The following is a 133,586-nucleotide window of genomic DNA, read 5'->3' on the forward strand; positions in this document are numbered from 1 at the left end:
AAGAATGAAACTAATTAATGGAATGAATGTAAAAACTAGATCTAGATCTAAAAACTAATCTAGATCTATCTTTTTCTAACCCTAAACTCCATTAACATTAGCTTCCTAACCTAACTGCCATTAACAAAGAGTCAAGCTTTTGTTTTTATACTTCCAGATCCAAAAATCGTGCATGGGCTTGGAGCCATTGGTTTGGGCCAGAGAATCAGGCCCAAAACCCAATCTTCAAATCCAAAAGGCCTCTTCAGCTGGATTCGGCTTCAACAGACTTTTCGTCCACTTCTGCTCCTCTGATTGGCTCAAGGCTTAGACCATTGCAAATCTCTTTCCGAGGCGGTCGTTTTGACATAAGGTAGGCCCAATTCCGAGGTTTGAGTCCAAAGATATGGCATTCGGAAGTTCTGCTGACTTTTGCTCCTTTATCTCGCTAAAGTGGCACATTTCTGCACATAATGGACTTTGAAGCCTGAAATGCATAAAAACACGTAATCAGTATTAACTCTTACTTATTATTCACATAATTGGTCTAAAAGTATGATTGTTAAGGGTTAAAACTACAGTTTTGGGCTCTTATCAAACCACCCCAAACAAAGATTTTGTTTGTCCTCAAGCAAAGATGAGAAATTAGAATAAGTGACCAAAAATGGAGTTCTAACTACTCGTTTATTTGAGTGCGATTGCATTGACCATATGCAACAAGGCCTTAAACCACTAGGAATTCCCTAGTGGACGAGTTATAGCCTCGTGAGAGTTTTCTAGTGAAGGTACTCACAAACTTCATCTATACTTCAACGACTAAGAAAATAAAACTATTGTTTCCTTTATTCATGCTCAACTATCTATACATCTCTCTAGCAATTACATAAGAATAACCCAAATCAGAACCCTAAGCTAATATATGCATAATAATCAATCATCTAAAATAAACATATAACAAGGAGTAATACTATGAAATGTAATAGCGGTCCGTTTAAACTTCGGAATAAGCGTCCTTAAGTAGGTCCTCACATAAATGTCAAGACAAAACCACTCACGATTTTTCCACTCAAGTTTCATACTCCAAAGGTGTGCAGTGGGCACACTTTACCTTTTACAATCTCAATGACAACAAGGAAGCCGGGTCGATCAAACACATCCGCCACTTACTATCACACTAACCTATTCCTAATTGAAGCTAGAGGTCTTTATTAGGTGTTTCAAGGGGATTAGGAGATGGTTTAAAGAAGGAAGGAAATGGATATTCAAAAGGACAAGTCCGAGATAATAGAGTCTTCATATTATGTAACTTAGAAAACCTTGTTATTTTCTTTTGCTTCTATACTTTGTTTCCATCCTTAGCCATATTTTTTTTTCTTTTCTTTGGCTTTTGACTCCCTTTTATTCTATTTTGGAGTTTTTTATTTATTTCTATTTTTTTTTTTTTTTTTTTCTTGGATGGAAACTTTTCTTTTTCTCAAGCAACTACTAATTTTTGTTTACACAGGTTTTCTCTTCTTCTTTCTTCACTCATTCTATTCTCTAACTTATTCTAAATTGGGTAGGTTGATTTATTCTTTTTTTTTTTTTTTGTTTTTGTTTTTAACAGGGTAAAAGGAATTATGGTGTATGGAAGGCTAAAGAAAAGGCTCGAGTGGCGACTAGCGGAAAATAATTCATAGGTTTGAATTTACGGCTATATCGATCCAAAGAGCGGCCTAAATTCTCACTTAGGATATGGTTTAGTGATCAAGCAAGTGGGCGTGTGATTTCTCTATCCGGATTTTACTTCTCCCTTGTGTCATTTCTCAAATGTTTTCGCTCATATAAGGCTTTTAGGCTATATTCTCCACAGATTTGTAGAATAAGTACTCTAGCCTAGATTTCAGAAACTTACTGCTAACAATCATAGATACTCATGTAATAAATTTATAGATAGATGCAAAGATTATTACCTACATATTAACCTAAGTTTCTAACAATTATTCTGATGCAACAGCTACGTGAGACTTCTAGATTGTTAAGAGCATGGAGAAAGAAACAATACCAATATTCCTAAGTGTATAGCATAACTTATTTATTTATATTTTTGAATTTTTGAAATTTTAACTAGAAAACAAGTGCATATTATACATATCTATATCCTAACAGATGTCTTAATTACACGTGTTTCTATGCCCCCCAAACAAAAAGCATGCTTTGTCCTCAAAGCATTTAAATAAAGAGGGTAGGAAAAATACCATTGAAACGCGTGAAATTCAGGAATATCTGCAAAACAAGGTTAAAACATACAAATATAGTAATAATAACTGACGCAACTCTATAAGAGTTCCACCCATTATGAGGTTAACGAATGAAATTGCTTGGGACATAAGCGGATTACCTAACTTAACTAAAACTTACACTTTTGGCATTTACTCGCCATCCTCCTCTTCTATATGAGGTTCTTTCGCATCCAGAAGATGCCGCCATCCTAATTGCACGATCCGCTCGCGGAACGATGCTCCATAGGTATAGGTTCCCATCAAGTCTTCAAATGACTGTTCAGGAATCACTATAGGTGGTGTCATCTCAAAACTACTCTGTAGAACAGCTGCGAAAACCTGGAAGAAACCTCAGAAAATCGAAATTTCACATTAATTATTTGGAGAGCGCTGGCGCTTCCAGATAGAGCGCGAAGTCGCTCTTTAGTTTTTGGAATTACAGAGTTTGAGCGCGGGTCGCTCTCTGATTGGGCGTATTTCGGTGAATTTTTCCGGTGTTTGGCGCTGGTCGGCTACTGCTGCTTGGCGCTCTAGTGATTTTTCGATTCTGATGTAATAGGGCGAAGCTCTGCTTGAAGCGCTTCGTAAGTGCGTGAAAGTCGGGTTTCTAAGAAAAACAAGAAAAAAAGGTTGGAGTGAAAAGTGAAAGATGATTGTGGGGTGTAGTGTGGGTTGTGAGTGTAGTATGATGGAAGTTTAAATAGGTTCTGGGTTTCCAAACGAATCGGCAAGTTGCCAAATTGTTTTAAGGCAATTTCGAATAGAAAACGCCAAACCCGAAAACGGAAACTAACCATAGTTTTGATTTCCTAACAACCCCGGTATCTTTCATATTGGATTTAGATTAGTAACTTCTAAACTCTCTTAGATTTCATCCTACCACCACATCTAATCATAGGTATGCCAATTCACGATAATATTCTCAACCTTCACTCCAAAACAAACTCTAAAATCACGAGGATCTTCTACAAATCATGATATAATAAATAATACCACCCCAAACAATTCGAAGGTGGGATTAACAATAAAATCTATGCACAATTTGAAAAGAACCACATTATATTAAAATTGAAATTCAAACAACATTTAACTACCAAATTCAAAGTTAACTACGTGAATTTAACAACGTAACATCCTATCTACTAAAAATAATAAAAACAACATCAAAACGACAAACAAGAAGAAATCTAACTACTCTTCAAGGGAGAGAGGTGGGGGTAAGAATAGGAATTTGAGTGATCAAGAATGGAAAAACCAAACACCCTTTGAACAAATTTTTGAAAACAAGGTTTGTAAAAATTTGTTTTAAAAACGTAGTCTTTTAAAGTCGATTCCCTAGACTTAAAGTGATATATATGTATTTACATGTAGTTTCCCATATATCAATAATCTAAAAGTTGTGGGTCTTTCCACAAATAATTAACATGGAATGCACCATCAAAACGATTAAGCACCAAGATTTCCAATGACGTAGCTTAGTGGAATGAGAGTAAAGCCTTATAGATCTAAAACCTAATCGAGCATATCTGATTTCTTCTTTCCTCCTCTGAAGGAATGCCAAGTAAATGAACATGAAAAATTGATGATTGTGGAAGATAATGTGAGATGTGGATAATTTTGAGAAGGGAAAAATGGAAAAAATGAAAAAGTGTCCAGGTGGCTTGTCCTTGGGTGTTACTTCTTCACTAGTTGGTTTTAGATAGTTATGAAGCATAGGAGAAACACCAAGGTCAAGTGCAAAACTCAATGGTTCTTTGAAAAGGTAGAGGCGAGGAACATTCGTGGATAGAAGGTGAATGAGTGACATGAGGATGTGAGGTGGGTGAATGGTGTTCAACTAGTGTTCTTAGGTCTATATCATCGAGGCTTTGAGATATGCAAGACATTCCTCAATAGGTGGGTAAGAAGAATCACCGGATAAAGGGCTTAAAAATTCTTCTTCCGGTCATGGCGTCCAAGAGATGAATGGATGTCAATAGGAGAGAACTCAAGGAGTCGAAGGAAATCTTCCTCGATGTTATCTACGCCTAGGGAGTAGAAATTGTGATCCTTGTCTTCTTCCATAAGAGGGGTATCTACTAGTGTGGGGACTAAAGTGTCGGCCCACTAATGTGAGGTACAAAACTCTCAATGGACTTCACTTCTCCTTCTATAGGCAAACCTAGTTGTCCTTGTTTTGTCTAAACATGTTAACTTCTACGAAAGATTTCCAAAAGAAAGAGTCATTGAGCCATCCCGAACAATTGATTTGGGCATTGGCGGTTGCCAAGAAAGGGCGCCCCTAAGATGATGGGAATGGAATCATGAGCAACTTCGTGTCAAGAATAACAAAGTCTGGGCGGATAGTAAAAATCCTGAACTTTAACGAGAATATTTTCAACTACACCCTTGGGATACTTAATAGAACGATCGGCTAACCGCAAAGTCATTTTGGTTGGTTGAAGTTTTGTTAGACCTAATTGTTTATATAAATAAAAAGGGAGTAAGTTAACACTAGCCCCCGGTCCTAATAAAGCGGTTGTTATGAAGGTATCACCTAAGGTGCATTGTCTGATGGGGCGACCGGGGTCCTTGTACTTAACAATTCCGTTATGTTCAGATAAAGAGGGATATTGTTCCGGTTAAGAATGCTTAAAGTGGGGTATGTTGGTTTTCCTCTTCTTGGTGCACAACTCTTTTAGAAACTTAAGCGTGTCCGGTAGACTTTTATAGCTTCTAGAAAAGGTAGGTTTATAGTCAAATTTTTAAACACTTCCCTAATCTCATCAAAATTCTCGTCATTTTTAAACACAACTAGTCTTTGGGGATATGGTGCTTTATCGCTATTTTTAAATGTAAGGGATAAAAGTATTATTAGGCTTTGCTTTATCTCTATCCGTTTTCCATCTAGGTATCCATATTGGAACCTCTACAGTGTAGGGTCTTCACTTTCTATTATTGGATCTTGTAATGTTTTCCCTTTTTTGGTTGTGGTTTAACCGGGTACTTTCTACAGGTTGTAGGTCTTCATTTCTATTATAGTATGTGGTATGGTATCATTTTTAGTTTGTGGGTAATCTTTAGGCATAGTCACTTGGTTATCAACTACTCTCCCCCCACGAACGGGGTAGTGATCACCAGTAGTCCCCTTGGTTTATATTACCATTACACAATACTTTTATTTCGAATCGGGTTTTGTTGACTTAGGATTAGGCACCGCTTGACTTGGAAACACGCCGGTTTGGTTATTATTTTGGTTAGAAGACATGTCAATAACCTTTTGGCACAAAAGACTGCATCATTTGCATTGTTTGTTTCATCATATTAGAGTTTTGATCATCTTTGATCTTTCATCAAGTTGGAGTTTTGTTGCATAATTTGATTTTGTTTCTCCAACAAGGTTACTACTACTTTGTCCGTAGATGGTCTGTATTGGAATTAAAGCTTGTTGGCGTTCATGTCTTGATGTTGATAGTTAAGGTCATGGGTACTAAACCTCTATTCCGGTCACCTAAGTTCTCTTGTCCTTGATGTTGAGTTAATCGGTTAAAGTGTGATGGTTGTGGTGGTGTTTGTGCATAGACAAGAGGACAATAGAAGTCGGAATGCTCAAGACTACAAATGACATTACAACGAGTAGAGTTAATGTTCATGACCGGAGGGGGTTGTTGTTGAACGAGATGGCATTTACCTTTTAGTGAGGGCATCGATAAGAGTTTTAAGCTTCGGGATCATGTTTAACCTCAGAAAAAGGAGAGGAGCGGGAGGAATTGTTACCTCCCCAATTGTTGTTCCTCTTGATTGATCTTCTAAGAATGTATAAGCCTCCAAGGCTCCTTTACTAAGAAAACTACCCCTATCATGATATCTAGAACCTCCTTATGATAATGTGAAAGCCCTTTGAAAGAAAGCACGAACAAAGCGTGTCTTTTGCAAGATTATGATCGGGCATTCAATGAGAAGATCGCTGAAACGATTCCGTGCCTCTGAAAAGGATTCATGAGGATTATGGTGGAAGAAATGAATCTTGTGAAGCATTTCATCCTGCCTTTCATGGTGGGTAAAACTGTTCCATGAACAATTGAACAAGTTGAGCCCATGAGTCCACAGAGTTTGGCGTTTGGACGGTTAACCAAGACGCCTTTGTCGGCTAGGGTGAAAGGAAACACCCTAAGTTTAACTTGATCCGACTTACGCTAGGATGATGGAATGTAGTGAGAACTTGGTCTATCCTACGATCTTTGGGTAAGGCTTCTCGTGGTCTAAACCATGAAAACCGGTAACAAGTTAAATATATTAGGGGGATTCGAAAATCCCCCACTAGGGTCTCGGCAAGAACGATGCACCTACTTAGGGCCATCGTTTAGGGCTTTATAAAAATCGAGAGGAGTCTCTTGTTCTTTAGCCATTGATGCAAGTGTGTGTAGTGTGAAATTCTAGATAGATAGGTTGTATTTATTTCTATGAAAAACAAGCCTGATTATACTAGAATTAAAACTCCTCCGACAAAAGAGGCGAGGGAGTGGAAGAAGGAGCACCGAATGCCTCCTTGCTACGCAGCGTTTGAATAAATGTCTTGTATCACCGATTTTAAGTGTATTTAACAAGTTAGAAACACTTAATAACTTTAAGGAATAAAAATATGCATTTACCTATGAAAATTGGGCTGTTCGGATGAATTTTCCTTGTTAAGGGGTTGGTATGGCGCGCGCCGCAAGGTAAGTTGAAATTACAGTGAATAAGGGCGGGTCGCGCTTCAACATGGGCGCGGCGCGCTCCAGGGTTTTCAAGTTTTAGGCCTTTTATCGTACTCCAAAAAATCTGAAATTTTTACAGTAATTTTCTAAGACGTCTATCAAGTATCCTGTAAAATTTCAGATCGATCGGAGCAGTGAAAGTCCCTCTACAGCTCTCCAAAGTTTGCGAAACCGTTTTCGGACACAATACAAACAACCGAATGGTTAACCCATCAAAACAAATCCAAAAATTTCCAAATTTTTACTGGAGACTCCTGACAGATTCTAGTTGTTCCTGTAAAAAATTTAGAGCAATTGGATGTCTACAACCTCTCCTTATTGGATGGTGTTCCAGATATTAAGTGTTTGCAACACTGCAGAAACACACTGGAAACACTCTACTATTTAGGAGGTCAAAACAAATCAAAAACTCATCAAATTTTACTACAAACTCCTGGATTAGGATAGATACTCCTGTAAAATTATAGAATTTTTAGAACTCCCTAAGTAACCTTATTCGTCTGTTTTTCAAGAACATACGGTGTGAAAACTGAAATGCAGCACTGTAAAGATCGTATTTTTTCACAAGGTAACCCAACTTTGAAAAATCTGAAAATATTCTAGTAAATCAACAACACATTAAATATTATGTATGAATATTTTCAGAATTTTTGAAAATTTAGAAATACCTTCACCGCAGTGTTTTTTTCTCCGTGAATCCGCAGCCCCAAAAAGCTGAAACGATTGAACGAGTTCGAAAATTCAAGAAATAAGAATGAAAAATAAAAGGGTGGGTGGGTAGAGAATGGGGATTGCCCTTGGATTCAAGAATTGAATTCTTGTCTTGAACGAGATTAAGATGGCAAATGGCCATTTGATAACGTAAAATGATGTAAAATCCTAAATATTAATGAATGATAACCCGGCAGCGGCGCCATTTGATGATGTAAAATCCTAAATATTAATGATGTAAATCCCGTAATTTTGATAACCCGTAAAACAATAGAATCCTAAATATTAATGCTAAAAACACTAATAACGTAATCCTACCGTTCTTACGTTTAGATCAATTCTTCTTACTCTCAAAACATAATCATGCAATACAACGAGTAAGGATTAGCTCCACTTCTCAATCTATCAAGACTAAATAGAACTCAACTACTCAAATCCAAAGGGAACAATGGTGAGAGTAATGATTTGATGTGAATTTTCTATTCTACCATTCCCAACAATTGAATCTAAACAAGACATAATATAAAGATTTGAACTTTATTTGTTTAAACTCAATTTGAAACTACTCATCAATAATTGAATTAAACTAATAATGACAAATAAAGTAAATCTAAGGATTTAAGCTAATAAATAAATGAAAATGAAACTAGATTATGGAGAACTAATTAACTTTATTTATCTAATAGAACAATAAGAACAAGAAATGATTGAATGAATAACAACTATTTTATTTATTTAATGAATGATATTCAATGATTTAAATAACTAATCTAAAACAAAGAATGAAACTAATTAATGGAATGAATGTAAAAACTAGATCTAGATCTAAAACTAATCTAGATCTATCTTTTTCTAACCCTAAACTCCATTAACATTAGCTTCCTAACCTAACCGCCATTAACAAAGAGTCAAGCTTTTGTTTTATACTTCCGGATCCAAAATCGTGCATGGGCTTGGAGCCATGGTTTGGGCCAGAGAATCGGGGCCAAAACCCAATTCTTTTCATCAAAAGGCCTCTTCACCGGATTCGGCTTCAACAGACTTTTCGTCCACTTCTGCTCCTCCGATTGGCTCAAGGCTTAGACCATTGCAAAGCTCTTTCCGAGGCGGTCGTTTTGACATAAGGTAGGCCCAATTCAGAGGTCCGAGTCCAAAGATATGGCATTCGAAGTTCTCACGACTTTTGCTCCTTTATCTCGCTAAAAGGCACATTTACGCATATAATGGACTTTGAAGCCTGAAATGCATAAAACACGTAATCGGTATTAACTCTTACTTATTATTCACATAATTGGTCTAAAAGTATGATTGTTAAGGGGTTAAAACTACAGTTTTGGGCTCTTATCATATACCTATCACTATAAACCAGAGCGTTCTGATCAGGCTCATGGATCTCCAGATCGCTTATGGTTATCCCATACTTCTTTCTCAGATATGGGAACGCCCTCAAAGCATGTCTATCCACAGCCCTAGGCGGGCGGCTTTGAAGATGACGACCCTCACCAGCGACCGAAGTCTGCTGCTTTCCGATGGCTACGACGCAGATCGAGCCACATCTTCCTCACTGCTAGCCCCCTCAGCCGCCTCGCCTTCATCATCACTCTCACCCATCTCACACACAGACTCATCTTTCTCATCACCTTCGTCATCCCAGCCAAGAGAAACTTCGCGAACCTCATTAGATCGAGTGTCATCGGAGTCCGATATTTTCTCTTCTAACCCTAACAAGTCTAGCTACTAGTATCTAACAGGGTATCCTAACAACTCTAGAACAAAGGCTTAGCACCAAACAAGAAGAAGAGGTTCAAAAATGGCAAAGAACTAACCTGAAGGATGATGCGGTAATGAAGTTCTGTCTACTAGACGAAGCAGCCAAATGAAGTCTCAACAGAGCAAATGAAACTTTTGAGCAACCGCCCCTCCAGTTTCCAAGGCATCATGATTACACCCTAGCCCTAGTTGCCCACGACTTCCAACCAACTGTCCTGTCTTTTCACATCCCGAAAAAACGGGGCGCCACGTTTTCTTCTCTGCAACTCGCCGGATCCTCGTCACCGCACATTGCAGCGTCAAACGTTCGCACCCACTAGCTCACATGGTTAACACGAGCCATTCCTCACAGGTCGTTGGAAATTTCCACCTCCAACATACTCCACGCGCGCTACCGATCTCTCTCAGCAGGTCGTTCTCACAACCCCACCGAGGGGGGCTGTGGTAGGGGAGTGATATTCTCTATCCAAAGACGCCTTAACATGGTGGGAATGACACATCGACCTATGGATCCGTGTCGTCAATCCATGAGCTAGTAGAACGCTTTCGAGCGGATCGCGGTATCATCATGCGAACTACACGAGGAAGTGACACGGATTCCCTATCCGTAAGCAATCATGACTAAAGGTGTACTTGCACATATCTTGATCGTCGGCCATCGGTCACGGCCCAGTTACTTGTGCAGACCGCCACTCCACATCATTCTGGCAGACTGGGAGGCGGTTCTCACATGTGATCCTAATCTCCACCCTCATTTGGGACATCCTTTACACGTGGTGAGCAAGGATACACTCTCAATCTCTATAAATACCTCTCTATGAACTCACGCCGGACTTGATTCTACTCTCCCCATACAACCCATAGTAAGATCGTGAGGCGCTTCACTCTCAAGTCGAACTTCGGTCTCATCCATAACCTATTCCAGTCCCCGTGGATCGCTTGTTGTAAGAGAAAACCAAATCACACCTTTTACAAAGGCAGATAAGTTTCTTTCTTTATTCATTTTTTTGTGTTTCCATTGCTATTCTCAAAGTGTTTTCCTTCAACTCAATTTGGTCATTTAAATGATCTCTTGTTGCATATCTTTGTTGATTTAGTCCGGTCTTTGTATATGGTTCTCGCCGATGTTACTTTGTAGTCTTGTATTGTAGAATCACTAATATTGTTTAATATTTGCATGTGTGTATATAGAATCGGATTAGAGCTTTCTATGAGAATTTTCTCAAGTGGGGAAAACTAATGTATGAGATATATATAGGCTTGGCAAAGAAGTTTTTCGAGAATTCATTATCGGGGATTAAATCATTTTCTCCATTATCGGGCTAAGAATGATACTTTCGGGGAAGAAATAACAAAATGGGCTGTAAATAGTTCCGGTGGTAGAGGTGAAATGAGACTTGTTCGTTTTCATAGCCTTAGTGCTTAACATGTGGATGCCTTGTTTAGTCTCAAGCAACCCAGCGAGGTTATTCAAAGATTAAGGCTATCTTGTATGCATTGGTTCTTTTTAATTTGAGATTGTAATGAATTTTGACATTATCTTTGTGTTAGGATGCATTCTTTATGTATAGCACTTTTAAGGATATGCTTGTATTCTACATTTCTACCCCTTTAGATAAGTTCAACCATATGCTTCGGTTCAAGAGGCGGATATGATGTTGTATGCACTGAGGAAAAAAGATGAAAGGAAGAGGTTTGAGGAAGTCGCCGAGGTGCAGGTTGGATTACCATTAGCAATGAAACCCATTCTTTCCGTGTTGCGCATAAAACACACCCTTGTTCTCCCCGTGATTTATCGATGTTAGATGACCTCATAGTAATGATGAAGGGTTCTACCAATGTTCCTTATTTTGACGGTTTCTTTGTGAATCTGTTTGGTTGGCTCCGAAAAGACTGATTATGAAGAGCCGAGATGGAATGCTATCTCGAGCTATGGGTAAATTTAGATGGTTAGTTACTCTCCTCGAACTGTAAACTATTTTTATGTGATTCGCCCAATGGTTTCTTTTTTTATCACATCTTTTTAATTATCGAACATTCGATACGCAATAGAAGCCGGTTCTGTTAACAAACTATCAAGCGGGATCTTATGCCCGAGTTGCGTGTCCTTCAATAAATGATGGCTAATATCGAAGTGCTAACGGATTCATTGACAACCAAAAAGATTCATGTTGATTGAGTTTTGGCTAAAAGCTTTTACGCAATTCTCAGCTACTTGATGAGGCTTTGAATAGTGCCGATGCATGTGGAGCAAGAGATGTCATAATGTAGAGGTCCTCCACTTCTCAACGGTAGCCAAAAGTTGGATATCCTTATCTGTTCTAGGTTTGTGAGGGAAGTTATATACATGATATTTGGCATGCCATACTAGTTGGGATCTCATCCGTCAGTGCATGCTGTGATTGTAAATTGGGATATTCTTTTCTTTCTTCTTCTTCGGCAATTTTTTTGTAGTTTGTAAAACTTTCTTGTATAAATGATTAAGTTCAAAGAAAAAAGGAGAGATGCATTTGCTGCATTATGAACTAGAGCCTAGTTCAATGACTAATAAGTAAGTCGATTTCACTAGCTCAACAAGGATTAAGCAAAGATTTCGACACCACATCCCATCCCATGCAAGCTTACTCAGAATGTGTTCCATACTTTTTGGGCTCAAAGGAATCCCTTTGACAAAAATAGATGTTAGTTAGGCATTGCTCTCTGTACGGTTAGAAGATGCATGGGTGATGTTACCTGTTTTCCCAACTAGCATTCAAATCTAAGTAATACAAATAATACACCCAATTCCAATCTACTACACTATCGGTTTCTTTTAAAGCCTATTCAAATAGCAACTTATTTAGAAATCTTATATAGCTCCAAAGTGGCAAACCAACGTAAACACTCCGCACCTTCTTATAAGTAATTCAAACTACATACTAAGATACACCCAAAGCAAGATGAGCATCTCGTGTTGTAGCAGACACCACAGCCAAATGTAGCCTCACAAATCCATCGAACAACAATGAATCAAGCTATGAGAGAGGTCCGTTTCTTCAATTTTCCTAATTTCCGGAAGAAGAACTAACAAGCGTGTAAGGAATAATGTAGCATATGCACCACGATGGAAGTACTCTAATCAAGGAACAAAGCAGTGAGGTTGAAGTGAAGTCTAAGAAAAACACACCACCAGATAATAGACAAGGTCATCCAGTGGCTCGCAGTACATAATAGTATAATACACAGAGCAAGATCAAAGCTTTCGATGGAGGGTGATCAATAACAAAAGTAATGAATTAACTTTGTAATACTTTCATCAAAATTATTCTCTAGTTTACAATTCTTCCTAAGAGTATATTTGGAACCAATCCTCTAATAATGGAAATTCCCACGACTATATGCTAATCTAACATAAACTTTTCTGATAAATAGGTGTAGTAACCTTCGTTATTTCTTTTATCCGACAAACTAATATCTTCAAACTGAATGCTAATAAGCACAAATCCGACATTCTATCAAAATCGAAGCATGACGACACAAGAAGCTTGATGGTTAATAAGTGAATCCAAGGCCCCCTCTATGCTCTCTAGGTAGACCTCGACGTCAATCAAGTTTACAAGCTACACCAATAACCAACAAGAACCATTTCAACTCGAAAAGCTGCGAAACAAAACAATGGAATTAATAGATGAATAATATTATAGAGAAATATTTTACCAAGCTATATCGGAAACCAAGGGGATGTATCGAGGCTCTTTCTAATAACCCTTAGGATCATATGTAAGATCCCTCACAATTCGTGAGAATGGATGAAGTGTAAAAACTTGGAGATCATTTCACGTTAAAGAGTTACTTGCACTAATGTATCATCATCATCATCACATAGCTTACGCAAAAGATGCATCAAAATTTTGAGTACTTGTTTTATATAAAAGCGAACATATTACGAAGTTATAGATGTTCAAGGCGGTATGTTAGCATATCGATTGCATCATCAATATTTCGACTACCTGTTTTTATATGAAAACGAGTATATACAAGGCAGTAAGTGTTAGCATATCGAGAGAAAACAAAGATGTTGTCGATAATGAACACTAAATTGAAGAGTCAGATCTTAATGAAAATAATATATTTACTAAAAATGCTAATTAAATGGCCATAATAGCTTCTAACCTACTCTGTATATGACAAACTATTATGTAGATTTTCATTAGTGCACCTATCTTGAATTGCCTCTAATTACTACCAATAAGATCTCATCTATGCATATTGCTAAAATTTTAATTCGCAAGACATTTTCAGTATTCCATTTTTTTCAATCGGTAATTTCCAGTTTCCTATTCTAGTTTTCATGTTCAACACCGATTACATGGTAATATCGTAAAGTAAAGACTAACTAGGGGTGAAATATGTAACAAAATTGGAGTCAGTGGATGAGGGAGGGCTGACTGGCAGATCGTCGATATTGGGTACAAGAAGGCCATGCGACTCTTCGCCTTCTTCCTCTTACTCGATGAGGTGACTGCTTTTTAGTATTTTTGTGTCCGTCGCTCATTGGATTATCTAGGACACTGTGAAAGAAGAGAAGAGAAGAGAACACAAGCGAGAGTGCTTTCTCAGATTTAAAGTCATTCTTAAACACTCATTTTCAATTGTATCAGTTTTGAGGTGAAGGAGGAGGCGACGAAGGTTGAGAATGAAGAGTAATTTTTTTTTTTTCTTCTTTGGATTTTGGAAGCACGTAGAAATTTGGTAACTTGGTGTAGCCAGTTAGACAACTGATCTATAGGTTTTACCGTTTATATATTTTCTCATCTTTATCTTTATAGGGTAAGATGACAGATCGCATTGAGACTCATTTCGCATTGTAGATTTGGTAATATATAAAATATAAATATAATTACCTCTAAAAGAACCCGAGGAATTGTTTAAAAAAGTGGTAGAAACACAAGCTTCATTTTTTTCTCTTTGCCTTCAACTAAAAGATTGATTCACATTTGGATTCCAAAAATGCTTTCTCCATATTTGATTCGATCTTGAAGATGCAGTTAGTTTGTTTGTTTTTTTTTTTTCTAAAAAATATTAGTGGAGAAATTAGAGAAAAAGAGAGAGAGAGAAATCTATGCGTTTGGATTGATTGCTTCACATTTGGAATCATTCCAAAAAAAATTCCTCAACTTGATTTTGAAGACGCATTTTTTCCACTATCCACTTCCAATTTATCGATTTTACCATCTTGAACACGCCTGTTTTCCTCTAACTAACGCCAACACCTAGTTTTCCAACTCTACGTTTCTCTTATGCATCGACTCTTTCTCACTAACCCACCCCATTACAAATTTCTACAACCTCGTCCAACTTCTTGATGAACTCGCCCCCTACCCCTTTTAGCCTCACAAAATCCACACAATCTAGTTTCAAACGACTAACTTCTTATTACTTCTTAACCAACACATTATTATCAGCTCGAATCGCCATCAAAGTGCTTTTGAGATTAAGATGCATTTTGTTTTTTTTGTTTTTTTTCTAAAAGAAACTAGAGATAAATTGGGAGAGAGACAATGGAAATTATGGGAACGCGCGAAAAAAGATAAAATTGGAGTTTTGAAACTGAAAGTTTTAACCAAATTGGGCCTTTTTGAAATATATAACCGAATTGGGTCATTAAGGTAAGGGACGACATGAGCAGTTGAGCACTCATTTTGGCATAATGCAAAATTTTATGTACTAAAACCTCACACCCAATCTGTTGGAACTAGAGAGACACGAGACACATCTATTTATGTGTCTCGATTAATTGTTTCACATTTTTGGAAGCATTCCAAAAATCTCTCATAGATATTCATTTCCTAGACAAAAGCCTTTTTTTTTTTTCTCCAGAAATAGTGAGAGAATTAGGAAAGAAAGGGAGAGAAACACAACTATTACATAATCTATGATTACTTCTAAAAACACAACTTGAAAACAAATTTATTTTCTGAATTTTTTTTGGTAAAATAGTCAGAATTGAATTAATGTCAGGCTAGCCATTTCCCAAAGCCTTGATTACTTATGCTTCTCCTATTGAAATGTTGAATTCACTTTATCCTTTCTTGTATATCCTGCTAGACATCTTCCTTTATCATCTCTAGCATCAACAAAAAGTACACGTGAGTTCATATTTTTGTAATACAAAAGTCAGGGAGAGAAACTACTCAAACTAGTATGGTGTTTTCACAATAACCAAATTAAGCTTCTTAAAAAAAAAATACTCTATATTACCGAATTGGGCTTATGTCCAACTAAAATTTATTATTAATTAATATGAAATAACTGTGAAAGGTCGATATGTCCGAGTGGTTAAGGAGACAGACTCGAAATCTGTTGGGCTTTGCCTGCGCAGGTTCGAATCCTGCTGTCGACGCTTTTCTTCTTTATTTTTTATATATTTATTCTCTTGAAAAGAAGCAGACCCAATCTGAAAATCCCCCAGCCATGGCAACACCAAACTTAGAATGTCGAATGTACGAATCAAAATACCCGGAAGTAGACATGGCAGTAATGATACAAGTGAAAACAATAGCAGACATGGGTGCATACGTGTCACTACTAGAATACAACAACATAGAAGGAATGATACTGTTTTCTGAACTATCACGTCGTAGAATCCGAAGTGTGAGTAGTTTGATTAAAGTTGGTAGACAAGAACCCGTTATGGTTTTAAGAGTTGATAAAGAGAAAGGTTACATTGATTTAAGTAAAAGAAGAGTTTCTGAAGAAGATATTGCTGCTTGTGAAGAACGTTATAATAAAAGTAAACTTGTTCATTCTATTATGCGTCATGTTGCTGAGACTCTCCACCTCGATTTAGAGGTATCGTCTCTTTTTTTGCTTAATTCAACTGCCCATTTATCATCACACAACTTACATCGTTATGATTAATGGATACTTTCATAAGTTATAATGTGTTATTGGGTGAGGTTTGATGGCATACTTGGGATCAATCTCACCTTAAGCAGGGAAAGGGGGATTTATGTTGTATTGATTAAAATATGTGTTATTGCCTTATTGGGACTGAACGAGTCGACTCGACTTGCCGAGTTATAACCCCCTCAGTTGTATAATGTGTCACCTGCAGATAAGTTGTTTTTCTTTCGCCTTGTTGCTTAAATTTACAACTCAGTTAGTGTCTTGTTCTATAATGTCGTTTGCATTGAAGGGAGCTGGTGGGAAGTTATATTCTATCTTAAGAAATGCTAAGCTATGATTTTTTTTTTTTCTCGTGTTGTTTTCTCCCTGTCTTTCGTAGTTCAATCACGCATTCAGTTTCTTATCCTTGGCAGGACCTCTATTTACATGTTGGCTGGCCCCTTTACCGAAAATATGGGCATGCTTTTGAGGTAGATTCTTTGGACCTCTCTTTTCCTTTTCTCTTATTGTTTTTGGGTTTTTATTTTTTTATTAGTATCTCCAATTATAGTTGGAGTGGTCTCTGCTCTTCTTAGGGAATTGGCCAGTTTTCTTTGTTTAAGTGATTTGTTCTTTCCTCTTTCCTTCTGTATATGTACCAGGCGCTCAAGTTAGTTGTGAATGATCCTGATTCGATATTAAATACTCTCACTCGTGAAGTGAAAGAAGTTGGTCCTGATGGCCAAGAGGTAATATTGTGCAACAGACATGCTTGCTGGTTGCTAGTTACTAGTTGCTCTTACCTTTGTGTACTACTTAAGGGCATTCAACTAGTTAGCATTTATTTTGATCTTACAGGTCGCTAAAGTGGTACCTGCTCTCTCAGAAGATGTCAAAGATGCTTTAATAAAAACATTAGAAGGCTTAATGACCCCACAACCATTGAAGATTCGTGCAGATATTGAAATGAAATGTTTTCAGTTTGATGGGGTTCTTCACATCAAGGTACTGATTGAAAATTCAGTTCACCCAGCATCAAATTTTGAACTCCGTGCTTATGTTTAGAAATGCCGTATGTGGAAGTCACAGTTTTTTGGTATGTTATTGTAGGAAGCTATGAGGAAAGCTGAAGCAGCTGGAAATAGTGATTGCCCTGTGAAAATCAAACTGGTGGCTCCCCACTCTATGTTCTTACTGACTCAGACACTTGACAAGGTAAGTATGGAACTTTTTGGTAGTGTAGAGTTCTTCACTTGCTGTGATTTATACCTTTTATTTAGTTTACACTTGAGTATTGGAGCCTTTTATATCTTTATTAGTAAGCTGAACTTTTCCAATATCATTTGGACATTGAGCCACGATCACAGCACCTATAAAGGAAAATTGTTTTCGTATACTAACAATTCATTCTCTACACTATAGTTACTTCTGCTGTCTGTCAACAACTAGGTATATGGATCCTTTTAGTTTGTTCGAGATTTTTCAGAACTTTGTTGTGTGGCTAATTATTCTAATATTCCAGAAACAGTTTCTTTTAATCTAACACTAATGCATACCAACCAAAACAAACTCTAGTTTAGTTTGAAACATCCTAAAATTTTGCGAGGTGGAGCAGTCTGCTATAGGTTGCAGACTTACAGTTATTAAATGTGCTTTAACTAGATTTGGTTTGACCGACTTCCTGAATTCAATAGTTAGCAAGAGAACACTTAGAAACTGTATAATAGTTTTGATTCCTATCCTTTTTCCGGTTCCAAACGACAAGGACATAAATTAAAGAAGAACTAGCACTCTGTGCACGGTCAATGACCGTGATAATTCACACTTGTATGCTACGCACGTTTCTCCAAAAAAAATGGAATTCACGTGAGAAAAAAAAAAACAATTTTTTATATGGTCCACATAATTAAGAAAGAAAAAAAAAATGGGGTCGAGCAAACACGAAGAAACAGCTTCCCGGCTAGCTCCCTTGCACCTCATTATATAGTAGACAATATGACCGTGATATATACAAATGCATGTATGAATTTATATATTTAAACTAAATAATATAATTTTATTTAGATGGGTTCATTACGTAGTACACAAAAAAAGAAGAAAAATATTTTAATTTTAAATTATGTTTTTACCTTTGTATTTATTTTAAATTTTCAATCCTAATATGTACTTGGTAGGCGTAATATCAAGAATTGGGAGGGGGTAAAATCGGAAAACGAAAAATTGTCTATGCTATAGTAATTTATGCACTTGAGTAAGGATATTTTAGGAACCAAAATTTATAATTACGGTTTGACCCTTAAATTTAATTCACTTTATCAAGTATATTGTGTATTGTAATACAATGAAAAAAATGGGACAAAAGTGGAAAATGGAAAAAAAAAAAAAAAAAAAAAAAAAAAATTTTTCTTTTTATTGTTTCTTGGTTTGTCGACACATGGCGTGCAAAAGTTAACAAAGTGGCCTAATGATGACAAATTTTGAGCCCCACGTGTACAAAGAAAAGCATATTATACTTGAATGACATACATACCCTTATATAAAATTATATTTACTCATTTTATAGTGTTTTTGTATTGTAATATCAATAGTTGGGTGGGGGTAAAAGGGAAATGAAATGTTAGTGGAGTCGAAAAGTTCTGTTGGTGGGACGTTTTACCCTCCACTTATTCAAGATATTACAAAATGTTCCTAAAATAACAACCATAATGCAAAATGGGAAAATGGTATTGTAGAGTGGCCTTCTCTCTTTATAGTAGTTAGATATGTTTCCTATCACAAATAGTGGTGATTTAAGTTTAATTGCATCAGGTTTCATTCAAATTGATTTGTTCAGGACTCGTTGGCTGTGGCTTGTCTGTACTTATGAAACATGTCATTACAAAACCATTATTTGCAATGGCTGAATGTTTGATATTTAGATGTAATTAATTAGGTCAGCTTCGAGAGCGATTTATACAATTATACCAATGAAATTGTTTACCAAGTGCATTACAATTAAATCAGGGAAAGGTAATTATAAACAATTTAAAAACCTTTGGAAGTTCAGAATTTAACCAAGGAGGTTGTACATAACAATTGTGAATACTAGTCAGCATGTTGTTAGGCTGACGATTATCTATAGTATTAATTGAAAAGAAAGACCAATAGCATTTAGTTTGTATTGAACTCTTGGTGTTTCCGAAGATGTTCTGAACTCTCCCAATACTGAGGCCTGAGATGTCTTCTTAGTTTGTTACCTAAAGGTTTGTATATCTTGTTATTCATATCATGTTAATTTAGGTCACCGTCCTCATGATATGTGATTTGGTTATTTCAATTAAGGAAAAAAATAAATAAAAAAATAAAAAAACTTAAATTTCCGATTTGCAATATTTCGCTGTATGTAGGTGGGTTTGACAAGGTATACAGTGTTTTTCTTTCTGATATGCAGGAGCAGGGAATGTTGGTTCTCACCAGCGCAATTAAAGCTTGCACTGAAGCAATCGACAAACACAAGGGGAAACTTGTTGTGAAGGAGGCGCCAAGAGCCGTAAGTGGCATCTCCTTCCTGCTTTTTCTTGTGACTGTACTTCCTTGGAACTAGTTTCACACATTCCGCAAGAAATAATCTTATTTCTCGGACATGGGAGCATTCTTGAGTCCAACCCGAGTACATTTCCTCCTTTGTTCTTTTTAACACGGTGACTTTCTAAACAATGTAGGTGAGTGAACGAGATGACAAGCTGCTGCAAGAACATATGGCAAATCTTCGTCATGCCAATGAGGAGATTAGTGGCGACGAAGGTAGCGATGAAGAGGAAGATACAGGGATGGGAGAAATTGATCTGGAGAACTCTCCTGCTGGACTACAAGATTAGGCATGGAAGTAAACCTGCTGTTTTTGAGCCCCTTTTACTTTAATCCTTCTGAATTGCATAGAACCAGTTCAGAGGATTCTGTTATGAACGTCATTTCAGAGCCCAGCATTTTATTCAACATGAGGCTGATTCCGCTGGCTTATGTGGAAGATCTTGTTGAATACCTTACAAGTATGTCGCTTAACAAATTTGAAACCAAGTTCAAACATCATGTGTTGAAATTACTTGTACTCATTGACAAAAAGTCGGTTGATTTTTGTTGTTGTAGTGTTCTGAGCGTGATTGCCCTTGTTAGAGAACCAGTCAAGATCTAGGTTATCTCCCATAATATGTTGAGAAAGAACTTGTTATTAAATAGCTTCAACTGTATCACAGTGGGGAAGAGATAACAGAGCTCCTTCCGTTCCTTGTGAGTCAAATTAAGTGAACTTCTCTTTAAGTTTTTGTATGGTGGGAAGGTTATCTCCTAACCGAAGCCTAAATTTTAGTTTTCAATCGTATTTGCTATTTTTCTGTATCCGGTGTTGTGCTCATTGGTAACTTAGTTGGATGAGCTTCTGATTTCTGAGCGTAGAAGTGTATAAGCTGATTATATAGTACCGGACTACCTGGCCTGATGGATGATGACTCCAAACCATAGAACTTCTTCCACTGGGTTATTGGTATCAAGACTTTTGAATGGTGTAGGCAGAATTGGCCAGTAAATGTTGAATGTGTCAAATTTGGGTGTTTGTCGTCATAAAGAACAGATGATACAGCATTTGGTTGCAGGATGGCTTGTGGGTTACAAATTTCTCGATAAAATGGTTTGGAATGAAGCCATGGATACAGCCAGAAATGCTTACCGTCTTACCGTCAATCCAAGAGGAATTCCTAAAACTTCTTGATGAAACAAGTAGAGGAATCCCTTCACTCATACCCCGCCTGATTTTTCCCCAGAGTAGACTTCTATTTTGCCTCCAGGAACTTGAGAGGGTTGAGAATTTTTTTGGGCCATCAGAATTCTGCTAGAGATGGGACGGCCCACTGGCCCAGACCAGCTCCTATCCTGATCAAAGTCATCAAACACAGCATAATCGTAGATTCGTAGACGTTATTGGGTGGCAACGCAAGTTGTGTGTACGTTAAGCACAAAGGGACGAAAAAGAACCACATTATTTCATATAATTGCGTTCCTACTGTTCTATGTACTCGTAATAGCATTTTACCTCCGCATCTATGCTTCATTTTTCCTCCACAAATTATGATTATCCACCTGAACTATCAAAGTTCTCTCCTGAAACAATGACACAGATTATGTTGCTTATTGATAGAACTAGAATATATTGAGAAACAGTTTGCCCGCATTTCATCTCTCCCTTTCTTCCCTTTCTTTCGTTTTCTACCCTTTTCATATTCGACAAACAAATAAAGAGCAGGAAATCTTATCCTCAATTTTTTCATTACCTAGCTAGTCGTTATCCCAACTTTACATCTTAGTCATGTTACTTTTGTCGGTTCACATGAACAATCAGAAGCAGCTTCAAGAATATATAAAAGTGATTGGAAAATGGAAAAAAGCTATATTAGTTAAATTATTATTACCCTGGATGCAACAATAGTACATTACTAAAGAGGTTGAAGATATGGCGTGTGTTCGATTTGCATGGGGAAATCTTTCCACCGGGACATCACTTTTTAGTTAAATTGACTATGAATTTCAAAATTGGTAAACCCGTGTTGCCGTGTTTGCAATTGCAGGATCTAAAATGAGAGAATTATGCTGGTGCATGGTACCAGACCAACACAAAGGAATTTGCTACGTGCAGATGCAAGTAAAGAAGTACTTGTTTCAGTTCTCTTTAATTGTCTAATGTCTGTAGTTATATACATGGATGCCGTATATGGTTAGCCAATTGAAGCCACCTAGCCTGGCAGTTTGATTTTCCTGTTAATATTTTTGATGAACATACTGTTAGAAATTTGGTACACTTTATTGTCGTTAATTATTTCACAAGCTTAGAACTAAATTTCAGGTCAGATAGGTTTTAAAGCAGATTATGATCTCATAAGGATTCCAACCAAACATATTATTATACTTTAACAGATGCACTTAAATTCTATTTTCATTTTAAATGGACAAGGTCACAAGGGTCAAGGAAGGAATGATCAACTTTTTACCTGATGCACTCTTGGAAGAATGGTCTACAATAAATGATCTATGTTGAGTTGCTTATTCTTTAGGCTATAGGGCTGTTCCACAGGTGATCTGAATTAGAAGTTTGTGAATTTCATGTCTAGAAGTTTACTATATTTACCTATTTCAATAGGAGTTTTTTTTACTTAACCCCAAAACTAAGTAGCATTTTGATTTAATCCTTCATTTTTAAAATCCTTTGACTTAGCTCCCCAATCCGGATTGATATTTTACTTCTTGATAATATTGTCCTTCTTCTTCATCAACCATGGAAATAAATTCTACTACCAAACAAAAAACAAATGTGATAAATTTCAAAAGAGGTTGTGTACTATCCATACTAACCCCAAATCAACTCAAAAATTGAATCCCCATCTTGTAATTGGTGCACAAAACTTTTTTTTTTTTTTTCTTAAAGAGAACATACTATTTTTTATTTTATTTTTTTTTGTTATATTTTTTGTGAAAAACATAAAACATGGAGTTATAAAGTTTGTTTATATTTATTGTGTATATGAATTGGCTTTTACCTTTAATTGTGTCTTGTTTTAGAGGTTGGATCGTGTATAAACCCAATTCATACTCTTTAATCTTACATGTCTCAACTCCTCGGTTTGATGCGGGATGAAAAATAATCGTGATTTGAATTGATCGCCTAAACCCATTTGGGTTGTCTACATACCTCTTTACTAAGGAATCAAGCCAAGACCAGTAGTTCTCCTTTTTTCTCTCATTTCTCTCCCTCACTTTCTTGTGGACTAGCCTTCTCTTTTTCTCCTCCTCAAACCCTATTCCTTATGGGCTTTATATACTCTTCCTTAAGTTTTCTCCTAGCCCTTAATCTTTATTTCCTATCTCATGGTCCAAAATTACCCACTTGTCTCTCTCTACCCAGTTTGAGTTAAGTTCCTGTACTCCTATCTCATGCAAGTGTTATCTTTTGGGCCTCTTATACATGTGATGTTACTGGTCACAAATATGGCTACTACAGATCGCCATTTTGTAGGAATTAATTTTCATAGTTGATGACTTGATGAAGAAGAATGGCAATATTGGCACAATGTAAAATATTAACCTGGGGGGAGGGGGGGTGATAAAATAAAAACAATCGATTTCTCTAACTTATTCTTATGCTATAAATTATTATTTCCTACTCTCACATATATATTCATGTAATATATAGAGTACGGAGTTGTTCCACTCTTAATTATCTAGACCTAAACAAATTTAACTAATGGCAAACGAGAAAACAGTGGTGAGAACAATATTTATAGATGTGAATTTATACTACAAAATTTAACTTATGAATTTAACTTATACTAATTTATCTAAGCAATAAAATATAACTTGAATAAAATATAGAGAAGAATAAAAAGAGTTTGAATCTACTTTGATGAATTCCTAACATGCTATCATAGAGTTGTTTAGAAAATCCTAGTCTTTATATTTTCACATAAGGTGCAAACATAAAGACTAGACCTTTAATGATCCCTAATCAATTATAGTATCTCTAGTCATAACTAATTAGCATGAGAGAAAGTTTGTTCACATTTTCATGGCAAACTCACTATTATCTAGTCCAGATTAATTTTCTTTATTTCTAAGTAGAGAAAAACCTAGACTTGAAGCTCTTAAACAAATACCATATTCTAACAAATCAAGTCATTATCAAAGCTTCATTTAAAACCCTTATAATGAAGGTTTAGTGTTGATTCATGGGACTATTAGGAATAAAAGAATAAAAAGAAAACATAGTAATAATAAGAAATTATTTTAAACTAAAAACTTAAAATGTTTTAATGGAGTTTGAGGCTAGAAACATAAACCCTAAATTATTCTAAACTATGGGGGAAGGGGTGAAATCGAGAGGAGAGTTTTTGTTTATGCCCTAAACTTCTTTATAAAGCAAATGTTTAGTTTACAATTTCGTGCATGGGCTTGGGAGCTGTGTTTTGGGCCACTAAATCAAGCCCAAAACCTAATTACTTAAGTTCAAAAGGGTCCTAACTACTGAAATTTACTACAATACTTTTTTCGTCAATTTTTAATTCTCTGATTGGGTTGAAGCCTAGACCATTAGAAAGCTCTTTCCGAGTCAGTCGAATATTATTAAGGAGTTTAAACTATAGTTTTGGGCTTTTATCAGTGGGCTAAGTAAAATAATTTTAAAAATGGGGGTTAAGTAAAAACGTTACATAGTTTTTTGGGGTTTAAGTAAAAAAAAACTCCATTTAAATATGAATCCTAATGAGGAGAGAATCTCTCATCACAAAAAACGCTCAAGATTGTAAGTTGTTATATTAGAAGCGAATCTCATCCCAAAAAGAAAACAAAACCATTTTGTTTGTATCTGATGTAACTAGCAATGAAAATAATTGAAGAAGGAAAAAATACAACCAAAATGACACTTTAACCCTTGTCTTCCTCGCTCATCTCTTCTTAAGTTCTCAACTTTTGTTCATGTTATTAAGACTGGGTTTATTAAGACCCATAAATCAAACAGGAAATTTGTACAGGCTGGATAAACAACAAAATCATTGCTTTTAATATTGAACAAGAAACACCACACATGAATTATATCTTGCATGTACTTCCTAAAGTTTTCAAGCATTCTGAGAACAAAATGTGAAGATTATTAAGCTATTAGTTTGATCAAGTAAATTAACGAAACAATGTCGTCGTGATTTCATATTGATTGCTTATTTGTGTTTGATACATTGAGGGAAAAACAAGGTAAATAGAGAGAAGAAGATGATTAGAATTTATTTTTGTTTTTATGTTGACTTATATGTATTGAGATGCGTGCACTCTATCTTACGGCTCTTGACAAGTGCGCTCTAATTGGAGGAGAGATCGATCTCTCCTTACTATTTGCTTTTAAATATGGGTCGCAGTATTGACACCCTACTTTATGGAATTGGCACCCCTTTGACCAATTCAAAGGTACTGGTACCCCTCCATTAATCACATAAAAAACATTCACAGCAAGAAGTTGCCGCGAGATCACATAATCCACGGCATCGAATTGCCGCGATATCCCATATCCCACGGATATTGTTGTCGTTAGTCTTTTTTTCTTTTAAATTTTTTTTAATAGCCACCGTAAAAAAAGTTAGTTGCTGCGAGATGGTTGTGTTCACTAAAATGGAGTCTTTGCTTATGTTAATTATCAAAATTCTTCTTCATTAATTTGATCACAAGTTTTTCTTATAACATATTAAAATATTTGTTGTGAGATAGTAAAATTATGTCTCGATTATACATTTTTTTTTTTATGGTTTTGGTGTTATTCTTGGAGTGTATAAAGAAATTTTAAAAAAGAAAATGAGGTATCTATATGTCGTGTGTGTTCAATACATAAAATTTGAAGTGAAAAAAAATAAAAAACACAAAAAAATTATTCCGCAATAATTCCCTGCTGTGGGATATGGGATCTCGCTGCAACCCGATGTCGTAGATTGTGCGATCTCGCATACCGTGGATTGTGTGATTTTGCGGCAACTGTCTGTCGTGCAATATGGAATCTCGCAGCAACCCGATGCCGTAGAACTATCCGACATGTGGAATGTAAATGAACATATAATGAATAACATTATTGTTTTATTTTTTACTAAAGGGGTATCAATCTCATCAGGTGTGGTGTGATTGTGTCAATACCGCGCCCCTTAAATATTGGAGAATTTAGTTTACTAATTGCCTTAAAATAACTTCTAAAACTTAAGACAGTTTTTTTAACTTTTACCATTTCTTGGATTGAAGGATTTATTAGAAAGCAGAAGACAGTGATTTTCCACCAAATCTTTGTTTTGACTTGTATATCATTATTAATTTTGGACTTTTCACTTATATCCTGACGTGTACTCCATCGCCACTTGAAGAAGTTGCTAGTCCTTCTTCCTATAGTGAATTCGATGTCGTTGTTGTAATTCTTTTTCATTATATATCGTAGGGCCTCAATGATACATTAGGGCCCCAGTTATCAAAACAATAAATCCCAAGTTCGCTCTTGCAACCTTTTTCATTATTTGAAGTTTTGAACTGATGAACTATGAAGTAGGGCGTAATAACAAAATAGCAATTGGCTAACACCCTTTAATGAGCACCATTCAGCTACCATCATTAACCTACAGAAAGCATATAGTATGTTCTTTGATCACCTAAATGCAATTATTGATGTTACAACTTACAACTATATTTTAAAGAAAATTTCATTAAATTCCAATCAACTAGTACTTAGCTTTATTATGAACAAAATATAATGCATATTGTAGTGTAGTACAAGCCCACACGTGTAATACTTTTTGTAATTTTAGTTTCCTTATCTCCTCCTTATTTAGTTTTTGAAACAATTTTATATTATTTCTTTGATGGAGAGTTGCATAGTAGTATTTTATTTTTTAGTTAATAAGAAACAGAAAAAATAAAGCATGGGAGTATTTTTATTGGGGTATGTGGTGTCGTACTTGGAGGCAGATTGTATAGCAGTATTTTAGCATATATAATTATATATTCCTTTCATCCATACGTCAATAATAGTACTGCCGAAGGTGCAGACAAGACTGGACAGTACTAGTTGCTTTTAAAACACCCCCATTCCTTTGTGTGTGTTTCAACTTTCATCTTCAAGTTATTTTTCTCTCTCTTTATAAATGTTTTCACCACATTTGTGAGAGGTGTGAAACTCGAAGTAGTACTATCGGCTGGTAAGAGGGGAAGCACATCCTATCAATGGATTGTAAACACTGAGACAAAAACAAGCAATTCAGCTTTAGCTTTGCTTTTTCCATTCTCTTATCTAATGACATTACTCCTTTTGCTACAACAATCAAACACAAGTACGATAAAGACACGAACGGCACATCTATGAGTTCTATCAAATCAAGCACAGATAATTTGGTATTTTCTGCACCACTTCAACAACAAGAGCCATAAAGTAACACAAGTAACACTGTAACAGACAGTCCCACAGAGGCACAGAATACAAAAGATTTAGAATACGTTCATTCCTTGGGACATTTCTCCAATATTTTCTGCGATATATGGAGAGTATGTTAGGGTATGAGATATCAATAGTATGCTCGAATCATGAGGGTTGAAACTGAAAATGAACTTCGATCTTGCTGAGAATTGATAAATGAATAAAAATAAGTGGGATGAAATTATTTACAGTAGGCTTCAGTAATAATTTCAGGTGATTGCACAAGAAAACAGAAAAAATGGCCTTCTAGAATTAGAGCTGGGGGCAATTATGACCAAGTTATCCAGTGAGCTTAGAAAACCCTTGGCCAATATCTTCACGATTATACTTGATTGGTAATGCACCTAAACATTATAGTAGAGTCTAGAACCAAAATCTTGTCGGCAACAACAAATACTACTTCAATGACAAGTCATGAGAATGTCTAAAATATGAATGCCATCAAGCATATAAACAATAATAAAAGAAAGTGATGATAATATTCAAAAATACGTAACAAAATATATAATGAATGTCATGAATCTCAAATTTAGATACCATCACTACTTTGATTACATAATTTGTTAACCATGTGTTCTCCTAATACATAAAACAAAGAATCTAATGAGTTGTTATTGTACACTTGGGTATTGAGATTAATTGAAATTATATAAAATGAAAAAAGAAGGGGAGAGATACACCTCAGCCAAGAGTTGAGATGAACTGACATGCTATATCCCTATGCTAATATGCAATATATATATATATATATATATGGAGGTAGTCCATGAGCTTACACACGCACGCGCACACACACCAAATGGGCTACCTCAATGGCCAAGATCTCATCCTACTGGGGGGTAGAAAACTTGAGCCCAATGTAGTAAAGAGGATGAACATGATGACTTAAGCAAGATAATTGGGAGGTGGGATGAGATTTAAAAATTATTTTCTTATTTCAAGGGATTCTTAACCAATGATTGATGAGTTTGTGCAAGGCTAGAAGTGGTCGGCTGCTAGTCTTCTTCATTCTTAGGTGGCTGCTGATGAAAAAAAATGACAAATACTTCATTTCTTCATTCTATATTCTAATTTTGTTGTTTTCTAGTTTTCTTCTTCTTAAGTTGCTTTCATACAAGAAAAGTAATACTATCACCATTATAGAATATAGATAGAAAGAGAGGGGCCACCTTTCAATGTTCGTCTTACTTACCTCTTCATTCCAAAATCACAAGAAGTCTGAAATCAAGTTACAGTGTATATGTATGTGTGTGTGCAAGTGTGAGTGTTGGAAGAGGGGGGGACCTGATTTGAACTGCAAAATTATGCACGTGTGCCATTACAACTGATATTACCCCCGGGTGTATTGCTGATTTGGGACCATTTTGCGTAGTAGACTAGTAGTAAGCAACATGAGCTTGGCTGCTTCCATCTTCCACCATTTTCCCACCTATGCACACTTCCTTTGAGTTCAAACTCAAAACTTTGAACAAAATGTTAAGAACAAAAAAAATAGCATATCATGCACATTAAATTAGAATGTCATGATCTACAACAATATATCATCAAATTTTGTTTTCCTAAAGCAATTTCACTATCTAAATGAATGGATCACTAAACTTGAGAGGTAAAAAAAATCTATGGGGGTGTCTTACTTCCTTCTACAATAAAATTTCATATCGAAGATAAACAAATTACACTCTTACATGGTATAACAGGTATAGCAAATTAAAAATGCCATAAAGATAAGAACACATACAGAGAAAGTGAGATTTCTGGTTCTCTAGCTAACATATGGTTCATCATCTAAACCAGGAAACACTATGGAAGGTATTCACATGTAATCATAAGACTTTCTTTCAGCTAAAATTGTTCATGGATTGACAAAATTATAGAGAGAATCTCAATATAAATATATATCTCAAATTATAATTATAAATAGAAAATTGAAAAAAAAAGTAAAAAATAGAAGAAATAATAAAATCTATTGTGATGTAGTAGTGGGAACAACAAGAGTACTACTAGAACCAGCAACAGTAACAATCCCACCACCAGCATCTGAACTAGAACCACCAACTCCACCTCCACTTCCATCACCAATACCACTACCACTGCCACTACTACCATCACCCACTTGAACAATTGCTGTTGATGTTGTTGGGGGTCTCTTTCTTTTCTTCTTCTCATAAGGTATACCTCTCGCTTTAGCTTGTCCTTCTCTTACTTCCCTTAAATATATTCTCACTGCTCTTGCACCAAACGGATTTGATTCAGGTCTTCCACCATTTTCTTCATAAGCAGCTCTCAATCTTCCAATCAAAGCATCAAGACTACCCCAAGCTTGTTTCAATGGACAAGCACATGGTGCTGGTGGATTGGGATGCCCGAAAAATAAGTACACCCAGATAAGTGCACTTTAGTTTTACCAAACTGATCTAAATACTTCAAGAACTCAATAACATGTGCACCACTACATCTTGCTAAAGTTAAAGGGGGTTTGTGATTCTTCAAGTATTGCAGGAAAGTGTTCCAATCTCTTCTCTTTTGTGACTCATAACGACTTGGTGGTGCAGCTACTGATGAACCAGCTGCTTCTGTTGTTACTGGTACTATACTAGATGAAGGAACGTCAGTAGTTGGTCTTGGTTCTGATGTTGCACCACTACCACCACCTGATGTTGTCAGGTCCATAACTTCACTCTCACACTGAAGAGTCACTTTTGCTGAATTTTGATCTTTGTATTTTTGTTGGATTTAACAAGTGTATATTGGTGTTTGGATGGGGTTTTGAGCTTGTGTCTTGTAAGGTTTTCAAGTCAAGTGGCAAAGGGGTCTTTCATTGAACAAGTATTTGGTTAGAAGAGGAGATTTCTCTGTTCTCTTTCTTTCTTTGATCTTTATATGAGTAGTAGATCTATATCTATATTCTACCTATGGTAGGGTACTGTTAGGATTCTGAGAGATGGTGAGGAGAAGAAGAACATACAAGGAAAAAGAGAGAAGGGTTTTTGTGAGATGGAGAGGGTTTTGATGGGGAAGGGAAAAGAAAAGAAGAGAGAGAAGGAAGGAAGCAAAGAAAAGTGGGGAGGATGGGACGTAAACAGTGAAGTATGGATGAACAAGAGAGCGAGTTAATGCTTGTATTCACGTGGTGGCCCCTCTTAGACGTGACTCCGTTCCTCACTTCACAGGTTCACATCCCTTGATCCCTACTGTTTATTTTGGGTCTTCTCCTCTCTTTTTTTTCTTCTTTTTCCTTTTTTTTTTAATATATATATATAAATATAAAATATCTTTTTCGTTTTTATTTAAGAATTTTAGCTATAGCTGCACCGGCCCAGTCATAGTCATAGATGGAACCAGCAGGGTAGATGCGACCTCCTAATTTTTGGAAAAACTAAATCCCAGTATTATGATTTTGCTAAGAAAACGTCCAACCTGTAAGCACACACAGCACACCCCGAGATTTTTAATTAACGCACCCTCTAGTTCAATTATGGATTCATACTCTTACACCTCAAACCTTGAATTAAGGGTGGAATTTGAGAAAGCGGTTCGGGCTCGGCTCGTTGAGCTCGGTTCGAACTCGTTCATTTAATAAATTAGCCAAGCTTGAGTCAATATTACAGCTCGTGTAACAAACGGGCTTGATGAAACTCTGCTCGATAAGCAAACTACTCGGGCTCGTTCATATATTATATGAGCCAAGTTTGAGCTTTTTTCAAAACTCGCTTAATAAACGAGCCAAACTTGAAAATAGTGAAGCGCAGCTTGATTAGCTCGAATTCCACCCTTAGGTTGAGTCATACTTCCGTACCCTATTGTCCATGAGCTAGGCACTCACCCTCGTCTGGTCGTGGAGGCATTCTTTTTCCTTTTTCTCTTTTTTTGCTAATCAGGTGTCTAGACCAGCTTACGCGCACCTCGACTAATCCCAAGTCCTAGTTGGAAAGTCAACCGAGAACTGACTCACCGGTGGCCTCGAGGGGAATCGAACTAGTGACCATTAATAGCCTGTATCCTAAAGAAAACTAAAACTTGAGACTGAGTCCCACAGAAGATAAAAAAAATTAAAAATCATAATAATAGAAAATGACAAATTATCCTGCTAGCTCGGGCAAGCCGCATTATACGCAGTAAAGATGTGGTGTAAATTTGTAATTTAATCATTTATACATAAAATTAAATTGCCAATGTTATTTTTTTTATATAGATAAAACTCATAAAAAGAAGACACTTCCAAAATTTAGAAAGAGTTTCCTACAGAGTTTACATCATCCACATATAACTGAATAAGAGATCTTGTTGTAGCAGGATTCAAACTAAAAAAAGGGGGAGCTCACCTACCCATACTAGCTAGTGCATGAGCAACAAAATTAGAATCTCTACGAATAAAATGAAAATAACAGACATCCAACAGTGAAGTACGAGCATAAATGTCATGTGCTACTGAGGTAGCTCCCCAAGATAAACTTGTTCCCTTGTGTTGCAAAATTTCAGCTAAGCTTTTGCAGTTCGTCAAAATGGCGAGACATTGTCTGCAATCGCCTTGTCTTCCTCGGATACCCTGTGCCTCTGCCTCTTCTGGGTCTTTGTTGTGTCTTGCACCAATGCAATAACCAAAATTATTCCATAAGACAAAATTTATTCCTACTTGGTTTGTGTTACAATCCCAATAGGCATATGTGGTGAAGTTAAGCCAATTGTTGTTTATTTGTGGCCAATGGACATAATCCGCAACTCTGGAACCAGATATGGAACATTGATACAACAGAAAGAGGCAGGTTGTTCTTCTGAAAAACTATCTCAAACAACCTTCTTACAAGGGATAATTTGAGGAATAGGACTATTACTTAACTCTCTGAACTTGCTCAGCGTTGCAACAACTAAGTGGAATCTACTTCTCATGTACTTTTCCATTGCAATATGCTAAAACACATATGGTATATGCTTCTAAACTTCCATTATAACGGACTACTAGAACCAAACTGATTCAATCAACACTATTATTAGTACTATTTGCTTTAACCTACACGATAGAACCATTTTAAAGAACACTATAAATAATTTCGCCACAACTATGTTCTCCATTTGGATTAGTAAAAATGACTTTGTTTTCAACCAAAAACAAACAAATATTTTCAACTTTATATGTAGAGATGCAACTTTCATTACAAACAATAAAAAACCTTTTTCCAAAAACAACCATTTACTCATTTGGCCAAAATAAAATTGCCAATGTTATTAAGGTCATTTGTAGCCCAACTATTTTAGGCTAACTCCAATGGTTTGGTGCACCAAAACACCAAACCACAATAGCACAAGATACAGCTTAGTGGGATAGCGAAATCAAATCCAATGGTTTATTTTTCCAAACCGCCCAAGTGACAATGGCGTCCAACACAAAATATTAAATATCGGTTAAACAAAACCAAACTTTTTTGCGCCATCACCAATGGCATGGGCAAAAAAAAAAAAAAACCAAGCTTTTTGTGCATGCATCACCAAGGCGTGTAGTTATTTATCTCCCAATATTACCCTTTAACAAAAAACCCCCCATAACACAAAAAAGAAAAAAAAAATCACTCTCTCACTAAAAAAAAAATCGCTCTCACTCTCACCGTTCAACACTACCGCGCCAGAAAAATAGAAATCAAGAAATTGGCGCCAAATTTTGGATTTTTCATCGCCACTTTCCACAAAAATGGCTTGAAAACGAGGGAGGCAAAAAAACTGCAGCAGATAATTCTACAAGCTTGTTTATAGTACTCTTGTACTTGAAATCCCTTTGTTTTGATTTATAGTTGTTTTTGTGATTTGAAATCCCTTTGTTTTGATTTATAGTTGTTTTTGTGATTACACACCAATTGTTTGTTCAATTTCTTTCAAAACATTTTAGTAGTGGTTCCTACTATCCTTCACTCAACAAAACATGGTGGAATGAAATTGATAAGATGGTGTCCCTCACTCAACGAAATATGGTTGAATTATAATGTTGAGATGGTTTTCTCCTCTGAATTCGTGTTAGTATACTAGACTCACCTCTTCCATACAATATGACCTTGAAAAGAACACGCAGCCAAAACGCCAAGTTACCAATTCAAGCATAAGGTTTCACAAATAACTTTTCAAAATAAACCCGAATTTGGTAGCCTCAACTAACTCAAAAGACCAGGCATCACCCTCAACCAACTCATGAGCAATAGCAAACCCCCACCCACCGCTTAATCCAATCTTTTCTCAAGGTGTACCTAGTGGGTATTCCTTATGATTTTCATTAACCAAAGTCATGGTAGCATCCATTTTTGGGAGGTGTGATTTGCAGAACTGTGAAGGAATTCCCAGCCAAAATCCACCACTAATGTGTGATGGGAGCATAGTTTTGACAAAGCTTGGGAATTCAGGGTCTAGATTTACCCGAACTTCTTCTGCACATTCTTTAGGGCATCGCATAGTCTTATCACATCTAGCAATGCTTGCTTTCGCTTATAGCTTGAAGGTGTCCCAGGTTGATCGGAAACTACCATGGGAAGGTGTATGGAACTTTTTCTTGTACAAAGCTTAGCCAGAGTCATGTTGTCTTCATCCTCATTATTCGTGGTCTTGTTCACTTCCACCTCCATGTCTGATGTTTGCACTTCCAACTCCACTTCTCTTCACTTACACAGTTACAACCAATGCGTGAAACATGTTTTTATGGTACATATAAATGCGTGAAACTTTTTTTTTTTTTTGAAAGATGGTACAAATACAACCAAGAGTAGTGCGACATTCACACTATATTTGTTACATGGCTGTGGAAATGTATAAATCACTTTCCATCAAATGGAAATTGCGTCAAACAAAACTGGTGTGAAGTAGTGTGCATTTTTCACAGATAGGGTGGTTACCTTAACCTGTTCCATAGGTCAAACAATTCCAAAATTTGTTATGTAAAACTTAGTACAGGGTAAATGATGACACAGAAAAAAAGAGGTAATAACACTTTATCTAGATATGGACATGTTCAGATTGCCAAGGGCATTCGCATGATCATCTCCTTTGTAGCATTCTCTAACGCTCTCAACAATATTAAGGGTGTTTAAACTCTATTCGCATGTTAAATTTTGCAGATTTAGTTCTCGACATATTTTTTCCACTCTTCGTAATTTTCTCTTCTGACTTCTCATTTTTGGATATAGCCTTCTTGATGGCTTTCATCTTTCTAATTTGATCTCTTCATGGGCACTCCCTTCTTGATCTTTCTCGTTGAGAACACCGCGTGAAATGTAATCTTTAGTCAGAATCTCCGTTGTGTCCATTGCTTGGGGAGTATCTGATACTGTGGGCATCGAGATATCCATCGGAGCTGCACCATTTTTCTTATCGTTCTTTTTGTTTCTGCTCTTCGCCATTTCTTATTCTAATAAGTTTCTGGAAATTGTTTCTGTTACGTCGATAGATAAGTTTCTTGGAATGTGTGAAACTTGGGCCAACTTAAAATGAATGAGTGAGTGAGTGAGTGAGTGCAGCTACATGAAATAATCACACCCCCAGAGGTCGAAGCATCAGTTCATTGCATTGTTTATGACCTTAGTAAAGGTGGATGTCAACTCCAAACAATCAAATCACCATGCATGATCAAGCTAAAGAGAACGCCCGAACATATTATTCTCTTTTATTTCTCCTCAAATGTGCATATATCTAAGTGCTATAGTATGTACAATCACCATCTTTATGTGATAGCCAAATGTTCAATCTCTAAGAGCTTCAATTGTTATTTATCAATATTTCACTTTGATGTTGTTCTCTCAATTCTCGCTTTTATAATTTCACTTTCTTATCGCATATAATTATGCTTTTATAATTTGGTTAGATTTTCGTTAATTTATAATGACGGTTATAAAACCATGGCAGGTTTCAATTGATGTGCTACAAGTTTTGTGGGACAATTTAGTCACTAATAACTTCCCCGCAAGCCGCTTCTTCAAGCAGTTTGACTTGGATTCTCAATACATATTAGCGAAGCCGCTCCTTCATTCGGGCCAAGGTTAGAAACACATTGTCTAAGTCTCAGCAATACGTCCACTTGATTTGGTAAATGATGTGTTAGTATCCTTTTGAAAGATAACTAGAGTTTTTCTAGGTTAAGGAGACTACGATTGTGTGTTGATATACGTAGAATACTATAGTGTGGTCTAGTTTTGTGTCATACCATCAAAGAGAAAGAAAATGTGACACTTAATTTTATTTGTCGTAATGCCATATCATCTAGTTTTGTGTCATATTATAACTTGCACTTAATTTTATTTGTCGAATGCAAGACCAATTTATTTAGTTTCATATTATAAATTATGTTTAATTTTAGTGTTAATTTATTTCTCACCGCCATAATGTCCGCATTTTACACAAATTCGTGAGGTAAGGGTACAAAGTCAAAAAGTCGTGGACACCAAATGCCCCAAATCCGGAAGATATAATGCGGTAGGGACTTCTTATTTTGAGTTTGATCCTAGTTCTTATCAACGTGTTGTTGTAGAGGAAAGTACACACATATCCTTTACTCTTCGTGAAGGTGGTGGAACGAAGGAAAAAGTCGGTAAAGAAAGGTACTTTTGGCCCCTCATATGGAATGGTTGAGCCAAGAACTTTGGAGAATTTCAATTGATGCTTCGCATGTTGGTTTTGACGCCTTTGCTCAAATTGATATTGAAAAGTCCGATAGACGCTTAGTTGAAGCAATTGTAGAGAGATGGTGGGACTCTACCCACACATTTCATTTTCCATGTGGCGAGATAGGCTTTACGCCCTTTGATTTCTCAATGCTTACTTGGTTGCGTGTTGGAGAAGGAAAGATTGTAGCTTTTGATTCAAAATATGAGTTATTTGATGAGGTCACAAATATTTACCTTTTTAACGGAGGATGAGATTTATAGTGGCGATCAAACCGAGTCATTTAGAGATGTATACAAACTTTTATGCAAAGGTAAGATGATATTAATGAAAGAGAAATAGGGTTTCGCGGCTTTCATGTTGTATGTTATTGGAAATGTATTGTTAGCAAATTCCCACAAAGAAGGTTCGCTTTGGGATATCTAGCTAGTCTTATTCAGATAGATGAGATCGGTAGTTATGATCGGGGAGGAGCCGATATACGCGATCCGATTATGTCTTTGGACTTGGTATGTCGCTTTGGCATTGGCAATGGTAGTAAAGCCGTGGTGGGGATGTGGCAAGTCATTGAGGTAGTTAAAGTTATTTATTTTTAAAATGGATTTGATTAGTTAGTTATGTGCTAATATATGTGTTTTTTTGTTCAAGATCGGTATTATTCCTATTTTCGAAATGGCATGCACGCTCGATACTTGAAGAGCCCGACCAATTTCCTCGCTATAAATAATCGGGGTCCAACTTACCGGCCATAAGGTCATGGTGAAGCCCATTGTAATCTAAGTCTAGCGACAAATGATAGAGTCTCGCACTCAAGTTCTATTGTATGGCTACCATGGGTAGATTCCACATGCATACGCATAAATCATCCATATGTTCCGAAAAGCATTAGAGTTGACTAGTCGGCGATACATCTTGTTTGGAGCCGCTAAGTTAGTAAATGTCCGTATTTAGAGAGCGTTATCGCCGCCAAGTCAATCGGCGCTCCTTCAGCCTTTGTGATCCCCTTCGCGATATGAATCTTAACGGATGCCGACCGATATATTGCTCCAATGGTACAACAAAGGCGCATTTCGCTGATGCCTTGATTAGACAAAGTTAGTGAGCAAAGAATACACCGACTATCGGGCTCGTGGTCTCGGTGGAGATGCTTCTACCCCCAACTTATAGAGGTGTGAATGTGGACTTTGTTGGTGCATCCGGTCTTAAAGAGGATATAGGTATCTCACAGCCGATGGGGCAACCCTTAATCGCCATCATATCCTCCATTGTCACAAGTCGAGGCGCTTGTTACTCCCCGAAGCCAATCGGGTTATCCCTATTACTTGTCGTAATGGTGAAATCTTTAATTTACGTGTTCCACCAATTGACAAAGATTTGGTGCCATATCTCCCTATTGATGCCAACTTGACACCAAAGTAAATTAAATAGTTTATTTTATTTTATTTTTTGTATCAACATTTAATTTATTTAATTATGGTATAAATTTAGGCACAAATGAAGACGATGTTAGAGGACTATATGCATGCCACGGCTTCTATGGCTAGTTTTATTTGCAAAATGAATAGTGGGTTGCACTCTAGTAAGGATGATATATTGAATACGCCAAAGAATTGAATAGTCATGACATTTCATATTCTAAATACCCCTCGGTTAAGTTATACTTCGGATGACCCCCACAAGTTCAAACTCGCCATCTATCTCAAGGGAGGATGTATATGTCCCTCATTTTGCGGGTGAATCAACTGATCCATCCATGCGTTATGGTTTCTATTAGTATTTCATTGTGAGTAACTTAATTTATATATATTTTTGTATTGGTTGAATATGTTTAAAATCATATTGATTATGTTGTGTGATTGTTGCATTATGAAATTGAGTGGTGCAATCGATGTGATCAAGTCTAATCGAAATCAAAATGTTCCCATATATATTCTGACATTTAAGAGTGTTAGTTTAGTAGGAGGTCTCTCTAATTGAAATCTAAGAATGGGATGTAGCAGTCTCTAACTGAAATCAAAATATTCCCATATATATTCCGACATTTAAGAGTGTTAACTTGATGCGCTTCAGCTTAATGCAGCCAGTTTGCTTTACTCGATTTGTTGAAATTGCTTTCATTTGGTTGCCTTCAAAAGTTAACTAGTTGATGAATGAGCAATGGTGGTTGGTTTGTAGAAACAAAGCAAACATTTATGGAACAAAGTTGAAATAGTTTGGTCAAGCTGTTCGCTAAGCTTGAAATAGTTAGTTTTATGTCAATAAGGATGTTGTGGACTTGCCGCGGATGGACTTGAAAATTTACAATCAAAAGGAAGAACTAAAGAAGTACGCTATTAACAACATACATGTTTTACAAGGATACAAATGTGTTCGGTTGGGAAAATGATAATTATGTGTAATCTTCGTAACAACTCAGAAATTGTTACTTCATACATACCTTACAAGAGGTTCTCAAAATTTTCATGGTTGTTTCACTTTAATGAAGTTTAATCCAAGGTTCTAAACTCAAAATTTTAGAGTCGGACTCAGCAGAAGATAAGCCACTCCCTTAGAAGTAAACAAAAATACTGGGTAGTACACTTAGTACACAAAATGCCGCAGCACTTAGTACACACTTAGTACACAAAAGCCACTCCTCATTTCAATTCACCGGAGGGTGATGTTCTATTCTGGGTGCTGCAGCATTTGCCGCATTTTGCTCATGGTTGGTCCAATTCGCTTTATAAATAACTTAAATCGATTCAATTTTTAATTAGGAATATGTACCATATATATTATTAAAAAAAAAAGAACCAAAAAGGAAAGAAAAAATGTACCGAAAAGAATTCTTAATTCAGTGGTTTTATTAATTAGAGTTGGAACTTCTCATCTAGAGCTGGCCTATTTAGAGGGAAATTTGGACACAATTTTGTCTACTGTTATGTGTTACGAGATTCTAATGGTCTCTACTTGGCTGCACTAACATAAAGCAATGAAACATATAGTGCAGAAGAAGCCGAATTCAAGTGCCTACTCCAAGCAATTGAATGGAGTAGGCACTTGAAATGCACGACATAAAAAGACTACCGTTCCCATAAATGCACGAGTAAACGTACATGAGTAAACGCACGAGTAAACGTATACTGGAAAGATATAAGAAATGCACGACATAAACACATCTTAATTCTGATCACGCCATTCCCATAAATGGTTAATCAGACGCTGCTCTAATTCCACATGTCGCGCCTATTATGCACATATGCCACGCTGCAAGACTCTACGAAATTCAAATTGAATTGAGGTTTCGGTCGGAACAACTTCGCTATATTAGGATTTTCAAAGTAATCATGGCTAATAATAGGTTCGTGAGTCTCCATAAACGTAAGCGCTCAAATAGTTATGTCGTTCTTCCTCAACAATCATGTTATGCAAAATAATGCACGCCGACATAACATCATGGAGCACATCTTTGTCCCACAAGCGAGCTTTGCCTCTAACAATTGCAAAACGAGATTGAAGAACCCCAAATGCTCGCTCAACGCCTTTTCTATAAGATTCTTGCATCACAGAAAAAAATTTATCTCTTCTTGATTTAGATTCCTTTTCGCCTTCACTAGTGTAGGCAATCGAGGATATATACCGTCCACCAAGTAATAACCGACAAAGATAGTCCTTACCCATGAGAGAATAGTTTGCCGGAGGGTTAAACCTAATGTTAGTTTGTGAAAAAGATTAGAGCCACAAAAAACATTAACATCATTATTAGTACCGTAAACCAAAGTAAGCATGCCATATCCACATGTCGAAGAAGCAACTCGCCTCGAAAGTACAAGAGTTGGCCGATCCATGTCGCCTAGTATACCGTCCTCCGCCCATTCCATTGGACATGCTTGCCATGTCCAATGCATACAATCTAGACGCCAAGCATGCCAGAAAACCTCTTAACTCAAAGAACACACGAGCAATCGGCAATGTCTTCTTCATTTGAGATCTCAGATATTGTGCACCAAATCTCTCCACCACATGTTTGCAAAACATTTTAACAAAGGAGAGTGTTGTTGATCAGGTAATACTGAAAATACCGATCCATTCAATCACCGGGTTTCCGCTTTGCTAGCATTTGCAATGCACACATTATTTTGCCGCGGTGACGACAAACCGGGTTATTGGTCGCATCATATTTCTTCATCCGTAAATCACTATGTTCCTTAAGACCACTCCTAATCCTCAAGAATAGGTGATCGCCATTCTGTTAAGCTCAAATAAAACTTCATCATATGTGGGATTGGCACCGAAATAATCGGGCCTTTAAGAGAGCTTTTCCCGCTGTTCTATTACTTATTCCTATAAGCGCCATCCCCGACACCCCAATACGGAGAGTTGGTTGATTAGAGTTTTCAATGATATGAGCCAGTAACAAGATTCATTTGAATTGCGAAAGTGTACCGCCGTCAACACTTCTTGTTCATGCATGAAGTGTCTTTCAATACGCCGTCTTTCTCCTCGGGAATCGAATCATAATCATTATCACTATCAGAATTCATTTTGCTAGTAAATAAATTATAGAATAAAAATTGAAAATATTAAAAATTGTGTGAGATAGCAAATTGGTTTAATTTCTTGCGGAGAGTTATGTTATATATGCTGGTGGAGGGCCAGGAGAGTACACATGCAACATGCGTACTCTAGTACTCTAGATAGATTACATGCATTTCTTACATAATTTTTTATCTTGCACACACCCCAATAAATAGATTCCATGCATGCATGATTCATTTCAATCTTGCCCACAATTCTTTATCTTGCACACACCCCAATAATTTCTTACATAATTCATTACAATCTTGCCCACAACCCAATGACCCTAATCAATAGCGTACAGACCACAAGAAAATAAAATTCAATAATTCAATCTGACCCTATAAAAAGAATGTTTTTTCCTCTCTCAAAGTCACATTCTCGCAAAACATCGCAATATTTTATTTTTGTATTATCAATAATACTTGCCTTTATCTCTCTCTTTCACTCTTTCAAGAATAATGTCAAGCGAGGATCATCATTTAGCATTGATGAAGACACAAGATATGCCAAGCATGGTTGGATAATTCAATTGATCCACCATCGAAACAAATCAATCGCAACAACATATTGTGGGATAAAATTAAAGAACAATTTGAGAATCGAGGATGATATCGGGGTTTTACAGAGGCACTAACTATGAGAAGTGTTACAAGTCGTTGGCAACTTATAAATAAAGCGCTTACTTTATTTCGGTGGATGTTTGAATCAAGCCGAGGATATGAAATGGTCGAGAACGTATCTAAATGGACATTGTAAGATAATATATATATATATATATATATATATATATATATATATATATATATATATATATATATATATATATTATTTAGTTAGAATATAATTGATTAAACTCAAACTATTTTTTTTTTTTTTTACGATGGAGCAAGCAAAGAAGTTGTATGTCACCGTGTCTTCGATAATAAACCCTTCAAATTTGATCATGCGTGGTTTATTTTGAAAGACTACGAAAAAATGGGCGCCATTCAATTCCAACTACACCCGGGTTTCTCTCAAACTAATTTTCATAACGGGTCTTCACCCATTAAACTAACAAGATGGCATGGGGGAACACCTCATTCTGAAATGCAAAGACCTGCTTCATCAAAAGACCGGATTGTGGAAGAGACAAATCAAAACAAAAAAAAAAAAGTTGATAGTCAAAATGAAACTTCTCTCAAAGAATTAAAAGCGACAATCTCAATGGGCTTATGGAGGCCATTGAGGCAAAGAATCGACCGTGGGAAAAATTCTATGAAAGTGAAGCGTTTAATCCTTCAAGGATTAAAATTGCGAGAAAAAAAAAGAATTCGTGGAGACATTGGCATGGGAAAAGGAGATCATGAGCACAAATACATCGACTATGACACCTCAAGGAAAAGAATGGTACAAAAACGCAAAGAAACAAATTTTGAAAGATCAAACTCTTCGCAATGCACGAATTCCTTCAAGAAATTTGCATTTTGAAGAATACGGAGAAAGCGATTGATTAATTTGATTAAGAAGTTTAAATGTTTCGTACGTATTTGATGTATTTTTAATGTATTTCCTTTTAATTTTTTTTTTTTTTTTCAATAAATGTTTTATTTAAATAATTAATTAAGTTGTTGCAAATCGGAATAAATTTAATCTTAAAATTGAAATTATAACAAAGAAATACAACTAAATCAAAAAAAATTAAAAAGGTAGGATAGAATGGTAATTGCATAAATTAAGTTATTAAAAAAAACAAAAAAAAAAGAATCAATTCTAACCGCCATTGGGAGTGGCGGGTGGAAAATCATAATTGAATTCTGTACGCCATTGTGAGTGGCGTGTAAGATATTATTTGAATTAAATTACATTCCTACCCGCCACTGGCTACGGCGTGCAGACTAATTTGGATTTTTTTTATTGCCCCGCCATTGACAATGGCGTACAGAGCATACGCTATAACGTTAAAATTGACTGCAAAAATAGAGAAATTTATAAAGATAGCGTTGGCGGTATAACGTTTTAACGTACCATTGGATCACATTTTACGTTAAATTTGGTGTTTTGCCGCACCATTGGACTTAGCCTTATAGGCTTTGCAGTGTGGTAACTGGTAAGGGCGACCCCTCAGAAGTCGTCAGCATTATTGGTGCCCTTGAGCTAAGACACCAACAGCAATGCACCAAATTTTGGGGCTCTGAAATTTCGATGTATTATGTACCAGCTGCAACAAGCCGTCAACATTCAAGAGTCGAGATATTGCAAAGTCACTGATATCTTGAAACCATAAATGAATCCAAATTAGGCATTGTGACATTTTGGAAGTTAGGAAGGTGTTGTTTTGCAACCACTACGAACGATACTCCAAAACTCCAAAAGCATCCCAAGCTAGGCTCCATATTGGACACCCTGAAGTCGAACTGGAAGGGTCTCCAACCAAATTCCAGAATCATTTTCCAATTTGTAGCTAGTCTCCTTATCACTATGAAACAACATACTATGTGGTGAGTGGTGACACTGACAGATCGAGGATAAACCCACTAAGGCCTTTGTCGTGCTCAGATTATCTTAAGCTTTTGAACATCCAATTCACAACAAATTGGCTGTGAGCGGATCAGCTAGCTAGCCTTGGAGTTTATACAAATGTCCAAGTATATAGTGTGTTTATCAAAATTACACTTGCATAATCATCTTACAGTACTAAGAAATAAGAATACATTAATTGGCAAATTGTACGCTTGGATAATATTTTCTTAGTGTGTTTTGCAGTTTTGCTTCTAAATATCTTAGTTCGGGCCAGATTTTATAATCTCCACCACCCAATTACGAAGATATACAAATTTCAAAGTATATTTGTGGCTTTCTGCAATAGGAGGGCATGGAAAAGATTTCCCAATATTTTCACCAACGGTCTCAGGTTTCTCACATATATCATGCATGCTTCCTATTGATAAAAGTTTTCCCTTAAACGACGGAAAAAATTCACTTAGATTGTGTTTGGTTCACTGAATGATTCTAAAAGAAAATAAATTTTTTGATTTGGTTTTCCATGTAATGATTTTCTAAAAATTTGGATTTTGTGTGTTTGGTTGGAAAAGAAAAAATTTGTTGTAGTTGAGTGTAGTTTGGGAGTACTAGATCAAAACTTATAAAACTTGAACTAAATAGGTAATCAAAACTTTTTGAAACATGCAGTCTCTAAAATCTCTCTCTCTCTCTTGCCGAGCCTGTCAAAAATGGAAAACAACTTCTTCTCCATTAAAATAGATGTTGCTTTTATCCTTTTGAATACATTTGAAGAATCTGTTTTCTAGTTTTTCATTTTCCATTATGAACCAAACATTCAAAAAAAAAATTTAATTTTTCTTGAACCAAACACAGTCTTTGAGATATAAAATTCCCAAGTCTTTTTCGGAATGATCATTAATGTTTTGTTTTTTTTTTAAATTCCACAATAGTGGTCCTATTCTTAACAGATTCTCACAATTTTATATGCATGCAAACAAACTAAAAGCCAATTTATGTACCCCATTTCCGTGTCTAACTTTGATATTTATCCTAGTACATACAACCTGTAAAATGAGATCGAATACGACCTTGACTAAAACCAATTAACAAACGAAATGAGGAGCATTTTATCCAACCGAGTAAGTCCACACTTTTTGATTGATAATGAAAGAAATGTTTTTAATCACATATTTATTTAACAACATAAAAAAGAAGAAACTATTGAGATTTGAGAAGGTGTTTTGTAAGATATTATGCCATGCCTTAATTAAATCCATATATGAAATTATTGAAATCCTTACTTAGTTTTTGGAACATGCTACTGTAAATATTTTATTTTAAATATAAAATTGCCATGTTGATTGTTGACTATTTAAGGGTAGTATATCAGTTACTAAAATATTGAATTGGAACAATATATTGTATATCCTAAAAACTGAGATATATCGGTAGATATATATCATTTTGTTGACGGGTCAAAATTTTATTTTGTATGTCGGTATATCGAAAATGTCATCGATTATATCAGAAATATCATTGATATATTAATAAAAATCAGGCAAAAATTGATCAAAATCAACAATTTATATTTATATCGAATCTATAGTATATATCAATCGATTATATCAATATATCAAAAATTGCAAAATATCGGTGATATTGTTTATTAAAGGGATTTCAGGCAAAAATATACTCTATAACTTGTTAACCTATGCATGAGAAACTAGAATACCAGATGCACTACAGGACACCATTTTCCCAACAATAAGAATTGAATGATCTCCGTTCGGTGAAATTATCATCTTAAAACCAGCTACAACAACACTCAAATGTAAATTTAGTGTTGACTTTAAAAGTTTAGGCAGTTCTAGAGTACACCTTGATTATTGGTGCGTTGGCATCTCATCTCTTGGTTATAGACTTTGTCATGCAATACACCCTCACTTCTTGCATGATAGAGGGCTACAGCCTACGTACTCTAGATTTTGGCTTAAAAGTTAAACGCTCTAACTTGAAATTTAGTCGTAACTCATAAGAAGAATAGTCACATGGACACAACAGACATTCACATACACACGCACACACAAAAGCTAGTTATAATGTTTTTCAACTAACTTATTACACTTAAAATTAAGTAATTATATTGCAAGCTTTATTTTTCAAAATCGATTGATATTTCGGACTTTTCAAAAAATGAAATATATTATAAATATCGATATATCAGTAGATATATCTATTTTTGTTAACTGGTCAGAATTTTTTTGTGTCAATATATCAGAAAATATTAGAAATATCATCGATATATATTGGAAATGTCGAAACAAAAAATAAAAAATCAGTCAAAGTCAACAGAGTCAAAGATCAAAATCGGATATATCAAATATATCGATCGATATATAAAAAAAATGATATATATCGGATTCAAATTGTCTTAATATATCTTTCCAATTTATCTCAATATACCCATTTCAGACCTTTCAAAAAACAAAATATATCACCGATATATCGATATATCAGATGATATTTTCGGCCCGGACGAACTGAGTTATGCCGTCCAAAATTTTGGTTTCTAGCTATCTAAAAAAGATCGAAGCCGTTTACATAGTGCTTCAAGTGTACACATACCCGCTGACGTATAATTCAATGCAAGCCAAAAATACCCGATGACACTTTTTAAGGACAGCAAAATCGGACTCGTAAAACATCCTCAAAGTAGCAAAGGGACAGAAACAGGTAATACCGTAATCTGCACTTGATGAGTTGCATAGAGGCCACTCGCTAAAAGTCAATTCTTTTGGTCTTCAGGTGATAAAAAATCGTTTTCAAGATTCTGAAATTAGTGTCTTTTTAGCGAGGCTATTAAGCCATTTGCCCATTCCATTAATATACCAAGCGACTAAGCTATACCAAAATTCCAGTCTCCTCGAAATTTCCGTAAATTCATATCGAGGGAGAAAATTCCATAAAAAATCATACCATTGCTGGCAATATCACCTAGGGGTGTCTCTTTTTGCCGAATTTCCGATTTTTTCGAAATCCGACCCGAAATTGGTCTGGCTCTGGGTGTAGTTTTCATGGGCCGATTTTCCGATTTTCGAAAATTCCGAAAAAAAATTGGATCGGATTTGGATATAATTCTAAAATCCGATCCGAAATTTCCGAAATTTCCGATATTATTGCCAATTTATTCAGAAAATATATACTTCTCTCACTATCCACTTGATTAGATCTCGACCATTCATTCATTTTTTAGTTTTTTACTTCCAAAAACAAAACAAAAACATAACCTAGTTGCTACTTCCCCACTTGAATTGGACCACTCTACTATCATTACAATCGTCCGCCATAACAACAATTATATGAAAAAAAATGTCATTGAGTCATACAATGACTTCCACTCAATCCAAAAGCCAAATTCCAATAGATAGAATATTATGTAAAAGCTACTTAGAGTCCAAGACCATAATCCATTATTTACGCAGATATTTCACGCTTCAATTTCCACACACGAAAAAAGATTGAAACATTACAAATATCCGGACCTCAACCGTAATGCAATGCTTTTATCACCGGTCAGATGTTCGCTTTCTCGCTTTTTTGGATCACTTGTTTGAATGAAAATGAGTAAACAAGTCACGTATTGTTGTTGGTACATTGGTGTTGTGACATGGTTTTCTCTCCCTACAAATGAACATTGCCGTGTATGATATTCCAAAAATAATTGAAAGAAAGAGATCTTTGAAAATTTACCAAGTATTCCGAAGTTATTCAAATTTCCGAAAGTTTCAAATTGAAATATATTTTGAATCCAAAAAAAATTGGATCGGATTTGGCTAGCATATTAGGTTCCGAAAAAAATTTGGAAAAATTCCGAAAGAGGTTAATCCGATCCGATCCGAAGTCACCCCTAATATCACCGGTCACCGCAACGTTCTTTTTCTGCTTTCTTTGTTTTTTGCAAGAAATTATTGAAAAGCAGTCAGTCATTGGAATGACTAACGAGGGAAAGAAACATATCGAGAAATTTATCCATACTCAATGCATTCCAAATCAGGGAAGCCTCGTCTACCACTTTTGAATCACAAGTATGAATTATATACACTTTAAATTTGTGTACGATCGGTCAGTGAGATACGACTGAAGACACATCTTCAGAATGACGAATTTATGGCGATTAGACACAGAAAAAGGAGGTGATGTCTAGTTTTTTCTTGCTAAATGTGTGGGATATTAATGCATTGTATTATAGTACACGTAAACACATGCAACAGTAAAACGTCAAACATTTTTCTGCTTCTGGATGTGGACATCTCTGGTTAAGTGAAAGGTAAAAAGTTGTACCAAGTTGTGTCTACTATGCTCCACACCCTTGGGATGTAATAAGATCGGTTTGGGTTGTGGTGTGAAAATTTTGAAACCGAACCGATAAGATAATTGGGTATCTGAAACCGAATCGAACCGAACAGAACAGAAAAGATATATCTACTATTATCTCTCTCTATATTAAGGCTAAATTTATGGTGCGCAGGTCGTATAGTATGCTATCAAATCTGGGCCACTCATACAAAGGGGTGCGTGTGTATTGCATGGCAAAAGTACTGATCCAAAGGCCCATATTACCTGCGCACCATACATCTCGTGCACTGAAGACATGCTCCTATATTAAAGCATAATACTTGAGGTGGCCAATTTCCTTCTTATGTAGCAACTTTTCGGTACTTGGTTCTGCCACATGGACCATTTAATGATATGTGGATCTCTAATAAAACTGCCCGCCCTAGATTTCTCTCTCAATGAAAACTTTTAGAAAATCGAAAGATTTTCCTATACTGCCCTCGGGTCTCCCTCTTATCTCTTCCTGATTGTATTATTTTTTCTTTGGCTGAATGAGAAAAAGGGTTAGATTCAATCCAAGTATCGCCTAGGCTAGATTCAATTCAATCTCAATCCTACTAATCAAAATCTACCTGACATATCTTCAATCCTGACTTCTTTCGAATACTCGGTTGTGTTCGATGAGAAGCACTTTGACAATCTATGAATTTCATTGTTTGTCGAGATAGCTTAACTTCACGAACATAACCAACAGTCACATGCACACAACCTACAATATTATGAACAACCTGAGTTGCACTGATTAAAGAAGCACGACGGATTCGAATTGCTTACCTTAGAATGTTGATTGGAAGCAATTTGAAGATGAAAGAGATTGAAAAACCCACTGGCATTGCAAAACTCATCCTTGAGAAAGTGTTTTTGAAGTATTATTCTTAATTTCAGCTCATATATATATCTACGGATGACAGACTCTCTTAGAATTATTAACCTATTGAATGGTAATGAGAAAATACCCTGCCTTAGTACTCTTTCAAACACCCAATATATTTTAAAGTAAGTCCTTAGCTGATCTCCATTACAAAAAAAAACCCTGCAAAATCTATTGTAAGTGGTATCCTCATTAAACACTCACTAAATCAACAAAAGAGGTTTAAATTATTTGTACGTTATATCAGAGTTTCTTTCAATATAACATAATCAATTTTTAATCATGATTTACTTCATAACTGTTCAAAGATCCCATTATGAGCATAACTCTTCTAGAGAAGGGATAAAAATAATAACAATGATCATCTAAATATTCAAATAGTTACAAAGATAGTCAAAAGTATCAACTTAATTAAGACTGCTTTGGTTAATTGCTAATGAAGGCCTCACAATCTAGCTTGGAGCCTTGGACAAATGTTCTAACCTCTCTTCATTGAAAATGGAATGCGAGAAAGGTGCAGTTTGTGTAACAGGTGGTGCATGATATATAGCTTCATGGCTGATTATGAGGGTCCTTCAACATGGTTACTCTGTCCGAGCTATGTAATTCACTCACTTATTTCTTTTGTCAGCCATTTTAATTTTACATTATTGTTACGGGAATGTCGTGCTTTTTTATTGATAGTATTATACGTTAAATGCAATTTATAGCTTCTAATCATATTCATAATAACATTCCATACTCATTTTTTATCTGGGATTCAAGGAAGATACAAACCAACTCATTAATTTCCTTGGTGCACGACAAAAGTTACAATTATTTTATGCAGATCTTGAAAAGCTAGAAAGTTTTGAAGTAGCTATTGATGGATGCGTTGGTGTTTTTCACGTCTCTCATCCTATGGATTTTGAACAAAATATACCCAAAGACAATTTAATCAAAACGTCTATAGATGGAACTATTGGAATTATACAAGCATGTTTGAAGTCTAAAACAGTGAAGAAAGTTGTGTATATTTCTATTGCAATGTTTGAACGGTTCTCAGGAAATGAAGAAGAGAGTGAGAGGCTTTCTGACCTCCTGCTCCGGACTATGATCATCTATTTTGGCTTCAGGTCAAAGGTACATTGATTGTATGATATTCACAATTCTATTCAATGTGTCACACTAATAGTTTGATACTTTTCAATTTATACGAATGTCTATTACTTAGTTGATTTCAAAAAAATTGAAAATTTTCACACTACGCTACACCATAACAGGCTATTTGCAACGGTAAAAAAGCGTTGCTAATAATTTTTGCAACGCTTTTTAAGCGTTGCAAATATGGCGTGGGTAAAGTGTTGAAATTTTTTGTAACGGTTAATAAGCGTTGCAAACAGAAATTTCCAACGCTTTTTAAGCGTTGCAATAATAATTTGCAACACTTTTTATAACTATTTGTACACAAATTTAAAACATTTGCAACGATTTTTTTTATTTCACAAATGCTTTTTAAGCGTTGGTAATTTGTAACGGTTATTAACCGTTGCAAAGTTGTTAGTTAATTTAAAAAAAATTAATTTAAAAATCATTTGTAACGGTTATGAACCGTTGCTGATGGGTTGCTGATAAAAAATAATAATTTCTCATATTTTGTAGCGACTAGCTAAACCTACAAAAAGATGCCCCCTCTTGCACCATATACATAAATCAACAATTCTTATTTAAACTAAATTTATCCTGTACACAATACATTTTCATACTATTTTACAAAGAAATCATAATATATATGGGAAAAAAAACTAATAAAATACAAAACTAATCCAACCATATACATTTACAACTTTGAGCGATTTTCTAAACCTCACAAACTTATTGTTGAACTATCACCATAAAAAAAGTTTTCATACTATGATCCTAAACAAGAGATAACAGCTTGCGTTGTGGAAAATCATATGCCCATTTACTTCCACAAATGCTCCAAAAGAGATCCTAGCATTAAGATAAAATAGTCGACCAAGAAAAGATCATGAAGCAGACAATAAGGGGATCAAGACCAATTCAAACGCTAAATACTGATAATCTAAGGTATAGTGGATTGAGTTTAACAGTAAAGAAGGACTAGGGATTCTCACCTCTGCATCAAAACCCAAATGGAGATTCATGAAAGATTCACATTATCAAGCACGAACTTATCTCTCACAGAATGTCCGAACCGTTAATACCCTACAATTGTAGATGATAGAGCTACAATATTTTTGCTCTTACCAGTGGATACGCCAAGATTAGCAAAATAAAGACCGGATTATAAACGCAAAGATCAATCCAATGAGAATTACCCATAAAAATTTGCGAATGGAGCAAAATATAATGTTATCGTAACTTTAATAATATTTCAACAATTAAAAGCAAAACTTTGTTTAATCTTATAGTATATTACCTCATATCTGTTTTAGCTCCGGCTTGTAAATTAGTTTCCACCAGAATCAAGAAGGCTTCACTAAATCAAAAGAAAACAATTTGAAGGCTCACCAATTTCCTACCAACTAATTAAATTATGATAGAGCGGGGAAACCTCTTTTTAATAAAGGAAACATGTTTGGCCAATTTCACGCCCTGTAACTTGAAAACAGGCATTACCATCGCCGCCGGCCTCTTTACGGACATTAAAGAGGTTTTGGGTCATTTTACATGCTTTCATACAAAGTAAAAAGTCGCTGTGAAGATTGATTTTACAGTAGGAAAAACTGTTAAGTGCTAACTCTACTTTACAGTGGGAGTTTGGACTGCGAATTCTACTTTACTATAGAATTTCGGACTACAAACCCAAGCTTACAGTGTCAAAACTTGATCCTGGCGTGGCCAAAAGTGATTGCGATTTAGAATCATCTAATCAGGTGACCAGAGCTAGAAAGGGTGAAATGCACGCAGTATTTGCAAGCAGCACAATTTACAATGTGATAAGAAACCTAAAGGAAGGGGTAATGGTTTAGGTATCTATTACATGTGGCAATATGCCAGGCACTATCAAAAGCAAGCATTGGAAATCAAATCAGGTATCCAAAATATAAAACAAGGGAACCAGACGCCATCTACCAAAAGCATGACTGAAACTGAGCCAAACATAGGCCTATATCCTATAATAAGATACTAGGTTTTCAGTGATCAAACAATAGAAAAATCATTGCCTGGGGCAATAGGAAGATCCTTTTTCCAGAATCAGCAATGAGCACATTGTAAAAAATGTTGTTTTCTTGAAGGCAAATGGACGAATCCGATACAGCAATAGATAAATCTTCAATAGAATTCCCGCTCTCAAAGACAAGACCTCTGCCGGGATAATTTAGCAGTCAAAAATTTTCACCCCCGCCACCATTTATGGCTATTTTTTTTCGGTAGGAAAGCCTTCTCAATAGGGAAGGGAACCGACAAGTAATAAGCCTGTTGTCATTGACTAGGTTAGTTTTCCCACTACAAACTGATTACAATTTTTTTTACAAATTGACCGGAGTAAGAAATACAAACCTGGAAATAGACACTACTACAAAAATGCACATTAGCCACGGTAGGTCAAATGGTATATACCACCGTTTTCCCAATAACGGTGGCTAATAGTCAATTCCCACGGTAAAGATGGTTTTTCTAATTTCGGTACAAGCAAATGCCACTGGTCTCGTAAAACAGTGGTATATAATATGCCATATACCACGGTACAACATAAAATTCCTAATTTGTTTTCTCACATTCATTTACCCCACCGTTTATATAGAAAAGGTGACTAATATTTTGCCAAAAAATAAACCTACCGTGGGTAAAGCAATCTTGAAGAAAATAAAAAACTAGAAAAAAGGGGGAAAAACTGTCTATCGCTAAAACTTCTATCGACACCCTCTTTTCGACTAGCTAGGGTTTCAAGTAGTGTTTTGTTTCATCTCTCCCCAATTTTGGTTATCGATCAAGTATTTTCGGTTTTTTTTTTTCACTCTTTCTTCTTCTCACATCTCAACAAGGTAATGAAATCAAAAAAATTATTTATTTTAGCACCGATTTTTTTGTGTAAGGTTTTATTTGACAAAAAATTTCAATTTTAATTTTCTTAGGATTTACAAGCTTTGTTTTTCTTCACTACTCAAAGACACATTTATTTTCCTTCAACGTCTCAACTTGATTCATTGTTGACCAAACCCGTGTCAATTTAGTTTCTTCAAAGGTTTTCATATTCATTTTTTTACTGGATGTGCGCTGTTGCACGAAGCGAAAGCTAAGGGAGGAAGAAGAAGCTATGGGTTACTGGTTCATTTACAGCCAAAACCGGTGGCGAGATCATGGGAAGGAAAAACTTAATGGACAGTCCGTCTACTACATTTGAAATAGATCTTCTATCTTTTGCCTACTTGTGAATGTGAATGTGGTTCCATGATTTTTTATTTTTATTTTTTTCAGAAAAGTATATACTTGATTTTGTTGTTATGCAATTTTCTGTTTAAACTAGGGATTATTGAACACTCTCCACGTGCTCCCAAGTCAAAAGACAAAATTATCAATTCTTGAAGGAGATGAAATAATTATCTTTATGCAGGTACTGAAGGAGATTGATCACCCTATCATGTATTCTCTCTCTCCTGGAGTCGGTGCGACACCAGCTATATGGCCAAGGATGTGAGCCCTCTTGTGAACATGTATAGGCACTATACCATAACAGGCTATTACTAACAGTCAAAAACCGTTAAAAAAATATTTGTAACGCTTTTTTATCCATAACAGTTTGAATGGGTAATCTGTTACAAATATTTGTAACGGTTTAAAAAGCGTTACAAAGCATTATTTTGCTAACGGTTTTTCCGAATCTGAAAATATTTACTAACGGTTTTTTTTGCTCAATTGTATTACTATTTAGTAACGGTTTTATAACATTAGTAACATTTTTTAGTGTTACTCTTTGCTAACATTAGTAACGGTTTTATAAAATCGAACGCTTTTTGTGTGTTAATCTTTTCTAACATCAAGAATGCCAGTTTTATAAAATTAGTAACGCTTTTTGCGTTACTGATTTATAAAGTTTGTAACGTTAATTTTCTTTTGGTAACAGTTTTCTTTGCGTAAAGTGTTACTCATTGCAAAGCTTAGTTACGGTTTTCCACCGTTACAAAACTATTTGATATGTAAAAAAAATAATTTCCGCCAAAAATACCCCCACTTATTGAGTATTCTACAATTGTCCATAATATAAACAAGAAATTAATCTCATAAGTACATCCAATCACATAATCTTTTATTAAAATAACATCACCAAAACATCTTTCATAAATAGGATTTGCCACTTAATGAAATACACACTATTTTCCAAATCAATGAGACTTGTTCTTAAACTCAAACTCTCACGTCATTTGTATAGAACTAGCACCTTCAATAGTTGTAAGCATCAGGAGATGATTTTGGGATGGTATCATCAGAAAAGTCTCTTTCATCCTATACACCAATAGAAATACATAAAAAGGAATCAGGCAGTAGAAAACAAATATGTATAGATATATACTTATATCATATTCTTAAGTAGTAGCTCCTTATACTCAAACTACGAAATTCAGAAAAGAGAATATGGTAGTAGGCTAGTAGCAATAGAAACATAGTATAGACATGAAAGTTTAAGTAACTCTCCAAAACCCTATAACCTTGTCGACACCTTGACGAAAGACATAAAAATTTCGCAGAGTCTCCTTTGTATTTTCAACATTTCATAAACATAAATCCTGCCATAACCTCGAAAATCAAATAATATATTGATTCTTAGAACTAACTACTCAAATATATTGATTAAGTAGAACCAGCTACTTAACCATCTCGACCAATGCCAGTTAAGTCAAATAACCAATCCTCGAATAAAAAAGACACTATAAATTATATACCAAAATTAAAATGAAAACAACATATACATCACTTCCACTTATATCAGTGTTATACACTTCTATTAGTTCCAACCCGAGATACCACACTTCGAATATATATACACCATACATTCACACTACTCACATATAAGAACCCATCTTCCAAAACAAAACTCGTGAATAGACTGCATGAAGGAATTTAGACAACTTTTAGAACGGAATAGACTACAAATTGTGCAGAGTGGGGAAGATTTTTTTGGTGGGGTTCAAGAATATGAAATGTCCATCTTACTTAGCTTCAAAATTTTTTTTGTAGGGGAGGGTGGGTGGGTGGGTGGGTTCAAGAATATGAAATGTCCATCTGACTTAGGTTTCAACAATTTTTATGCTCTCATACATACTTTCGAACAACACTTAAATCCCAAAAAATCCCTCAATTTCTCGAAGGCAATTACCCAAGAAAAAACACTTATTCCTAGCCCTCCACTGTTAATCTTCATATAGAATTAAAGGTTACTCTTCACAAAATGAGAAACAAGTTTCAACAAAAAGAGTATGTTAAAGAGCTCCAACAACAAAGATTTTATTCGAACAAAAAAGTGGGAAAATAAAATGGACTTCAAGCAGTCTGATCCCTCTAAAGGGCGAGGCAGAGGCGCAAAGAGTTGGGTTTCCAAAATATCCTACAACTATTTTCACTAAAAAAGCCGCCATAGAAGCCTCCTTTGACAATATATTGGCAACCAACCATAGACATCACAAGACTTAACCAAAGTCAAAATAATTAAACAATTTCAGCTCGACAAATGCATACCCTTATTGAAGCACAAACTGCGCAAGAATGCGACCGCCATCACGTTCAAACAGACATCATAGTGGCTTAAAATTCTCAACATTCCCCGAAAACTTCCTCCATTGCTCTCTTATTATCTCTGATAATACCATACAGAAGAACTCAAAAGAATATCAATGATTTAGAATTAACACTACTACAGAATGACACTTATACCACTGTTTTTAAGTGTGGTATAAATATATTTACCACTGTTATACAACCGTGACAGTAGGTGGTGTGGTATATAATAATAGCAAAACTGTGATATATATGTTTAACGGATACCACAGTTTTTCAAAGAACTGTGGTTTGTATGCCCATTATATACCACGGTTGTCAACAGAACCACGACTATTATATAAGCTATTGAAACCATGGTTTATATTAGTGTATGTGTTATAATACCGTGGTATATAGTTATACTAAACACTATGGTTTATGCCAAACCGTGGTATATATATATATAATAATAATAATAATAATAATAATGCTAATAACAGTCTTCCACTTAAAAACCTAACCTCAAGATAACAAAATTTACAGCCGGTACCGCCTACATACAACATTTCCATCCCAACAAATTCCAAAATGTACAATAAACTATCAAACATTGCAAAAAATAATAATAATAATAATAATAATAAAACTTCCATTAATTTTTTGAGTGCACTAAGAAAACAAACTTCAAATTCCTTTTCATAAATTAAAAAGGTAAGACTCATAAATTAAACTGGAGGGATCCGAACATAGCTAAAACTCATCCTCATTCGCTTCCAACTAAACACCCCATTTTCCTAGATGAACTGAATAATATCGAAGTCGAACACCGTCAAGTTCATCTTGCGTGTATGTCCGCTTCATTAGCAGCAATTCTATACCTCTTTGTAAGATTTCAAGAGGTAATTAGTGTCGTGGAGATCATATGTTTGAGGATATGTATTAAAAGCCTCGCACTACCATGGTATATACCAATCAAACCTCGGGTAGAAAACAACACACATAGTATCTAGTAGATTGATTGGTACCACACTCATTAACCAAAGGGGCTTATCAATCGGTGTTCTTTGCAAATCTGAAAAAGAATGGGAACATGTGTCAAATTCTCAGAATGAATTCACATACAATTATCTCATATTGTGATTATGTTAATAGTGACACTCCTAGAGCTAAGCACAAGGTCCAACAAACAACACACTTCAAACACAACAATAATCATCAATATCATTTATCCCAATGTTATGTTCCAAGACATAATACGTTAGCAAAACCGTAATAAGCCCCGAACAACAAAAAAAACACATTATCAATGAGCACAACAACCAAAATCTTATTATGCCTTGCACACTAACATGTATGCAGGGATATCTAATCAAAACCCAAAGCAATCCAATTGTAAACTTGGAGGATAAAAGTCAAATTAAATGTTAAATCCGAGATTTTTATTGACTTTAGCCGGATTCAAATCCACTTTTGGACCAACAAGACCAAAGAATATTTAAGAGTTAAAACCTTTAGATTTGGTCAAGACATTTCTTTAACAAATTGATATAATCATCATGCTCACAGCCAAGATGGGGTGATCCATGTCAACCCCGCGGATGATGCCCACTTCCCTCAAGACTAATGAGCTATTTTCTAACATCCTACCAAAAGATCAACTCTAGGTAATTTCATAGCTGTCATTATTGAAAGTGCACCAAAGATGGAGGCAAGTGTACTGAGACAATTAACAAATTCATGTATTACAAGGTCCGGAGAAAATGGCCATTTATGCTTTCTCATGCAAAGGCTCAGTCACTTTAACTAAATATAAGTGCAAGTGCATGTGACAACAACACACAACATTCTCTTTTCATCTTCTTTCATCATTCTATCTTCTCTTTCTCCTTCTACATTGAACTCTTCAAGTCAAATAATTCAAACTATTACTTCAACAGTCTTATAAAATATTTATGGACTTTGTAGCACCAAGTTAAACACAGCAATACACTTAAATACAATTACAATATAAAAGCCACAAGACAAATGAAAATATAAAGGGAAAAAGGTACAAAATCATATTAAGCGGATACAAATAACAAACCCAAAACAAGAAAACATAAAAAGAAATGTGTGGTTGGTTAATGTTAATGGTATGGTATGCATTCAATACAGACTACAAGTATTGGTCATCATGTTACTTTAACAAATAAGCAAAGAAAGAAGGGTCAAATGAACCTACTTAATCAACTGAATTGTAGTTTTCACAACAACAAATAATACACCAAACAAACAAAATGGACAATTAACTAGCACAAGAGGAACAAATTTGGTAGAAGAATCAAAGAGCCCCCGATAACATTTAGAAATGTAGACATAATAGTACGTGTCGAGGGTTTTCTTTTCTTAATCAATAATACAACGAATCGATCCTTCAAACTTAAAAGCAGATTTCACGAGAATATCAAATAAGTTTGTTAACTCGTGGAACTGGAAACAATATTATACACTTGAAAATTTAGTATTGGCATGATCGGAGCATAATCAATTAGGTATATGTTAATAAGAAATATGAACTAACTAAATATTTTTCTATCAAATAAATAACGAGACAGAACTCATAGAAGAACACAACAATGATAATAGATCCTAACGATGAAGCCCGGTTGAATCATTGCCACAACAAAAAAAAAACGATAGTAAAATATGTGAAAGAAGATAAACCAAGAACCGAACACACCTCTGGACTGAGAGGCTCCCCACTTGAAGTTGAAACCGGTCTTTGGTAAACCAAATTGTGAGCAAAAATAAATAAAAAGAACAAAGACCAAAAGCCTTCCTCAATATAAAAAAATTCAAAAAATGCATATTCTAACAAAAAAGGATGATCAATTAAAAATACACTTGAGACCAGAGTTGTGCTAGGAAGCGCACCACCTCCGTGAGCCCCCAATCATTTCTCTATGAGCTTTTTTCCTCACCTCGTCAAGTTTCTCAAGAGACCTTTCTAAAGGTCTCATTCCAAATGAACTATCGAGAAAGAACAAAGAACAATAAAAAAAACATTCCATGTCAAAAGAGAGCAAGAGACTACAAAAGTAGAATCTAAAACACAGTTGCTTTCAAAGGTTGGATTTTTCCTTTAGTTACCATCAAAGTAATCTCACTAACAAAGAACATACTTTACAACAAACTACCTTAGCTATTGCGCCATGACAGAAAAATGAGGCATCTCTAACTTCAGGGGTTCCATCATTTAAGCACTACAAAACACATAAAAGTTTATCAAATGTACGAAATAAACAGCTTATACTTATTTTGCCCAACATCATAATGTAAAAAAGTAAAAAAAGAATAATAAGTGAGCATTGATGTGCACATATTCACTGACCTCCATACATATGGGCTTCCTTATGCAACTTAAGAACAACAGCCTTGTTGCTAGTCTCGATACAATATGTAACCCAATTCAAGGTTAAAGAGCGGATTTAGGGGAACTTTATTTTTCACTGCAGTTCTAACATCTGCAATGGCATAAATTCTCGGGAAGCGTGAGCTTATAGGTTTCAAGAAAGCCGGCGGTTTATGCAATGTTAAATGTAATATAATCAGCTAACCAAAAAAGTGCATAAATGGATAAACATGTACCACAATTACTTGCAATTACTTATATGCTGGTAAGTAGTACCATAGATAAGGAAACACATGTCCATGTGTAATACATAAGAAAACATGCAATATGTAATAACTAATAACTCAAGTAGTAGGGTAGAACTTGTCTTTTTTGTTCTTTTTTTTTTTTCAAGAGGGACTTCTTATTTTATGCTTTCATCGGTAAAGTGAAGATTTTCATTCAAATAAAAAAGGAGTAACCTAAAAGCACAAGAAAAAAAGGAAAGAAAAAAAATACAAGAACATCATCAAAGACTAAAACCCTAACAACCCCACATCCAGGAACTCTATAAATAATATCACTCCATCTCACAATAAAAGACTCAAAATTAATGCTTCTAAAATCCACAAACACTTTACTCCACTAGCAAAGAAGGCCTTTTATGGTCGATGACATTCCGGATATTCATACATTTACCATCAAACCTGTCATCTAATACTTTCCAACCATATCCCACACGATCACAAATGGAACCATTTTCTAAATACATTGACCTCTGGGTTGGGTCTCATTATGTAGCATTCTGAGCCTATTGTGAGCCCGCCAATTTCTACTTCATTTTGTTATGCTTTGCTGCAGTTGAGAGATATCACAATCGCATTCAAACCTATACCCTCCTTGGGTTTAGAGATTGCCTCCATTCCATTGAAAGCTTACTATTAAAAAAAGCTAGAACAGTTTAACATACAAATGTTATTACAACCACTTAAAATCAATTGATTGATTCCATTTCAAAACTTTAAAATACCATATAAAGACCGTAGAAATATATTTATTTGCAAAGTGTCCATAATTCTTTGCCAAGTCTCCATCCAATAACGCCGCTATGTAAAGATCGGCCTAGTCTCTTTTTTTTTAAGAAGCTAGAGGTTAGGCAGACCTCGACTTGTATTAATAAAATCATGTTCTCAAGTAGACCAGCTAGCCTATGGTCTCTCTCTTTTAATTAAGCTAGTAAAATAAGGACAAAGTTGTAAAGTTGACAAAAATGAATACAAAGTGGTTTGAAACATTAATAAGATCTTGACAAAATGGGCTTGGAGGACCTATGGCATTAAAACAAAAGGCCCAAAGTAGAAAAGCAAAGGACACTCTTGAACAAATGCGTATCCTAATTCTGCCTTTTAAAGTAGCAAAAGAGTTACCGTGCAATGGTTTCGAGTGGCACCTAAAAGTCCAAAGCGACTATGTAGATCTCCTACTAAATCTGCAAACCCCCACATAAACAGAGCTACATGCCCACACCCTTGCATTCGGTTACACTCGTTCTTTGACATAATCGACATGTAAGTACTAGGTAGAAAACTGACTTACTTGAGATAGCCCTTGCTAAACTTTTATCGCTTTAATAAATAGGCACAATAGAAAAACCAGGTTTTGAAACCCAAATCCTTCCTCCTTGCAAATTAGTTACTAGACAACTAGTACCAAATCATCACTTTGATGTCCAATGCCACTCTCTCTCAGATGATTTTTCCCCTCCATATTTTGTCAATGAGGGGATACCGGATCACACCATAAACCCGAATAAGGTGTTGTAACCTTAGGACCATCAACATAATTTGATAACTTCTAATGGAGTTAAAAAAAATAATGTACCGCCGCTTACGTACTTGTTGGTTTTACCTCAAATAAAATGGTTGTTTAAACTTAAACACAAAACCAATACTTCCACAAGATATCCTTCCATCCACCCTTTGTCGGACTTGCAACTTTCCAACCAAACACGAGCAATTTGAGGTTCATAGCTTAAGTGTAACTTGTTTTGAATTAAGTTCCGTGATACGTTGATCAAGCTTTCTCTATTATAGAAAAGCTTCGTAACCAACTTTGGCGTGCAATTTTGAAAAATAAAACAAAACAAAAGTTGCAGCTATCGATTCAAGATTACACGGTTCCACTTTTGAAACAATATTAAGCAAATTCTACAGGGAAAGCCAGATTGATACCTTTGGTGACTAACTATAGAAAAGAATGGAATAGAGATGAAATTAGCAAAGATATTTCTTCTTTGTTAACATACACTCTTTGTTTCTTTTTAGGACTCTCCCTCATTTGACCAGTCCACATTTGCCTTAAGCTTTTATCGACAACAAAACATAAGTTTGCATCATTTTTAGGAACCAATCAAGTAAATGCTTGGATGCCCATTCACCCAAGTTTCGTTCCCATGAATCCTACGACCATTCAAGATGGATCTCCAAACAATTGGCCAAGGCATGAAGGGCATTACTTCAAGCACATGTTTGGCTTCTTCAAGGAACCCATTTCGTGAAAAATAAATCAACTAAGCTACCAAATTCTCTTCGATGGAATCATTTTGTAGACTGAACTTATTGAATCAAAGAAACTGCAACCTAGCTTAACAAGCCCCGGATGATTGCATAATGAAATAATGTAAACAAAAGTAACTAGAAAAAAAAATAAAAGATTATTACCTCAAACCGCAAACTCCTTGTTTTCTTCTTCTTCTTCTTCTTCTTTCTTTACTAGTAACAATTTTGATTTTGATTTTGAGGAGTGCAAAAATTAGGGATCTTGAAATAATGCGGCGGTGAGAGAGAGAGAGAGGAGAGAAAAAAAAAGTTATGTTTTATATTTCGATTTTTTAGTTTCCTCTGCTCAAAATTTTAAGTTTTAATTTGTAACACTTCTCCAACGCTTAAAAAGCGTTAGCAATTAATTCTGGAAATTCACCCAAATAAAACAACGCTTTACAACATTACCAACGCTTATTTAACGTTGGAAAATTACTAACGCTAAATAACCGTTGCAAATTAAAAAAGGTGCGTGTTGCAAATATCCTATTATGGTGTAGTGTATTGTGTAGTGACGGTGGATTTTCTCACCGCTGCGTGGAATCCTAAGAGTCGTGGAACTGTAGAAGTTGTGGGGAGAGACCGAGAGAATAGCAGGAATCTAATTTGAATGAGTTTCGTCGCATTATTTTTTTTCACGATTTGACTATTTGGCATAAAGTCATAAACCACGGTAGAAAGTGGAAAATTTATATACCACTCGTTTATGTTTAAGGTAGTGGGAATGTGCAAGATTACTCTCATCTGAAAAAAAACTAACCATGGTATATGGCCCAACTTATCCCACGGTTTTCATGTAACGGCATATACTAGTAAACCAATGACCAAAGAAATTTCCGTGGTATATAAATATTTCCCATGGTTTTTGGAAGAACCATGGTATAAACGTTCTTATTGACCGTGGTATATGTGTCATTCTATAGTAGTGTAATCCCTTAAAAGATATACGAATCCACTGAAAGTATAGTATCTGTTACAGGATAGCAAACTGTTATTACAGGTCACACACTTTCCTCTACTATATCATCATTTACAGCTATAACATAATTAAAGATAAGTCTCATTCAGCCACATATGTCTGCTTTTAAACCTTTTTCTTCTAAATAAAGAAATTAGGTGTTCGTTTACATGCTCACCCAGTCTGAATGGACACAAAATGAAGGTAACTAACAAAAGTTGTAAGCACAATACCTGACTATCTATGACAAAATACTCCAAATTCATCCGCAAGTTCACACCTGTGCCAAATTATAGAGGATCACCGTAAGCATATAAACTATCATCCAAAACCAAAAAAAAATCTTGTCACTCATAAATAGATAAATGAGGAAAGAAATCTCTTTATATGCACCTATTCGAGGTAATACACTAGTATCATTCTTGATGAGGCTAACCAATTCCTTTGGAATAGGTACACACCAGCATCACAAGTTATTATTAGAGATTACTCCTCCTAGGAAAGCAATTTGTCATGGCTGCGGCTTGTAAGAATTTCATCAACCTATTCGTCACGAGGGCGTTCCTAATAATAGTGTCTATTTTCTGCTACTTCAACTCGTCGTACGCAAGTGCAACACCAACACCAACACCAGTCACTAGTGAAGCCGGTAGTAATGGTCTAATTTTCTCATCCCAACTGCCTCGAAAGAAGATCTCATCCTCAAAGATCCTCGCGAAGAATCTGCGCATTGTTGAGCCTTTGGGCGGCGTGAACCCGATGAAGCTAACTTCAATGACAAGACAAGAACAGATTGAACGACAATTTTATCGCGGATTCTACTAGATCATGCAACCGCGAGCTTTCAGCCCTACCTCGATTAAGATTACAAAACCCTTCAATGCCTCTTGTAGAACCGGTGGATCCAAACCGGGATTTGAGAAAGGCTACCATTGTTCAACGCGAAGATATGCAAATCGATTCGCCGGGTCCGGCTTGACGCTCTGCTGGTCTTGTGTGTCTAACCCGTGGTTCGAAAGTATTTTTTTATTGATCTTACATCCCGTTGTTTGAATTTTAAGTTGGCGATGGCTAGAGATTTGATCTTTAAGTGTTTAATGTTTAGATTGTTTTATCGATGCATGTGGACTTGCGGAATTATATAAATCTACAATATTTTTAATAAAATTATTTCTTTGATAATTAAAAACTATGCCTCGCTCAAAACCCTTAATCTACTTTTACTTATGTATATATTTTTCTTGGGGTTGGTTTATGAAATCTGTCGATGGACAGCATTGCCACTTTCCGACCATGAATCTAGTCAGTAATTCATACCGATGTGAAGATCGAGGGGGTATAAGTTATCTCTTTCCATCTCCTTGTTGGAGAAGTGAGAGATCACCGGTCATGACTTTTTTTCCCACTAAACTTAGGAAGGTGAAAATCTTGTACTAGGCGTGGCAATTCGATTGAGCAAAGGATGCTTTGTCACTGATCATCTTCAACATAAAATTCCAGTCTTACAATGGTAAATAATTACTAGCTTAGGTGACTCGTTGGGAAATAAACTACAGGAGGTTTTGAAACGGTACTTTCAGATTGGCGACTTTTTAGAAGCAGAGTGGTGAATAACATGGGGTATACCTTTAAAGGACAATTATCGGTAGTAAAAGACACTAACCAGTTAAGGTCTTTCTTGAACGGACTAGGAAAAGGCGGAATATACAAGGAAAAAAAACTAGGTAAGGTGCATATGGAGCAAGCCGAGGATGGTACCGCAAGTGAAGCTAAATGCAGATGGACACATAACAAGTCAAAAGTCGAGGATGGGAGGAATTACTAGGAATTTAGAAGGCCAAGTGAAGCTTTGCTACACACGTGTCTTGGGGATCCAAGATGTGTTCTCTGCTTCAAGAGCTAAAACCTATCAAATTTGGACACCAAGGATGTCGATGTTGCAGGGAGCAAAAGGTACTAAATTAGTAACCTCAAATCCTTAAGAGCAAAGAAGAATACTTAAAAGCATGGAGGTTGCACCATGGCATTGATGTGATCTCGAGCTACAAAATTTCCAAAAACAGTACTTTTGCTCCTTAAGGCCCACCTTGACTCTCTAATACTTATATCTAGCATTTTCTCTGAACTTCTCAAAAAAATACTACCACCGAAAAAACACCAGCCATTAAGTGCCTTGGGAAAACACAAAAGCGGACATAACCTTCCACTTCTAATTTCTTGTTTTAGCGAAATAGTTGATTCCGTGACAAAGTTTCCCTTAGATCCCTAACCACTAAAATTGCATCCAAAGATGCCTTCTCAGCATCTTCTCGTCGAACAACGATCCGCATGCCTTATGCAGTCTTACTAATCGTCCGAACAACGATTTTAATTGGAATCCAATCCAATCTACAATCCAATCTATGTGTCTACGACTCATGCGCCCATATCTAAAGGTATGGTAGATAATGTCTCACGGCCTATTTCAGAGGTAGAATCATTTTATCACTGTTTCGCATCAAGTCTACAACCATGTTAATCAAAGATCAACAAGAAAAATCTATTGGGAATCCACACTAAAACTAACAACAAAATTCTAAATTCCACCGCTTGCACCTTTTTCCTCGAACCAAGAGATTGAAACAACATCTGCGAAGGGGTGAAAAATAGAACTTTTGAACAACGCCATAATTTTATGAAACAATTTAAAATATTCAGCTAATATTAAGAGATAACCGACACACTTGTGTTCAAATACCCCTTAGCAAAATTAATTGACCCAATCGAAATGTTGAGCGTTACCATTGACAAAACCCCGCCTCGTTCTAAAACAAAAAATCTAAAATCCAATTAAACCCAACGCCAATAATGAAACCAAGCCAAGAAAAGAATTGAAGAATATTTACTAATAACGAAAACCCAAGAGGAAGGGCGAAAATAAAAATCTAAATTTTCCAAACCCAAAAAAAGAAGAAGAAGACAAATAACTTACCATCAATTCTTTTTAGATCAGGTTGTCTAGATTTGAGCTATCCACATCATCCTCCCTCAAAGTGAGAAAGTGAGAGATGAGTCGCGGCATCCTTTGGTTTTGGAATGTCTTTTATTTTTCTAATTTGTTTTTCTAACGGTATCAATGTGTTAGCTCACCGTGAGAGAAATTAATTCCGATAATTATCTGAAATTAAGTAACGGAAAAATTATATAGTTACGCTTTGTAAACGTTTGTAAGTGTGTCACGGAAAAACGTTACTAAGTGAAAAAGAGTCATTACTAAATCACCCTTTTGGTGTAGTGTGCACTTAAAAATATATCATCCCATAACTTACATAACATGTTTGATAGGAACTGAATGTGTACAAAATCACATGTGATAAAGATTTAGATGCGCCATGTTTAAAGGCCACATGTCAAACTGAGAGTATGCAAGGTAAAGAAACCAAGCATGCTGTTATTCACATTCCAATTTCACTCACATTATAATATATAAGTTTATAGTAGACCCTTAAGAACAAAACTAATCCTCTTCTACACCTTGCATTTGTTGCATAATGTGCAACTTATAGTTTTGTTCTAGAAAACATCAATAACAAAGAGCACAAGCACAAAAATACACGAAACGGATAAATAGCTCCAATTGTCAATCAAAATTGAACACTAAATAAATCAGCATACACCCATTTCTAAAGTAAATAGAACCATAAGTAAAACATGAATGAAAACACGAAATAATTTAACACAAGGTTGACTAAGCAACATTGGATGATATATGATCACTTTGTACCTACATAATTAAAGATAGATATAACCTAAGCTCTCATTGGCAACCATGTTGACCTAATGCTAGGAAAGAAGATAACATTAAGACTTGTTCTGAAATATAGGTGAGGTGGCAGGGCCTATGTGCGGGCCAGTTGCACTCTACATGTTAGAACTAGCCCCGCTTGATTAGGAAATGTAACTTCAAACAAAGTAAAAAAAAAAATAACTTGAAAAACTCCTGAAGGTCAATGCAAGATTTGATAGAAAATAGTTGATAGAATTATCTCTAAACAGATAACAAGTTTGTGCATGTATGTAAACTTGAAAATTCCAGAATGCTGTGCATGTATTAATATACCTATGTTTAGTGTCAAACAAGTTCACTACTTGTTACAACTCTAAAGTGTTTAAACTTGATTACTCTATTTTATGTTAGAGCCCCTTGAGTCTTAAGCATTATGAGGCACCGTTTTGCTCATGAACCCGTGGCATATTTCTATTAGAAGTTTATTCAAACAGTTCATATGCACTTGCGTAAAGACCCAAGGTAGTGTAAAATACTTAAATATAATGTTTCATTATAATAGTGATAAAAAAAAAAAAAAAAACCTAACCATTAAGTTTACACAACCCTTCAAAAATTCGATGCCCAATGAAAGAAAAAAGATAAATTTTCATTTTAGTGTCGACCGAGAGCAACTACTTATGGCATGACCGAAAGCAAAAAAACTACTTATGGCATGTTACGCTGAAAAAATCTTAAATAGAATTTGCAATGTTAACTTCAATAATAGATATAGCGAACCTAATCCACGGGTGAGATCATGATGATACCTGGTGCACGAAATCTTCCAGACTGGAGAGGTTGCCTAGAGAAAGAGCCATCTGACCCATATAATCGTCTACCCAGATTGTTACAAGAATAGAAACTTGAGTATCAACCTATAAGGAGTCAATACACGGATGGGTTATTAGGAGACAAAAGACTAGCCCAAGATTACAAAAAAATAAGCTAGCAAAAGAAAGTAAATTGAGTTTAGAAGCATTGAGAATTCATTTTCTTTTTTTTTTTTTTTTTTTCTAGTAAGCTCAATGGACACAATGTAAAAGCTCATCATAGGGGGGTTTGTTGGACTAATTAATGTATAAATAAGTAGTGAATTGGACGTAAACCAAGAAGTACGGGAGGGTAACCAACAACACCATTAACAAATAGAAAGCACCTCAAATAAACCTCTTTTTACCTAAAATGAGACATCCGCCTAGAAATACTAAGGATTACAAATAGATGGTATTCAAGTATTTATGGTCCTTCAAATATTTAGACAAACTAGAAAATTGATGGTTGACTGGCATATCATTAATCAAATTTTCCAAATCAGGTATACCTAACAAAAGCCACAAACACCACTACAACTCAAGCTACTAGAGACCTATAATGTACAAAACGATATATCAATGATAAAATGATGTCGCATACAACCCTTCAACAATGACTTGACAAATTGTATATTTCTAAGTCACAATAACTTAATAAGTTCCCCAAGTGCCTTACTTATTCTTGTACTACTACAAGAAGAATCTAGCCTGGTTAATGGTTTAAGAAAATAGTAATGTCATCATATAAAAACCCAATTTCAGTTTGAATCCAATATACAAAAACTAGCTCACTGATCAAATAGGATAACTTAGTCTACTTTTCAAGACAAACAAACTACATGGGTATTTGAGTAAAGCTATTTCTAAATCTAAAATGGGAACTAATGAACCAATTAAAACAACACCATTCATGTACTTTGAATCATAAACCATTCAAACATACATAAACAAGAAAAGAGGACAAACCTGAAGGGTGGAGAATGAGGGAGAGATAAAAAACCACGAGGTACCTCGAGATGTGAATTGATGAATATGGGTATGAGATGGAGAAATGAGTGGCATCAATTCATCTCCAGTATATTACTAGACCTCTCGCTTTGTTTTCTCTGCCATTTTGTCATATCAAGGCAGATTTAGAGTATTCTACCTTGAACTCAACTACAAAAACCAAATGCAAAAGGAAAAATTCAAAATTTAACTAAATCCCATTTCATAAATCATCAAAATTTATTAGAAAATAATTAAATAACCCAATTATTTACCTTGATGGGTTCAACCTCATGAAGTGTTACAAAACAATCTAAAAAAATAACCTAAAACAAAAGATTAGTAAATACTGAAATCATAATTTGATTTTAACAACCTAAAAAAAAGAAGAGGTTTAGTATTTGGTTGAGTGTGAGAGTCTTGATGAGTGAGGAGATTTGAGATTTGTGGGAGTGAGAGAGTGAGTGTAAAAAAGAAGACAGAGGGGAAGGAGTACTTGGGGCCTTGATGGGAGAGCACGAGGCGGCTAAAACCCTAGATGATAAGAGATTTTAGAAGGTTGAGAAGAGAGAGGAGTTTTTATTTTAGTTTGAGAGTTTTTTTATTTTCTTCCCAGAATTTCCCTCATTCCCAAATTTATAATTTTTAGTTTATTATTATTATTTTTTTACACTGTTAACGTTTGCCTAACGATAAAATCTCGCGACCAAAATAAATAAAATCGTTAGAAATTAATTCAAATCTCACTCGCAATTAAACTAACGCTTTACCATCATTTCTCACTGTAAAAAAGTAGTAGGAATGCACTAACGGTAAAAAACTGTTACAAATTAAAAAATGTGTGCGTTACAAATATCCTGTTTTGGTGTAGTGAGGGTTACAGGAGATGATTGGGATTCATGGAGTGATGTAGCTTCTCATTTTAGTGTATCAAGGTATGTATGTGAAGATATGGATATATGCTAAAGATATTTAACACCTTGTCATTCTTTACAAGGTATATATATCAATGTTCTACTAGCTCATTAATTTCAGTTTTGGAACTACCAAATCCCAAACATTAATTCTGATGCAGATTGCATGTTCATTACTTTTGCTTATAATTGCCAAGAATTTCAAAGGAACTTATACAAACTTGTAGCGTCGAGAACCATCAACTGCAGCTAATATGATAGGATCAACGGGCTTGTGGGGAAACTCATGGCGGACTTAGACATGCTTCATTTTGGGTGGCTTTTGATCCGGTAAAAAAACTTGGCACAATCGACACATTATGATCCCATCACTACCTATTCACAAGTATACTATATACGTATATTCCAAGTGAGATACTCCACCCCCCCCCCCCAATCCAACTGCTACAAGATGAATTTTAACTTTCTGAAGTAGCTTAACCGTTGGATATTGGATTTGGGGGGCCATAAGGCATGTCAAATTTTGCTATCGTTCTGTGGGAGAGGGGTATGTCTAAAAGACCCTAATTTTAAAGAACCTGTGCCATGCATCCATTTTTCTTTGTTTTTGCACAAGGGCACGCATTAACAAAAAGCTCGCACTTTCTCAGTCATAAGATGCCCACTAAAACTGTTGCTCATTCACCAGAAAAGACTTCATTTTTGTCACGCAATTCCTGGAGCTTAACCGTTATATATAGTTTGTGAGGGATTTATTTATGGCCAATATAAAGGATACATGAACAAATTTTTCTTAGAAAATAACATTTTCTTCCAAGTCCTTTCTTCGAAATTATATCTTTGCCATCGTAGCTTGTGATGCAGACTTTACTGTATGCTTTTGAATGTTGACTTGTTGAGGGGTAACACATTTTAAAAAAGAAATCATGTTTCTTATATTCCTTTGCAAGGTGTAAATCAAGGCCCGCATAGAAATTCTAACCTCACAATCAAAGAGCAAAGAACTTCAGTCTAGATGCAATTTTTTATTTACCGTTTGTTATTCTTCAAGTACAAGATATATTAAGCCGTGGAAATAGCAAAACTTTCTTCCTAGCAGATGACTCTATGGTCTATGGCACGCACCCCTCTCATGTTTGGAGGAGATATGAGGAAGCTCGATGACACCACATACAACATCATAAGAAATCCTACATTGCTCGAAATAAATACTTTTCAGCAGGCACAATATGGAGGTAAGTCTCCCAACTAATTATAACCTCCTTCCAAGAGAAACTACTTAATATAGTCTTACTTAATATTAAATTTATTTATAAATTTGATTCATCATCGGTTCCCTATATCAATCGGAGAAAACGTAAAATAGTGACGACTTCTACAAGTTCAAAAGAAATGAATGCATCGGATTCACATGTTCCGGGTCTTACATGCTACAAGGATCCTAGGGTAAAAGGTTGGGTTTCTGAAGTTCTAGATAATGAGCTAGAAGATTTGGTTGGAAAGATAACATAGGGGGCAAACAAAGTCTGCCATTTTGCCTTTACAAGAGCAAACATCTTTTGAAATTGTAAGAAGCTACTTTATAAATTTTGCAATCAAATTAGTGTTTCTTATATAATAATACTCAAATTTTTCTCGTCATTAGCACCAATGATCCTATTAGTAATGCAGTTCTTCTTAATGTATAAGTTAGTGATTTTTTTTTTTTTTTTTTTTTTTTTTTAATGTTGATGAAGCGGGGATGAAAAGATACCCCAGGAACAAAAATATCATGGGAAGCATCATTTATCTGCATTAGACTCCACAGAACTATGCTTAGACTCCACAAAAAGCCCACGGTCCTCCGACAGTCCAAAACCGTGGGAAAGTTTGTTTTTCCCACGGTTTTGGACTATGGCGTAAAACCTGTTTTCTTGTAGTGTTTGATTAGTACTAAAATCTATTTTGATCGTGTTTTTATGTTTCTTTTTTTCTCAATTATGTGGGAGTGTAGTATGTTTCTCAATGTGTTTAATGTCACTCCCCACATACACGCACACAACTAACATCTAGTGTCCTTAATGCGTATGAAAAAGCAAAAATATGATAAATTACAAATTTGTATGTGGGGATAAATGTACTCATTCATGTTGTGTAAGTGTGAGAATTTGACTTACATACTTTTTGTTTTCAAATAGACATTCAGGCATTGTTTTTAATTCGTTTACGTATTATGAGGTTTATAAGTTTGTAGAATTAGTTAACTTATGTTTTCTAGTGCCAGTTTTAATGTGTTTGAAATACATGAATCTTAGGTCATCAATACTCAATTTCCAAAACTTTGTGGAGTTTAGATTGTTTTTCTCGAGACACACTTGCTTTGCATTTTCTTAAGAAACAAGAACATTTCCAAATCAAGTCGGGGCTCTTATCCGATTCGAGTTCATGATTCTCTATTGAAGAGGGGTTTTAAAGGGGAAAATTATCCGAAGTGTATAGCTATCATTACTTAATCAATGGCTTTCTTTGTTCTTGTAACCGCTCTGCAGGTTTGTCATGCATATATCTTCCGTTTATTGTGAAGTTCATGAGAGAAATAATGGAATAGCTTGCATGTTCAGATAATAGATAATTCTTTTGAAAATAAAGTAGAAGTCGTTATACATTAGTATTCTCTGTTTTGTATTACTCTTCATTAATTATTTAGTTATTATATTACCTTTTGATCTTTGATCGTGTAGATGACAAATCTAAGCCTCAAAGATACATACACACAAGAAGAACTTGATGTTGTTCGACTTGAAATTCTTAGATTCATCTAGCATAAGGGAGCGTTCAAGCCAAGCGTTGTGTCTTAGCTAGGTTTTGACCCTTTCCGCTAAGATTCGGTACTTGGTCGATCTCACCATTATTTTGATGTTTTAGATGGAACAAGTTGGTCATTATTATTTTGATGTTTTGGCTTGGATGGAACAAGTTCAAGCTTCTTTTAGCAATTCAATGTCTAAATTTATTTCTTTTGTTTGTTGCACAATGAATTGTTTATTTGAACAATGTGTTTTTAAATCTAATGTGGATATGGTGAAAGTGGGCCGAGGTTGCTGCAGTTCTGCGGTTGAATATGATGAAAATCGAATAATTAGGGGCTTTTATTTTTATTTTTAAATGTCTATAAACCACGGTTTTTATCCAACTGTCGTATATAGCATGACTATTTCCCACAGTTCACCTCGGATAGAGAAAATTGTAAAGACTATTAACCACGGTTCAAAAATCCTAATACCACTGTTTTAGCTAAAACTGTGGTATATAATAGGTACTTTTTACCACGGTTTTGTTAGAAGTATCTGTCACGGTGGTTGTTACCACGGTTTGAAAACATTGACTAAAGGCTTTTTACCACTGTATATAATAGTGGTATATGAACTTTTCTGTAGTAGTGGGAGGTGATTGATTGTTGCAAATTAGCCCAAGCTGTTGTAACCCAATCAGAAGTATGGGTTTCCTGCTTCGGCAGCCATGTTCAGAGCAAGTAAGAAGCTCTAACAGTCAATCCTTTGAGGAAAACGCTCGAGAATTTTAGGGATCAGAAGTACATGTCCATATTCAATGGGACTCACCTAAGAAATTAAGTAAAACATGATCAAACACTCGCAATCTCACATAAAGCTTAATAAGAATCCTCCAAGATAATCACAAGACATTACCAAAATGTAATATACATATCCAAAGAGTTCATCAGAAAGGAAAAGATGCATTGCAGGCTTTTATATATAACATTTCAAGAACCTCGAGAAGAGGTCGGCTCCTTACCGTAGTTTGTAGTTCTTCAAAAGCGAAATTTCTAGCTACCGCTTCTTCAAACTTGGGTTTATTTTACTTTTATTTCCGTCATTTTTATTGAGTTCTTATTTAAGAACTCCACCCATACCTTGCATGAGCGAAAATAACCGTTTAACTTATTAACGTTAAATATAAAGTAAACTTCACTTATTTACCGTAAGGAAGCTTACATTAATAGCAACAACAACATTTGGGGAATCTTCGGTATCAATTGGAGCACTTGGGAAGAACTGAGTTTCATCGGTGTCACTCTCTTCAAACCGGAAGAACACCTCCTCTTGACCAACCTTGGTAAAATTGAACTTGTTCTCGTCAAACGGTTGGAGGACCTTATCAACCTGAAACTTCGGTAGGCCTCTTCTTAAGGTGGTGACCTTCATTCAATTTGGGCAATGAAACCATATTCCCGGAATCATCACCGCACGAATGCAAAGTAGTTTTAGAACAATGGCATGGTCCACATTTTTATCTCTTGACACCCCGAGGTCATTTCTCATCCCGACAAAAATGCCCATGAAGGATCTACGACAAAACAAAAGCGGGAAGGAATCTGATCAAACCTTAGTCTCACAAGGTGACATATCGGCGGAAGATCCCTCTCTGCACATGATCTTCCCACTGCAATCAAGTACTACATGTTAGCTGGATTATAGTTAAAAGTTTATCTTGAATATTAATAGTGCAAATTTTATCAAGCCCCTTTACCTCTTCGAGAAGAAGTGAATCCAGAAAGGCAACGGGAGACTCTTTCATCTCACCAACAGATTCCTTTTTGTTCATTCTGTTCTTCATCCTCTTAAATGTATACAAAGGGAGTTTTGCCCCTGTTCAAGAGAAACATATATCAAAATGAAAGAAATACCCAAATTCCAAAAATCAAGAAAGCTAAAGTAGAGCAAAACAACAACACTTACACATCAAAGATACTAGAATTACGATCTATCTATCGCTCCAAAACTCATATATAACAGGTAAGTGACAAATACCCAAAGATCAAATAAGCTAAGGTTTACCGAATATAGTAAATTCACGACTACCAAAACATGAAAGATTAAGTAAGGCATGTCAAATAGAGCAAGTTGATTAACACCCAACTATCACACATGCTAATAATAAGTTTAATTGATAAATGTTAAAAGTCACTATTACGAAAACATGAAAGGATTCTCAAGGATGTCAACTATAGCAAATTGACTAATACCCAATCATCATAAAAAAAAAAAAAAAAAAAAAACTAATTATGCCAAAATCGGTGAATCGACCGATACCTAAACATCAAAGATACTACAAGTAGATATTCTAAAGTGTCGAAACAAACAAACATATATCATGCCACAATCAATAATTGACTAGTACCTAAACATGAAATATGGCAAATTTAAGAATAATACCTTGAACACAACAATTCTTGCGGAAACAATTCGTCCACACCCAATAGGAGCTTCCTCTGAATCTTTAATGTAATTCACAGTGGTGAATTAATCAACTTTTGTCCTTAGTCTCTTACAATGAGGGAAAAGATTCAACACGGACACGTGTCTAGTCTCTACCCGAGTTGGTTTTAGACTAAACGTCTAAACTTAGAGGCTAGATACTAGCTCTTTTCCTCTACGGTAAATATTCTTCTTGTGTAACTCTTTTTGGGGTGGCGATCTTGTTGGTGGTTTTAGTTGAAAAAAAAAGGTACTTAAAACAGATTTTTTTTTTTTTAGACTAACTAAATGGTCCAAAACGAAGGTATTTTATAACAAACTTACCAAACAAAGAAAGACGTTGCAAGATAATAGAAGCGATTATTAAGAAGCCCATACGACAAGATTCCCAAATTCCATATTTCCTCAACCTCTCCAACAACCTCCGAAAATTCCAAACAAGTATGTGGTCCATTGAAAACAAGATATTTAGGCATACAATGCAAAGGAGTACACTTAAATCAAGTGAAGACAAAGGGTTCATAGGCCGCAAGGTTGAGAAAAGACACACAACTCTACGTGAAACATGGATTATATTTGTCATATGAGCAAAAGGAATGGTATGATAATACTTGATAAGTAAAATGAGTTGTAAATTCTAACATTTAAAACAGTACACACAAATGGCAGTTTTTGAACTCATATAATAGTAAGATTGACCATGATTAAGTTACGCACAAAAATCAGTGGCTTTTTATTGAACGGTAACCACAAATGGTCTAGAGTAAGTACTTGTTGGATCGAAACGTCTTTAGATTGCCGGCATCCATCACTTACTTCTGAGCCTAGAAAAAGTCACATGTGAGAGAAACACCAAGGATAGAATGAAATCTACATATACTAGGTATATTAGAGGCTTACTTACCATCATGGTCTGGAAAGTCCCGAAGGTGGAAATATCATGAGCCTAACCTTGAAAACGAAGCAAAAAAGGAGCAACAAATGTGATGGGAAAAGATGAAAATGTAACATTTAAAAAGAGAAAAAAAAATGGATAATGATACAAGTTACTAAAAGACAAACTAAATTATATGATATGCATACCTAAAGACAAACTAAATTATATGCTACTTAATACCTAAGACTCCATGATTAGTTGTTGATGCTTCCCAATTTGGTCTCTTCTTGTCCAGCTATCAAGCAATACTTAATAGCACTACTCATATATGGCATTACGCCTATTCGGTTCTTATGTAGCTGAAAAGCTGGATTCACCCATGAACCACAACCCATTTGCATACCGCCCGATTAAAGGAACCTAGCCTTGCCTTGCAACCCAAGCACTAAAACTTCTCTTCCACTGTACCTTCTTCCACTGTAGCACAGAACAACAAAGGTTAACAATTTACAAATTAAGTTAACAAGTATAAAAATATAAATAGGCTGGGTTAAAATATAACCTGCTTGCATCCACTTCATGGGCTCAACAAATATAGAGGAGCACTCAGGTGGTTCCTTCTCTGTGTCCCATGAATCACTTCTCTTCTTCCATTTAAAACATCTCTCCCCCTCTCCCCGCTTGTGGTCAGCCACATTCTCCTGAGATGCAACGATTCTTAGGCACTTCTTACAACGGTATATTAATTGCGTTTGCAAGTTTGTTCCCACATCAGACTTTTTTTCTTCTTCCATTATGGTATTAGTATCAGATATATCCTTATATCCTGTCACAAATTAATAACAAATAAAAACAGCTCACCTTAAGAGCTTCAACTTGAGATCCAATCTTCGAAATCTCCTCTTGAATCAAACAAATACTACCCTGAAAAAATCAACAAACTAATGAGTAACAAAAAGAAACCCTAACATTCCGCACAAAAAATTGAAAAAAACAAATTTGGGGAAATAAAACCTCTTTGAGCTAGAATAGAAGGATCATTTAGCAACAATTGATTATTAAAATCAATTGAACAAGAAGAAGAAGAAGAAGAAAGAGATGAAGTTACGATTTAAATTACCTCGAGATTTCTCGAAGAGTGAAATCCGCGAATTAGGTTTTCTAGTGGTGGGCGATAACCTAAAAATCAAAATCGAAATCAAAGCTTTGAACTTTATTTGGTTTTTTTTGTAATGGGGGATTGAGAAGAGAAGGGAGCGGAAGACAGAGGGTTTTTTCTGTTATGTTTTATGTTATTTATGTTTCGACGAAATAACGAGCGGGATTTTATTTCGTTTCCCTCTTTCGCCCAAAATTTCAAATTTCTAACACTTACCCTACGGTTTGCTATACTTTGAAAGTGTTAGCAATTAATTCTTGAAATTCCTCCGAATTAAACGAACACTTATCAACATTCGCAACGCTTATATAGCGTAGGCAACTTACCAACGCTAAAAAAATGTTACAAAGCAAAAAAGGTGTGTGTTGCAAATAGCCTATTATGGTGCAGTGTACCTTAGTTTGCATGTACAACTTCCATCAACTCTGTTATACTCATTTAGCCATTTAGGCGCATGACCATAGGAATTAATTGATGAATATTGTTTAAGGTACTGGCCTAACTTTTTAACATTTAGATTTGAAGCTCTTATACCTATAATCAATTTATTGCTTCATATACATATCTCACTTTACTTCTATTGTTTTCTATGTATGTACATTGGCAGTGAAGTATGCACATATAACTTTAAGATCATAGTTAGGTTTGTTATTCCGTCTATATTCATTCTAGGAATTAGTGTATCATATATGTATAATCGTAATTATGTTGAAATTAAAGGAAACATTTAAAATACTCATTGTGATTGAAGTATCCGATATGATGGTGTTTAGTGTGGCATCATACTCGGAGAAAGTAAGATTGAAAAAGAATATGGTAGAGTGGCACAAGGCAATATACAGTGGATTTTGAGCAACAATAAATTAATGACATTTGTCTCTAATTAAGAATGGTAGTAGTAACTTAATTATGAAAATGATATCTGTTAGTGTAGAATCTTGGCATCTTGCCCATTGGTTACACTCTTGAAACATCATATGTGCTTCTTTTTCAACGTCATAATTTCAATATGAAGAAACATTTTACTTGAAATAATTCAAATATGAGAGTGGTTGCATAGTGAAATTTGTTTCCATTCAACATAAGCAAAAATTTCTTCTTTTGATTCCTAGCTAACAATCGAAACAAACAGATCTGAACAATAGATTGCATTAGCAAGAATTCGTACATTTGATCCCTAACAATCGAAATGAACATATCTGAACATTGGATTGATTTATGGTGGCCAAGTACCAATAGATATGCAGAGGAGTCATACAAATGCAGTTGCTTGATGCAGTTGTCCAAAAAAATTGTGTTCTTCATAGGATGGATCACAACATGTATATACTTAACTTGATAGTTATATCTTCATATAGGATTCATTTTTTCGTGATATCTAAAAGAGTCCGGCCATATGGCCGGGTAAAAAACCTTGTACGTATATATACTAAATGAGACACCTATAAAAAAGATTTTTCTCTCTCCGAGGTGGCCTCTCCTAATGGAGTTGTGGTGATGTGGATATCTACTTGGTACTATCTCATAAGAGTCTATCGATTTTGAATTGCTTCAAGTATTCCAATTCCTAATTCCTAAAAAATAGGAAAGAACTACAAAAATAGGAACCTTTTTTCAATTTGGAGGAAAGAACTTCAAAAATAGGAATCCATTTTCAATTTGGAATTTATATAAATTATTTCCTTAAAAATAGGAAACATAATCTTATAATTACCCCCCCCCCCCCCCCAAATCTCTATATATAGATTTTCCTTTAATGTTGGAATAAAAGATCAACATAAGCATGTACATTTTTCGTTAGTTGCGAGAAAATAAATATAAAAATTAAAGAATCTAAAGTATTTGCATTGAATCTAATTTGCGATCATACTAATTGGTCATGTAATAACCATTACATTCTTGATTTAGATTGCTTTGTCATAATACAAATCATTGGGAAAATCTTATCTATGCCACAATAATGTGCAGTGACGATCTTTTTCTTTTCTCTTGGTTATATTGAAAGCATGTCATGGCCACCAGAACTGCCTTAGTTGATCAAAGTAGAAACAAATTATATTATTTCTTATGGCCTTTGTATACTCACTCCTATGAAGGGACATAAACTCAATTTACTTACACTATAGTTTCATTTGATTTAACTACTATGTACATGTTTATGACAAATCATTTTCTGTATCTGTTTACACGATCGAACCCAAAAATTATTGGACTCCTTCGTGCCACTTCGACCTTGATTAGGAACTTTTGAGAATTCACAACATAATTTCTTTGATATTAGGAAACTATCTATAATTGCCTCGAGAGTGTATATGGTATGGGCAGTATACAACCCCTATTTTGAGACTTAATTGAAGATGGAAACATTATAGATGAGTCTATTATTTTGATAAATATAGAAGACACGTCTAAATAATCCTTTCACGTTCTCATGTATGATGACTTGAGTGGTGACTTTATTGTATGATGACTTTAGTGATGAAACTAATTAAACCATATTGTTATGGGATTTTCGTCTACTATTGATTGATTATTATTTCTTTTGGCTAAGAATAATTAGTCGACGATCCTAAGCTATAGCAATTGGCATTTGATACCAAAGAACAAGAGTAATATCGCAGACTCTCCTAGAATTATTAACCTATTGAATGGTACTGAGCAAGCCCTTGGTACTTTTTTTCAAACACCTTGGTGCGCTATGAGAAACTAGAAGGAGATGTTAAAGCCAAGAGTTAAAAGCCAAGAAGCTGGACCATTTTTTAAGCCATTTAAGGGAAGTGGAAGGTCAAGTCGGTGACGCAAGCTAACCGATCTTGCACCCTTAACAGTCACCACTGCACCGTACCATCAAAATCTAAAGTCTTTGCATTGACTCTAATTTGCGATCATACTAATTGGTCATGTAATAATCATTGCATGATCGATTTACATTGTTTTATCCTAATACAAATCATTGGGGAAACCTTATCTATGTTGCAATAATGTGCAGTGATGATCTTTTTCTCTTCTCTTGGTTATAATGAAAGCATAGCATGGCAAGCAGAATTACCTTAGTTGATCAAAGTTAAAACAATTATATTATTTCTTATGGCCTTTATATACTCACTCCTATGAAGGGACATAAGCTCAATTTACTTACATTATAGTTTAATTTGATTTAACTACCTATACCTGTTTATGGCAGCTCATTTTTTGTACCTGTTTACACGATCGAAACCAAAAATTGTTAGACTTCTTCGTGCCACTTCAACCTTGATTAGGAACTTTTGGAAATTCACAATAGAATTTCTTTGATATTAGGAAACTATCTATAATTGCCTCGAGAGTGTACATGGTGCGGCGTATGGAACCCTATTTTGAGACTTAATTGAAGATGGAAACATTATAGACGGCTCTATTTTGATAAATATAGAAGATCTATGTCTTCTCACGTCTAATAAATAATCCTTTCACGTTCTCATGTATGATGACTTGAGTGGTGACTTCATTGTATGATAACTAAAGTGATGAAACTAAACCACATTATCGGGGAATTTTCATCCACTGTTGATTTATTATTATTTATTTTGGCTGAGAATAATCAGACTACGATGCTAAGCTATAATAGTTGTCATTGGATACCAAAGAACAAGAGTAATGTTGGCAGACTCTCGTAGAATTATTAACCTATTGAATGGTACTGAGCAAGCCCTTGGTACTTTTTTAAACACCTTGGTATGCTATGAGAAACTAGACAGAGATGTTCAACAAGAGTTAAAAGCTAAGAAGTTGGGCCATTTTTGGAGCCATTTAAGGGAAGTGGAAGGTCGAGTCGGTGACGCAAGCTAACCGACCTTGCACCCTTAACAGTCACCACTGCACCGTACCATCAGCTAAGATCACTTCCTTCAGTACACCGGCATCCACATCATGCTGGAAAAACAAAATAACAAACACCAACATTTGCATATGTACCAATGCTTAATAGCTTAAAAAAATAGGTGAAATTCTGTTGAGATACATCCACCAATATACTATAATAAGGTTAAAAGTTTAATGCCAAATGGAAATTCACGTAAAAAATATATATAATAATAATAATAATTGAGGTGTACCATTTTGCCTTATGTTTAGGCAAGAAGCCAAGAAGTATTCTCTAAGCTGATTAAAAAGGTTATAATCATTGGGTCATTGTTATACATGCAACTTAGTATAGTATCAAGAGTTTTACAAGTTGATTAAAATTTAAGACTCAGAACTGATTGAATTGGTGTAGTTTTGTTGGTTTTTACCCAAACAACTGACGAGTTTAGGATGTGTACTAATTATTATGAAAAGCTCATATATGTGCAAAAAAGTTGTCATATGCACCTACTACTAATGCTTCACAAATCAATTTTGCAAATATTTAATTTGGGGTTTTGTTTACTGTTACATTCATATGATGTAATTAGGTATCTAATCTAGCTTGACCTCATGCTCATGCAGACAACATTTAGAAGAATATGATAACACCTTTCGGCACCAAATTATGGAGAAAACTACTGGAATATAAGAATATTGATCGTACTACACACTCTCGAGTTTCTTTGTCCCTGTAAATATCGATAAGTTTTGAAACTGGGTTCATTCAGTTTGCTCCCCTTTCTCCACCTCTCCTGCAGATTTACAGCCCGCTAAGAGGTTTGTCCGTGTTTCATAGGCTATGAGGGTGTGGTGACTTAATGGGGTGTTAGTCGCCTTCTTGGAAAGACTCATAGGGATTTGCTTAGGGTAGCATGTATTGGTGTTTGGCATCCAGCTAGAGTTTCATTCACTATAGCTAGGGCAGAGAAGAATGGATATCACTATTATACGTAGATGAACAAGAAGATATACAAGCTTGGAAAGGTAGCCTGTATTAGATATACATACACTTCAAGTTTGGCCATGCCGCCATAGTGGAGAAGTCCAAGTTCTATAGCCAAGTCAAAGCTTAGAAATCACACAATGTTGGTTGCCGTTCCGTTTAATTCTAGCAGTAGTTCTGCTTAGTTTGTTTTTTGTTCTATGCTTGGGTTTTGATCTTTAGTGAACTTCTTTACTTTTTTCGTCATTTCTGTAAGGATCTAAATTTTTTAGCATAATATGACTTATGAGCAGTGGTATCCAGAATACCTAATATCGAAAAGTTATATGTTCTAACTCTAATTAATTAAGAGATATCTAAACTATTAGAAAACTTCAATTGTTTGAATTGACTTTGTCTTTCTATATACAACAATTATAGAAATGCTATTGTCAACTCTAGATTTCTACATATAGAACAATCATAATCATATCAAATGATCTAGTAATGAGAATCTGTGAAGAGATTGTTTTATACTTTGAGTAAACACCGCACCATTAGCAAAGAGATTGTTCTATCACAGTTATTATGAAAAACTTATAATTAATGCATCCCCATCCTCTCCATAATCCAATTTAGAGGTTACATCATCATGTTTCTAATAATAGAGATATGAGACAACAGGAACTTGATTAAGTATGAGCACAAGGAGGCCAAGATTAAGAGAATTATGCAGGAGGTGCAATATAAGGATGAAGAAACGATAAATGGGTAATGAAGCAAATGAAAATAAAAAATTGATTGTTAAAAGATAGGTCGGACAATATTAGTGTACTTAGAGCAGCTCAGAGGAGTTATTTTGCAATGGATGACAAATAATCAGGATTAAGTCTGCAATGTTCTCACGTTTTATCATAATTGATTGGTTTAATATTTACCAATTGATTTTCAAAATGTTCAAAAAATTGTGCACCAACAAAAAAAGAGGTTTTTTACTTCAAGCAAAATATCTTAAAGCTCGGTTCCAAAATCTAGTTGTAAACTAAACCCGAATAACCAAACCGAAATCTATAAAACCAATTAAATCTTAAATCAAATCAATTAATTTTAACACACAATTTATAAAATTTACATAAAATTAATCATAAATATTACTAAAATGTCATCTTATTAGTTTGGTGGAGAGAAAACTTAAAACCAAACCAATATCTTATCAATTCGGTAGTGGACAAACCAAATTACCAAAACCCAAACCAATTTTAATGGTTTGGTTTGGGTCGATTAGTGGATTCTTGAAACCCATTAACAGCCTATACTCCACCTTCAATTTTTTGTTAAGAAAATGAGCACTAACAAAATTAGATTAAAACTTAACGAAAGCGTCCAATGAATGCTTATACAACTAAACTAAAACAAAGCACACAGAGCAATTTTGCGAATTCGATTTGTGTTGAGATCATCACTTTACAAATTTGACAATATATATGAGAATAAACTGTTGGTATATATCCGGCCCTCATTATAGTTGATATCTAATGTCCATACTTCAACAATTTGCGTGGGATCGAGATCGTACTCGCCAAGAGTGAATTTCTTTTGCAACTTTTTTCATCCATCGAGATATGCATATCCTTGTGTTTGTCTGCATATCTCGATACACTTTGACGACGATAGATGAAAGAGGTTGCAGCCCCGTTGCACATGGTCTAGATTCAAAATCTAACACCATATAGTCGCTATTTCATAATTTAAGATTTGTGGGTCAAAATGATAGCCCACTAAGAGAAGTAACCCACGACGAGATGGCGGTTGCATGGTACGGCACTCTCTTAGATTTTATTAATTTTTTAAATAAAGCTTTCCGAATCCTATGCCTCCTTCACTCAAACCCCTGAAATTTGAAGAACAAATGTCAATTTTCTTGACCCTACTAAAAATTTTGTAGGATTTTTGGACACTAATTTATGCCAAAACTTACCCCACCACAAAACGATTCCCTACAATCATTCAATCCCTCCAGCAATCAAACGACCTAGCTATGGAAATTAACTCTACGAAACGTAGGTTGTCCTTGTAAAGTAAAATCTGTGCCCAATCTTTAATACAAAAACCAACCCACTTAATCAAATAATTCTGACTTAATTAGGTAAACTTAGACTAACTCCAATTTAACTATTTTAAAGAGTTTGATTCGATAAACAGTGGCTTTTTCCTGTCATACTCCTGTTTAAATTTGATTATTAAGGAATGGTATCATTGGTATGTAATAACATATGTGAGGAGAGAATAAAATTGGCATTTGACAAATAAAATTTAGACTATTTTCTTTTGATTTAGCACATTGTCTTTATGTTATATGCATTAAATTACGAAACAATTCTTATACTTTAGATAAATTATAGAACCGTCTATATATTATATATTTTTTGGTAATTACTGAATAGTTTTTATACTTTATGATAAACTATATAACAGTTTCTATACTCTGTATACTATGAGTAAATTACAGAACAATTCATATATTTTATTTAAATTATGAAACTGCTCTTATATTGTAAATTACGAAATTACTCTTATTTTATTTATTTTATTTTCATTTTTGAGCACCAAATAAGAGTGTAACTAACGCATCGCACCGTGTCGGAATGCTAACTAGTCGATATTAATAAGTCACCTCATAGATATCAATCTCTAAATTTGTCAATGCGTCGTGAGATCATTAATGTTTTAATCATAATTTAGGACTTTAGAATTATGAAAAACTCTAAAAACCGGAATTGCAAAATAAATAAGCAAAATTTGAAATTTGATTGTTTTTCGACTCTTATCATTATTTTGAATTATTTAAAAAATCAAAATATTCAACAGAATTCTGATATTTCATTAGAAATAACAAACTATGGGAAGGAGATATGACCCCTCCGATATAAGCTAGCCATATTGCGCTACCTAGTTGCATTATATGGTTGGAGAGTGCAATTCTATTTCTTTATAAATTGGGAATGAGCAAGAGCCCAAAACCTCATAATGTTATGCATTGTTTTCGATGTTCTCCCGTAGAAGTAGAACTACACTAAACATTGTACAGCACCAAAACACTACTATGCACCAACCAAAAAAAAACACTACTATGACTGGATTTGGTATTACATACGAAATACAGCAATACATATTCGGGTGTCAAGTGTCAACCAAATATTATTCTTGGAAAGTTGGAAGGTTCAAGGTTGGTTCTAATTAGGAAATAGAAAGTTTAAATCTAAGAAGCCACCAAAAGTACGAAGGGTCACACTGCACCCTAACATTGTATCAGTCGACAAATAGTTTAGAATATAATTTGTCCTTTAATTTAAATTTTACCTATATATAGTATATATTAACTCAGGTAGCTAGAGTCCAAAGATTTGCTTAAACACTTACAAGAATTTTACACTCAACTTGATAACTACGCAATCTAATTGGTCCTTTACGTTGAACTTGCCGGCCAGACCCTATCGATAATTGAAGATGGTCCGAGCTATCTATCATTAACTTATCAACCAAATAATTTAAGGAAGCATCTGAATATCTTGGATAAGTCTATAAAACTTAAAGATCTTAGATTAAGACTTTTATGCTAATCAAGATTGGAGATTATAGATAACTGAAATAGGCTAGATGGCTTACCCCTTTTGTCTCTCAACATAGCTGGTAAATTGACCATCCTAAGTCCTAACATACATGTGTGTATATATATATTGGAGTAAAAGTTGTGTATAATACACTATAGACCAGAGACGACAGAAACCAATGGTGGGGCATCTTAATTTTAATCCAAGAAAAATAACTTTAGGTGGTGCATGAATGCATGATCTCTGTCGAAAGTTTTAAGCGTATTAGAAAATAGGCCTGTGCATTCGCATTGGTTCTTTTGAAAACTTACTCAACAATCATAATTATATATATAGAAATTTCATAACAAATTGTGATTTCAATTTTCATTGTTAATCCTTTTTAATTTTCTAACAATTATTTTAATTAAATTTTAAAAATCTATTTTTTAATTAGGATAGGGATCCTGTTTTAATAGTTAATTTAATTTAGAAGTGTGATTCCCGTTTTAATAGAAATAGAATTCTCGTTTTAATTATATATATACTAAATTTTTTCATTTTTAATAGATGAAGAATTTCTGTTTTAATAGGAGAAAGATTCCCGTTTTAATAGTAAATCATTATCATTTTAATTAGAAATGTCTAGATTATTATTTTTTTCAATAGGAGAGGAACTTCTATAGGAACGAAGAACTTGGAGATCTGGTACGCTAGTTTAACTTGGAGATCTGGTACGCTAGTTTCTGAACGGGAGCTCTAGCAAGCTGAGCTGCTTCAACTAGCTGAACTATTTGCGACAATGCAGTCTCTGATCCAACATGAGTAGCCTTTTCTAGTAAGCATCCATTCTCATTCATGATTCCACCAATAACCTGTAAGAACACCCACAACGGAAGCAGGTGAACTGGTGAAGCAATATGTAATAAAGAAGAAATTGCACTTCGATTAAAATCTTAAGAATGAAAAGGAGACATTGAAATATGCTATGGAAACAACATAAAACAGAATGAAAAACCAACCTTGTCCCCTGCCCTTTTGGCAATGGGCCTGGCTTCTCCAGTGATCATGCTCTCATTGACATGGCTCTGACCACTTACAACAATCCCATCGATAGGAATCTTAGACCCTGGAACAATTTTTATTATATCGTTTCTTTGTATTAGTTGAGTACTTATCTCATTTTCTGATATCACATTTCCATTCCCATTCAAAGACAGCAGAAACGCTGTTTCTGGAGTAAGATCTATGAGCTTTGCTAGAGCTTCTGAAGTCTTTCCCTTAGCCACCACCTCCAAATACTTCCCCAAGAGAATAAATGATATCAACATTGTACTGGTCTCAAAGAAATCCTGCCCCTCGAAAGAATTCGAACTTAATGCTTTCACTAAACTATAAACAGAGTAAAAGTAAGCAGCATTAGTTCCCAATGCAACCAGGACATCCATATTGACAGATCCTCTTTTCAATGCATGGTAGGTTCCGATGTAAAACCTGAAACATCAACAATAAATAAAGGTACAGGGTTTCCCACACAGGCATAGGCATCACATAAATAGAGGTAATGAACTATTCTCAACTGATATAAATATGTACCTTCGGCCGACAATGAACTGTACTGGTGTGCAAAGGAGCCACCTCAGAAGCATTCCAATGGTGAACATGTTGTGAAGCTTATGGGACAACCAATTCCCATAAGGAGGAAGCATAGGTAGTATCATGGAGAAGGTAAACACTGGGATGGAAAAGAGGCAGCTCCAAAGGAACTGATTCCGATAGCCTTGTATCTCATGCTGGTGTTCTGCTTCTCCTCGTCTTAGAGGAACATACAAGGTCGCGTGGTAAAGGCTGGGGCTTTGTCCAGCTTCTCGGATGCATTCTATGAGAGACCTTGGACCGGTGAGATCTGGATCATAGACAATAATCACTTTCTTTCCTGAAGCATCCATCTCAAAATGGTTCACACCTTCAATTTACCCTAGGGCAGACTGGATGATATTCAAATCATCAGGAGAATTAATACCCTCGAGTTTTAAGTGTACTTTGTTAATGTTATCCCCGGGGCTTATAAGATCGGCTCCAAACCCAGCATCTTCAACGGCTTCAATGAGCTGGTCAGAATCAATGAGAGTTGGGTCAAAATGGATCTTTGCTTCTTCTAGGGCTAGGCCAACCACCACTTTCTTTACTCCATCAACCATTAAAAGGGCACGCTCTATAGACTCAGAGCAGCTGGTGCATGCCATTCCTTTAATTCAGAGCCTGCATACGGCTATGTCTTGCTCCTGGATCTCATTAGCCAGATAACCGAGATCTTCAATGGTCTCTTTTATTGCTTGCACCTAAGTGGAAAAAACAAAAATATTCTAAATTTCTACTTTCTAGTTATTGTCGGTATCAAAACCCTAGAGTACATATAAATTTGAAACTAAAGTCGTCTGATAGAAATGCAATGGCTTGTAACATTCTCAAGGTCATATCATCAAAAGGCGAACCATTAAATTTCAAAATGTCAACAGTTAAAAACATTCAAGAATTATTAACAAATAACACGGAACAATATTTCTTTCTAACAGGAATGAGCTTCCACATACACATGGAATATGGACTCAAAGTCTTAGCCTACAGAAAGATAAGATGTGTCTTGAGGAGGATCTAAGATCCTTTCGGCACGAGGTGCATAACCCAGTGGTCGTAGGTTCTACATATTGTTTTAGTGCTTATAAGATGCCGTTATGGTTGTTCTCGGTATGAGAAATTTTTAAGTAAAAGAATCGTTGGGAAATTTATTAATCAACAATGTGACTTTGAAAGCTTTCGTTTTGTCTCGGTAGGTGGTCCCCATAACACCTCGCCGTCAAAATGCTGTGAACTCAGCCTTTCCTTCCTGTACCAAATTATAAAAGTTGATCAAAGTCGTCTGGGACCTGACTTTGAGCGAGGTATATGTCAGGACAAGACAAGTTGAGAATTCGTACTCTAAGGCATCGGTACATCACTTTGAGCGAGGGATGTGCAATCTTTTGCTTTACCAAACATAGCGTAAATTGTAATGACAGAAAACATGTCCAAAACAAAGATTTCAAAATATTAACTTACAGTGATCAACTCTGGTATAATCGAATTACTGCCTGGCCTTGAAGTGGTGACACCACGACACTCTCGATACCATTACGCTTTCCAAGAACTGATTCTATTGATACTGCACAAGAAGCACACTTCATTCCTCCGACTTTAAACATAAGCGTCCTACTTTTTTTATGTTCTTTCTGATCTTGTTGAGAAACTGTAACTGCAACACTCTCCGTAGGTTGCAGTAGAGGAGCCTTAAGATCATGTTTCCCATTCGCTCCTATTTCCTTGTCTTGAAACTTCAACATCTATATTATCAAACGAAAAAAATAAAACAACAAAAAATGTTAACACTTTACAACGTCTATCTTCGCTTGTTTAATTTCCACAGAAAAACAAGGTTATCCAAACAAGCTCTAAGTTTCAAGTAATCATCAACGAAACTTCTGTTCATTAAATAAAATGAAGCTTTCAGTGAAAAAGCGAGCTATTTCTTCTTCTCGAAAGCAACAAATTCAACTTTTAAAATGAAATACATTTAAAAATTGAATCTTTTACATAAAAATAAACAAAGAAATGAATTTACCTTCTCTAATACTTCAAACAACTTCATCTTCTTCACCCTAAAAGCAACAAGAGCAGAACAAACTTTCAAACTTATGAACAAAAAGACAGATCAATTATTGAATCAAAAGTACAAAAAAGGCAACTTTATTTCGTCGTGTAGTTCAATTCTCCAACACGTGATTCTGTTCAAACAAAAAATTAGGTTTTTTTTAGAGATAAGAAAAGAAACTGAGACGTGAAATTAGGGGTTTAACTTTTTATTATGGCGGAGAGGAAAAGAGATGGGGAGAAGTTTTTTTTTTTTGTCTTTCGCACCAAAATGAAGTGTTTATAGGCTTGACTTTTTTGAATTTTCGAATATCTAACGTCTCTCAATTGAAGATATAAAGGGCTTTTGGCTTTTGGCTTTTGGCTTTTGTACTGCAGAAAGAAGTGGTGCAGAAATGTGCGTCTTCTTATATTACAGTGGCTAATTAATGGAAGAATAATTACCGAGATTTTTTTGACTTAATCCTAGGAGTTCGGAACATCTAGGGCTCTAGGATAAAGAATAAAATGTCACTTTGGTACAGTTAACAAAATTTGTTCAAGCTAAACTCTAGTAAGTGATCTAAGCTCAAAATTATAAGAACTGGTGATCTTGATTTAGACGAACGTCCTTTCTCATCTAATTACCTTTATTGTCTTATTATTATTTAGAGAATGGGATTAAGCATGCTGTTTTTATTCTAGTCTTTTTGTCAGGCTTACTTACTGATAAATATTTGGCCGCTAATTGTTGCGTTATATATTTACCTGTTTATATCAAACATCACTACTTCAAGTCTTTTATCAAGCATCGTCACTACAGCTAGTGGACGGACATATGTTAGCTGATTCCAAGTTCAGTTCTCTCATCCCTGACCCTGAACACATGGATCATCCAATAAATGGCATGGTCTACTTTCCTAAGAGATTTGTCAACTTCTTTTGCTTATGGCCTTATACAACGAGGTGTTGTAAAGAATGGCCCTCGAATAATGGAATCAGGCAATCAGCTGATAGTGTTCGTTTTGAAAAAACCTACGGCTAGTCGGCCTTTTGTGAGTTTGGTCTTGGGTTAGATTCTGTTTACACGGTTAATTTGATAGAGAATGCTAAGTCCAAGTTCGGCCCATTATTAATACTATGGAAGTTAGAAAACTCGGCCTGACTTTCTAACCCAGGCACCCAGCCGAAACCCACATTAGGCTCGGATTCAGCCATCATTTCAGCCCGGGCACCTAAGTTGCACACCGCACACGGAATCACGCAAAACTACCAAAGTCCTATATCTACTAATCCTTGAGACAAATAAGCATCATTTAGGGCATCTCCAATGAGGTGGTGTATAGCATCATTTAGGGCTCCACGTAGATGCCATTAGGATTTTACACCTCTAATTGTATAGTATTGTATAGTTTATAAATATCCACACTCTATCTTCTCGATGGAAGAGTGTAAAAAAAAATTTTTAAACTTCGGACATCACTCCAGTGGCGTCTCTTTTTAATTTAAAAGCTGGGACGTCGGCTTGGTGGCGTCGGATAAAAATTACTTTAAATTAGAAAGGGGCGTTCTTCTAAAGAACGTCCAAAATTATTCATTTCGGGCGTCGATTCGAATGTCACCAGGATTTTTATTAACTAATAGCGAGGGAATTTCCCACCCTCTCTATTAGCTAATACAACCTACGGTATAGCACCCCCCATTGGAGAGAATTTTTTTATATTTGGAATGTAAAATTTTCACTCTATACAGTTTACACTCCCATTGGAAATGCCCTTAGAGATAATAATTTACTATTCACCTTTCAATCTGCAAATCATTCCTAAGTTAGTTATGGACTTTAGTAGAATCAAAAAGTAACAATTATTACTCATGCGTCAGTCAACTAAACATAATCATAGCATAAATCTTCTAGAGTCTTTCTTTTAGACCAATTTGAGTGGAATTTGTTAATTACATTTCGCTTCCAACCATTGAAGCTTAAATGAAGACATTATGAAAATTACATCATCCCTTAAATGTTTTTAATTTTGATTTGGTAAATTTTCAAACCATGTTTTCACAGATAAAATATTTTATTGAGAGATTTAGATAGATAGGGAGAAAAAGAGAGAGAAAAATTGTTCAACATGCTCATCAATGTGATTTGTCTCTACTAATAACAACTTCCACCACCACATTGTCCCTTTTGTACATCACATAATGACTAAAACTTACAACTAAGTCTTTTTCTGTACATTGAACATCATCACATAATCACTATCTATTCACAAATATTATCACATCAAAGTTGTGATGCAGTCCCTTTTTCTCTACATCACATAATCACTATCTATTCACAATTCTCTTCACAAATATTATTACATCAAAGTTGTGATATTCGTGAAATGACGAAACTGCCCATACATACATGTAAACAAGCTAGGGACATACATACATACAAGAAGTGTTGGCCACCTAAATACGCTATTTGCATGTGACCTTTATTACCTCCCTTTCCCACATCATCGTCAAAGTATTTGTGTATAGGTTTCATGGCAAAATTAGAGACCAATATGCACCTAAGAAAACCAAAGGTTTAAGAGCGAGCCTGCTATGCTTTCCAAAATCAGCATTTCTATGACATGGGCCGGGTTTGAGTAGTTTTATGAAACTTAAGGAAAAAGGGGTTTTAACTTTTAACGCTTGTACTCGAAGGGGCAAAACGAGAAAAGTAGATAGTGAGAGAAAAAGAGAGCAACTATTCAACTTGGAAATCAAGGAAAGGAAATGAAGAGACATCTTCCAACAGATCCTCCATATCCCATTCCCCCATTCTTAAGTTTTCTTCTTCCCAGTAAGTCCCTCTTTCCACAATGTTGTGATCTATATTGTTATGGTTGTTGTTGATGATGTTGATATTATTGATGAGGTTGTTATTGTTTGTTTTCTCAAAGGTATTCTTAGTGACATTATTCTCTTCTATGCTTATACTCTCCAAAGAAGGAATGAATAGTTCACTCTAATCTACCCCTATGTTGCCAGTACTCCCAATGATCCCATGACTTCCATAGAACCCTTCACCTATACCAACCTGCATCATGCAAGCTGATATATTGAAGTACCTTGCAGCTGCACTAGACATATGATCATATTTATTCTCAATCATAGGCAATGGATCAAATCTGTTTCTCATCACCATGGATGAAGATGACGATGATGATGAGTCCATGCACAAGTTCATAGTGTCATGTTCATTCATGGAGAATATTGTTGTAAGCAGATAAAAGAAAAACAATAGAAGACAAGAATGAGAATAACAATAATAATAACCAAGGCGGATTAGGTGTCCTTAAGGAAAGATTTAAGCCCCTTCAATGGTGCGAAAAAGCAAATGATGGCGTCTTTCTTCACGATTCAATGGTTAAAGGCGGCGACTTTGCACTAGAAACGGACTACCCTCTAGAAATGGACAATATAACTCTCTCCGGTGGTGATAGGAAGAAGAGAGAAGAAGAATAAAGCAATTAATGGTTTTACGTTTTGATTAGGTGTGGTGGTGGGATGAAGGTATCCACGAGTTACGTTTTATGTTTCACCGGGTATACACGAGTTCTCTCTCTGCCTATCTCTCTGTTCTGTGTTGATCTCTCTCTATGAACACAGCAGTGTTTATATAGAGGTAACCCCTAGCCCGAAACTTGCATTTAGGCAATTGGTAAGCCACTTTACCACTGTGCAATAAGCCCGAGCCCAGCCCGCCGAGCCCCGACGCGACTCGGCTCGGTCTTGGTAGCCGTGTGTGGCTTTGGGTGAGTCCTCCCTCCTAACACAAAAGCCTTTGTACCCTAAGGGCATGCCCTTATGATGGAGGAATTTCTCATATACCTCACTTGCTAGTGGTGGTTCACTAATGTGGGACTAAACAACACACAAGTATTTTGAAATACTCTTGGAGATTCTGTTGGAATCTCTTGTGTATTCTAAAATACTAGTATGATGTGTACAAAGTGGAGGAGATGAACAAATGGTATTCTCGCCACTTTAGTGCATAGTAGATAGTCCCACATTGGTTATCCACCACATCGGGTGGGGTTAGGCCCGGGCTTGGGCTTCTTGTTGTGGGTAGTGGTTTGACCCGATAGCCTAAACTTGTTTTGCCTTTTTCTTAAGCGGCAAGTTTAGGTGTTCTATTAGGAGTTGGTCTCTCTTTCTCCTAACCTCTATAAATGGGACTGTGAGTCCATAGAGAAAATAGACTTGATCGAAACTCAACTCGAGGAAAAGAAAACTCAAACCGGTCCTTTCTTCTTCTCTTCTTCCCGTCGGCCGCCCGGAGAGTTATATTCTTTGTTCTAGAGGGTAGTGCGTTTCTAGTGCAAAGTCGGCTGCTGTTAACCATTGAATCTGTGAGAAAAGACGTCACCGTTTGTTTTCTACGCACCATTGGAAGGGGCTAAATCTTTCCTTAAGGACGACTAATCCGTCTTGGTTATTACCTGTTATTCTGTCCTTGTCTTCTATTGTTTTTCTTTTATCTGCTTACAACAATATTCTCCATGAATGAACATGACACTATGAACTTGTGCATGGACTCATCATCATCGTCATCTTCATCCATGGTGATGAGAAACGATTTGATCCATTGCCTATGATTGAGAATAAATATGATCATATGTCTAGTGCAACCGCGAGGGTACTTCATATATATCGGCTTGCATGATCTTGCGGTTGGTATAGGTGAAGGGTTCTATGGAAGTCATGGGATCATTGGAGTCTTTAACAACATAGGGTAGATCGAGTGAACTATTCATTCCTTCTTTGGAAAGTATAAGCATAGAAGAGAATAATGTCACTAAGAATACCTTTGAGAAAAACAAACAATAACAACCTCATCAATAATATCAACATCATCAACAACAACCATAACAATATAGATCACAACATTGTGGAAAGAGGGACTTCTTGGGAAGAAGAAAACTTAAGAATGGGGAATGGGATATGGAGGATCTGTTGGAAGATGTCTCTTCATTTCCTTTCCTTGATTTCCAAGTTGAATAGTTGCTCTCTTTTTCTCTCACTATCTACTTTTCTCGTTTTGCCCCTTCTTCAACAAGCGTTAAAAGTTAAAACCCCTTTTCCTTAAGTTTCATAAAACTACTCAAACCCGCCCATGTCATAGAAATGCTGATTTTGGAAAGCATAGCAAAGCTTCGCTCTTAAACCTTTGGTTTTCTTAGGTGCATATTGGTCTCTAATTTTGCCATGAAACCTATACACAAATACTTTGACGATGATGTGGGAAAGGGAGGTAATAAAGATCACATGCAAATAGCGTATTTATGTGGTAATAAAGGTCACGATGATGTGAGGAAGACGCCATTGTTGCCTTTCTGCACCATTGGAAGGGGCAAAATCTTTCCTTAAGGACAGCCTAATCCGCGCCTTGGTTATTCCCAGTTACTGCTGTCCTTGTTTATTCATTGCTACTGTTCCTTATGTTCTACTTTAGTTGCTGTGTTCATACAACTATTCTAACAATCTTAAGGAAAGAATTTTTGTAGTAGAACAAAGGAGAGTGCTTTAATACGACAATCAAACGATAAGTCTTTTACTTTGAGTTATTGTTTGTGTTATTGGGTTATGACTTTAGAAATTTTCTAATAATTTCGTTTTTGGTAGGGAAACCAATTAAAGATTGAATATTTATTGATCTTTTGTGGTTTATCAAACCCTATATGGTTGTAGACCTTTCTCCTACGTTTGTGGGGAGTCAAATATGAGATTTCTATCAAGAAAAACGTCAAAGTTCGTCTTTTTTGACAGCTCGTCACTCGTTCTGCGAAACTGCTATAACTTTCAGCTCAGAGCTCGGTTTTGCAATCCGCTTCTTGTGTTGGATAGCTGATTCAAAGAGATTTCCAGTGGTATAAGGCTTGATACCCAATTCGTCCTGAGCTGGTTTAGAATTACAGTTCTTTTGAACTGTTTTTCTAGAAGGAGAAAAATATGGTAATCCGGTTTTTCAATCGGTTAGGTATCGTATTCTTTCACTCTTTGCAATTCTTTTGGTTGAATTATATGGTGATATTCTTGCCTTGAGTTGCATGCTAGTTTTCTTAGGAGGAAAATCCCTAAGCTTAAACTTCTTTAATAACCTAGTCAACAAATTATACGTATTTATCACTGAGGAATTAATTAGTTTGACTAGAAGTAGTTTGATATTAATTTTCTTTGTACATATGTAGATGTATGTAGATGGTCTAAGAGAGACCTTAAGATAGTTAATATCAACCACACTCAAATCTTGGATAGTAATTATAATGTATTCAATGCATAATTGCTTATCTTTATTGAGTGAAGCGTGTTGTTAGGCGATGGTTATAATTGTCTTTGTTGTAAAAATACATGTTAGATGAAGTAACTTGTAGCTTATATCCAATATAGCATATGTTAAAGTTGTGTAGCATGCTAGTTTTGGATATTAATCATCGTGGATTTACTTTAAACTTGATAATAGTTTATTGGTAAAATTTTCTAGTTGAAGACATTAATGGATTGAGCCATTAGATGTTGTGGTAGTACTTGAGGTCTTGTTGATAGGGTATTCTATCTTACTTGAGCTCATATAAAAAGAGGAGGTGGAGTCCTCGGTTGTTTTGCATATTCAGGTGGCTAGATTTGCTTAAATATTGTATACTTTTTTAGGTTGTGAGGGGTACAGTTAAAGTTTACTTTTCCTAACCTATGATATGATATTTACCATGTTTGGCATGAATGCATTATTTAACATTGACATGAAGTTTAACCATGTCATATATTATTAAGTAATGAGCATCGTTGTCACGAGAGGAAACAATATGGGAAACAATCAATATCCTCTTAAACCTAATTTAGTCAAGGAGATGTAAGGTAATGGTTTGTCTTCTTAGACAATATCCTCCGATGACTATTTTTAGACAAGGAGATGTAACGCTTGTAGATTGTCTTATTAGGCATTATCCTCCTATGACTATGGATAAATAGCCAAGGTGATGTACAAGTCGTGGATTGTCTCCCTATGACCAGTTGGAATGTTGGTGATGAAAAGAAGGATGATAATGATATTATCTCGGGTAAAACCTTTTTCATCTAATTCTTCTATTCTTTAAAATTCATTTGAATCACTTGTGGATTTCCTTTCATATAGATAGCATGAACATAATATGACTATGTTTAATATGATCTAGAATCATAGACTTGAGTAAAGTATATTCTTGTCATAAGAGTGCATTTTATTGTTGTTGTTTCTTTTATTGTTTGTAGCGGTATAATGTGTTTTGCATGTAAGTTTGATTAGGTTGAGTAACCATTGAACTGTGGGGGTAGTGACCCATATGCATGACATTGTTTTACCATAGTTCATCTCACAAGATAATTGGAAAGACATTTGAACTACAAAGTATGGAAAGGTCTTGGGCTATCCAAAAAATTTTCAAAATGTGGGGGTGTCTTGCCAAGGCTATTGTGAATGAATCTAAAAAAATATATATATATTTTTTTTGAGACCTAGAATTATCAAGTAGATGTTCATTGGTGAAACTCATAATAGTGATGTTTGTTTTCGGTTGTCATGAGTGATAACAATTTTGTAGATACCACACTATTATTGAATGTCTTATATGCTAATTTTATTTGAGGTTGTGCTTTTCGAGAAAAATTGCATAGAGTGGTTGAATGTTCATAATGAACTACATAAGATAATCCCATTATTTCTGCACAAGAAATTTGGAAGACTATCAATGAGTATTTCCACCATTAACGGTGATAGTGTTTATATGTTTCTTAAGGAAGATTCATTAACCTATAAGGAAGTTGTCCGCCTATGAGAAGTGTCTTTTTTTGAAGGATACAACTCCTCTAAACTGGACTCTTGATTTATTGGGGGATCTATAGGTTGAATTGGATCTTCAAGAGAAAAACAAAGCGTGATAGTTGTATTGCAAAATACAATGTTAATAATAATAGCCAAGGGTTTCAATCGGAGACAAAATTTATACTATTTTGAAACCTTGCTCATATAACTAGAATTTCTTCTACAAATTCTAAAGACTCTAGTTGAGTAGTTGTCTTGGAACTACAATACCAAGTAGTACCGGGTGATGAGTTTGAAGGTATACAATTTAGTTAAATCTTTGTATGAGTTGATTCAAGCGGTATAAATGGCATGAGCAATTCAACAACATATTAGTGTCATATGGATGTCAAAGTGTGGTTGTTGATAAAAAAAAAAAATGTGTACTTTCTTTAGAGCAAAGCAAGACATATGTGTTAATCTCTCTTTGTTTAGATGATTTAATATCATGAGTGCTAGCATTGAGAATGTGTATGAGACAGAGAAATTCCTATTTGAAACACGTCATAAACCGTCATTGAAAATGATAGTTTATTATGTTGTTAAACTCATTTCAGAATCGCTATATTCGGGTTGTCAAGATGTTGACGTTTTTGAATATGGTTGAAGGCCACAGCGTACCTTAAACCAAACCGGCCGGATGGTATAGGGGAATTTCGGGCACTACAGAATTGAATAACTGGTGAATATAGGAATTAAAACTCATGTTGGTCTCATTATATTGTTATAGCACTTAGTAGAAATATTTTTCATTGAAAAGTATGGGTATTATGATAGTAAGCATGTGTTAACACATTTTGTGGCAAATATCCATCTTATGAAAAATAATCTCCTTGTGTTTTCTCATACTAAATATGTCAATATCATTGGTAGCCAATTGTACTTGATGGATAATGTATGTGAGACATGACATTGCCTACATTAATGGCATCTTGAAATGATAACCCATTGTGTCCTTATAAGGAACTTTGTTGTATATTGTCGATTATCCAAGTACTTATAAGCAGAGCCATTGATTATGGACTGATATTTAGTAGATTTCCATCATTGTTAGAAGGGTAATATGTTATAAACCGGATCCAAAGAATGTTTATGTGTTTACTTTTGGTGGAAATTGAGTGTCTTGGATATCATCTAAGCTAATCGCCTTAGAAAAGGCATGTGATGATCTTGGAGTGGGTTAGCAACCTCTTGGCAAATCTTCCCATTGGCTCTAAAACAGCCTCGATGTGTATATGCTTTGCAATTGTCTCATTGCAATAGCTAAGACATGTTATCTTATGTCAATGGGAAAATAATACATGTAAGTTGAGATATAACTTAATCAAGCAGCTGCTAGAGATTATGTTAGGTTGGACTTAGTTTGGCCACATGTCTAACTGCACCACTTCTTTGGAGGCAAGTGGTTATACGTCGAGGGGGATGGGACTTTTGCCTTAGATAGAGGGCTTACGGCGACGAACCCCACCTATGTGATTGGAGATCCCATGAATTAGGTTCAAAGGGAAAAACAAGTTACCTCAAATTAAGCTCTGGTATGCTATTGTCTTTCTTTGAGACGTCCCACCCTATGACTAGATAGCATTATTGTATACTTTGTATAACTTGAATAGCAATGAGAAAAGGCTGAGTTATTTTACTCTTAATGGAATCCATAGTCCATTATTTTTTATGAGATAGTGTATTCTAACTGCTATGTACACTTGATGGATATCCACCTACGTGAATGTAGAACCTGGCGGTTCTTATGAGTATTCGGGCAAGTACTCTAGAGCATTCACATAACACGAACGTATGAGGGACAAAAAGCAAACACCGCGGAAAAGGGCATATAATGAAAGAGCAATGTGGGTGCATGTCCTCTATTTTACTACAAGGGAATGTTGGTTCAAAGATTTTTTAATCCACCACTTTCACGTATTATAAGACATGTTACCCTATGACTGGTTCAAGCCCGTAAAGCACCGATATCTTATGCATTATTTTTTCTCGATTCTCTCCGGCATTTCGTTAACCCATTTCTTTTGTAATATCCTATTCCAAAATAGTGGGGGACTATTAGTATTTTGAAATAGTGGGGATTGTTGGAATCTCTTGTGTATTTCTAAATACTAGTGTGTGTGCAAAGTGGAGGAGATGAACAAATGGTATTCTCGCCACTTTAGTGCATAGTAGATAGTCCCACATTGGTTATCCACCACATCGGGTAGGGTTCGGCCCGGGGCTTGGAAATCTTGTTGTGGGTAGTGGTTTGACCCGAATAGCCTAAACTTGTTTTGCCTTTTTCTTAAGCGACAAGTTTCAAAATTCTATTAGGAGTTGGTCTCTCTTTCTCCTAACCTCTATAAATAGGACTGTGAGTCCATAGAAAAATAGACTTGATCGAAACTCAACTTCGAAAAACGAAAAACTCAAACCCAATCCTTTTCTTCTTCTCTTCTTCTGTCGGCCCAGAGATTATATTGTTGTTCTAGAGGGTAGTATGTTCTAGTGCAAAGTTAGGCTCAGCTGTTAACCATTGAATCCTGTGGAGGAAGACGCCACTTGTTGCCTTTACGCACCATTGGAAGGGCAAAATCTTTCCTTAAGGACTGACTAATCCGCGCCTTGGTTATTCCCGATTCTTCTTTGTCCTTGTTTATTCATTGCTACTGTTTCGCTCGTTTCTTTTAGTTGTTGTGTTCATACAACTATTCTAACAATTCCAACAATTCCCCACTATTTCAAAATACTAATAGTCCCCCACTATTTTAGAATAGGATATTACAAAAGAAATGGGTTAACAAAATGCCGAGAGAATCTAAAAACAATGCATAAGATCTTTGGTGCTTTTTTCGGGTTTGAACCAACCATAGGGTAACATGTTTTATAATACGGAAAGTGGTGGATTAAAAAATCTTTGAACCAACATTCCCTTGTAGTAAAATAGAGCACATGCACCTACATTGTTCTTTCATTATATGCCCGCTTCAAGGGTGTTGCTTTTTTGGCCCTACTTGCGGCGTGTTCCATGAATGCTCTAGAGTACTTTGCCTCAATACTCATAAGAACCGACCCAGCTTCTACATTCACGTAGGTGGATATCCATCAAGTGTACTGAGCGGTTAGAATACACTATCTCATAACAAAATAATGGACTATGGATTCCATTAAGAGTAAGATAACTCATCCTTTCTCATTGCAATTCAAGTTATACAAAGTATACAATAATGCTATCTAGTCATAGGGTGGGGCGCCTCAAAGAAAGACAATAGCATACCGAGGCGACGGGTGACTTGTTTTTCCCTTTGAACCTACTTCATGGGATCTCCAATCACATAGGTGGGGTTGCCGTCGCCAATAAGCCCTTTATCTAAGGCAAAAGTCTCATCCCCTCGACGTTTCAACCACTTGTCTCCTGTTAAGCGGTTTTGTCAGAGGATCGGCCAAATTTAACTTTGACCTTACATAATCTAGAGCCACAACTCCAGATTCCAGCAGCTGCTTTATTGATTGTAGTCTCATACGAATATGCCTACTTTTCCCATTATACAATTTGCTCTTTGCCTTTGCTATCGCTGCCCGACAGTCACAATGCATAGGTATAGGAGAGCGGTTTTGTACCAATAGGAAGATCTGCCAAGAGGTTTCTAAGCCACTCAGCCTCAGCACTTGCTTTATCTAAAGCAATAAGCTCGGACTCCATGGTTGAACGAGCTATCAAGGTCTGCTTAGAAGATTTCCAAGCGACTGCACCTCCACCTAGGGTGAAAATATAACCACTAGTGGACTTGATATCATGAGAATCAGATATCCAGTTTGCATCACAATAACCCTCTATCACAGGTGGAGTTTGTCTAAACCGTATGCCATAATTCATTGTTCCTCTCAAGTACTTGGCTAGTCTCTCTAACGCACTCCAATGTTCCTGGCTAGGACAATGAGTGTATCTGCTTAACCTGCTAACTGCATAAGCAATGTCAGGTCTAGTGCAATTCATCAAGTACATGAGACTACCAATAATTTGGGCATATCTAGACTGAAGTACACTATATTGAGCATTTTTCTGAAGTTCACTATTTGCCTCATAAGGTGTCGACACAGGCTTACTATCATAAAAGTTAAACTTCTTCAAAAACTTCTCAACATAATGTTCTTGTGAAAGTGTATAGCCATCACTGTTTCTAATGATTTTGATTCCAAGAATCACATCAGCTTCTCCCAAATCCTTCATTTCAAATTGGGAGGATAAAAACATCTTGGTGTTTCTCACAACATCAAGGCTAGGACTCATGATTAACATGTCATCCACATATAGACAGATAATCACATATGTATTCACATCAAAAGATTTAAAGTAAATACATTTATCAGCATCATTTATGTGATATCCATTAGACATCATGACACTGTCAAACTTTTCATGCCATTGTTTTGGCGCTTGTTTCAACCCATATAAAGACTTAACTAACTTGCATACCTTATGCTCATTCCCCGGTACTATCGTACCTTCGGTCGCATCATATATATTTCTTCATCAAGATCACCATTCAAAAATGCAGTTTTTTACATCCATTTGATGAATAAATAAATTATGAATAGCAGCTAGAGCCATTAGAACTCTTATAGAAGAAATCCTAGTTACAGGAGCATAAGTATCAAAATAGTCAATGCCTTTTTTCTGGGAGAATCCCTTGACTACAAGTCTAGCCTTGTATTTCTCAATGGAACCATCGAAGTTTCAATTTCTTTTGAAGATCCACTTGTAACGATATAGGTTTTAAGCCCGGGAGGTAGATCCACTATCTCCCATGTGTGATTAGCTATAATCGAATCTAGTTCTGAGTGTATAACATCCTTCCATAAAGGTGCATCTCGAGAACCCCGGTGCCTCATTATACCGCACAGATCATCATCAAGAAGAAATGTGTAAAAGTCATCACCAAAATTGGTGGATTTTCTGTCTCTTTTACTCTTCCGAATTTCTTGTTCGAAATTTCAGGATCTGGCTGATTGTTGTTCACTAGGAGCAACCAACCTTTCAATGCCAATTCTCAAAGGAAACAAATTCTCAAAGAAATCAGCATTTTTACTCTCTATAATAGTGTTAGCATCGACAAGGTTATTATCGATTTTATTACTAAAAATCTATATGCAAAGACTATTATGAGCATAACCAATGAACATACAATCAACAGTTCTAGGTCCCATTTTCTCTTTTTAGGTTCGCTCACAAGAACCTTAGCAAGACACCCCCACATTTTGAAATATGTCGTTAGGTACATGACCTTTCCATAACTCATATGGTGTCTTATTCCCTGTTTTCTTGTTGGGTATCCTATTCTCAGATATGGGTAGCGGATAGGATTGCTTCCCCACAAGTTCAGGGGAAGCTCCGAACTTACAAGCATAGCATTCATCATCTCTTTTAGTGTTATGTTTTTCCGTTCGGCTACTCCATTAGGACTTCGAGAGTATGGTGGAGCAAATTTCTCATGAATAATGTCATTCTTGTCACAAAAGTCCCGGAAGGGGTTAGACTCATACTCTCCACCTCGTCGGGCCGAAGTCTTTTAATCTTACAGTTAAGCTGGTTTTCAACTTCAGCTTTGTACTTGAGAAACATCTCACCTGCCTCATGCTTGTTTCTAAGTAAATATACCATGGTGTACCTAGAGAAGTCATCTATGAATGTAATATAATAAAACTTCCCCCCTCTAGACATGGTACTTCTGAATTCACCCAAATCCGTATGAATAAGAGTTAGTAATCCAGTTTTATCTCTAGAAACAGTTTTGCAGGGTTTCTTCATGGCTTTAGTCTCAGCACATATTTCACATTTATCATTAGAAAAATCAGAAATATCAGACAATAAACCACATGCTTTCATCCTTTTCATATACTGAACATTCACATGTCCTAGTCTACCATGCCATATATTAAAAGAGTCAAGCAAGTAAGCAGAAGCAAATTCATTCTTATTAATAATAATGTTGTCAAGTACATTCAACATGAAAAGACCACTGTTATTACAATAACCTTTACCAACAAAACCCTCATTCTTTGTCAGAACAAACTTGTCACTCTCAAAAGTCACCTTGACGCCAGCTTTTCCCAGTAAGGACACAGAAATCAGATTATGACGAATCTCAGGAACATGAAGAACATTACTAAGTGAAAGGGTTTTCCCTGAAGTTAACTTCAGTAGAATCTTGCCTGTTCCCTCAACAGGAACAGATCTAGAGTCACCCATATAGACCTTTTCATCTCTCACTAGTATGTAGTCTGAGAAGGCTTCAACATTACCACAGACGTGGCGGTGGCACCGAATCTAGTACCCAGTTCTTCTTCCCAATGGCCATGAACACTTGTGACACCACAAAGAAAATAATATCATCTCCCTCAACTAGATTAGCATTGGGAGGATCATCGATTCTTTCTTGTGTGCCGCAGACCGAAAAGCCCTATGTCGGGTTTACCACAAACATAACAATTTCCATTGCCGATTACCACTCCTTTTTAAAAGAAGTCCCTTTGACCTTGAAATTCTTATTTTTGTTGTAGACTTACGCTTTTAGAGGTTTTGTTAGATTTCTTTGGGATTACCTTCAATGATATTGGCTTTAGAATGGAATTCCTTAGACAACACCTCATCTCGAGTCTTGTTCTTTTCCTCTATGTGAATGTGAATGATCATATCCTCAAGGGTTATCTGCTTGCGCTTATGCTTCATACTATTTTTATAGTGTTTCCAAGACTCAGGGAGTTTCTCAATCAAACATCCAGCAAGAAAGGTTTCGGGTAAATTAATACCCTCAGTTTTCAAATCATTAATCAGCACATGATAATCATGGATTTGAGACGTTACATCTCTATCCTCTCTCATATGGAACTTTAGAAAAGTCCCAATAGCATATTTCTGAGTACCAGCATCCTCTATTATGTATTTCTTGTTCAAACTCTCCCATATATCATGTGCATTCTTATTTGAACAATAAATATCAAAAATTTCATTGGACAAGGTACTCAAAATAGCATGACGACATACCTTATTCCCATTGAGCCAAGCAAATGATTTCTTTCAAATCATTAGAACCCTCCATGGGTCTTTGTATCGATGAGATACCTTGCATAATTGAGTACATCTAGGGCTGTGAACACCCTTTCTCTCCATCGCTTGAAGTGTGAACCGTTGAAGGATTCAATCTTTGACACATTGGGTAAGTTGCGAGCATTCAGTAGAGGTGCAACATCTCTCATAGACGAAGTAACTTCCATGACTCCAGAATTGGTTTCCTTGATCGGCGTGGTGTCAACAGGTGTAGACATCTTGTTCTTTCCTTAAGATTGTTGTAAGCAGATAAAAGAAAAACAATAGAAGACAAGGACAGAATAACAGGTAATAACCAAGGCGCGGATTAGGTTGTCATTAAGGAAAGATTTTGCCCCTTCCAATTAGGGCTGGCAATGGGTTGGATCGGTCCGGATATAGGCAAATCCAAAATCGATCCGCTTTTCAACAATACAGACCCAGAATCGGACCCGACCCGAACGGATATTTGAGTTAGAGAACCAGAACCGAACCGAAAACTTTTTTTTTATTCCGGATCCGATCCGTTCCGAACCAATAAGCTCAATTTCAACCCTAAGAACCGAAGTTTTTAATAATTGATCCTAATTTTCGTTATATAAATATTAAATAATTTTTTTTTTTTGCTAAACACAAAAACAAGATATACAAATAAAAAGGCATAATGAATGATTTGAAATCCAAATTTGTAATAGAAACCATCTTTTTATTATGTAAAAAAATATTGTAATATTACATATGTATTTTGCATATTTTATTTTGGAACTTTAAATATTGCAATGCTGTATAAGGTAATAGAAATATATGGTGGAGGAAAATTAGAAAGAATAAGACTAAAAATTTTAATTGGATTAGGCCCATAACGGTTAAGTACATACTTAATCCGAACCAATCCAATAAGAGTCCGGTTCTGATTTTAAGACCCGAGAACCGGTCCAATATGCTAACTACCTGTCCCAGACCCGTTTTTATTGGTTCGGACCGTATCGGTTCTTATCCGACCCATTGCCAGCCCTACTTCCAATGGTCCAATGGTGTAGAAAGGCAACAGTGGCGTCTTCCTCACAAGATTCAATGGTTAACAAAGAGCTTGATTTTGCACTGTAAACGGACTACCCTCTAGAACGACAATATAATAACTCTCTCCGGTGATAGGAAGAAGAGAAGAAGAATAAAGCAATTAATGGTTTTGTTTTGATTAGGTGTGTGGTGGGATGAAGGGCTGTGTGTATCCACGAGTTCAGCAGCTTGATTTTGCACTAGAACAGACTACCCTCTAGAACAGCAATATAACTCTCTCTGGCGGCTGATAGGAAGAAGAGAAGAAGAATAAAGCAATTAATGGTTTTTGTTTCTGATTCGTGTGTGGTGGGATGAAGGGCTGTGTGTATCCACGAGTTTTGTTTCTGTTTCGCTGGTATACACGAGTTCTCTCTCTGTTCTGTGTTGATCTCTCTCTAGGTTACCAGATGGGAGAAGGACACCTCTCAAAGTTGAAGTAGAACTCTAGCCACCCTAGCCGAAACTTGCAACAATTGGTAAGCCTAAGCCACTACCCACTAGACAATAAGCCCAAGCCCAAGCCCGAACCCAACGCAGGGCGGGCGCATGCGTGTGTGGCTTTGGGTGAGTCCTCCCTCCTAACACAAAAGCTTTTATACCCTAAGGGCACGCCCTTATGATGGAGGAATTTCTCATATACCTCACTTGCTAGTGGTGGTTCACCAATGTGGGACTAAACAACACACAAGTATTTTGGAATACTCTTAGAGATTCCAACAAATATGACATCTGTAGGATCTGATGCATTGCTTTTGTTTGGTGAGGGTGATGCTGATGTGTTCTTCAGCCTCTTCTTTATTGTGGAATTCCAAAAATTCTTTATTTCATTGTCGGTGCGTCCAGGCAAGCGTGCTGCAATCTGTAACCACCTGAAACATTTGAAAAAAATAATAAGCTTATTACTTCAAATAAAATCAACTAAAGGATATATTGAACTTCATATATATATTGTTGTTAATGCATGGATGGATCGATGCTTGCTTAATGTCTAAACTATAAAATGAATTAGGTAGCGCAGGGTCTTCGACTAGAAGTGCGCGCAGATGTAGTCTAGCTAGCAGCCTAGAACATTGGTCTTAATTATGGAGTTATGGTCGTTCTCCAGATATATATAAGGCTACACTTAATAAAACATACTCAATATTGTAATCTAAAAACAAACTACTTACAAATCACAATCATGACCAACATGTGTGTTTACAAAAATTCAGTCCCATACTCCCATGTTAGCATTAGGCCACATTGCATTGTAAGCTAGCTTGTAACTAAATAATGACTGATAATGCTTCTAATCTGGATTTCTGATCATGCTTGAACAACATGCTGGAGTGTATTTAGACAGATCTCTAATTCTCTAAATTAGTTCAGTGAATGCATGCACACAAGATGCAGGCTGCATTGATCATAATAAAATGTGCAAAAACAATATTCACATGCACACATATATGCATATCAATACAAGACTTAATTACTTCACTAAGTGTTCCACATTCCTTGTCTTAATTAGCTAGCCATGTTTATATGTGTATTTGAGAGAAATTGGTAACGACGCACAATACCTGTTTCCAAGAACAGAATGCAAATGGATGATAAGCTCTTCTTCTTGTGACGAGAATGCGCCACGTTTGAGATCAGGCCTTAAGTAATTAATCCAACGAAGTCGACAACTCTTGCCACATCTCTGCAAACCAGCATTTCTTGCAACATCACTCCAGCAACCTTGCCCATTACTCAATATATAATTCATGAGCTTGTCGTCCTCTTCTGGTGACCACAAGCCCTTCCTAAGCTTGACATTATTAATACTGTTCATGCTGTTTTTCCCTGGGGGATCAGGCTTCCACATCTCATTATGATCTCAGTAACCTTCCTATTCAACCCTTTTGAAGAAGTCCCTTTATTTTTTTTCCCAACTGATTGATGCAGCCCGTAGAGAAGGTAAAGCTTTATAAGAAGAAAAGAGAAGAACTTCATGGAGTGGGAATGGTGATAATGATGATGGAGATGGTTGTGGGGTTGTGGGGTTTGCTTAGAATATGGAGAAGAGATAGGAGAGGAGAAAGGGGGGATTAAAATGTTGGTCGATGAGTCAAGTGAAAACGGTTTGGAGGGGGATGGATGGATGGTCTTATTGTCTTTGACTCTTGTCTTTTTCCATTGAATACTTCACTCACAAGGTAATTATCAATTTTGTGTACAATACAGGGAGAATTGAGAAACAGAATACAGAATACAGAAATGAGGATTTATATTATCCAATGAGGTTTGACGCAATCGTATCCAACCATTGAGCTTTGGAGGGGATGCTGATCTCATCTTCGTATAGGAATACATAGATTATTATTAGCCTCATCAAATATATGTCATATGTATGTAGCTTTCTATGATTTTCATTATTTTTGCCCATTTGGTGAAATACCGTGCGGTTTACATTCATGATTATAATCATCAGATTCACCATCGTGAAATATAGATCATAATCTAAATCCAAGTGTCCTGTATGGCTGTGTACAATAGTTTGACACCATAGTTTTGTTTGAGCAGAAGTTTAATAACTAAGTATATTTGGTTCAACATCGACGAGTTTCTTTTATGAGCAATTCTAACATGCCCTGGCTGTACCGGTACGCAGGACTAGAAGAACCTAAATCCAGTATCTCGCACTTTTTGTTGGTGGAGAGCCCAGCGTATTTTAGATTTTGTCTTCTTTTATAACCAAGTCAGATATTTGCTTCAAGTTCACGTAATAACACTCTCTCTCTCCCTCCTTTCTACTGTGAAAGATTACTCCATAATCTATATTAAATAACTGCACTCCCTCTAACGCACGATGAGATGGCGATTGCATGGTACTGCACTCTCTTTGGTTTTATTAATTTTTTAAATAAAGCTTTCCGAATCCCGCCTAATTCACTCAAACCCCTGAAATGTGAAGAACAAATGTCAATTTTCTTGACCCTACAAAATTACAAAAAACTTTTGTAGGATTTTTGGACCACTAATTTATACCAAAACTTACCGCACCACAAAACGATTCCCTTCAATCATTCAATCCCTCGAGCAATCAAACGTACGTTGTGCCTATGTTGTAAAGTAAAATCTGTCCCCAATCTTTAATACAAAAACCAACCCACTTAATCAAATAATTCTGATTTAATTAGGTAAACTTAGACTAACTCCAATTTAACTATTTTAAAGAGTTTGGTTCGATGAACAGTATCCTTTTTCTGTATGGTGGGCAGTTTAAGCACCTATTAATTGGCGCATAAGCGCTATGCGCCTTTCGAGGATCAAGAAAATTTTTAGAGGTTTGAACGGGTGGCATAAAACGGACGATTTCTTCCGCTTAATCGGTGATTAGTCAGAAAATCGGTATGAACAAAGCGCCGATTAATAGGTTTACAGGGTTTTTTTTTTCCACAAAAAATCCCAAAAAAGAAAAGCCCACGAATCTATATATTGAAAACGTTTCACTTTATCGAGAAAAAATAATCAAAACCGTAAAAAGTGAAAAACCACCAAAGAAAACCCTTAGGCCAGCTAGCATTCCACCACTCAGACTTGTAGTTTTTTTATTTTATTTTGTTTTAAGTTGTTATATCACTTATATGTGACATATGTATTATAGGTTAACTAAGGCGATTAATTCCGATTAATCTCCGATTAATTCCAATTAATCGTTATAAGCTTTTTGAGTGACTTGCTCTCGATTAGCGCTTAAACTGCACAGCCTGTATGTGAAGAGAGAATAAAATTGGCATTTGACCAGAGACTAATTTCTTTTGATTTAGCACATTTCCCCTATATTATCAATGAATTACGAAACTGCCATATACATTAAATTATGAAACAACCCCTATACCTTATGTAAATTATAGAACAGTCTATATATTTTTTGGTAATTACTGAATAGTTTTTATACTTTATGATAAACTATATAACAGTCTCTATACTTTGTGTAAATTACAGAACAATTCATATATTTTATTTTAAATTATGAAACTGCCTTTATATTGTAAATTACGAAACTACTCTTATTTTTATTTTATTTTAGCACTAAATAAGAGTGTAACCGACGCATCCCACCGTGCCAGAATGCTAGCTAGTCGATATTAATAAGTCACCTCATAGATATCAATCTCTAAATTTGTTAATGCGTCGTGAGATCATTAATGTTTCAAGCATAATTCAAGACTTTGGAATTATGAATAACTCTAAAAACCGGGATTGCAATATAAATGAGCAAAATTTGGAATTTGATTGTTTTTCGACTCTTATCATTATTTTGAATTATTTAAAAAATCGAAATATTCAATAGAATTATGATATTTCATTAGAAGTAACAAACTATGGGCAGGAGATAGGACCACTCCGATATAAGCTAGCCATATTGCACTGCCTAGTTGCATTATATGGTTGGAGAGTGCAATTCTATTTCTCTATAAATTGGGAATGAGCAAGAGCCCAAAACCTCATAATGTTATGCATTGTTTTCAACTAGGATATGCGCGTGCCTCTGGCCTCTTGAGACCTAAACTTGCGCTACCCCACAACTTGTTGCGCTTTCGGCACAAGGTTATGCGGCGTGTCGAAATCGTGCTTTTCGAAAACAACCGTCATGCCTTCGACCGGCACAAAGCCCGATCGCGCTTCGACCGCGAAACAACTTCGTCACGCCTTCAAAGACAAAGCGTATGTATGTGCCGGTATGAAACAACTCGTCGCGGCGCAAGGCCAGCCCAATTGCCTATTATCCATAAGCTCAATAGCATCAATTGGGTCAGCCAATTGTGCAGTACCATGTCAAATTTAGAAGTCCAACAATTTATAAGCCCAGCCGTAATTATTGATTTTTAGATGTCTACCCCCACTATTACCATTTTTTTTTAATTGAGCCCATGCTCATTGTAAAGGTGTGTTTTGGTTTTGCTTTACAGATCGAGAAAAGAAGGGAATGGGTTGAGATTTTTGGAGACCGAAGTTAAGCTAATGAAGCGAAACCCTCGTATCCTCTCTTGATTTTTATGGGTCGAGGAATCGGGCCTCAATGTAGTTCAAATAGGTGGTATTTATAGGCTTGTGAAGTTTCAATTCTAGAGGCACGTGTGCTCCCTGCACACGTGTAAGGTGGAGATTGTGAATGAGTGTTGGGCTTTGGTTTTAGTATAAGTCGTGTCTTGATTGGGGGTGTCGCGGTAATCCCTATTTCCGGTGGTGGGGAAATACAAGTAAGATTTTGGTAATGATTACCCCGGTGGTGACCTTATTTGAGTCGATTACGTCTCGGCCATGTGTTGTCTTGAGGCGTCTTAGTTCATACCACCTACATGAAAGGAGTTGCTCCCCGGATCGGTCTTGGAGGTCGACGTTTGGGTTCACCTATGTTTGCGACGATGTCTTCTTCAAAGAGAGCTGCTCCACGAGTCGGTCTTGGAGGTCGACGTTTGGGTTCACCTATGCTTTAGCGTATGTCTTCACAAGGAGCTGCTCACGGTCGGTCTTGGAGGTCGATGTCCCGAAGTTAAACTTATGATTCACGCGTCGCGTGATAATCCTTAATGAGGATATTACTCCCCTACCGCGGCCCCTCTCGATGGGTTGTTTATGTTCACGGAAACCGATCCGCTGAGAGAAAAATTGAAGAACGTGTGAAGCATGAAGCGAGCCTACGGTGGACGAAAGCCGACCGAGAGATGGCGCAAATTTTGAATCTTGTGGCATAATGATTTGGCGGGAAAGGGAAGTGGTTCCGCACTTGGCACGTGACAGAATCGTAGCAGTTGGCGAAGAAACGTGTCGCCGCGTTATTCGGAACTGCTGAAAAGACAGGTCCTTGGGACACGTGTGCGGGCTAGAGCATAGGCTGTAATCATAACTTCTTGGTAACTGAACGGGCGGTTTATACAAAATCAAATTTGGGACAACCAAAAAGGCATTTCCTGTTTTCTTCTTCCGCAAAAGCGCAAGCTAGGGTTCCTCAGGTGAGTGCTTCTGCTGCTGTTAGCTTTGCATTTTCAATTTGCTTTCTTCTCTTTCAACTGCGATTTGTTAAGTAGGTAGGTCAGTGTAAGGTTGTAGTGTTTAAGCTTGAGTAATTGATAAAAAGGAAACGTTATAATGTCTGATTCTGATGATACTCGATCGGAAGAAGTTCGGGAAATATCATTAAGTTGTGGAGAGTATGAGGAGGAAGAATCGGTAAGTGTGGGCATTGAGGCTGAATTGGATGAGAGAGCTAGGGTAGATGAGGGTAATACCCGATCTAGGTCAAAAGGTGGCGTGGCCAGTACGTCAGGTCGAGGGGAGATGTCGTCATCAAGTGAGTTGCCCCTTAGAACGGTAAATCGTTGTGCTGCAAACTCGTTCCCCGAACCGAGGCGGCGTATGGGATCAATATCCCGACACGGAGATATCACGAGCCACGGTTGAGTGAAAATGTGCGTAGTGAGGAGTTTAATCCACGAATGGTGGAATAATCATCTGTGAGGGCGGTGAGCCGCATATGCAAATACCGTTCTTGAAACTGGTATGTGACTTCTTGGCCCATTGTTGGAAATCGCCTTGTCAGTTCGTTGGTAACACCTGGCGATTGTTTAAGGTGTTTGACCTGTTGAATGCGAGTGGGGAATACGACATAGGGGTGTCTGACATAGTTGAGCATTATGTTGTGAGGCGATCTGGTGACTTAAACTTTAGCTTGCAAACGGTGACGACGCGTTATGCTATGATCGATGGTGTAAGCAACGAGGCCTGGACAAAGAGGCCGTTGCTACTAGTTGGCAACTACTGTGCTAACGGATGTAGGTTGCAAACTAGGATTTGTAACATATCCGGTGGGTAGGAATATTTTTCTCTTGTTGCTTTACTTAACGAAGGATATTTATTCTAACAGGCCCATGTTTGCTTTGTTTGTAGATTTCTCTATGAAGAGGCGGACTGATCGTGGGGAGATAGAGAGGTTCGCACAGCTGACTCGGGAAGAAAAGAAAACGAAGTTGCCTGAGGTTGCTCATTTCTTTATGGAAAAGGGTGGGCCTGTGATCCGGGAGAAAAGAAAAGTGCAAAAAGACCGAATTTCGAAGTCCGTCAAAGGCGAGAGGTGATGGAGACGCGAACGAGTGAGTTGGTAACATGGGAAGATAGGAATCGGGCGCGAGGCGATCTGCTAGGGGCGGTGCCTCAGGAGCTGGAGGGTCGAGCTCCCGACCTGAAAGGGGTTCGATCGATGCTCCGGTAGAGTTGGAAACAGTTGTTTTCAACCCACGTGCAAGGAGCAGGTCGGAGAAGAGACAGAGTGACGCCTCGGATCAAGAGGCTGCATGCGAGTTCGCAGCAATAGCGACACACGCTCTTGGTGACAACTCCAGTAGGGGCTGTTCGATGGTGGCCGGTTGGGGCTATGGTTTCTCGCCCGAGTGGGGCGCTTGACTGAAAGTAGGTCATGGACTTGGCCACTTTTGGCGGGTCTAGTGCGCCTCGAGGGGGCGTGAACCCGATCTCACCGGGCGAAAGCTCCGCGTAAGGCAAGTGGAAAGGCTGTTGTGGTTGCTGACGACCTAGAGGGACAGTTTGTGTATCTGGACGAGCATGGGGTGCAACGAACTATGAAGCGAAGTGATTGTAGCTTCAGATCGAGTAAGGTATCGGGTTGCCTATTAGAACAGATAGCTCTGGATGGCAACCACAAGGAGCTGGATGAGAAAGGGCTAGCTGATAACCTGAAGCGTATGGAAATTGCGCAATGTTTGGTACGCGAGTTTGTCTTCTTTTAATATAACTGCTCACCTATACATGCTGTTACGTTGTGGTTATTAACCATATGTGTGGAATTGCAGATGGTAAGTGGGTTTCAGAAATTGAAGGAGATTTCCCAGTTCCCGGGGGCAGATAGAAAAGCGGTGGTGAAGCTGTCTGATGAGCTGAAAAATGTCCAGGAGGCCTCGAAGATGGAACGCGAGGAACTGGAAGATCTGAAGAAAGCTCATCAAGCGCTGAGTCTGGCCAAGATGCTGAAAGACACTGAAGCAGAAGATCTGAGGCAAAAACTACAGGGAGCTGAAGAGAACGTCTTGGCAGCGACCGTGGAAATTGGTAGGCTGAACGAGTATGTCTTACACTGCAAGAAGGTTGCTCAGGACGCTACCAAAGCCTATGACGTTCTGGATGCAGACTTCGTTGAACTGGAGGCGGACTACAACGCTTTGAAGATAGATCATGCACGATGTACATCTCACATCGGGGTAGAACAGGTGCCGGGAGGAATTAGTGGCGCTCCTGCTGCTTCAGAGGTCATGCCGGAGATTGCGATACCGCAACCGCCCGATCTTCTTTGCGTCGATGTGCTTATGAGTTTAGACTTGGATGGAGTATCTGTTATGGTGACTGGGAGGGATGTTGAGATTGATGAATCACTGCGTGCACGGAGAACTAATTGTTGAGCCGGAGATGGCGAGTTGTAAGTTTGTTGTGTTATCTTTGTCGGCTTATAAAGGCGTGATACAATAAATTTGGTTTCTGGGATAACCTAGGCGGATTCGTCTTTTATTTGTATGTGCTAGTACTGCGAGTGATCTGGTCCCCCGTTCTGTTTTGGGGTACTCATGTGAGGACGAATATTGCTTAGTCGGGTTGGATTTCCTGAGTAGTCTCAGCAACCCGACTAACGTACTATGTTTCAAGCTTGTTAGGACAAGTCGTTGTTTGTTGGTATGCCACGATTGTTGTTTGTTCCCTTATTATATGTGAGTCGCTTGCTTGATCATAGTTGTGTGTGATCATACTGCGTATAACCAAGCATGGCGGGTGTATTGCAGTGACAACTTCCCTGCACATAACTGGTAAGCTTGTTTGAGCGTCTTGTTGTGAAATTGCTTTCAGCTGCAAGGTGTTGCTCATAATGAAGCCACCAAATCGCTGGACTCTGGTTCGTGAAGTAGGTTGAATCGTGTTGTTTTCAGTGCCGCTAACGGCAGTATTCCCTCGCGTGCGGGACACGTGTAGGGAGACGAGCGGTTCAAGGGACATAATGATGGCGGGCAGATGGCGTTTGGCGTCTCAAGGTAATTATGAGGCGCTTAGGAAAAGACGTTTCCTATTGAATAAAAACTGCTCATCGAATACCAAAAAGGTATTTGCTCATCTTCTTGCCTAAGCTTAACTCTGTCTTCTCGCTCTGCCCTTTTGCTGTGCACTACCTTCGTTGCTGCTCCGTCAGGTACGTTCATTCTCATCTGTGAATGGTATTCCGTTGAGAAGAGCTTGGGATAAAACTTTAGCTCATGTGACAGTACTTTTGTTTCCTAGGTTTTATCATGGCAAGATGTCGTCCATACACGAGGGGAGAAGACAGCATGAGGGAAATGTCCCCTCTGATAATGGAGAGGATGGAGTTTGAACCCCACGTGCATGGTGATCGCGGTAAGAGGAAAGCTGCTGCTGTAGAGTCGAAGGGTCATAAGCGACCGAGGAGAATTTGGGCGTCAATGGTGGCATTGTGTTTAGGTCGCCGCAACGGGTAGGTGACACTGAACGTCACGCTGCAGAATGTAGCGACCTGAGGCAAGGTCGCCCAGTTGCTGGTGAGAGTTCGTCCCCGCGATGTGGGGATGTGGGGAGCGAATTCTACTACATGGGAAAGACGGGGAAGAAGCGTATGGTGAAACGCTTAGACTGTAGCTTCCACTCGGCTCCCATAACGACCGGCGTCTTGAAGGGGATCGTGCTAGATAGTGACAAGGCAGAGGTGAAAGATGAGGACATGGAGACGCTGCTGGGGATGATGGACATGGCCGCTTGTTTGGTGAGTTCATGACACACTAGGTTGTTATGTCGGTTTCCAAGGCAATTTGAGTCTTTAACTTCGTTCGTGCAGTTTCTTACAAGATATGATAAGTTGAAAGATGTTGTACAAAACACCGAGACTGATGATAACCCTCACGTTGAGCTAGGGTGTATGCGAGCTGCGTGGGGGGCTGACAAGAGGAAACTGGAAGTGATGACTACCAAGTACCCGAGCGTTCTGGCTGAATGCTTTTGTTTTAGTGGTGGAGTAGAAAGGAATTAGGAATTAGGCTGTAGTATTTGCTTATGCTAAGAAGTGCTAGAAGGTGGCGCGCAAAGCGAAGGCTTATACTTATACCAAAGCATTATCGCCTCGCACGCTCGGACGGCCGAAGTATGACGCCCTGAAGAAAGCGGCTGTAGGTGATGAACAAGGGCACGGGATGCGTGTGATCTTTGAGACCTGCCCACACCGCGGCTTCCAATTGTGCACCAGAGGATAAGCATGTCGTAACTGAGATTTGATAATGTGATCTACCTTTGTCTTTGTTAGCCAGAAATTGTAAGTACTGTTTACATTTTCCTCTCTTATATGAGAGTCAACAATAGAGCTGTGTCTTCAGGCTTGCCTGAGCAGTTCGCCTTGTTTATTCGGAGAACTAGTTTCCACGGAAGTGGCAGTTCGATACTTTGTTAATTTTGTAATAGACACCGATCTGGATTTTCTGGGTAATCCCAGCAGATCGGTGGATGTAGTTGTTGTGGCGACTAGTCGCCTATTGTTACTGGTTATGTTTCGAATGCATGTTGTTGTGTACCTGTATATGACTAGCGTCCTGCGTATGATGCATGTGGCTTGCAATACCTGAGAAGCTTGAAGTTTAATTTAGAAACCTGATCTGCTTGTGCTTAGCGCTATCTGTCTTGTTTATCATGTTATAAGAGCAGAGATATTAGGAATATGCTAGCTGCCCTGAGTCTAAGACTGAGAATTCTCCCTCAAGTGCGTTGCGCTGAGTTGTAGGAGTAAGACTCAGAAGAATGTTATAGTCAGGCCGATCGTGGGGGCCTGTACAAGCGTGAAGCACATGGAGAACGCTTTCGTATAGTCGACTCTAAGATCGTCGACGAACGACGCTCTGGGGTTTGTAAAGTCTGCGAGCTCCAGAGAGCTGTCTGCTCGTGGAGAGCGTTCTCGCTTAGTCGATCCTAGAAATATAGGTCCTCGACAAGATAAGAATTGGATAGGCTATGTAGCATGTAAGCTCCAGAGAGCTGTCTGCTCGCGAGAGCGTTCTCGTTTAGTCGATCCTAGAAATATAAGTCCTCGACGTGACAAGAATTGGAGAGGCTATGTAACCTGTAAGCTCCAGAGAGCTGTCTACTCGCGGAGAGCGTTCTCGTTTAGTCGATCCTAGAAATATAGGTCCTCGACGTGACAAGAATTGGAGAGGCTATGTAGCCTGTAAGCTCCAGAGAGTTGTGTGCTCGCGGAGAGCGTGCTCGTTTATGAGAGCGAATGGCGCGTTAAGCGTGTGAGAGCGGGGAAGTATACTGGTCGTGTATCGGATGCGGGTTGTAGGACGTTTTGATGCCAGTAAATGGAATAGCTTATACTAGGTAACATAAAAAAAATTAACCTTAACTTACAGTGCTTAAAAAAAAAAAGAATCTACAACAACCAAGGTTTTATTGATAAAATATTTTCAGCAGATAAGTATTCCATGGGCGAGGTAACAATTTCCCTTCTTGAGTTTTTATCAAGTACGCTCCGTTGCCCACAACACGTTCTACGATGTACGGACATTCCCAATTAGGGGCTAGCTTGGAGTCGTCTTGCGTCTTTTTTAGCACTAGATCGCCAGGCTGGAAAGATCGAGGATGCACTCGTTTATTGTAGGAGTTCTTCAGGGTTTGTTGATAAGATGCGACTCGGATGGTGGCTAAGTCACGCCGTTCTTCGAGCAAATCGACCTCTCGTGCTAAGACAGAATCATTGTGTCCGGTCTCAACGAGCTCGGACCGAGTCGTAGTGACTGTCAGCTCGGTGGGAATGACAGCTTCTGTGCCATAACACAAGGAGAATGGAGATTCGCCGGTACTGGACCGAGCTGTGGTGCGATGAGCCCACAAGATGTTCTCCAACTGGTTCGGCCATTGGCTCTTGTTCTTTTCAATCTTTTTCTTCAAATTTTCTAAGATGGCCTTGTTGCTGGCTTCCGCTTGACCATTACTCTGAGCGTACTGTGGAGTAGAAAATGCATGAACTATCTTCCACTTTGCTAGAAATTCTTTAACGGTTCTGCCTTTGAATTGGGTCCATTGTCCATTACGAGTGTATGTGGCAAACCAAATCTGGTGATGATATGAGTCCAGATGAAATTTCGGACATGCGATTCTTTGACATGTGCTAAAGGAATGGCCTCGACCCACTTAGTGAAATAGTCGGTTGCGCTAAAGGCGAACCGAAAACCGGTTTTTCGGGGGACGAATGGTCCCATGATGTCCATGCCCCACATGTGAAATGGCCATGGGCTTGCTATATTGATCAGCTCGCGTGCGGGCTGAATGATGTTGTGGCCGAATGTTTGACATTTTAAGCACTTGAGAACGTACGCTTTGGCATCGGTCTGCATACGGGGCCAAAAGTAGCCTTGGGAAATTGCCTTGTGGGCTAAAGAGCGACCTCCGGCATGGTTTCCACATTCTCCCTCATGGATTTCGGCAAATATCAATTGTCCCTGCTCTGGAGTAATACATCGCAAGTGCGGTCCACCAGCAGATTTTCTAAACAACTTATTGTGCAACACGCAATAACGACGTGCTTGATATTGGATTTGTCTAGCTTTGGCACGCTCTACAGGGAGCGTGCCCTGATGGATGTAGTCCATGATGGGCTGCATCCAGGTCTGGCTCAACTGATCTTCGGAGAGAGGGATCAGATCGGCTATAACTAGGGCATGCTCGACCTGGTATGCAGGTCGGTCGACTACCTCAATGAGGAGTTGTCGTGGAACTCAACTCGGTGTTTGAGTGGCTAGGTAAGCTAGGTTGTCTGCGTGACGGTTCTCATCACGCAAAAAATGGTGTATAGTAGATCGCTTAAAAGAAGGCAACAAATGATGAACGACCTGAAGATACTTCGAAAGGTTACCTTCCTGAGTAGTGTACTCTTTAACAATCTGGCGAACGACTAGTTGACGAGTCACTAAAGACTTGAAGTTCTTGCACACCGAGTTGTAGCGCCATACGAAGGCCCATGATCAACGCTTCGTATTCCGCCTCGTTATTGGAAGATGCGAAGTCGAGTCGAACTGATTTTTCAACCATATTTCCTTCGGGAGACACCAAGACGACCCCGATGCCACTCCCTCCGGGATTGCTAGAGTCATCTACAAAGAGAGACCAGATTGATTTGACACGCTCTCTGTCAACCACGAGCTCCATCGCTAGGTTCCCGTGTGGGTCCTTAACAGGGAAATCGGCGACGACTTGACATTTCTGAGAGGTGCGAGTTACAAACTCCATGTGGTGTTCACCGAGCTCTTCGACCCATACGGCCATACGAGTAGTCTTGTTTTCTTTCTGGAGGATTTTCTTCAATGGGAGGTCGGTCGATTACTTTTGATCGGATGTGCTTGGAAGTACGGCCTGAATTTTCTTGCGAATCTGACAAAGGCAAGTACGGCTCGTTCAAGGAAAGAATAATTCTTCTCAGCTGGCGTGAGTGTCTTACTTGTGAAGTAGATCGGTTTTTCTGAGTTGGTCTCCTCTTTGAAGAGAACTGAACTGATGGCGAAATCGGATACTACTAGGTACAGCCCCAGTGTCTCTCCATCTATTGGTGTGGCTAAGACGGGAGGTGGTGAGGGTATTCTTTGAGAGTGGCGAATGCTCGGTGGCATTGATCGTTCCATGAGAACTGCTCGCCTTTCTTGAGGAGTTGTAGGAACGGACGACACTTGTCTGATGCCCTGGATATGAATCGATTAAGTGCAGCGACCATGCTTGGGACAACCGTATCTGTTTTTTGTGCGTAGGTCGGGCATGTCTAAAACGCTTCGGATTTGGTGCGGATTTGCCTCGATCCCGCTTTGTGACACGATATCCAAGAAATTTACGGAGGATGCTCAAAGAGGCATTTCTCACGGGTTCAACTTCATTCGAGTCGCGGCGTAATCACGGAGAACGCTTGCTCAAGGTAAGTAATATGGTCGACTGCTTTTTTGCTTTTGACGACCATGTCGTCGATGTAAACCTCCATGGTCTCTCTAACATGTCTGGAACATGTCGGTTACGATCGGTGATATGTTGCTCCGGCGTTCTTAAGGCGAGCGGGAGGACGCGTTGTAACAATAAATACATTGTTCGGTAATGAGCGAGGTTTCTCTTGATCTTCCTCGGCAAGTAGGATTTGATTGTATCCATTTATGCGCGTCCATAAAGGAAAAGAAGTTCATGTCCGCAAGTCCGGTCTACAAATTCGGTCAATGCGTGGTAGGGAAAACTATCTTCGGTGTTTCTTTATTGACATTAAATTGAAATTGACGCGATAGGCTTAACTGTTCCATTCTTTTTGGGGACCGCCCGCGATGTTAGCGACCCAATCGGGTAGTCCACCTTCGATGAAACCTACTTGCTTGAGTTTGTCGACTTCGCATTAATGGCTTTCGAAACCCTTGAGAGATAACCGACGAGGCCGCTGGCGAACTGGTTTAGCATTAGGACTTACATTTAACCGATGACATGCTACACTAGGGTCTATACCGTGCACATCGATATACGACCAGGCGAAAACATCTTTATTCATAGCCAGAAAGTTTACAAGTTGGGCCTTGAGTGTAGGGTCAAGGTTAGCCCCTACATATACAAACTTGGGATCATTATCAGTTCCTAAGTTCACCCGCTCTCTGTCGATCTGTTGAGGTGCTAGCCTGGGTGGCGACGCTTCTTCGTGTGGTGGCACTCCAGCGACTTGAGGGAGAGTGCATTGATTCACCCAAACGGGATCGGTATTTGTGGTGACGAGGACAGGAGCAAGGGATGGAGTGACTATCGGCATGGAGACTTGTTGTGCGACACATGGCTGTGAATCCATTGGGATGCCAACTGGTGAAATAACAATAGTAGAGAGGTCTTCCGGGGGCGTGACTGCGATATTAACACCAACTGACGCGTCTTTGGGAATCCGTTCTGATGGGGCGGCACCGGCTGGATTAACTTCTGGAGTGTAAGTGGACGACTTCCTCTTCTTACTGGAGCCCCCAACATGCTGCTTTGATGCGTTGGCTCTGACCTTTGCAACCAGGTCTTTGGCCATGGTATAACTGGTGGGTTCGCTACTTGTGTAGAGTGGTCTACTGTCGATCTTTCCTGCTGACAAGATTTGGTTACAATGATATGCTTCCAGTTGATTACTTCTCAGCTCCATCAGTCCTGTGGGGCCCGAGAAACGAAGAACTTGATGCAATGTCGAAGGTACAGCTTGCATTTGGTGGATCCATCGTCGTCCTAATATGGCATTATAGGACGACTGGATGTCTAGGATGTTGAAGCGCGTATTGCAGCTGACTTTGTCCTCTTTAGATCCCATTGATACTGGAAGGATGATCTCACCGATAGGGTCGGCCCTGGAACCATTGAACCCATAAAGGGGGGCAATCGGATCTATCAGAACTGACTTGGGTAAATTCATTTCTTGGAGAGTGTGGTAAAATAAAATGTCGCAGGAACTCCCGAGTTCGATCAAGATCGCTTTAAGCTGTCGGTCGGCCGATCTTGGCGTGGGCGACTAGTGCATCATTATGAGGAAGGCAGACCTTGTTGAGGTCGGCCTCTGTGAAAATGATATCTCTTGAATGGCGGCCTGGCGGCGCGAGCATGTCTTTGCTTGGGAAGTAAAGTGATACACTTCTTGAAGAGCGCCAACCCACGGCGTCTTTTCTCTCCTCGGATGAGGTAACTAAATCATCGGGGAAAGTAATCATGTGAATTGTTTGAGCATTGTCATGATCGAGGAGTGTTGTCTTAAACCGCGTGGCGAAACGATCTTGGGGACGTCCCTCTACGGTGGGGGCGAGCTTGAAAGTCTTGATGGTGACGGGCGAGGTGGATCATTCAAACGCTCGGCGAGGTAGAGATCGGTATGCACTCGGCCATGAGCTTATGAGCTTAAAATCACCGTCGGGGAATGTTTGTGTATGTTTTAATGTGACCGGCCGACAAGGTCTTGAAGATAGTGCTTAAGCCCCAAAGCGCATTGGTTTCATGACATTTAGCTTTGTGGAATGCACAGTATGGCTTGTCAGGTCGATCTACTGGCTGCTTCACATCTGGGCGGAAGTACAAGGCTCGCTGGATCTTGTCTAGGATGTAACTAAGAGAGCGTGTCAAGACAGCGAATTCTCCGTTGTTATCCTGTCAGGTTCTTGCCTTTGGTGCCAGCGACCTGGATCGCTTTTTGGCACGCGGGGTATGATCAAAGATCGCTGCTACCTCCTGGTTCTCGGCTAAACCACTGGACTGCAAACTTTCTTGCAACTTGATATATTTGTCAACCGGGCGCATATTCGGATAGCATTTAAGGCGTTCCTTCATCAGCGATCTGGAAGGTCGGTATTACGCACTCGACAGGCGTTAAAAAATGCCAGTGTGGTAAAAGATTCTTTCAGTCCGCTTTCCATACACAACAGTTCAGCCTTGAACCACCCTAAGAATTGGCGAATGGTCTCATCTTCTCTGAATGATAAGCTGGAACAAATAATCAAGATCTGCCTTCTTTAGATGCATTGTGCCGCGTATTGGCTAGCAAACAAGTCGATAGTTGCTCAAAAGTTTTAATAGAATCGGGTTCGAGAAGAACCAATCAAGTCGCCATCCTTGACCGGCCGGAAATATAGTCGGCGATGGAGATGATCAAACTTCGGAAAAATCGTAGAGGGCCAAACTTTGAATGTATCGAGCCACATCTTGACCGGGCAAGTCTTGCCATCATACATGGGGAAGCGTGGCTGGATAAAATCTTGAGGAGAGGGTTTATCGAGAACGTCGGCCGACTGAATCGGGGGCCGGGTATGTCTTGAGCATCTTTTGAACAATTTGGGTTGCATCCTTTCCGACCGCGACTTTGCCTATCCTATGTGACAATTCGTTAATCTGGCGATTAACCGTTGATGCCATTTTCAGCAACATTACCGGTAGTTCTTTGTTGATAAGCGTCGACTTGGGCCCATAAGCGGCATTTTTCTTGCCCGAGCAAGGAAATGCTTTCGTTGTTACACCTAGTTGTTACGCAAGGTTTTAAACCTGAGCTTCGAGGCTGACCATGCTTCGTGGGCTTGAGAATTGCAGATTTTTGAGTTAGGGTAACGTGATTTCTCAAATAATCAAAACCACAGACGGCGCCAATGTAAAGGTGTGTTTTGGTTTTGCTTCTGGTCGAAAAAGAAGGGAATGGGTTGAGATTTTTGGAGACCGAAGTTCATTTGATGAAGCGAAATGCCTCACGTATCCTCTCTTGATTTTTATGGGTCGAGGAATCGGGCCTCACGTAGTTCAAATAGGTGGTATTTATAGGCTTGTGAAGTTTCAATCCAAGAGGCACGTGTGCTCCTCGCACGTGTAAAGGTGGAGATTGTGAATGAGTGTTGGGCTGGTTTTAGTATAAGTTAGTGTCTTGATTGGGGCTGGTGCGGTAATCCCTATTTCGGTGGTGGGAAATACAAGTAAGATTTTGGTAATGATTACCCCCGGTGGTGACCTTATTTGAGTCTTATTTGAGTCGTTTGAGGCGTCTTTAGTTTATACCACATGAAAGGAGTTAGATCGGTCTTGGAGGCGTCTTAGTTCATACCACCTACATGAAAGGAGCTGCTCCGGATCGGTCTTGGACGTCGACGTTTTGGGTTCACCTATGCTGCGCGCGTATGTCTTCATAAGGAGTTGCTCACAGGTCGGTCTTGGAAGTCTATGTCCTGAGTTCGCTTATGCTTCACGCGTGCGTGATAATCCTTAATGAGGATATTACTCCCTTACACTCATGTTTCCAAGCCCATGCCTTCAAAGCAAATTTATTTCCCATGCCTACGACCTCACGACCTCGACGCTACGCTGATGATGCTACCCGACGTCGACTTGCGCCAGTGCAAAAGGCGTTATCGCGCTTTTTGGTGCTAAAACAACTCATCACGCCTTCGGCGCAAGGCGTATGCGCGCCTTTGGCGCGAAACAACAGCGCAAAGTGCCAAAACCCAATCAAGGCCAGCCAATAGCATCAATTGGGCTAATACCATGTCAAATTTGGAGGCCCAACAGTTTATAAGCCCAGACACAATTGTTGACTTTTGGCTAATTTTTGGATAAATTCTTAAAACACTTGGGTCTGCCAAGTCACAACTTGTGAGGATGAATTGTAGCCGCCGGATGGGCCCCTGCCTACCCCCAACGTGCTTGCCGCGAGACCTCGTCGCACTTGCTGCGCTACCCCCGACAACTCGTCGCGCGCCCGACAAAAGCGTCTGGCGTGCCTTCGGCACCAAACAACACGTCGGCGCGCCAACGCAGAGCCGCCACGCCTTAATACCGAAACAAATCGTCAACGCCGGCCGCAAAGGCATATGTCGCGCCGGCATGAAACAACTTATCGCGGCAAAGGCCAATGATTGCCTATTATCCATAAGCCCAATAGCATCAATTGGGTCAGCCAATTGTGCAGTACCATGTCAAATTTGGAGGCCCAACAGTTTATAAGCCCAACCGGAATTGTTGACTTTTGGCTAATTTTTGGATGTCTACCTTCTTTTATCATTTTTTTTTAATTGAGCCCATGCTCATGTTTCCAAACCCATAAAAGATTCAACTTATAAACATTTTGTCCAATGTTGACTTTTTTGTGTGGGGGTGGGTGAGGTGAGAAAAACTGTTTAACTCACCCCATAAAAAATTTTTAATTCACCCTCCATGAGTTTTGAGTGGCTATGGTTAGGGGGGTATCGACCACGTCTCACCTTATGACGTGGAATCTGTCATCCCACTCCTTTCTGTTTTGTTAGATAGAAGAAGAGAAGATGTTCTCCCGTAGAAGTAGAACTACACTAAACATTTTGTACAGCACCAAAACACTACTATGACTGGATTTGGTATTACATACGAAATACAACAATACATATTCGGGTGTCAACCGATATTATTCTTGGAAAGTTGGAAGGTTCAAGGTTGGTTCTAATTAGGAAATATAAAGCTTAAATCTAAGAAGCCATTTAAGAAGCCACCAAAAGTACGAAGGGTCACATTGCACCCTAACATTATCAGTGGACAAATAGTTTAGAATATCATTTGTCCTTTAATTTAAATTTTACCTATCTATATCTTAATATTAAAGCTCCTACAAAGAGTATTTTCTCTATTAAAATTCCACATCATCTCTTATTAAAACGGAAATTTCTCTCCTACTTGAAAAACGATATTTTTTTTTTTTTACAATGGGAATTCATCTCCTATTATAACGGGAATTCCTCTCCTATTAAAACAAATTCTAACACTTCTAATTAAAGCGGGAATCATTTTCCTATTAAAATATATGGGAATTTCTCCTCTATTAAAAAGAAAAAAATCTAACATATCTAATTAAAATTGGAATTATTCTCTTATTAAAACAGGATCTCTCTCCCAATTGAAAAAATGGGTTTTTAAAATTTAATTAAAACTTTATTTAAAACAATTTGTTAGAAAATTAAAACAGGTTAGCGACTAAAACGGTAGTCCCAATTTTCTAAAAAAAATCTAAATGTTTGCAAAAGAGCCGGTGCGTATGCACGAACGGGCCTACAAACTAATATATAGTATATATTAACTCAGGTAGCTAGAGTCCAAAAATTTGATTAAACACTTACAAGAATTTTACACTCAACTTGATAACTATGCAATCTAATTGGTCCTTTACGTCGAACTTGCAGGCCAGACCCTATCGATAATTGAAGATGGTCCGAGCCATCTATCAATAACTTATCAACCAAATAATTTAAGGAAGCATCTGAATATCTTGGATAAGTCTATAAAACGTAAAGATCTTAGATTAAGACTTTTATGCTAATCAACATTGGAGATTATAGATAACTGAAATAAGCTAGATGGCTTACCCCTTTTGTCTCTTAACATAGCTGGTAAATTGACCCTCCTAACAAACGTGTGTGTATATATAACATTGGAGTAAAAGTTGTGTATATACACTATAGACCAGAGACGACAGAAGCCAACGGTGGGGAATCTTAATTTTAATCCAAGAAAAAGAACTCTAGGTGGTGCATGAATGCATGATCTTTGTTGAAAGCTTTAAGTTAGTACTAAAAAGTAGCCCGTGAATACGCACTGGTTCTTTTGAAAACTTGCTCAATAATCATAATTTTATATATATAAATTTTATAACAAATCGTGGTTTTAATTTTTATTGTTATCCTTTTTAATTTTCTGACAATTATTTTAATTAAGTTTTAAAAATCTATTTTTTAATTAGGATAGGGATCCCATTTTAATAGTTAATTTAATTTAGAAGTGTGATTCCCGTTTTAATAGGAGTAGGATTCTCGTTTTAATTATATATATGCTAGATTTTTTATTTTTCAATAGATGAAGAATTCTTGTTTTAATAGGAGAAGGATTCCCATTTTAATAGTAAAATCGTTATCGTTTTAATTAGAAATGTTTAGATTATTTTTTTCAATAGGAAAGGAATTCTCAATTTAATAGGAGATGATGATGTGGAATTTTAATAGAGCTCGAAAAATACATTTTGTAGGAGCTTTAATATTAAGACTAGAAAGTAGACTCGTGCATATGCACTGGCTCTTTTAAAAACTTGCTCAGCAATCGTAACTATATACATAGAAATTTTCTAACAAATTATGATTTCTGTTTTCGTGGCTAACCCGTTTTAATTTTCTAACAAATTGTTTTAATCAAGTCTTTAAAACTCGTTTTAATTTCTCAATAAATTATTTTAATTAAGTTTTAAAAACTTGTTTTAATTTAGAAGTATTATTCTCGTTTTTAATATGAGAAGGTTTTCCGTTTTAATTAGAAGGGCTATATTTTTCTTTTTCAATAGTAGATGAATTCCCGTTTTAATAGGAGTTGATAATATGGAATTTTAAGAGGGCTAGAAAAATACTCCTTGTGGCCGTTTTAATTTCTCAATAAATTATTTTAATTAAGTTTTAAACCGTTTTTTAATTGGACGAGGGACCCCGTTTTAATTAGAAGTGCTAGATTTTTCTTTTTCAATAAGAGAGGAATTCTTATTCTAGTAGGAGAATGATTCCCGTTTTTTAATTGGATGAGGGATCTCATTTTAATTTAAAAGTGTGATTCCCGTTTTTAATAGGAGTAGGATTCATGTTTTAATTAGAAGTGTTATATTTTTCCTTTTTTTAATAGGAGAGGAATTCCCATTATAATAAGAAAATGATTCCCGTTTTAATTAGAAGTACTATAATTTTTCTTTTCAATAAAAGATGAATTCCCGTTTTAATAGGAGTCGATGACGTGGAATTTTAAGAGAGCTAGAAAAAATACCCCTTGTGGGAGCTAGTTTAAAAACCAGTTTTAATTTAGAAGTGTGATTCCCGTTTTTAATATGAGAAGGTTTCCTTTTTTAATTAGAAGGGCTATATTTTTCTTTTTCAATAGGAGAGGAATTCCCGTTTTAATAGGAGTTGATGATGTGGAATTTTCAGAGGGCTAGAAAAATACTCTTTGTGGCTGTTTTAATTTCTCAACAAATTATTTTAATTAAATTTTAAAAACCCATTTTTTAATTAGAGGAGGGATCCCGTTTTAATTTAGAAGCCAAGTGTGATTCATATTTTAAATAGAAGTGCTAGATTTTTCTTTTTTAATAGAAGAGGAATTCCCATTATAATATGACAATGATTCCCATTTTTTAATTGGAGGAGGGATCCCGTTTTAATTTAAAAGTGTGATTCTCATTTTTAATAGGAGTAGGATTTTTGTTTTAATTAGAAGTATTATATTTTTCTTTTTTAATAGGAGATGAATTCCCATTATAATAGGAGAATGATTCCCGTTTTAATTAGAAGTGCTGTAATTTTTCTTTTCAATAAGAGATGAATTCCCGTTTTAATAGAAGTTGATGACATGAAATTTTAATAGAGCTTGAAAAATACCCTTGTGGGATCTTTAATATTAAGATATAGATATAGATGTTCGTCCAATATGTGGAAGTGCCTGTGAGTTTTGTATTTCATACTAAATTGTCCTCGACCTTGAGTATGTACGCATTAGAAACACGACCGTGGTAAAAATACTGCATTTTTTTTAAGGATAAAAATACTAGACCTTGTTTTGAGCTCTTCTTACATTTATTGCCGCACCCACTGTCGGGGCAAAAAGTTAGCCCGACACTCTCAAAGTGGTTATCTTTCGGAGGATCAAAGGATGAGGGGATTAGGGTTTTTGAGGAATGAGAGACTGCACCAACATACTGGTTGCCTACGTTTCTAGAGGCTGCAGAAGACTCCATATTTATAATGGTTTCTTGCCTTGGCAGCCAAGAAAAGGATTCTCTGAGATTTCCTTTTGGTATGATCATTCTTCTAAAATTGGATCATCCTCCAAGATCCTTGCCATATTCTATCCTATCATATCCTTGTGCAAAATCTTATTAGAGTTTCCAGCTATCACGGATCATGCTACGGACCTGAGTGATCTGGATGGATCCATGGACCTAAGTGATCCGGAGGGATCCATAAGTAACCTGGCGAGACATATGTGGCTTAATGCATCTTTGAGAATCACTTGGATGGTCCCACATCTGGGTCCATAGTCGTTACTCCAAAATGGAATATACTATGGGGTACACACACCCTTCGTAGTTTTCCGATCTTAGAGCAAGTTCAATTTGGCTGGGGGTTATAGCACTGCCACATATGATTTTAGACCTTTTAGCAACCCAGCCAAATATGGTTGCACAAAACTTGAAAAACAATTCTAATGGGCACTTTTTAGCAGCTGTTATGTTCGAGCCGTCTGTCTGTTAAGTTTTTGTGAAATTGCATATTAATTTATATTCAACTACTTCACATAACTCTCTCACCATTTGCTCACTGATAAAAGCTCAAAACGTAGTTTAACCTCATGCTTGATCATACTATTAGACCAATTATGTGAGTAATAATTAAGAGTTAACATTGTTTTATGCATTTCTTTTAAAGGAGCAAAGGTCGGTTACTAAGGAGTTCCGCGTTGATTAAAGGCCAAGATTCAAGAAGATAAAGCCTTTCTAAAGCTCGGTCAAAAGTCGAAAAGTCGACGCTTAAACGTTGGAATTCCGAATATGGTTCTTTGGACTCGCACAAAATTAGGAGTATCTTATGTCAAAACGACCAGCTCGGAAAGAGCTTTCCAATGGTCTAAGCCTTGGCCCAATCAGAGGAGCAGAAGTGGACAAAACATCTATCGAAGCTAACTACAGCTGAAGAGCCTATTTTGGACTAAAGAAATTGGGTTTTGGGCCCGATTTTCCGGCCCAAAATATGGCTCCAAGCCCATGCACGATTTTTGGATCTGAAAGTATAAAAACAAAAGCTTAGCTCTTTGTTAATGGTAGATAGTTAGACCTTTAGAATTAGATTAGTTAGCCTCCATTAATGAGTTTTAGAACTTAGTTTTAATTTCTTGTTTTAGATTAATTTCTTAAATCATTGAATATCATTCATTAGATAAATAAAATAGTTATTATTCTTGTCATTTCATTTTTGTTATTTCAATCTATTAGATCTAGTTTTAATTATTGTTGGTTACCATTTCTTAGTTGTTAATTAGATTTTAATTATTGTTTAATTTAGATTAGTAAAAAATCTTGATATTATGTTTAGTTTAGATTCATATGGAAATGATTAGGAATGATTCTCGGCAAATTAGAGGGGTTGAGAAACCTTGATGAAAGCTTGATTCGATTATCGTGAAATTAAATTAATAATTTATTCCACTCTAGAAACGATTAATTCACCATAAGAATGGGTTTAATTGTTCACATGCTAGTTATGAATTGGTAGAAATGTCATGTGTAATTAGGGGATTAGGAAAGAACCAATTTTATTAGCGAAGCGATTTGAATTTGGATTCACGATTACGTTCGTTAGCTTTAAGTTGAGTTAAGGTGGAATCAATCCCCAATTCCTTATTATAGAGTCAACGTAGCATTCCCATAGTTATTTTGATAACAAGTTGCATCTTGTGGGTAGTTGCATTGTAGTCTAATTCCCCTTTGCTCTCATTAGACTTAAGACCGATTAGTTAACTAGAAAACATCACATGCTTTAGAAACTAGGAGTGGAGCAATTTGTTACTCCACTCTATTTCGATAGATTTGAGAGTAGAAACTTTGATAAATATAGACACGTTGAAAGTTTTAGTTTACTTACGTTTAGAGTTCATCGTTCATTTCGTAGGTAAAACTATTATTTTTACGCTTTATCTCTCACAATTCTCACAAAATTTATATTTACTCAAACTACAACAATAGATCCAAATGAACACGCTAAGGGTGGAATTCAAGCTAAACAAGCCGAGCTTTACCATGCTCAAGCTCGGCTCGCTAATTACACGAGCTTTAAATTGAGCTCGAGCTCGGCTCATATAGTAAATGAGCGAGCTCAAACCGAGCTTAAACGAGCCAAGCCCAAGTCGAGCCCGAGCCGCTCGGTTATTTTACACTATAAATATACTATTTGAGCTAAACGAGCCGAGCTTCATCAAGTTCATTTGTTACACGAGCTTTAATTTGAGCTCGAGCTCGGCTCATATAGTTAAACGAGTGAGCTCGAGCCAAGCTTAAACAAGCCAAGCCCAAGCCGAGCTCCGAGCCCTCGGCTCAAATTTCACCCTTAAACACGCAGCCACATCTGTGTGAGTGAATGAAAAAATTATAAATTTGTGCTCTATAAAGTTGACACAAGAAATAAAGTTGGTGGAATAGATGGATATGATTGAAACAAGAAATGAAGTTAGTGGAATATATGGATGAATGTGATTGAAATGGTGTAAATGAAATTGGTTGAGGCTATGAGGGTTGAAGCTATGAGGGCTGAGGCTTTGATGACAAGTAAATGTATGCGAGTGAAAAATTGGTTAAATTTGGCTAAGTGAAAATCGTGTTGAGTGTCTGAAAGGTCGAGACAGTAAACTTTCCGTCGTCTGTTCATTTAACCAACAAACATCAGAAATTTTGACGTCCGTCCCCCGACAACTTATTATGGCAGATTCTAGACAATGCTACAAATTTGGCTAGGTTTATCACACCTGCCAAATTTATGAGCCTTCTAGCAGCTCCATTAGAATGACATTTTGGGGTTTTGGGTTTAGGGTTTTGGGTGCTATATGACTTTCGGCAACCCATATAGCTCTCCATTGGACTTGCTCTTATGCAAGGTCTACTTCCTTTTGATGGTGACCCAGATAACGTTGGCTTAGGATGGCTAAGATTGGATGAAGTAAAATGGCTTAGAAGAAGACTAGCAGTATCTAGTATCTACACTCTATAGACATGGATCAGTTGATTCATTCAATTGCTCTTGAAAATGAAAGCATTTGGTGATGTATTGGGGAAAATGACATCCGCTGCTCTATCTACCAAAAAGGACAAATATATACTGTATTGCTTAACTTTTTGGTTAAGAAAACGATGGTTCCCAATCATAGATTTTTTTTTAGCGATTTCTCCATGCATGAATTACAGTATTATTATTATTTTATTATTATTATTATTATTATTATTATTATTTATTTAGATAAAAAGAAGGCACTTCCGAAATTTAGGAAGAACTTCCTACAGAGTTTACATCATCCACACATATCTGAATCAGAGATCTTGCCGTAGCAGGATTCAAACTAAAATAAGGAGGAGTCCGCCTACCCCTTCTAGCTAGTGCATGAGCAACAAGATTAGAATCCCTACCGATAAAGTGAAAAGTACATACATTCAACAGTGAAGTACAAGCATAAATATCATGTGCTACTGAGGTAGCTCCCCAAGATAAACTTGTTCCCCTGTGTTGCAAAACTTCAGCTAAGTTTTTGCAGTCCGTCAGAACAGCGAGACATTGAATCTCCAAATGCCTAGTCAAGTCTAGTCCTCCTCGGATAGCTTGTGCCTTTGCCTCTTCTGGGTCAGAGGTCGTGTCTTTACTGTGTCCTGCACCAATACAGTAACCAAAGTTATTTCATAAGGAAAAACATATTCCTACTTGGTTTGTGTTACAATCCCAAGAGGCATCTGTGGTGAGGTAGTGCCAATTGTTGTTTATTTGTGGCCACATGTGTAAATGGTTATTTTTAAAGAAAGGTTTTTCATTGTTTGTAATGAAAGTTATAGCTCTACGTATAATGCTAAAAACATTTGTATGCTTTTGGTTAAAAACAATGTCATTTATACTAATCCAAATGGAAAACATAGTAGTGGCGAAATTACTTATAGTGTTCCTTAAAATGGTTTTATCGTATATGTTAGGGCAAATAGTACTAATAATAGTACTGATTGAATCAATTTGGTTCCAGTGGTCTGTTCTAATGGAAAGTTTATAAGTATACGAGATATGCCTTAGCATATTGCAATGGAAAAGCGTATGAGAAGGAGATTCCACCTGGTTATTGCAGCGCGGGCAAGTTACAAAGTTAGTAATAGTCCTATTCCTCAAGGTCTCTCTTGTGGGAAGGCTGTTTGTGACAGCTTTCCAAAGGAACAACTTGACTCTTTCTGCTGTATCAGTATTCCATATTTGTTTCCAAAAGTGCAGATTATGCTCGTTTTCATCCGTCTTTGTGATGACGTATTTGTAGACAGATTTTACGCTCAGTTTCCCATTTTGCCCCTTCATCCATCTGATGGGTGTCTACATGTTCATTCTAACTGAGTGGTATTTTCAGAATTTCCCTCACAATTTTAGAAAGAAAGAGGCTATCCAGAATATTTGTTTTCCATGTGCGGTTTTCCGAGTCTATTAGATCGGCTATTCTCTTGTAAGGGTTATTTGATGGCGGGGGGCCAAAAGATTTTTTGTTTGGCAAAGTAGGTATCTAGGGATCCATCCATATGTCTATTTCATTTTCTGATCTAATGTGCCAACATAACTGAGAGAGGATTTCATCTCTTGCCTTGATAATGCCTCTCCAGATCTTTGAGGTGCCCCTTGGACATTTAACTGAAAAGATTGGTTTCCCTCCTGCATATTTCTTTAGGAGACTAGAGGCCCATGGTTTGTCCGGTTCTTTTACTATTCTCCAGAATAACTTTGCTTGTAAAGCGGCATTGTGGTGCGAAACAAGTCTGATTCTAAGTCCACCACAAGATTTAGGTTTACAAATCTTTGTTCCAACATGTATAATGAATCTTGTTTGTATTATCTTTTGTTTTTCCCCAAAAGAAATTTGCATTCAAAGAGTCTAGTTTATCGCAAGTCGAAGTGGGTAACGAGAAGATAGACATGATGTACGAGGGCATAGCTGAAGTGACGGCTTTGATGAGGGTAAGTTTTCCCGCTTGGGATAAGAGTTTAACTCTCCACCCTTCTATTCTCTGAAGAACCCTTTGTAGGATTTCATCAAAATCAATTCCACTTTTACTGCTTAGAATCAAGGGGCCTCCAAGATATTTTTCATGGGTGATGGTTTTTTCAATTTCAAGGATTTTTTTTGAGATCATGTTTGTTTTGGTGGTGAGTGTTGCGACTGAAGAAAATACCCGACTTTTGGAAGTTTATCTCTTGCCCAAAGACATTTTTAAAAAATTCCAAAGTATCTTTGAGATGATTAGTCTCAAAAAGGTTTGCTCTGCAAAAGATGAAATTGTCATCGGCAAAAAGGAGGTGAGATATAGGTGTGTCACTTCGACTGATCTTTACTCCATTTATCTTCTTTTCTTTCTCAGCTTTGGTAAGGAGGCGTGATAGAACTTCCATGCAAATGATAAATAGGAAAGGTGAAAGAGGTCCTTGTCTGATGCCCCTCTTTGGCTTGAGAAAACCTGTAGGTGACCCATTAAGTTGAAGGAGAGGGATGTAGTAGAGATGCATTGGCTTACCCAGTTTCTCCATCTTTCACAGAAACCAAGATCTTTTATAGTTTCCAGAAAAAAAAAAAAAACCCATTCTACTTTGTCAAAGCTTTGCTTAGATCTAGCTTTATAGACATACAACCCGACCCCTTTTTTCTTTTTCAAAGTTCTGACTATCTCATGAGCAAGGACAATGTTGTCAAAAATTTGTCTTCCTTTTACAAAAACACTCTGGGATGGGGATATAAACTTATCGAGGAGAGGTTTAATGCGGTTTGTAAGGATTTTTGTGATGATTTTGAGGCTAACATTGCAAAGGCTTATGGGACAGAATTGGTCCAGAGTTTTCAGCATCTCACATTTGGGGATTAGGGTGATATTAGTGTGATTCATCTCAATTAGGAGGTGGTCAGAGTTCATGAAGCTTTTGATGGTATTTATAAGCTCAGGGTGGATGATATCCCAAAATTTATGATAAAAAAAAGTAGAGTCCATCTGGGCCTGGCGCTTTGTGAGGGTCCATGGAGAACAGAACATCTTTGACTTCTTCTAATGTGATCTCTTTGATGAGGTCGTTGTTATCATCGTCCGTAATGATGGGGTCAATGATGTTGAGCTCGTTTATGCTTCTAGTAGGGTTCGAAGAGGTAACAAAACCTTTGAAATGTTCTTCAATGACAGTACTGATAGCATATCGCTCTTCTACCCAAGTTCCATTTGTCTTTTTTATTTTGTTAATCTTGATACGGTCTCTCCTTACAACAGTTGATAGGTGAAAATACCGAGAGTTCGTGCCATCACGGTGTAGCATAGTATCCCTTGATTTGTCCCTCCATAACTTTTCTTCAAGTTCGATCACTTGGTTAAGTTCTTCCAAGAGCCTACTTTCGAGGGATGGGCTGAATTTTTGGTTCGACTGGCATTTCCTTATCTCTTCTCGTAAACTTTTGATACGATAGTGGATATTTCCAAAAACATCTTTATTCCACTTTTTGAGGTCACTCTTGACTTTCTTCAACTTAGTGCAAAACCGATAAGGTTCAGATCCTTGAGAGAGAGAGTGTTCCAGGCTTTGGAGATCACGTTTTTACAATCCGACTCATTCGCCCACATTGATTGGAAGTGAAACAGTTTGGGTGCAGGGTGTGTACGTTGTTTAAGGTATACAACTATAGGTCCATGGTCTGATTTAATGATCGGTAGATATATGATTCTAGCATTTGGGAAAAGAGTTCTCCATTCTGTGTTTACAATAGCTGGGTCTAATCTCTTTTTATAAGATCTGCTCCATTATTCTTGAATCTCTTGTTTGACCATGTGAATGGTACCCCTTCAAAACCTAAATCTATAAAATCAGCTGAGAACATAAATTGCAGGAAATGAGTAGCTTCGGCAAAACTGAAAGGGGTTCCCCCAGATCTTTCTTATTGACATGTTGTTTCATTCAAATTCCCAACAATGAGCCACGGATAATTATGATTAGCAACAAGATCAAAGAAGCTATTCCAAATATCTGCGTGACGAAATTGGTCAGGATGCCCGTAGACAAAAATACATAACCATTTAGTGCCTGGGGATTATTTTTTATGAGGGCTGCAATGTAGCGCTTGCAGTAGAAGAGAATTTCGAGGAAGTTTGCAGAGTGTTGAAAACCGAGAGAAGTAAATCTGTCAAGACTGGTAGACGCATCTACCCTTGTCTCGGACAGGAAACAAATATCTGGTTTGATTGAGCTCATGTGTGTTTGAAGTTCATGAAATTTCGCAGAAGCCCCGCTGCCGCGACAATTCCAAGCAAAAATACTCATAGCTCTTAACATGCACACAACAATAGACTACCAAAAAGCTAATATTGCCCCAACATCAGGAGTAGCCAAATACTCATTAAGTTCACACCTACACACAAAACAACTGGACAAGACCGTAAAGCCCTGCTTTGTTCACACAATAGCTCACTGAGA

The 133,586-nt window shown here is 36.9% G+C and overlaps 2 protein-coding genes, 1 non-coding gene and 4 pseudogenes across 6 annotated transcripts; 3 read left to right on the plus strand and 4 right to left on the minus strand.

Annotated features, from left to right (window-relative positions):
- The first annotated feature begins 15,757 nt into the window (after positions 1-15,757).
- Positions 15,758-15,839, plus strand: TRNAS-CGA (transfer RNA serine (anticodon CGA)). Its single transcript has one exon. It is a non-coding gene; the product is annotated as a tRNA-Ser (tRNA).
- LOC147483421 (eukaryotic translation initiation factor 2 subunit alpha homolog) lies at positions 15,789-20,698 on the plus strand. 2 transcript variants are annotated; one of them, XR_015205625.1, is made up of 8 exons: positions 15,789-16,288; positions 16,759-16,815; positions 16,987-17,073; positions 17,183-17,329; positions 17,435-17,539; positions 19,755-19,853; positions 20,026-20,352; positions 20,450-20,698. XR_015205625.1 is itself a non-coding variant. In XM_086579920.1 (7 exons), the coding sequence occupies exons 1-7, from the start codon at positions 15,911-15,913 to the stop codon at positions 20,179-20,181; spliced, it is 1,029 nt and encodes a 342-aa protein (XP_086436046.1). In that variant the 5' UTR covers positions 15,789-15,910; the 3' UTR covers positions 20,182-20,698. The 2 variants fall into 2 exon arrangements, 1 of the variants encoding a protein (XP_086436046.1); XM_086579920.1 differs by having other exon boundaries at positions 20,026-20,698.
- Positions 20,699-27,103: 6,405 nt separating this feature from the next.
- Positions 27,104-30,409, minus strand: LOC147483422 (protein LIGHT-DEPENDENT SHORT HYPOCOTYLS 5-like; annotated as a pseudogene). Its single transcript, XR_015205395.1, has 2 exons — positions 28,112-30,409; positions 27,104-27,387 (listed from the first exon to the last, which is right to left on the minus strand). The product of XR_015205395.1 is annotated as a protein LIGHT-DEPENDENT SHORT HYPOCOTYLS 5-like (transcript).
- Positions 30,410-48,771: 18,362 nt separating this feature from the next.
- On the plus strand, positions 48,772-49,404 carry LOC147483423 (noscapine synthase SDR1 pseudogene; annotated as a pseudogene).
- A 1,838-nt stretch (positions 49,405-51,242) lies between these two features.
- On the minus strand, positions 51,243-79,663 carry LOC147483424 (GDP-L-galactose phosphorylase 2-like; annotated as a pseudogene).
- Positions 79,664-84,825: 5,162 nt separating this feature from the next.
- LOC147483425 (copper-transporting ATPase HMA4-like) lies at positions 84,826-88,076 on the minus strand (annotated as a pseudogene). The gene is made up of 5 exons (XR_015205517.1): positions 87,771-88,076; positions 87,212-87,492; positions 85,709-86,454; positions 85,135-85,606; positions 84,826-84,987 (listed from the first exon to the last, which is right to left on the minus strand). The product of XR_015205517.1 is annotated as a copper-transporting ATPase HMA4-like (transcript).
- A 16,243-nt stretch (positions 88,077-104,319) lies between these two features.
- Positions 104,320-105,846, minus strand: LOC147483426 (transcription factor MYB46-like). Its single transcript, XM_086578062.1, has 2 exons — positions 105,342-105,846; positions 104,320-104,651 (listed from the first exon to the last, which is right to left on the minus strand). The coding sequence occupies exons 1-2, from the start codon at positions 105,626-105,628 to the stop codon at positions 104,456-104,458; spliced, it is 483 nt and encodes a 160-aa protein (XP_086434188.1). The 5' UTR covers positions 105,629-105,846; the 3' UTR covers positions 104,320-104,455.
- Positions 105,847-133,586: the final 27,740 nt, after the last annotated feature.

This window comes from Coptis chinensis, chromosome 8 (assembly GCF_015680905.1).
Source record: "Coptis chinensis isolate HL-2020 chromosome 8, ASM1568090v1, whole genome shotgun sequence".
NCBI classification, from domain to species: Eukaryota; Viridiplantae; Streptophyta; class Magnoliopsida; order Ranunculales; family Ranunculaceae; genus Coptis; species Coptis chinensis.

Excerpts from the sequence above, each read along its gene's own strand:
- LOC147483421 (XM_086579920.1), top strand. The coding sequence starts at position 15,911 with ATGGCAACACCAAACTTAGAATGTCGAATGTACGAATCAAAATACCCG. Across the intron at positions 17,540-19,754 it reads TGACTCAGACACTTGACAAG|GAGCAGGGAATGTTGGTTCT; the intron begins GTAAGTATGGAA and ends TCTGATATGCAG. Across the intron at positions 19,854-20,025 it reads TGAAGGAGGCGCCAAGAGCC|GTGAGTGAACGAGATGACAA; the intron begins GTAAGTGGCATC and ends TAAACAATGTAG.
- LOC147483426 (XM_086578062.1), bottom strand. The coding sequence starts at position 105,628 with ATGTGGAAGCCTGATCCCCCAGGGAAAAACAGCATGAACAGTATTAAT. Across the intron at positions 104,652-105,341 it reads CATTCTGTTCTTGGAAACAG|GTGGTTACAGATTGCAGCAC; the intron begins GTATTGTGCGTC and ends CAAATGTTTCAG.